The sequence below is a fragment of the Drosophila erecta genome, unplaced genomic scaffold (assembly GCF_003286155.1).
Source record: "Drosophila erecta strain 14021-0224.00,06,07 unplaced genomic scaffold, DereRS2 tig00000021-arrow-pilon, whole genome shotgun sequence".
Lineage (NCBI taxonomy): Eukaryota > Metazoa > Arthropoda > Insecta > Diptera > Drosophilidae > Drosophila > Drosophila erecta.
The window spans coordinates 12588185-12708961 of record NW_020825198.1 but is presented as its reverse complement, the minus strand read 5'-3'; the positions used below and the strand labels follow the sequence as shown (position 1 = coordinate 12708961).

General features: G+C 44.4%; 8 protein-coding genes and 1 long non-coding RNA gene across 18 annotated transcripts; 7 read left to right on the top strand and 2 right to left on the bottom strand.

The window, feature by feature from the left end:
• The first annotated feature begins 26238 nt into the window (after nucleotides 1-26238).
• On the top strand, nucleotides 26239-36827 carry LOC6545184 (paired box protein Pax-6). Of its 2 annotated transcripts, none has more exons than XM_001972496.3 (6): nucleotides 26239-27003; nucleotides 31642-31899; nucleotides 33863-34003; nucleotides 35134-35577; nucleotides 35689-35873; nucleotides 36050-36827. In XM_001972496.3, exons 1-6 carry the CDS (start codon nucleotides 26748-26750, stop codon nucleotides 36695-36697), a joined length of 1932 nt encoding a protein of 643 aa, XP_001972532.1. In that variant the 5' UTR covers nucleotides 26239-26747; the 3' UTR covers nucleotides 36698-36827. The 2 variants fall into 2 exon arrangements, with proteins under 2 accessions (XP_001972532.1, XP_015013169.1); XM_015157683.2 differs by having other exon boundaries at nucleotides 26240-27003; nucleotides 36067-36472.
• A 4877-nt stretch (nucleotides 36828-41704) lies between these two features.
• On the top strand, nucleotides 41705-44337 carry LOC6545183 (ADP-ribosylation factor GTPase-activating protein 1). Of its 2 annotated transcripts, XM_001972495.3 has the most exons (5): nucleotides 41705-42145; nucleotides 42212-42759; nucleotides 42820-43024; nucleotides 43375-43434; nucleotides 43508-44337. In XM_001972495.3, exons 1-5 carry the CDS (start codon nucleotides 42086-42088, stop codon nucleotides 44033-44035), a joined length of 1401 nt encoding a protein of 466 aa, XP_001972531.1. In that variant the 5' UTR covers nucleotides 41705-42085; the 3' UTR covers nucleotides 44036-44337. The 2 variants fall into 2 exon arrangements, with proteins under 2 accessions (XP_001972531.1, XP_026832332.1); XM_026976531.1 differs by lacking the exon at nucleotides 43375-43434.
• A 298-nt stretch (nucleotides 44338-44635) lies between these two features.
• Nucleotides 44636-56870, top strand: LOC6545182 (probable calcium-binding mitochondrial carrier CBG00135). 5 transcript variants are annotated; one of them, XM_015157684.2, is made up of 8 exons: nucleotides 44636-44807; nucleotides 45414-46057; nucleotides 47024-47150; nucleotides 47208-47295; nucleotides 47356-47467; nucleotides 54395-54553; nucleotides 54619-55192; nucleotides 55264-56870. In XM_015157684.2, the coding sequence occupies exons 2-8, from the start codon at nucleotides 45596-45598 to the stop codon at nucleotides 55497-55499; spliced, it is 1758 nt and encodes a 585-aa protein (XP_015013170.1). In that variant the 5' UTR covers nucleotides 44636-44807; nucleotides 45414-45595; the 3' UTR covers nucleotides 55500-56870. The 5 variants fall into 5 exon arrangements, with proteins under 5 accessions (XP_015013170.1, XP_001972530.2, XP_026832330.1 ...); XM_001972494.3 differs by having other exon boundaries at nucleotides 44637-44811; XM_026976529.1 differs by lacking the exon at nucleotides 44636-44807 and adding an exon at nucleotides 44844-45034.
• Nucleotides 56871-57497: 627 nt separating this feature from the next.
• On the top strand, nucleotides 57498-59938 carry LOC6545181 (SET and MYND domain-containing protein 4). The gene is made up of 5 exons (XM_001972493.3): nucleotides 57498-58216; nucleotides 58277-58619; nucleotides 58674-59210; nucleotides 59270-59491; nucleotides 59555-59938. Exons 1-5 carry the CDS (start codon nucleotides 57640-57642, stop codon nucleotides 59871-59873), a joined length of 1998 nt encoding a protein of 665 aa, XP_001972529.1. The 5' UTR covers nucleotides 57498-57639; the 3' UTR covers nucleotides 59874-59938.
• On the bottom strand, nucleotides 59515-60066 carry LOC113563874. The gene is made up of 2 exons (XR_003407648.1): nucleotides 59990-60066; nucleotides 59515-59850 (listed from the first exon to the last, which is right to left on the bottom strand). It is a non-coding gene; the product is annotated as an uncharacterized LOC113563874 (long non-coding RNA).
• Nucleotides 60054-65647, top strand: LOC6545179 (RNA polymerase II-associated protein 1). 2 transcript variants are annotated; one of them, XM_001972491.3, is made up of 13 exons: nucleotides 60054-60288; nucleotides 60361-60668; nucleotides 60732-60960; nucleotides 61021-61462; nucleotides 61525-62010; nucleotides 62068-62377; nucleotides 62435-62520; nucleotides 63309-63546; nucleotides 63617-63774; nucleotides 63830-64367; nucleotides 64662-64800; nucleotides 64873-65285; nucleotides 65350-65647. In XM_001972491.3, the coding sequence occupies exons 1-13, from the start codon at nucleotides 60162-60164 to the stop codon at nucleotides 65521-65523; spliced, it is 3648 nt and encodes a 1215-aa protein (XP_001972527.1). In that variant the 5' UTR covers nucleotides 60054-60161; the 3' UTR covers nucleotides 65524-65647. The 2 variants fall into 2 exon arrangements, with proteins under 2 accessions (XP_001972527.1, XP_026832329.1); XM_026976528.1 differs by lacking the exons at nucleotides 62435-62520; nucleotides 63309-63546; nucleotides 63617-63774; ... (2 more) ...; nucleotides 64873-65285; nucleotides 65350-65647 and having other exon boundaries at nucleotides 60358-60668; nucleotides 62068-62419.
• LOC6545180 (general odorant-binding protein 69a) lies at nucleotides 62389-63250 on the bottom strand. The gene is made up of 5 exons (XM_001972492.3): nucleotides 63141-63250; nucleotides 63004-63082; nucleotides 62856-62947; nucleotides 62691-62793; nucleotides 62389-62632 (listed from the first exon to the last, which is right to left on the bottom strand). Exons 1-5 carry the CDS (start codon nucleotides 63234-63236, stop codon nucleotides 62532-62534), a joined length of 471 nt encoding a protein of 156 aa, XP_001972528.2. The 5' UTR covers nucleotides 63237-63250; the 3' UTR covers nucleotides 62389-62531.
• A 2222-nt stretch (nucleotides 65648-67869) lies between the features above and the next one.
• On the top strand, nucleotides 67870-91044 carry LOC6545030 (bumetanide-sensitive sodium-(potassium)-chloride cotransporter). Of its 3 annotated transcripts, none has more exons than XM_015157687.2 (18): nucleotides 67870-68867; nucleotides 79435-79977; nucleotides 82414-82593; nucleotides 82950-83064; nucleotides 84718-84976; nucleotides 85048-85301; nucleotides 85359-85473; nucleotides 85532-85674; nucleotides 85745-85910; nucleotides 85983-86125; nucleotides 86185-86294; nucleotides 86463-86598; nucleotides 86661-87471; nucleotides 87624-87683; nucleotides 88775-88872; nucleotides 88936-89165; nucleotides 89975-90210; nucleotides 90452-91044. In XM_015157687.2, exons 2-18 carry the CDS (start codon nucleotides 79685-79687, stop codon nucleotides 90694-90696), a joined length of 3594 nt encoding a protein of 1197 aa, XP_015013173.1. In that variant the 5' UTR covers nucleotides 67870-68867; nucleotides 79435-79684; the 3' UTR covers nucleotides 90697-91044. The 3 variants fall into 3 exon arrangements, with proteins under 3 accessions (XP_015013173.1, XP_001972526.1, XP_026832328.1); XM_026976527.1 differs by having other exon boundaries at nucleotides 67875-68143; XM_001972490.3 differs by lacking the exon at nucleotides 87624-87683 and having other exon boundaries at nucleotides 67871-68867.
• A 16666-nt stretch (nucleotides 91045-107710) lies between these two features.
• Nucleotides 107711-118602, top strand: LOC6545029 (gonadotropin-releasing hormone receptor). The gene is made up of 6 exons (XM_001972489.3): nucleotides 107711-107721; nucleotides 110719-111664; nucleotides 115953-116136; nucleotides 116195-116400; nucleotides 117345-117496; nucleotides 118159-118602. The coding sequence occupies exons 2-6, from the start codon at nucleotides 110891-110893 to the stop codon at nucleotides 118583-118585; spliced, it is 1743 nt and encodes a 580-aa protein (XP_001972525.3). The 5' UTR covers nucleotides 107711-107721; nucleotides 110719-110890; the 3' UTR covers nucleotides 118586-118602.
• Nucleotides 118603-120777: the final 2175 nt, after the last annotated feature.

Sequence of the window (120777 nt, the reverse complement as noted above, 5' to 3'; positions counted from 1 at the left end):
CTGTACGACAACTTAATTTAAACTTGTAAGCTTGCTAGATAAAGATTATAAGATTTTGCAGTTTTATATATCTTTAGAATTTGTAAATATTTTAAAAGTATATTTTCTGAGAACGGTTTAATAATGGAACTTATTTAATAATGGAACATTGTTCTCATAGTTATTGAATTTAATAAGTAATTTTGCATATTTAGAACTGATTTCTAATAATAATATTACAAGTCTTATACACTTAGAGATTGATTAAGACTCAAATAATGCATTAATAAATATTTCGTTTCGGCTATTTATTTATGTAAATGTCTTACATTTGTATTGTTTGGTATCTGAGTGAGACACTAAATATTTTATTTCAGTATGTTTGGAGTGCAGGGTCAGTGTTTTGCCATAAAATAGAACACTTCTTGGCCAACTGCCCAGCCAAACAATGTCTAATTAAAGGCGGTAATCGCCGCGAGTCGAACCACTTAGTCCGCGCATAAATCTCGGCAGTCTGATGGTGCCCAGTGCCCAAAAGAGTGGCTGCCACAATTAACCGAGACTTATGACGCTGCACCTGATTAAGATGCAGTCGCGTCCCGTCCTGGCCATCCGAAGATCTCTAAACTACGCCTATTGTTCGGCAGAGATGCTACGAAATGCCGACTACTACTTACAAAAATGTTAAACGGCTTCTCGGCCAAGATTTATGGCCTGTCCCAAAATCACAGAAGACCCGTTGCTGCCGACCGAGAAATCGATCGAGCAGCAGTTCCCTTTCCCCCCAATCCAGTCCAATCCTATCCAATCCGATCCAACCCGATCCAACCCGATCCCATCCCATCCAGCTTTATGTGTTGATGCGGATCGGCGGATCACATTCCGGCGAATCACCCATAAACGAAGTCACCGTATGGTGTTCGCATTAACCCCGGCATTAACGTATTAATGCGCCTACATCGCCCACTAATTGAGCCACACCAGCCACACCGACCTGGCTGATAAGTTGGCTCCGATCTGGGAATATATATATATCCATTTAAGCGCGGCACTAGCTGCCACATAATGCAAACAATATGTCTCTATAGGATTTCAGTGGCTTCATTGATTCTTATCACCCTATAAAATACATTTCGTTTGATTATTTGTATTTCTCTCGCTGTTTATAAGCCTTCTTCAGTTGTGCACGGAGAGAAAACTCAAGTGAGACTACTTTAAAGTTGATCAAAGTATGTCACATTTAGTATCAGAACATTTTATTATTATTTATTATTAATTATCCCTATGATTCATTCCCTTATTTGAACATGTTGATCCGAAAACAAATAAGTAGTTTACCAATTATTTTTTCAGTGATTCCACTGGGATGTTGGCGTTGTGGTTGTCGTTTTTATGCCGCTTGTGTTGTTGTCACCATTGTGGCTCATCGCCGGCTTTTGTGCGCCAACATTTTATTTTCATTCAACATAGATGGCTGCTTTTTATTTGAACTCGATTTCGGATCGCATCGGATCGGTTGGGATCGGTTGCTTCGGTTCAGAACGGGTCGACATCGGCATCGAGTTTGAGTTTGAGTTTGATCGCGAGTGCCGCGGTCTCCATGCCCATAGAGCGATTCAGAGTGTAATTTATGTCTTTATTTAGTAAAGATTTCGTTTCCTAATTTATTGTGATATCTCTTTGGACAACGGCAGCAGAAGCCCCCAGAGTTCCGAGCCCATCCGCTCCTCCTCCATCCAACGTGGTTGTTCTTTTTTGTTGTTGCTTTTGTTTTTGTTTTGCCCGCTTGTCGACACCTTGGCCAGGCCAACTCTTCCTCTTGCTCCCATTTGGGCCGACTTAGAGATTGTGGCCATGCGATGATGTTGTTTGTGCTCACCTCTTTGACCGCTCGTTCGTTCCCGTGATTCCCTTGACAGTTTTCGACTCGCAGTTGACCATCATCATCACCTGCGGCTACTCCTGCTTCTGTCAGGCCCATTCCCGTAGCCCCCACTCCTCGGCAGACCTGCTTTCAGTCCCATTTCCCAGTGCCCAGTGCCCAGTGCCCAGTTCCAGATTTCAGTTCCCATTAGGAGCGTGAAGTGATCCCAATTTATCTGCTATCTGCTGATAATGCTCACCGAACAAAGTGAATTAAATTGAATTTGAAAATAGCCGCAAATGAGACGAACAAGCGAGTGGGATGGCGGAAAAATCCGAAGTTTTTTAGTGTTCCCAACTCTAATAGTTAACCCTAATGTGCCCATTTGAAACAGCTTGTTAGTTTTCGGAATTTCCTTTGCTTTTTTTACTTAGGCTATCTTCATTGTTTTTCTATTATGATAGAATGATAGAATGTATTATATTAACTTTTCTTCTTTTTCTTACAACTTAGCTTTATTTAACTCTTATTAAATGCATCCATATGAACCGTTTATAAAGTATTTTTAATACCTAACTTTCTTTTCTTTAAGTATTTGATCTTTGGCTTTTAATTTGCCTTAAAGTGAAATAATCACTTATATTCATAAGCAATGGGCTTAGTTCCACTGGAGTGCTGCGGCTGGAACTCGTGTGTCTCCCTTCGGAAACGGTGTGAAGTCCTTTATTTATGTCCTCGTAATTTATAGATTTTTTATTGCCCAGCCAGTGACGTCAGCGTTAAGAGTTAACCCGAATGAGATTGGCCGCGGGCCAATCGAAGACATCTTCATTAGGAAGTGGGATTCGCAGTGGTCCTCCGAGCCGGGCGACAAGTGCTTTTCCTTGTACCGAATGTCTGCTGGGCTAATTGGATTACTCTTGGCCATTGGCCAAGACCGCGAGTCTGTCAATTAAAGCCGCGAACGAAATGCTTACATAAATTCCGAAATTGCTTGCGGTGCGCATCGATTTTAAATGGCAGCGCAGACTGCGGCAATTTATATGCAAATTTATTTCAGCTGCGTGCCCAGATTCTGATTCAGCTGCAGCTTCAGCTTCAGCTTCAGCTTGAGATACAGATTCAGTCGCCGCAGAGGTTCGCCAGGTGATAACGATAGCGCCCCGTAACTATATGACGGCGATTATGATTGCACCTAAGCGATGGCAAACTTGGCAGCTTTGGAGCTTGGAGGCGGATGCCAGAGACTGCAGCTGAAGACTGAAGACCGAGGCCTGAAGACTGAAGACTGGGGAGCGGAGAGTGCTGCCCGAAGACCGGAGCAATTTGCATACAAATGTTGAATGCTCGTAGTCGCCTGCGCTTCGTGATTCCATCGAGATTCCGCTGGATTGGATTGGCGATCGCCGATGCACTGAAGGAAAACAAGTCACTTAGCATAGGCAGTAAAAACTGTTGTTAAAAAACCATAAATTTGAAACCATTACTAAATGCTCCTTGATAATACAAGGCCACTTTCAATCCAATTTGCACGCAAAATCAAACCAAATGGGACTAATAATAGCTTGAGTAATTGCGATACTTTTAAGTGCACATTTCTTGTTGCGAATTCAAATGCACATTAAATCCGAATCTCAGTTTCTTGAGCCTGCTTCCTCTCAGTGTTGCCTTGCAATTAGATGGCTAATTTATGCGATCAGCTCTGGCGGAGTCACATATGTGGAGCAAACTTAACGGTGAGGAGTGCCATCTTCCGGCGACAGCTGCAACTCTCTTCTGGGATTTGGCATCTGGGATTCGGGATCTGGGATCTGTGATCTGGAATCAGTGATCCGTTGGCCGTGGCTGGATCGTGGCTCACTTTGGCAGTAGGATCCGAGCGGAGATCCAAGTGCAATGGAACGGATTTCGAGCCCATCCCGATGATTTATCGCGGTGACGGTGCGTTTTATGTTTTATTTGCACGGTGACAATGCGCGACACGGATAACGTGACATTTGCATGGGTCGCCACTTGCGACATTAAAACATTAAAGGGCATTCTGCTGTCAGCGAGGACTGTCGCATTTTCTGACACCTGTGAGCGGGCTGATGCGTCCTCCAGAGCCCCTCCCCCTGCGAAATGGTGGCACATATTTAGCAGCTCTATTAGCGGCTTTATCAAAGGCAACGGCAACGGCAAAGGCAGAAGGCGCCAATACCCGATTGTGTACAGGTAATTGCAAAATGAGAACGGCACCCTCCTCCTTTTCAGTTGCTAATTGTCGGCAATTAATTTAGCCGCTGCTATTTTACACATTTGGGTTATGTGCTAATTTCTACACAATGTGCATGACGGATGGCGATAAACATGATGCAATGACATAATAAAGCCGACAACGCAAACGACGGCGACAACAATGCAGATGCATCACGGTGGAATATGCAAATAGCGCCGGAAGATAGCGATCATGGCAACCGCGCTGCAGCAACTGCACCAACTGCAGCAGCAACATCATGTTGCACGTAGCCAGTTGCCGCTGTCATGTTGACAATTGGTTGGCCGCTTTGTTTCGGCGGCTGTTGTCATCATTGTGTTGCCACAATTAACACACAATGTTGGGCACACAACCACGCCGCATGTGTCCTTTGGAACGCAGGTGGTCCTCGGCCGCTGGGATCCTTGCACCACATAGTCGCCCTACATCACCTATGCAAAACGAATTCAATTAACACCTCGACACAAAACATTCAAGCGATCTGGCCACGAACGCTGGGCACGGTAGCTGCATGGGTAGCCTGGCACTTGGATAGCTTGGGCACCCCGACACGCAGGACTCGTAACCTTTCTGTCGTCACCCCTGTTCGGAAAGATATGGCACACAAGAAGGGCAGCTCAGGGAGAGTGTGCACTGGGAAAAACAGGTACTAGTAGCTAGGTAGTTTCCAGGCTTAAATAGCCGGAATTACAACTAAAAGAAATAGTTTAGAAGTTATATAGCATATAAGCATATAGCATATATATATCATATAAAATACTAGTATGTATTTTAGTGCAGTGTATCTAGATCCCCCTCACAGCGGGAGATTCCTGGCCTGAGTTGTGTGTTAATCGGCACGCCGGCGCAACTTCCGTGGCCACCAATTGCAATTGCTGGCGGAAGAGTGGCCACCACCAGCACCATCGAGAACCACCGCGAATGGAGGAACCACCGCGAAGTGGTGCAGTGGCCGCGATCCTACGACAGGTGATACGCGAAAGGAAATGCGCTCCGCGATCGCCTAGTTATTTATGTGACAAAATTTTGCAAATAATTGGATTGACTGATCAAAGCGATAGTTGGCAGAGAAAACGGCGAATGGAATTGGAATTTAATTCAATTAAATGCGTACTACGCTGCAATTCCTCAAGTGACCTGCCAGCGGTGGTTGTGCTCGGAGTTTTATCTTCGGATCCAGTGAACCAGTTAGTGGAGTGCAGCTGACCCAGGTGACCCCAAGTTCCTCTGGCCGCTGATGTCTTCATGCGACTGATATACGATCGCGTTGAGGCTGAATGATGAGGGCACTGTTTATTAAATATGTTATATGTGCCTCGTCGGCAGGCGGCTTCCTTCTCTTCTTTTAGCTCGTTTTTTCCATTTTTTTGGGTAGGACAAAAGCTTTCCCATAATTTGGGTATTATTAGGGCTTTAGCCAGCGAAGCACCCAACGGAATGGCTGGCTATCCTAATTGGATTAGGCGGAATCGAATCGAATCGAAACGAAACGAGTCGAATTAAAAACAAAATTAATATCAAAATCAAAATCGAACTTGAAATCTCCGCAGCGATATGCGAATCATGTTTGTCATTTGCCTTGGCTCGCTGGATTTTACCTGGAAGCAAAAGCATTCCCCCAAAATATGTGAAATTGTTCAGTTGAGCGGATCAGCCGTGTCGCAATCTATGACATCCGCGTAATGCTGATATCCATGGGAAAATGCCCACATTGCCCACTACTTGATATTTTATATTTCGGGCAGGCCATCCCAAGATGGCACCACAACCTGTGAGTCACCCATTAGGCCTTTGTTGGGCCAACTTAACCTTAATGATCGTGCTGAGGAGTCAGTCAACCCATTTCTGGCGTCCAGTTGAGTGTGTCCCTCCGCAGAGGTAACCCGCAATTTAAGCCACAACATTTAATTTTTATTATTTGGTCTTGGCCGAAAATGAAAAGCGGTACTGGGTCATTGTACCTCCCAACCGAAAAAAGGGGCAGACAAATAGTAGGGGCTGAACCTCTGAATGTTTTATGCTCTACCCAATGTAGGTCTGATTTCCACAATGCAAATTATTAAATTCGAAATGCAAATTATTGTTACGCTTAAATTGTGGCCACTTCCCTGGCATTACCATTAATCGAATTCAAATAGAGCCAACCGAAGAGGTTTTATTCTGCGGTCGGACATGTGTCTTGTGGTTGCCCCATGAGTCCACTTCTTGACTCAGTGCCTCATCGACATTGCCTCAATTATACGCTTGGCTTGTAGTGGAACAGGCTCTGGGAATCGAACTGGGAATGGGGATGGTACCATGGATGGGGCAGCAGAGCTGGGAGTCCGGAACTCGGTCAGATGTTGGTTTACCCTTTCGGGCAGGGGTTACACCTACTCAAATGTTCTAGAATTCATTTTCGAGGAGTCATTACCAATGCAAAGTGGTTATTAAAATAACAAATATTACATGCAGATGCTCTCAAAATTAGGGCAACGTGATACCACTTAAGTGAACATATTTTCCAGACTACATTAATTAGATTATGTGTACTTTGGAGTTGTAGGTGGAAGTTACGCTTGGGATTACGGCAAGGATTCGGGCTTAACTAACACACTTTCTCCAACCAAAACTTGCAAGTACCAACTGCTATTATTTTATACTTTTGTGACCATACATAGTTATCACTGCGAATGACCCTCAAGAACTACTGGAGTTTGCCTAGATATCGTTGTATAACCTTTGTGCGCAAAACCCATTCCCTACACACGGCAAATGACAAACGTAAGTACTGGTTATTCGTCTTGGTGGCGGGTCAAATGTATTACCGTTTGAATATAATTATTTTCGTGGCCATTTTCCCGCACTACCACTCCTCCCTTTTGCGCGGCCAAAACTTTATGGACGCCGAGACAGCACAATAAATAAAGATAGCAGGGCCAGGAGAGGTTCGTCTGTCTGGTGCATGATTATAATGGCATGGCTACTGCAGTGGCAGTCCACTGTGTGCTCCACTCCCTGGAAGCCAACTCCGGATGGTTATGGCCGTAAGCAGCGTTGGTAAGTGCGCTGATCGCCATCGCGAGTGCTTCCTGTGCACATGAGCGGGCTTGGGACGTGAGGGGGGGACGTACGAGTATGTGGATGACCACGGGGCTTTTCTTTTGGCCAGGAGGACGGAGGACGGAGGACGGTCTGGTTCTGGGACAGCCGGCATGGCAGACCAAGTCGCGCTTTCGAGTGCTATTCGTCTGGAGAAGGCGTTGTGCGCCGGTTAGTGGTTGCCTCGAATGTGCTCGAATTTGGAGCAGATAATGGCCATATTTACCATTTGCCATATATGCCATATATCTGTATGTATCTGAATGTACATATGCATGGCGTACGTGTGTGCGTGTGTGTGACTGGGTAATTACGAGCAATTTTCACTCCTTTTCCATTGAGCCACAGGCTGGCTGACTGACTTGTCCAGCGCCAGATGGTCCGGCAGTGCCAACCCCACTTTTAATGCCGCACACACCACGCCCGCCTCTCGCCGCCTTGAGTGGCCGCATTACACAACCTCCATTGTTTCCGTTTTCCGCACAATTATTACTTATACAAAATGTATAAATTAATGAAAAGAAAAGGCCATTGCAGTTGCCTTTGCCTTCGCCTTTTGCCTTTTGCCTTTTGCATTACGTATTGCCGTGACCGCTTTTACGGCCACTTAACAAATAAATAAATGGGCCTCAAATTGCCAGGCAAAATAATACAAAAAAAATGTATAAAAAAGGAGCAGGACGTAATGTCTAACCACACTGCTGGCTCGAAACTGGCAGACCAGCCCAGCCGTTTTAGCCAAGATTAATAGCTGTAATTGTTATTCATTGAGCGCCGTGCACTGCCATTGTCTTAACACTTGAACCTTTCGGGCCAAAACAGCTGCCCTCGTTCCGAGTATTCCTCGACTTTTCACTAATATCCCAAACCACAAGATCCGGGGTCGTGAAATTGCCCATATTTTTGCTCGCCTCTTGCGATCCTCGCTCTTGCGATCCGAAATTGATATGTTCCGCTTCGCATCCAAAATGTTTATTTAATTTGCCGTAATTTCCATAATCTTCCGCACACAAGATGCTCCAAATGAAGACGTCAGTGACACATCTGTGTCTTAACTGCTTGGCGATGGGATGACACTAAATTATAGCGCTTATAGTTGTGTGAAATATTTTAGGTAAATTATTATCAATTATATAAAACATGTGTCTACTCTTCCACAAATTATTGGAGAACTCTTAATAGTAGCGTAATTTCCTAGACTTAAACCATGAATATAAAATAAAAAGCACCTAATTTGCACATGTCTAATGATTTTATTTGCATTTTTCAATGAATAATTTAAAAGCTCATCCAATATACTGATAAATCCCAACGTACTAACGTATTTTTCCTGATTGTTTCTCTTAAGAGAACTCCCATCAATCTCACAATCCAATTAATCTAAGACAAATATTTTAGTTTCCCAACGTTATACGTTTTCGCTGAAAATCCAAATGGTAAGTCCGAGTCATGTAAGCAGTGGCTTAAGCAAAAGTCCTTCACAACGCGGGCTTCCGGCCAAGTCGGTGGCGCATGAAGATGTGACAAATGTGTGGCAATAGCTGTGAAATGGGGGCCGAATGGCGGCAAAAAACAGCCGAGAACCTTGCCAACCTGGGGCGGATTTGGCCGGGTTACCAAGAATCGCGGCCGTGTCCACGTAGAAGCCGCTGGCAAAAGCCGGGCGCGTAGCCAGCGAACAATGTGCAAGTGAAGCCCCATAAATATTGTTTAATCGATGTTTGCTCTACGTTTTATTGCATTTATGGCGTTTTTAATGAGCGCGCCGTGTCGCCAAAGACTCGAAGACACCAACACTCAAGCATTCAAGCACCCATACACTCACACACTCAAACACTCAAACAGACGTACCCGGATGGTGAGCGTGCAACATTTTAATTTTATGCCCCGTCCGGCAGACGAGTGCCCCATTCTGCGGCTGCAACGTGTAAGCCGCTGCAGCAAAAGCTGCAGAACTGCAGAAACTGCAACAGCGACCGCGGGCGGAGGCGGAGGCGGAGGCATTAAAAATCGCACAACAGTCGGATGGTTAAGAGCGGCTTACAACATTTTTGTCAGTGACTTGGTGACTTTGAACCAGAGCTCCAGATTGGATGGGCCGTCCGACTGGGTCGACTTTTGTGTGCAGATGCACAGGAGAAATGGGAGATATTAGCAAATATTTATGTACATTTAAGCACATTTTAAATATAACATAATTATTGTTCGACTGATCAACTGAATGAATGGAGAAGGCCACAATCGCAGCTGCTAGATACATATGGATTCCCTCAAATAGTAAAGCAGTATAAATAATTTGTGGCCTGTCGCACTAACAAAATGAGGTATAAATTAAATAATAAGTTAATTAAAAAGCTATTGAAACTGGAATATCGATTTTTGCCAGTGCCCCGCCGCCGTCGCCATTCATCAGCAGTTAATTTTGTGCGCCTCGGCAACAAAGTAAGCGGGGAACCAGGATCGTAGGAATGGCATTGAAAGTGGGATTTCGTTGGCAATTGGCTCGTAAAATGGCTATTTCGACGGACTACGCATATTGTTTGTGTTGGCCGGAATGGTTGGAATAGGGCGTTATCGCTTTAACGGTGATTTAGCGATCCTGAAGCGATCGCCTCGCGGCGTGCCATTAAAATTTCTCATCAAGTTTTATCGGCCATTAAAGCGAAATCCGTATTTAATTAACCAGGCCAAAATGTGAGCTTGAATTGGCCAGCAGCGATTATTCCGGGACTCCTATTTAGTTTGTTGCTGATTATGGGCCATAAAATGGCTGCCCTGCCAACAGGATCCAGTGCATCCATCCAACGGATATCCCACATCCCAGATCCCAGTTCCCCATTGCGCAGGCGTGCCAAATTGGTTAACAAGCTCCGAGCCCAGACTTAATACCAATCTCAATCCAGGACCCCGAACCGTACGATCTGGCAGGGTGTTGAGTGGCAGATTACATGCATTAGGCTGCCCAGGCTGTCTGGGCACTCCACCTCCGATCCCCCCGAGATCCCAGCTCCTTCCACATCCAATTTATCGCGCCATGACAAATTTACGGCTTGTAATTGCAGTCAGCTCGAAAATTAAAGCGGCGAAAAATCCACAACTTCATAAACACAAAAGCTGCAGTCGCAGACTTCAGCTCCACCCCTGCCGCAGTCTTTGGACCTATTCCCCGATCCTGATCCAGTTCCAGATCGCGATCCAATCCAATTACCGGTAGTTGGCCGCTCCTCATCCGTCCGTCGATCTTTCGCCCGAAATGGCGCTACCCTGCAATTTGCGTCTTCGGTTTCCTGCAAGCTCTCGAACCCTGGCACTGCCCTGCATTATTTAATTCAATCCATGCACTTCCGATAAATGTTGAGCAAGTTTCTAATTATTTTTAAGGAATTTTTACATAACAAGGCGCCGAATTTGGGGTAAAGCACTAAAAAGATTTCTAGAATGCGTCAGACTTTCACAACACTGCTGCCATCTTTTTAAGCCAATGCGATAGCTTCAACTACAAAAATTGCACTACAATCTTTTCAGCATTTTATGGCCTATTTTTTGTCCAGTGCATTTCTGTTTTGGACGATGCTCACCCGCCGCCTTTCACTGCAACACCGATTGCGAGCGCAAATAGCCAGTATTGACTACCGGTGATTGGCGCTTTTAATGGCCGTCGAATTGCAGCCACTCCGCCCGCATAGTATCACATAATTTATTCGTAAATTAGCCTAGCCAGCTGGCCAGCCACGTCAAAATAGCACACCACATGCACCCCCTCTGGATGGTTGTGGATGTGGATGAATGAGTGGATGGATGGCCAGATGGATGGCTGGATGGATGGATGGCTACTGCCGGCCAGTAGCCACTTGGCACCCACTCACACCAGGGATTTTTCGAGGGCTGTTCTATATACATTGCCATGGAGTTGGAGGCTTTGGGTGAGTCGGGTGCGGATTCGGGTGACGCCCATTAGCGTGCGTCAGTCGGCCATGTTCATGTTACCATTGCAATGTTCACTCGAATTTCTGCTGCCAGTGCTGAGGGGGCTGAAAGTATTCAAGAAATATGTTGGCTCCACATTTGCCAACCCCGCTGGTGGTGGTCATTAATGGGTAATGTTCAATCAGCCCACTTTCATGGGTCATAAACCACTAAACTGCGAAGGAGAAAAGCTATTTCGCCTGCTCAAATGAATCCTACGATTGATACTGCTTGGAAAGCATAAAGTAAATGTATTTTAATGACGCTTTATTATATGGTCTTTAAGTTTAATGTGCTTCAATAAAGACTTTTAAACGTGCTGTTTCGAATAGACGGGGGATCGATGAAGCCATCTAGAGATTGACATCTCGGTGGACTCGCTGTCAATTTTCCCGAGAAGAAGGAGTTAGGAGCGGTATGCTCAGGCTGGGAACGGGGGCTTCTTCCAGCCATCCAGGCAGCTCCAGCTGTCCAGCCGCAAGTGACGGGCTAAAAAATGAAGGCAACGTGATGGACAAAAACGCAAATAAATTATGAATTGCCGGCCAAGAGAAGAACGGCGCTATCTGCACGGTCTGATTGATGGTTCCGCGCCTACGCCGCACAACGGGGAATTAAATGGTATTATTAAAAGGTAACAAGCTAAACGCCTTTTAAAATTTTCGGTGAGTGGCCGCTGTAATGGCAGTAGCTGCAAACGGGCAAAAGGGCTGCGCGTTCACAGCCAAGAACTGAAAAGCCGGGAACGTGTTATTTATGCATTAGCGTCGCCCCAGAAGGGTCATCGCGTTGATGCCACCGATCGGCGGAGCTGTGCAACTGCACCTGCCAAAATGGAACGGGGGCGACGAACCACCGCGATGTGACTGACTGACTGGCTGGGATACGTGCCCCTTCCAACGCTCATTGTGGATTTAAATAAATTCCAAATTAAGAAAAACCAAAAAGGGTTCGCTGTTCGCTAGGCGTTTTTCCAACGCATCCAGACCCCGTCATCAATTCATCAAAACAGGGCTTCAGAGCAAGGTGAAACTGGGTCCAGAGGATACGCGGATCCAGGCACTCGGTGATTAAAACAAAAAGGACGATAAGCAGCGGAAAAAATTAGAGCAGTGTGTGCAAGGACTCGTTGAATATGGAATAAATTTGGAAAAAATGTTCTCGATAATGACCCAACATTCGAGGTTTTTGTGCGTTCCTATAATTCTTGTTCTTTTTTCGAGTAGCCGGCGGAAATGCCGATGAACAGACAGGTGAGTTTCAGCCTTTGACGCACGACAAGACGGCTCCTCTGGGTTCTGCTGCCGCAGAGACCATAAGATGGGATGCCGGGTAGCCCAGAGATCCCAGATACGCATCATGCGCGTGTCCAGCGTGCGCTGTCTATGAAAATTAGCCCACACTTTCAAACAAACTCCGCGGTGGTTTTTTAATCAATCGCGTGCGCGCCCATCAAGTTCGATCCTCGGATCGTCGGATCGCTGGATACACCAATTCACCAAGTCAACGATCGCACTTCTCATCGATGCTCTAATACAGGTATCCATATAGGAAACCTGGCCTCGCATGATGGCTCATCACCTGGCTGTCGGATGAAGCAATCGCAATCGACCTTTCGCAGTTCGTGCTCCTTCATTTAGCTCACTCGGAGTTGCGTGATTTTAGCATTTGTTTCCTGATCGATCGACTTTAATTACGGACTCACTCGATCGCAGCATCTGGAGTACGCCATCCGAATCGGAGCCAGTGAATTGGAGCAACCCGATTTGGGGACTCATCATTCAAAGCGGCTATGGAAATAACTCAGCTCATAAATGTTAGGAAATACCATAAAGTTCATACAGTTTATCAACTTTACTCCTAGTACTACATTGCAAAATATCACATTCGATTCGATTCGCTTTTAAGCGCGAAATATATCCCCAAAACACCTATAGATATTAAATTTCAGTATCCTAAAAATTGTATCTGCAACTTAGTCAGATTGCTTGGCATAGTAAATTACAGTAATACCTATTGCACATGTTCTTATTTATGGCTAATGCTTCCCCTCTTCATTTCCTAGAGATTTACTTTTCAGTGTAGTATGCACACCTGCTCGTAAAGCATTTATAATTATTGCCGGACAATAAAAACAGATTTTGATGCATATGCATCTATCACCTGTTTATGTCAATGTTTTCAATGGCTCACTTTTTATTCGGCTATCATTATCAAGGATGGGATGAATGGAATCACATGAGTCTCATCTTGTTTATCCGAGGACTTGTCTGCTAGGCAAACACCTTTGATGATGCGTTTTATTGACTCGAGAAACGGCTAATTGGTCACGTCGCACTTTATTGATAAATGTTTGGCCATTTATATGGCTGATCGCCCCGAGGCGGAGCTATATACAAGGCTATATAGCTGCATATGGGGCAAGGCAGTCAGAGTCGCGCGACTTCAATCGGTTAGCTGCCACACCAACTTATAATTTACCAGTTAGTTAGCCCTGGCTGTAACCCCTGCGATGTCACGTTGCTCAATATTATCGTTATTAAGATTGATTCGAGGTCTAATCACGTGTTAACACAAATGAACAGTCATTACGGAAAACGTGTGTGTATGAGAGGCTTTCCCATTCCCATGCTCATCATTTTCACCTCCAGGCAGGCGACAAGTGCGGCACTGCGAAGCTTCCAATTCGGTGTCTTTACACTGGGAAAAGTGGGGAGCATATGATATTCAAATCAAAGTATTCAAATTAAAGGATATTTAACTTCATTTCTTGTTCTTAGCACTTTGACAGTCATTTTATCGAAGGATAAGAATCAAGCAAAGGGGTGAGGTATAATAATAATGCTAATAATAATGTATAGTTAAATATTTTATATTGAAATTGTTATAAGAAATTGTTGTTTTCACTCAAGAGGCAATTTAAGTGGGTGATACATACTTACAGCAGACAGCAGTAAAGTAGTTAAATGCGTTTGCCATTGGTAAATACTTCAGATGCACCTATAGCTTTACAGATTACAGTCTACAACTTTTCGCGCAGTGCACGTCGCACCCCAGCGAGCTGTCTTTCATAACCTTTTATCGGCTTCGACGGAAATCTCTTGTTCAACCCACACAAGCACAAGCACCACCGGCTCGTCCTTTATGCGCCCTGAAACCTTGATACCACGATGCCGAGATACCTCAATACAAAACATCGATCCCTCGGCGATGGTGATGATTTTTGATTAAGTGGCCTGCGATTTGTCAAAATATTTCACGCCGCCGCCAGAGGAGTTAAAAAAGGAGAAACCCAAAGAAGATGTGGCAAGGGGCGCACGTGAGATGAAGCCGGGTTATGCCGGGTTGGGCGATACTTCGGTGTCATCGGGAGGGAATCTGTCTCTATATCTCGACTGGCTGTCACACGGCGGCAAAGTATCCCATAATGTCCACTGGTGACAGCGACAGCGACAATGACAATTGCCGGCCACTCGGTTACCTGCAACTGTGCGACTCCCAGTGGCACACAGGTGAGTGCTGCAGATCCATATCCAATCTGGCTGACATTTAAAAATAGCCATAATGCGCTACACGCTGCATGTTTCAATAAATGGCCGGCAGGACAATAGCCAAATAGTAAACAGCCAAAAAGCCCGAGGTGCTGATTCCCATTCGATTTCGTGATTCCTTGATTTTTGGACTCCTGGCTGCAGTGTGTCACGAGTGACAAAGAGTGACTAATTGGCGACAGGTCGGTATTGATCTGCATTATCAATGATTTGTGCCACTTTGGCTGCCGGCGGTATTTGATTTGATATATTTGATATCCCGGAATATCAATCCCGAGTGTCAGCTAATGGATGGGCGTCAATAAATCTGAAAAGCGGCGAGGCTAAGTGTGAGTGGTTCCCATGGAGCCGTGTCTTCACGAGCTTGCCCGATATTTTGGCAGTGCAAATGAGTTGCTGCGGTGGAGAGAAGCCAACTCAACTCAATCCAATTACCCGCAACGCCCCAAGATGCCGGTTAAGTGGGGCTAAGCCGCTGCCCCGGAACGGAACGGAACGAATCGACGGGCTTGGATCGGAACCAATGCCAATGGCCAGCTCGATCGAGGATCTGGATCGAATGGTGCAAGAAACCCCTTGGAGGCCATAGGATTGAAAGGGGGCGCCGCGCCGGGTGACACATGCGAGCTATCTGCTGCCATAAAAGCAGCAACAGCAACCTGGATAAAAGCGGCTTTCACGGGCAGCTGCACAGTGGGCCAGATTCGCCAGGAGCCGCTTACAAATAAATATTAATACAACTGTATATAACTTGGGCTTATTTACCCATGTTTATTTAATTATAATTTAATCAATAGCTAACATTCTGACGGCAGATTTAATTTTTTAAACCAAATTGAGATGTTGAGGGAATGACATTTGCTAAGAAGCCGTAGGACTCGATAATCTGTCATTTGTTGAGGGCATACTTTTTTGTTTCATCTAACTAAATACTTATAGAAAAGATTTTGGCTGTCTAATTTGGGAACGCAGATCGCAGCCACTGTGCGAGGGACGACCGGCTTTGGTTGGGCAGCGGCGACAAAGGCTGACGCTGAAGTGATGACCGGACAACAAACTACATTCAGCAGATAAATACTGAATTTATGACTTAATTTAACTGCGAGCCAACGACAATTTTGATGATACGGACGAGGGGCGCGACGGGATGGTTCTGGCTCGGAATGGGATGGGATCGGCCGACTGAGTGGGCAGTGGCAGCCACGGAGCGGACACAGCCCGAATCCAGTACATTAGCCAATCCTGGTCGCACATCGCTTCATTCACAGCCCCAGACACACATAACTCAAGTGGTTGTGCCAGAGTGGGAAAAGTGGGTTCAGGGAAGAGGCATAGGCAAAGGCAAAGGGACAGGGATTGCGTTGGGTTAACGCCGATGGTGATGTCTCTATTGGCCGCAGAATCAGGGAAGCTGCTCAGAGTTTTCCCCGAAGCCCAAAGCGCAAGGGGAACGCGATCTGGAGCAGGATCCGGCCAGGCAGTGGGCATCGGGGAGCGATGGATCGGGAGGAAGCGATGGTTATCACTCAGCTAGCTGGCCAGGGCATCAATTAATTTATGGCCATGCGCAGCGCACAAATTGAGGCTGAATTGAAGCAAAGCCCAGCTGAAAAGGGGGAAATTCACGGAAAAAAGGAAAGGGGAAAAATTGCAGAAAACTGTGCTCCATGGGAAAGATGTTCTTCAAACACTAAACCATGTCTTAGATCGTTGGACATAATAACACGTATTCAAACCTATAACTTATAAAGCAATAAGAATCCCTCCAAAATATCAATATGCTTATAAAAGCATAGGTATCAAAATAATGCCTAAGTAGTTATAATTAAATGCAATAAGGGATTAAATTGAAAAGGTTTTCCCATGCGGCAACAGATGACGGAGCAGTGAAATCTGGCGCAGAAGCAAATCCCTCCGATTCGATGTCAGCCAACTGACGGATGAATTAGCCATGTCGGGGGTCACGAAGTTCACGGGACGGAAGGAAACGGAGATCGCACACAAAATGTGTTCTGCACCTCTGACTGGCCTTGCGTGTTCCACCAGGTGGGTCTTTGTCTTTGCCACAAAAGATTTTCACCTGCACTTCCACTACCACTGCCACTGCCACTGCCAATTCCGATTCCGAACTCCATCTCGAGCCCGTCTTGTGTGACAGCAATTAACCGTCTCAGTCAGCCGGATTGTTCCGTCTGGAGGCGGGTCAGGTCGCCTTTCCTCCTGGCTTCTTTCACCCAAAAACACAACGAAGAAATATACATATGCGTACAGACTGTTGCCCTCCGGTTCACAGAGCCACGATGAACCGTTCGTGACCCAAACAAATTATTAATTATTAATTGGGGAAAATATGCTGTAATTGTAGCGGTCGCTCTTCATCTTCTTCTTTCGTTTTTCTATGGCTGAGTGGCCGAAAATTAAATGGAATTAGCCCTACAGGTAATTTCACTTTGCATGCCGACGAATTTTCCTTGGCGAGAATGGTGCGTGAGCAGATACATCCCATAGGTACATCCAAGCTTTGTGGTATCTTGGTGGGCTGGGTGATCCGTTTGATTGAACCGACAGCTGAAAATTCAGCAGGGTGATAATTGAGGCACTAAATGCAATGACCAACAGACTCGCCATAACGAGCGCAAGATTTGTCCACAACAGCGAGCTAATGGAGTGATGATCCGGGACCGGGACTGGAACTTAACCCAAACTGCCCAATCAGTCGCGACAAGTTCGCAGATTGAATGCATTTAACACTTTCGAGCAGTTAACAGGCCCAGTTCTTGACGCCCATGGCCAATAGCCGATTCTGGGGCCTTCAGACACAGAATACAAAATAAAGGGAATACTGCCCTCCGGAGTCTGGAGGCTCGATAATTTTGATTTATGTGGGTAAATCATGAAGGGAACGCAAAGATTTACGATGGATCAGCGCCAGATTTATTACTTTTTGATAGCGGGCGAGAGTCGCGCCGAGTGTAAAGGATTCGCGCGCAAAGAATCAGCAAAAGAAGAAACAAAACCCCAAGGAACCCCATTGAACTGAATCGAACTGCACTGACCTGAACTGAGGAACCGAAATCGAAAGGAGCTGCAGATGCCGATTCCTCAGATTGCATCGCCTGCAGCCGCTTAATGCGTGCCGCCGGGTCTTAAACTTATTCTAATTTGCCCGCCGATGCAGATGCTGCTCCTCCGGCCAGCCGACCAAGTCCCAAGGTGTCAGCGGCACAAAAGTGTCCCATTGTCGCTGCGCCAAAGAGGATCCAGATCCAGAGTGGCAGGATTACCGCATTCAGGTAACAGGTCAGCGTAGAGATAAGCATCTGAGGCGGTGCCATTGCAACAGGCTCCTCAATATGACCAATTTATTCAAATTCAACGCGCCCTATCAATTTATGGGAAAACCAAATCGATGGAACAGCCGCTCCATGGAAGGGTATACGAATTTCGGTACTCTCTCGGCCTTCAAATAACTTGTAGAGCATTGATGACAGATATGTTATGTTAAATCAATAGGTAATTGTTAGACTTTGAATGAATATAGCTCTATAATAAGAGTTACTTGCAGCAAACATAACGATTGAATTCGTATCAACTAGGGAAAGTTGACTCTTAGTTAAGGCAAGTTCGAAGGAAATTGAGTTTGTGCCTAACTTTACGCCTTAAAGGGAAAGCAAATATATATTGCAGGAAAATATTTTATGTGTCCTCAGTATTTGCCTAATAAGTTTTCATTATTTAACTGACTTTTCATTCCGGAAAAAGTCATTTTGGCCTATGCCTGTGTGTATAGATTTGCAATACCAAGACGCGCCAATTGTAAGCCTTTCGAAAATTGTAAAAGCAAACATCGCGTCGTTTGGTGCCTGCCATTTAAACGGGGTTTCGAAATAGCCAAGTCGAGTGGATTTCGCATGTGCGGAATTGTGATGTGCGGATTGGGCCGCCAAAGGGAGTCGCAACTGAGCAGCTACTGCAATTAGTGGCAGCAACATCTTGTTGGCGGCTTCGATTTTCCAGTGTTGTTTTCTCGTTGTTTTTTGCCCATTTCGGAAAGCTGCAACGGTGAAAAGCTGAAAAACTGAAAAGCCGAAGAGCTGAAGAGCTCAAGAGCTGAAAACCGCGAACTGCAATCGCGATTTCTAGCTGGGCTTCGAGTGCAATTATAACGGTGCAGCGTGGTAATTACCTGTGAATGGCATTTGCATAATAACAGCCGTGCTGGCGGCACAATGGGTGATATCAATGCAGGCTGTGAGGTGCTGTGGGTGTGGGTGGGTGGCAGGTGGGCGGCTGTGGGAGGTGGGGGACGCGGGTGGTCGCGTTTCTGCAGCCAATGCCCCGCCACTCGAGCAAAAACAATCGCAATTACCAAACCGAGCGGGAGTTGGTCGATTCGCCTCAAGTCGGCGGCCAAAAGGGTCTTAAAGAGGTCTGGGAACACCATCAGCCAAATAGGCAGGTACACTGAAAGATTCTCGTACTTAAAGTACTATTAGGAACTCCTTATGAACATGCCTACACCTTGTACTACCATTCCATATATTACTGCATTGTTAATGTGTTTGCAAAGTTGAGCTTACAACACAAAGCTATACAAATGTCGTTAATCATTATAGCTATTACTTTAAAGAGCCATCAGACATGATATTAAAGTCAGTAAGTGGTAACTTCAATCACAATTTACTTACCCATCAAATGTCTTACCTATTTACCTAATCAAGCATAAGTTAAATAGCAAAATGGTAATATATCTTGAAATAATGAAGTAGATAGTAAAGTGGAACAACTTATAGTTTAATCAGAGATTTATAGATATTCGAAACTCATTACTAGTATTATTACTCGCAATAATACTAGTGCCATTTAAGTGTTGTTTCATATACATTTTAATTTTCTGCCTTGTTTTTATGTGCAACTAATTTCTTTCAGTGTACTAGGAGGTCGAGGCCATCTGCTTGGCAGCAGTGGCAGCAGAAGTAGAAGTGGCAGTTCCTTGGCCAGCGAGCCAACACGCTTGATGGCACCACCATTACCACCACTACAACCACCAGCACCACCACCAGCACCATTAGCATTGCCCACCATGGTGGGGTGTTGGTCTTGGTGTGGAAAGTCGGAGTCCGGGGAGTTTGGGTTGCGGGTCCAGGCTGGTGTTGGCGCCACGCTCTGTCGGCTGTTCCGCCATTTTGTTGCCACTGCACTTGGCTGCGATGTTGCGAGTTGCAGTTGTGAGCTGCCCCTGTGGCGCCTCTGCCTCCCACGCCACTCCCCCTTGCCCCTTGCCCCTCGCCCCTTCCCCCATCTGCGGCCAACCGACGGTCGACAACAATGTTAATCGCTCCTATGGTTTGCTCAAGATTCGGGTGACTAAAGACGTTTCTACGTCCATTTATATGCAAATTGCGGTAGTTATCGCCATTTTGTTTTCCATGTTTTTCATTTTCAGTTTTCCAGCAGTGTGCTGTGTTTTCCTATTGCGCTTTTTGTGCAACTTCTAATTGCAGCTGCAGTGGAGCTGGTAGCTTGGAACTCGGAGCTTGCAGCTCGGAGTTTGGAGTTTGGCGCTTGGAAAAGTGCAAACGGGAGCTACTGTATCTGCATTTAATTAACCCTATAACGGTTCGCTAGCCATTCGATGGTTTGAATTTGAATTCGTGAATTATATGATGCGGTCACTAAACACGAATATTTTCCCCGCCATTTCTTAGCATTTTTCCAGCTTTTCAGGCCATGCAGTTGGGATATGTTTTCTTTTTCTGTTTTTCTGTTTTTGAAACTGGCTCTGGAGGAGCGGCTTTTGTTATCGAATGCAAAACTATTTAGCCATTGCATGTTGTTAATAATTTTAAAATCAGATTTCCGCAAGTTTGACGCAGACACGAAGGTAGTCGGCACAATCGACTTAGCTGGAGGAGTTTTATACACACATGCCTTTTTTTCTGTAGTTTTTTGAGCTCCATGACGTGTCCGTGTCTTGATTGCGGTTTCTGCCCTTAAAAGAGGCGACCGATGGAGGCCCAAGCAGCGCCAACTGCTACTTAAGGAGCCTCATTCAGGAGCGGATCGGCGGAAATCGGGGCCAGCGGAGGAAGCCATAGCTCCTGACAATTGTTGCGCAATTACACAGAAGACCTATGGGCACGCAACTTTTGGACGGTTTTGCGGTCTGCTGCAGCAAGGATTTTGTACCAACTCAAACTGAAACCGAGAGAGCCAAATCGAATCGGAGTCCGGGCAGACGCCTAAACCCAAATCACGCCTCACAAAACTGCAGCAAGCAAACACAAGTGGCTGCCTCAAGTGGCTAATGTTGATGTTGCACGGTGAAAAAATGTGATGTACACCTAGTGCCATCTGACTTCTTTTCCATGAATCTTGTAAGAGTGTGTGAAAAAACTCATATTTAAAAAAGTAATATCATTTTTTAGGTAATATGATGATATCTACAACAAAAGAATATCGTTAAATCATAAATTGACAATAAAATAACTCATTTAATGTTAAAGCGAAAGTCACTTTAAAAGTATCACAAATGTCAAGTGAATGACATTTTTACTATGCTCTTCGTTTTGTGTGGTATTTTTTCTAAGTGTGCTATTGCTACCGCTGCTGATGTGGCCGCTGCTCCCGTTTTGCTGAAGTTGCTGTTGTTGCTGCTGCTGCTGTTGCTGCTGCCGCTGGTGCCGCTGTCCTCGGGTTCGTCCTCAATCACGCCATCGCCATGCACATGAACTACATTCGGACCGTCTTTCCTTGGATCCGCTTAGGCCGCACTGGCCCCGAATCCGGCGAGCAGTGCCCGAGCAGAGCGAATCCCTGTTTGGATGTTTCTGTTGCTGCAAAATCAATGTTGACGCAAATACGTGTATGTAGAATCATTTTGCCGACAGTTCAGACTTATTTCTTTCGCTACCGAATTTAATTGGATTTTCTCCCTGACTTAAGGGCTTTAACTGCTGTGGTATGTGGAAATCATTTCTGGCCCCAGACACGCAATGCGATCTTCTGCCCCCCCTCCTAGCCGCTCATTTTTCAGCTGGCCAACTGCAAGTTTACTCCACTCGATGATGCAGTATCCCCAGCTCGGCGACACTCCCCAAACACCTTGAAGCCCCCGGAGCCCCCTCCAGTCTGGGGAGCAGTAAAAACTCACTTAATTTAGCAACTGCGAGGAGTTAATCATTACATTCCGCCGGCCGAGTGGTGCGTGCTCGCCGTGATATCGAAGGAGGAGCACATGACTCAGCCGCCCGTCGATTTCGGTATCGAAATCTGAGTGACGGACCCGAGAAATGGATTAAGGGATTACATCGCCATCACACCTAGCTCTGAAAATATTACAAAATAATTTATCTAAAATCCATCAAATTATGAATCTTACTAATATCATATGTTTTATGTGTATAGTATAGTTTGTATAAAGTAGGTTTACCTTTCTAATATTATATGTTCGTCATTTAAAGTAATTATACAGTTACATATGATAAATATAAAAATATTTAATTTTTGTTATTAATTAATACTTTTAAAATTATCTTAGAATAGCATGTTTTGATCAACTTAATATTCGTCATGCAATAATGCAGTGAAAACAACTTAAAGATGGTGTACCCTTCATAACTCTGTAAATGGAGCACATTGATTATAATCCACATTAGTGTACATTTACGATGTGTGACCTTCTTTAAATTGCGATTTGCCCCGTAGAATGTCACAGTTAATGGCATTTCAAAATCAATTTCGCGGTTACACCAACTTTTAAGAAGAATCAGGAAGTAGTTGCTGTTTGAACAACAATGGAGTAATGGAGTACGTAGATTTGTTCGCTTTCGCGTTACTCAGCAAAATTTTGAGCCCCATTTGTATGCAAATGGGAAAAAGCAACTGGAGCCAGACAAAAAGCGACACTTTAATCATTCTGAGCAAGCGCTAAACATTTCCGACCAACAAAAACAGAAACTTGAGCATATTTCCGCTGGCTTTTGTCTCTGAAAGAAGGTCTAGCGCTGAGAAAAACATATTTCACTACGTATCTGAAGAAAAAAATTCCATAACTATTTCTAACTTAAATAACATCCAAGATAATCGATCAATATGGATAATTTCTCAGAGTAGAATTTAAGGGTTACATTTAAAAGTTAAAGGTTACTTTTTAGAAATATGCTTGGCAATCAATTGTAGTTAAGCCGGAAGATGTATTGCAACGTCTTTTGTATCTTATCTTTTATCTTTTGTATAATTCTCTTGGTGTAAAGACTCCCCAGCGAAAGGTTTTTCCTTATGAGGAAGCTACATTGCTGCGCCTAAAAGTTATTTTCTATTTGTTTGTTAGCTTTACGAAATTCCTACTCTTTGTTTGGGTTGGAGGAGAGTTCTACCCCAGGGTTCTTCACGGTTCACCAAGCTGGCGGCCCACTCCTCCAGCTCGACCCCCCACCCACCAAAAAAAAGACTATGACCCCCGCCTTGGTGGAAATCAGCATATGCATATGCCTACATGTGGGTAAACACCACCGCGTCGCTAACCACGGCCACAAAAACTCCGCCCGGCCTGAGCACTTCTTGTCTACATTGTTTGGAATATTTTCAGCCGGACAACGGACATACGGACATACGGACAAACGGACAAGCGGACAAACGGACGGTGGACAGGCGAGCAAACAAAAACAGGAAGCGTGGCTACCACAAATATGCACGGCAGACAGGGCTGGGCTCTTAGTTTTTGGGTAACTCTGGGCTGGGATGTAGATACTAGATGGCTATCTGGCTGGAACTTGGCCACTTACTGCCGAAATAATGGCGGCCGGCAGGCGTTAGCCAAGGCGGCCATAATTAATGCGCCCATCCCCGAAAAAGTTGCACGAAAAGCAATTAGAAGCAGGCACACAGTCGAACGCCCTTAAATGGAATTTTCATTTGTTATATAAACTAGAAATTTAATATAAACACAGTACTTCTGGGGCATTGCTTTTATTTTAGTTGTTTGAGTATCTTAATTCCAAAGACAAGAGATATTAATTCAAGATAAAAAGAAATGTAAATGATTTTAGTGTGCTTGAATTACTTAAATACTTACTTAATTAATTAACTTAATTATTTAAAGTTAGCAGGATACCTTATTGAATATTAACTTGCATAAGCAACAATTTCTTAAATATTTTTACACCACCCACGTTTTATGTAATAACAGTTAGTAAACACATTAAATGTATTAACATTGTATAAAGGCGTAAAATGGATATTCGTTTTTAAATAGATCTTACTTTCATAATTTAATAAAATTATCTGTCGTAATATGAGAATTAATAAATAAATTCACTGTTTTAAATGCACATACGATAGACATACTAATAATCTTATAAAACAAGGTTTTATTTAAAGAAGTTGGCCCGTAGCAGCGGGCATAATTTGTGTTGTTTTGGAGGGTTAATTTGCGCCCCCTCGGGCGGTTTGTTAGATACAGTGATAAATGTTTAATTAGCCGCGTTATTAATCTAATCAATCATGCAGGCCGAAATCAATCAGGAGGGGGAAGTGGAGGGGCTGGGCAACGCGAGTTAATTCCGCTGCTTAACATCCGATCAACACTAAGACCCCTCCAATCCCCCCTCTCTGCATCGCTGGCTCTTTGGCCTTCTTTGAGTTTGCATACTCCTCGCCCATTGGGCACAGCTCTGTATTGCAGTTAACAAGGGAGTGAAGGAGACAACTGTATAGCTAGTGGGCAGCTGCTGCTCTGCTCTCCAGACACGCCTCTCACTCGCTCTCACTCAGTTTGCCAGCCAGCTTGAGTTTGGCTCAAATTATGTAAGGTGAGTCGAGCTCAACGCGCTCTCCCTCTCTTTTAATTCATTTTTTTTCTTTTATTTTTTTTTTGTAATGTATGTATGTATGTTTTTTAGTGGAAGCAACTTTTGCCTAGTCTTCCATCAACATAAATAAATTAGTACGCCTGCGTTGGCCAAAGTTCTGTGTGCTGCGTGTATGGTTGTGCATTTTGAATGGCAAAACTTGTGCCTCTCTATCTCCGTAGAATCATTGTTATTTTGCGCTGGCAAATTACAGGCCATTAAAATTGATTATTTTCCATTATCAGTGTGGGCGGTTGTCCGTTCGCCGCCTCTCTGCCACACCCCCTGGAATCAAAGCGGGGCATAGAAAAGCGCGGCAGCAATGGGGAGTTGCAACAACAACACCTCTGGTTGTGCAAAAATCATTTCATGTTAAAGGGCCCAGGCACACATACACAGACACAGTTGGCGGCCATTATTACACGGCTCCTGATTTCTGTAATTCAGCCAACCAGCGAACAAGTGGGAGTGAGAGGGGAACAGTGGGCGAAATAAATCAATTAGCCGACCCATCTTCACCTCGTGCCGCTCCAGTCACACCACTGCAATCGCAGTGCATCGCTCCTTCCCTCTCGCTCTGCGCAGCCCTATCTCGCTCTCTTTCTGTCTCCCTAGTTAATCGGTTACGTCGCTGCTTACCACCTTCTTACCACCCAAACTGCACACCCCACTTGGCCAGTAACCACCGCGGTGGTTGGCCAAAACGAGTGGAGTCGCGTCCAACGCGGATTCATTGGTTTCTCGTCCGGCCAAGTCACCTCTGTCCGCCAAATGTCCCGTGTAATGCGCTTTTTGCGCATCCTCCTTTTTGGGGCAGAGGCAGAGGAGCCAAGGATATTGGAACCACGCAGAAAAATTAGATATATCTTATGATGATAATTCAAAAAGTTCGGATATTGGTTTAAATTGTTTCAAGCGGGCAAACGGAGATATCTCTTTTCGGTTATGTGCAGTTTGAAACGAGATATGGTTTTATATAAGATATATCTATAAGCGCAGCTTAACCTTATTTATAAGTATAATAAAAAAAATATTATAATATAACAAGAAATATTTAATTTAATACATATATTTATTAGTATATCCGTTTTATTTTCCAACTAATAGCTTCTGCCTTTGGTATTTTTGTTGCAATTTTAAAAACGGTTAAAAACGGTTAAATATAAGATCGATATTACATTATGAAATAGACACCTTTTCCAAATATATTTAAAGATTAAAGGTAAGCTTTTAGTTACGATTTTATCATACTATTGTGTTTTGTTTGGGTTCCATTGCCAAACATCACTGAAGCTGCTATAGGTTTTTTCCAGTGCTAGCTTTGGTGATCGATGATTGACAGCCATTTCGTGGTGTCGGCATTTCCATATAAAAACTTTTCCAACGCGCCAACACCACGTATGTATTACCAAACAAAATCGCCGATCAATTAAAAAGGCCGAAAGCAACTGGTAGCGCAGCTCTGGCCAGAAAGTTTTCATAAACAATGCACTGCAATCGAATGGTCGAGTAATTAATTATTGAACTTTTACAACTGTTTCGCTTTTCTTCACATTTCTTCCACCGCTGATTTTGCCTCTCACTTCCACACAGCGAACTGCTCAATGGGGCGACGCTCAAAGCGAGCACGCACACACGCTCACACTCACACTCACACTCGCAGAGGCGGTGGAAAAAAAACCCCTGAATGCTCAGTGGCAAACCGACCACAAGCACAGGCAAACCAGAATGCAGCAACAACAGGCACAGCCACAGCCACAGCCGCAGCTATAGCAACCCGATCCAGGTTTTGGCCAAGTAAGATATTGCGCTGCCGGTGGCTCCGAGTTCAGTCTCATTCAGCGAGTCGGCGGGCGTTGAGTTTGAGTGCGAAGTGCGGTGCGCGTCGAGTCAGCGAGCGTTGAGCAGCAACAACACGACGCAACAGCAGCAGCAGCAGCAGCAACAGCAACAGCAACAGCAACAGCAGCAACAGCAGCAGCAGCAGCAACAGCAACTTGCAACAGCAGCGGCGGCAACACAAGCGTGCGGTTCCGGTGCGCGTTTTCGAGTGGCGTTTCGAAAAAAGTTCACAAATAATCGCATCAAAAAACCGTCGGTGAAACAGAGAGCCCCACACAAAATGCCGCCTGTTCACTGAGAAAAAAGGGGGAAACACCAATTGCATTGCTGGCGTTTTAGAACTTTGGAAGCGTGGCATGGCAACCAGCAGCTCACCCGGGCCCACAAGGACAACTGCAGCCATCAAAGTCGCCCTGCCAGGAGCAGCATCCGCCATTCCCGGCACCACCACCATCAACACCACCACCACCACCGCCACCCAATCCCCCGGCGCAATCATGCCCATGGCCGCCGTGCCATTGCCGTCGCATCTGCAACTGCTGGGCAGTTCCGCCGGAGGCGTCGGCCAGCCGGCGGCAATCACGCCCGTTTCGCCCACGGCAGCTACCACAGGTGAGTGTTTGGCTAATTAAGGCTAAAAAGGCTAATGCTAAATGCGTTGGATCGCAACAAAAAGATCACTTCTAGCCGAACAAAAACATTTTGTAGACCTCGTCGACTAGGAAACACATTAACTTTCTGGGTGGAGTTAGGAAACACTTTAAGTTCGCACAGTTTTGTTTTTATTTAACAATTTTAAACGATGGCTTTGAAGTTATAGAATTCACATCCCGAAGCCAGTGTAGTTACTTTTATTGAACTAAAAATGTACTACTTTTTAGTACATTTAGGCTTAGGCTGGAAGTTATACCTAAAACACCAAAAAAGACAATTAATGTATTGATATATACTACTAATTATTGTTAATAAGCATATTTAGCTTTTTGCGTACAAAAGCAATAACTATATAAGCTAGGCAACTTCCAAAACGTTTTTTCTTTACTCAGAAGATAAAAAAATATAAAATACGATTAGTGTCAGAACATGGAATTTATCTTCGTCCAATAAAAAGCTTGCAGTTTGTATTCTTATAAAATTCGTACATATGCAAGAAATTATGTTTTTTTTTAAATACAGGTTTGACTTATTGTATTTAGCACAATGCTTAAAAGCTACTAAATTTGCTTTTAAGTTCACTGATTTTCCGGTCGTTCGATGTTTGATTTCGCACGAGAACTACAAATGTTGTATCTTGACTAACATTTAAGCTAAGTTCGCCGCTTTCTTAGTTGACTTTACTACCAATATTGCCGCGCTGCTGCGGCTGCCCCTTGTGGCACTGCCAATGCTGCACGCCCCATGTGAGCGGCAAGATTCGGGCGAATTCCGTGAACTGACAGGGATATCGGAATCGGGGGTCCGAAACAGTTTAAAACAAAAGCCAAGCGGCCGAAAGAAACTGGTGGCACTAGTCAAATGCCTGCTGGAGCAGTGCAATGATTTGGAAATTTCACAACAGCAACGGCAACAGCGACGCAGCAGCAGCAACGGCAGCAGCGGCAGCAGCAGGAACGCAGCAGCAGCAACACGCAGCAACACACAACGGAGCTGTGGCAACTGTTTTGGTCTTTCGCACATCAGTGGCAATTTGTTTTGCACAAGTATGGGTTGTCAAATAAAATTAGTTCACGTCGGCGGCCATCGAATGTATCTGCAAGATACACACTCACACACATGCAGTTGTCCCCCGGACGGAAAGAGCGGGCGGCGCGGGCAGCAAAGCTTTGACTTGTCTCTGGAAGGTGTTGGAAGTTGCACAATAAATAAATAATTATAAAAAGAGCCCCGAGAGGTAGAGACTCGCTGCAAAAGAGACACCAGGCTGCGGGGGGATCTTCGGCGGGGGTATGGCAGGGAGGGGGAAGGGGGGAGGGGCAGTAGGTAGGTACATGGCATACATTGAAGTTTAAGCATAGGGCAGAAACCATACTTAGGGCTCTCAGGTTACGTGGTGCGTGTATTCGCATTATTCTTAGAAAGCCAAGCGTATAAAAGGTGTGCACAATGATTCCGAAGAGTGCCTCAGTTCGGTGGGGCTCGGTATGGTTTATAGTGTGGTTTATAGTTCGGTTTTGGTATGGTTGGGTTTGCGATTTCGTATGCACATGGCCCGAACCCCGCTGCTTACGTTACTTGCCACTTGCGTTACGTTTGCGAATATGTGTGTCACCCCAGATGGCGATTCTTCCGGCTAAGGAATCGGGGCTACCATTTCAGGACTCTTTAGTCGTTTTCGAGAATATGATAAAAAGAGTGGAATTACTAGTTACTAAAGTGTGCCGTTTGGATTACCTAACTATATTTGATATACAGTACACCTACAAATGCTTAGCTTACAAAGATACAAAAAGAATTGTAAGTAATCCATACGGAACATTTTCACACTTTTTATGATCATAACTAAGATCATAGTTCAAACAGCATTACATTGTTATATTGTGCAAGAAAAATAATAGTAATAAAGATTTTTTAATTTAAGGCGCGCACTACCTGTTAAACTTATAATCTCTCCCCTAAATCCAATCCAATGCAATAGTCCATAAAAAATTTTCCCCAGGCTTTCAGATGAACATAGCAAATCAGGTGGAGATAAAATTAAAAAGCAATTATGCATCCCTGAAAAGATCAAGGTGTTTTATTTCACTTTGCATATACGTAGTAATAGCCGAGCATAATCCAGAGCCGTACAATGAAATCCAATAAAGGATGGCATTAAATTAGAGTGACTTATGTAAGAGCACGTCGCCCCCCGCAGCAGAATTCCTGGAGCTTAGGAAAATGTGCGAAGATCGCAGTAATGCGCACTGGCAGTAAAAACCAGAAGCTTCGCTTTCCAGAGGACGAGTAATGCGCTGCGCGCGACAAACAAGATCAGCGAGCACTAACTGAAGGGGATTGGGATTGGGATGGGAATGGGTATGGGTATGGGGATGTGGTTAGGAGATCGGGATGAGGATGCGTCTGCGTCTGCGTCTGCGTCGAGGAGCCACATAAAAAGCGAGCAACTTTAATTTATATGCGCTGCCTGGGAGAGGGGGAATGGGAGATGGGGGAACGCGGCGGGGCTGGAGCGGCAAAAAGTTACCGGTAGCAATAAATCAAACTATCAATTGAATTCCGAGGCGATCATCACTTGTGGCGAGCTGCGATCCCCAGTTCGAGTTCGAGCTTCAGTCCAACTCCGATCGGCATCGCTTCTTGTTATAAGTCTCACGCTGACGTGCGAACGGACACACTGCGAGAAATCCCCACTCACTCCAAAAATCAGATCCATTTTTGGGGATATACCATACATTAACAACACAGCTTTGAAGGCAGGAACAGCAACAGCTATAAGTATTTGCTCAAACATAGCTATAGCTCTTGTTTTAAATTGTCATCAGTTGTTTTATTATGTTGTTTAAGAAGAAACAGTCATTCGCTTACTTTAAATATAGCTATCATATATATCAACTTATACAATTTACTTATTGTCATACTTGCTTAAGACAGATTGTAAATAAAAAGGGATTGTAAAAAGGGAAGAAAAAAAAAATATATCAATTTATAACAATTAAAATCCGAATATTTCTCTATGAATTAAATTTAAATTCCCTATTCCTAATTTAGCTGTTCTAGAAGAGCGCAGCTTTGAAAATCCAAATAGTATCAAATACCATTGTATTCAATGAAACAAAAATATATAAGCGACATATGCAAATGTTAGGTACCCAATTAAAGGCGCAGTGTACTCCACGCAGAAGAAAAGCGGATGGTTTGGCTTTTGGGCCGTGGTTCCAGCGATTTTAAGCCGCTTTTGCAATTGACTGAGGCGCATCGCAGGGCAGTCGGAGCTGTCGCATTGCGTAGTAAATCATCGGTCGATCCATAGAATCTGGACTGTGACCAGTCCGGGATCGGGACTGGGGCAATCCGGGGGCAAACCCACCGCCTGTTGACATCCAAGTTGGCCGGCTGTTGCGGCGGCATAAATCAAGCATGGCCATAACCGCGGCCACAACAATTGGCGCAACATGCGAGTGCAACAAATTGCAGCCGGTCACTTTTAAATGGAGTAAGCTGGTCCAGGTCCCAGTCCCAGTCGCAGTCCCATCTGCATGGGGTTTAATTAGCCCGGGAGCTGGTGGAGCTGGTGGAGCCGCTGGAGCTGACGTGGCAGGAGGAGATGCCCAATCGAAGTGCATACTGGGAACACGATGGCATGCCGTCGCCACACACGGAGCTCGATCGCACCAAAAAAGAGGTGTTAAAATGTGTGCAGTTCTCGCGATCAGATAAAATGTCAAAATGAACATAAAAGCTTCTACATCCGAGGAATGGCCAATTGCTGCCAGTCCAGTGACAAGCGATCTGCCATCCCATGCCGCGATTCTGCGATTTCGATTGTGATTCCGATACCGAGATCCACACATCCAGGGCTCCACAGATCCACTGATGCAGAGTTCCAAGCTCCAAGCTACAAATTGCCAGCGAGAATTTCATAAATTCCGACTGGAATCAGCAGTCGGTGTCAGCGGTAATGGACCACACCGCGTCCATTATGCCCATAAACGTTGACACTTCCGCCACTGGACGGGGCATAGAGGACGGACCAGCTCCTCCCGGCTCCTCCACTTTGACTTTGACTCTGACTTTGACGTCGTCGATCAAAAACACACCGAAATTTGTCCGCTGTCCATCCCAGTGCCCCCCAAAATGATCGGAGCCCCAGTCTCCAGATGATCGGGCTACAAATTTCTTGGTGTTTCTGTGTCACGCGCGGAATGCCGGCAACAGCTTCGTTTAAATTCCAATTGACGTTTAATGATTTGGCGAGCCTGCACTCAGAAAAACAGTGTTTAACAGAAAATGCTCAAGAAATAACAAGATAACATAAGAAATGGTATATTAGCTGTGTAATGGGAAATATGATACTTGTTTCTTTAAATACAAGTATTAAATATCAATTCTGTACTAAAATACTTTATATTCAATACTATATTTTCTGCCTTAATATCATAAAATCTTATGATCTTTAATTATGAGCTCATACTATATTTTCTTCCCTAATATCAGTTGAAAACTTAAAGGGTGCCCAAATCTAGTTTCCCACTTCTAGCCACACATTGTTCTCTGTGTTCTAATGATGGCTTGTTTGCTCTCCCATTGCAGTTCTCGCCCAGCCGCACAGCCTGAGCCCCTCCACGCCCATCCTGACCCAGGGAGCACCCCCAGCTCCGGCGCTGGGCGGCATCTTCTGCGGAGGCAGTGCAGCGGCGGGACCAGGAGCAGCAGCCGCTGCAGCGGCCACCAATCTCAATGCCCTGGCCTCGCAGCACCGACTACTGGAGCTGTCCCGCTTCGGACTGCGGGGATATGATCTGGCCCAGCATATGCTATCCCAACAAGGAGCCGTATCCAAGCTGCTGGGTGAGTGGAGGGGCCTTAGCCAAGGGCAGTTGGCAAGTGGGAAAGTGGGAGAGTAGGAAGTCCTACGTGGTCTAGACCAGCCTGACCAATGCGATCAGCGACATGACGCGGAACCACAAAACACGCGCCCCAAATGCAATTGCCAAGTGTCCCCAAGCGTTCCAATCGATTTGCACGGCTCCGTTTGTTGGGGTCACGTAAACACGACAAATCGATTGGCAATCGCCGTCGCCCCCACCTGCACCTGGACGCCCCTCGTCGCCTCCTGCCCCCCAGGAAGCCTGCAGCAGCCGCACACCTGTTGCCACCTGTGGCCAGAACACCCAGCCATGTCAATCTCGATTTGCACACATCTGCACTCGAAGTGGCTAATTGGAATTGCAGGCTTAAATCTTGAGCCGGAAACAAAGAATTCTGCGGCTTTTAGCGGTTGCCTACAACAAGAAACGTAGCAATGTGATTTTAAAGGTTAATATGATCAACTTTTGACACCCTGGAGTAGGATTATTTCAGGGAACTCTATCTTTAAATGCCATTTATGCTGTGACATATCTTTGAGATCACAAGCTTATAGGTCACAGCCTTAAATAGTTAATACTGAATCATTTTTGGGAGCACTTCCTTATAAAAGAACATGTTAAACAGCAATTCAAATGATTTAGCAGCTAACTATGGAAGTGCTGTTTTGTTTAGTGTGTCGGGAAAAGATCCGGCAAATAAATCTGCCCATTCACAAATATTCAGCGTAGCTCCAAATCGCGCCATCCGATCTGCGTGGATGCCATTCATTCCCATTCCAGTCAATGTAAATTGTGCAAATAATTTCCGTTTTGCACAAAAAGCTAGCTGGAAAACAAATGCACAAGTACGTTTGTGCCCATTCATTAATTTAAGGCAGCCGAATGCGCCGTGAAAAAATCTGGCTGGCAATGTGGAAAATGGAAAATGGAAAATGGGTTCTGCACTCGAAATCAAAAGTAATGTTGGTTAATCAGGGGATTAAAAAAATGTCATATCTGGAATTTGCCCATAAATTAACCGAAATCAAAGATTACACAGCTAATTCGGCGACGTGAAGCGACATCACTGCCATTTTCTCGCTGTGTAATCCGGCGACAGAGCCCAATTTACAAGATAAACGCGCGCGCCTGTCAACTGCTTCCGACGAATTATCATTTGAGCCGACTTTGTGACTCCGCTGACTCCGGTGGCTACAACTGCGACTTGGAGTCTGGGCCGCTGAGCTGATGTCAAATATTCAAATTAGCGCTCCGCTGAATGGACGCCGGCTGCTGGCTTAATTGTCTAGTTAGTTAGTGGCCCGGAGCAGGCAGTCAACAGGTAGCAGGTATCTGCCATTCCATCTCTGCCATCTGCTGTGTGTGCAAGTATCTACTATCTACTATCTAGTATCTGGTATCTGGTGTGGTGTGTGGAAGCCTCCAAAAGCGATACAATGCGCCCGCCGGGCTTTTGACCCATTCGAAACGCCCACACGGACTCGCCAGCTTGGAACAATGTGAAAATTATGCGAGTCGCACAATACTCAAGCCCAAGGCACTGGCAATAGAAATGAAAACAGCCAAATTGATTGCACAACTGGGAGGGGGAATGTGTCTACTTAGGTTTACACAGCCGGACACGCCCTCAAGCGAACAGATTTGGGGCTCCCAAATTCATTTGGCTAATTATGCACATTTTTCACACACAATCAGGGCCAAATTTGTTCTCAAAACAGCAGTAGTCTCCACGATCAAACATAAATCAACATCATGAATGATATTGAAATGGAAATTACCGCTTTCAACTGGAAAGATTGACGCTTACTTCAACCAAAAGCCAGGCAAAGTCATATCACTTGATAAGATTAGATATAAACCTATTCGGCCCAAAACTATTTAAGAGATATTCTTCCTATCTTTTATCCTTACAAGTACTACAGCACCATTTATCCATCTTGCAGGCACCCTGCGACCACCTGGCCTAATTGGCGGCTCCAAGCCGAAGGTGGCCACCCCGACTGTCGTCTCCAAGATCGAACAGTACAAGCGCGAGAATCCGACGATCTTCGCCTGGGAAATCCGCGAGCGACTGATCACCGAAGGTAGGTGAACGCAAACAATGACCAGGAGGATACCGACTTCGATTATGGAGCAGGTTTAGGGAGTAGGGAGTATCGAATGGGAAGGGACACAATGCGAGTAGCTGGGCTAATTAACTGACAGGGAACCCCCGAAAGCGAAATTGGCCAACAAATGACAACGGTCGCGACAGGCGACTGGACTTGGTTCCAACTCGCTTACGCGCTTCTCCAGTTTCCCCAGCTTCTCCAGCTTCCCAGAACCACTGCTCCTCAGCTTGACAGGAGGAACTGGAAGGAGCAGCCATCAGCATCGGGCATCGGCACCGGATTGATGTGTTTATGGTGCTCGTAATGCTCGAATACTCGAATGCTCCCATGCCCGTCGAGGGCCCATTTAATGTTGTAAGGAATCGGTAGGATATGCATACACATATTGTTCCACTGCGGCAGATTTAGATTTATCGGTTGGCTAATTTATGAACATCCGCTGCGAGTCGTCCGATTGATATGTAAATGTGCTCACATTTGTGTCACTCATTTCGGGCTCCCTCCTCCGAAGCTGCGAGATAATCGCGGACGGAATAGGAGCCAGTTAAGTAGTCCAATCGGCGACTCAGCAACCAGTCCGTCACTTGACAGTTGCCCGTGGGCAGTGGTAGATGGTCAGAGGAGAGCGGACACTGAACAGTGGACAGAGTGCAACGAATCGATGCGATAGCCATCTCCCGCATGAGACGCACGAACACACACACGGCGAGATCGCAATCGCCCCGCTCATTACAGTCAATCTGCAGCTCATTTCGGGGTCACCAGCAGGTCATGATGCACTGCATCCGGTGCAGGAGACGTGGAGTATGGGTATGGCTATCCAAATCAGCCTCCTTCTCCCTTGAGGCCTGTCAATATCAATTGAAATGAACTGATTTTAGGCAAAACTGAACTGATTTTTAGGAAAAATCTTAATGTAAATCAAATTAAATAGATTAGGATTAGAAGTGACAAAGTTAGGACTCCAATTTGATTAGCTGGGCCAGCAACTACCAGTAAAAGAAGCTCGTTTTGGGTATAATAGGTATAACTGGGTATAATAATAACTCTAATTATTTTGGAGATAATTTCAAAGTAGTCATATATATCTTCCATATCCCAAGGCGTCTGCACCAATGCCACCGCTCCCTCGGTGAGCAGCATCAATCGCATATTGCGGAATCGAGCGGCGGAACGGGCAGCTGCGGAGTTTGCCCGGGCGGCGAGCTACGGCTATGCCATCCATCCCACGCACCCGCATCCGTACACCAGTTTCCCCACCTGGCCGGCGCATCATCCGCTGTGGGGAGCCGTTCCCCTGGCCACGCCGCCTCCTGGCGCCGGCGCGCCCCTCCCCCAACCGGGCGGCAGTGGGAGCAGCTATGGCAGTGATGGCAACATGAGCTCAAACCCCAACAGCAGCAACAGCAACAGCAACACCACCCACAGCAACGGCCACAACGGGGATAGCAGTGCCGGGAGTGGACGACTCTCCCTGCCGGCGCTTTCGCCGGACTCCGGGAGTCGGGATAGCCGCTCCCCGGACGCCGACGCCAACCGGATGATAGGTGAGCCAAAGTTCTTAGTTTACTCAGCAGCAAGGCCTGTTATGCATTCAACAAGTAATGTAGCACAATGGGCTGGTGTGCCACATAGACTGAAACGATTATGTGTTGCAGACATCGAGGGCGAGGACAGCGAGTCGCAGGACAGCGACCAGCCGAAGTTCCGGCGCAACCGCACCACCTTCAGTCCGGAGCAGCTGGACGAGCTGGAGAAGGAGTTCGACAAGTCGCACTATCCCTGTGTGAATACCCGCGAGAAACTGGCCGCGCGGACGGCGCTGAGCGAAGCCAGGGTGCAGGTGAGTCGATGGAACCTCCTTGCATTTTTTTGGCATACCAACTCGAACACCCCCTACTAACCACCACACAGACGGAGCCGACAGCTTCGGCAGCTCCGGCGATGAACACAGACAGCGAATCCCCGTCTCTTTTTTTATCGACTAACAAATTGTCTCTTCACCGATTGATCAACCAGGTTTGGTTTTCCAACAGACGAGCGAAATGGCGGCGCCACCAGCGGGTCAACTTGCTCAAGCAGCGCGACTCGCCCTCGACATCGAGCTCACCCACGCCGTTGGTCAGTCCGGTCAGTCCGGTGGCCACGACCACCGCCACAGTCACGGTCACGGCTCCGGTCCCAGTTCCAGTTCCAGTTGCAGTCCTCGAACCTGGCCAGCAGAAGCAGCCATATCCGTACAGCCAGCACGGCAACACCAGCAGCAGCAGCAGCCACACTTGCAACACCACGAGCTGCAACACCAGCAGCAGCAGCCACCTCCACATGGACGCGCCAGCAGCAGTGGCGCTGGCCACTGCCTCACCCACAGCATCAGCTCCATTATCAATGGGCGGTGAGAACAGCGCCTTTCGAGCCTTGCCCATGACCTTGCCCATGCCCATGCCCATGCCCATGACCTTGCCCACGGCATCGGCGGCGGCCTTCGCGCTCAGTTTCGCCCGCCAGTACATAGCCAAGTACATGGGCGCGCCCATTAATCTGGGCCATGGTTCGTCATCGGGCCAGGCGCACTCTGGCCGGGATTACCAGGCGGAGGAGGGGGAGGCGGAGGCGGAGGATGCGGACGTGGAGGAGGTAATCAACGTGGAGCACGACGCCGAGTGACCATTTCATTCCTATCGCTTTAAATCGAGAATTTAGTGCAATTTTTTACATAATTTATTCAGTTTCTATCACTACAAGCAACTTCTAACCGCGTGCTGAGTACAAATAAAATCGAAACGATAAGTTCTCACGAGTTTCGTATAATTGGTTTGGAAATTCAGAAGATGACACCCTTTGACACCTGGCGAAACACCTTTGACACGCGGGGAGCGGTGCGGGGCTTGGAGATCTCGAAAGAGACTTTTCGAAAATAACTCAAGTGGACAAATCTGACAATTTTGTGGCTACCAAAAGCGAAGTGAAAAGAGACACGGAGGTGTAGTCTGCCAGTGGCACAGGCTTCAGCTCCACAGACACCAACTCAAGTGGCTGGCGAGAGATGGGTTTGGGTACGCTGGGGATCTGGAGGGGATCTGCGGGGATCTGCGGGGGATCTGGAGGGGATCCATCGCTGGAGCCGGGTGATTAATGTGGCTTTAATTACATGCGCTGGCGAGTAGTCGTCGCCGTCCTCGTTTTTGTCGTCAATGTGTATGCTCGGATGGATCACTATAATTATATAGATGGCCGAATTAAATTTTAATTTAACGCCTGTCAAATCAGAAAACCACTGCCATAATCGTTCGCTCAAGTGATGATTCAAGATGATCCACGGGGGCAGCACCCGAAAACAGTTATTCATCTCATCGCTGATCGGTGAGAATCAATCGCGCTATGCGCCAACTATTTCTCCTCACCACCATCCATCCATCCATCCATTATTGATTGTCCGGATTGTAATGAGCCACCGAAGGCGTCAATTCCAGCGTCGATCGGTGATGAAAGAAAGACGCCTGCCTGCCAGGGAATGCGAAACAATTAAAGCCTGAATCTCCATACTGGATACCTGGATACCTGGATACCTGCGGCTTTCGATGAGTCGTCGAAATGGATTGTGCTCCACAAGCAGCGCTACACCGGAAAAAATGCAATCAAAGGTCCATTTGACATGAGTGCGGAGATTTCTCTTGTCATCAGGGCGCCATTAAATTGACATACAAACTTCGAGTGAATCCGCTAAAGGGAATGGTAAATGTATTATCAGAATCTTACCCTTCTTTTCTTGTTTCATAAATTGATCCGGTATGGGTACAAAATTAAAAGGGTTTAAAGAATGGAAAATATTATAGAGCATAGTTATATTCTAAAGCGGACAAACCTTGTTGCTAGTAATAGAAAATATGATTCATTAATATTACTTAATATTTCAGATCCGTTTATCTCAGTGGATTGTATCTAATGGATTGAATAGTCTTTCTCCGAAATAGCCTTTGTGTCCAAAGTCGCGCTTTGGGGTCATGTGCCGCTCTATTTTCGTTGGCAGCATCGCCTGCGATCCCCAATATCCCCGAATGGAGCTGGGATACCCAACCGCGACCGGACTGCATATCATCCCAGAGTTCCGACTGCATCCTTGCCGCAAACTCAGCCGTTGTCCGTTGGCTGTACCTGTTAATTGCCAAAGGCGTTAGTATTAAGTGGTTTTCGTGCTTATTATAAATATCTCTTAATTTTCGCCATCCCCACGTTGTTGCTGCTGGTGTGAGTGGCTAAATCTTGAAATGGCAATCACCGACCTGCGAACTGCCCAACAACCCAACATCCCAGACCAAAGGCAGCCATGTGGACATCGTCTGCGGACTCGAACTCGGACTCGTCGTCGTCTGCTTTGTTGTCATTATGTTGTGTTATTTGGCACGATTTGTTAAGCTAAGGAGCAGGAATGGGCCTCAGTTGAGGACTGGAGTGCAGGGGCGAACCCAGAGGGATATAATAATAACTAATAATAAAAATATATTTTAATTTATAAGTAAGTAGCTTAAACTTGTCAACGAAGTTAGGCTTATCAAAGTTAAAGGAGCAGCTATGGCTTAGAACCCCTTTGTGGGTTGCTTTGGCCCATGGAACCCCCTTGGCTCCGCCGCTGTCCTCGGATCTCCACTCCAAACTGAAGCTGAAGCTGAGGGCTGTGCGCGGTTGCATGATGCTGCCGATCGATTGGCTCCGAATCGATCAGCGGCGCGGCGCGGAGCGGCACCGGAGCGGAATGGCCAAAGCCTTGCGTCTCCGGTAGCCGGATCACTAGTCCCGGCTCCTCAGCCCCAGCCTCAGCATCGCCCGCCCCTTCTGATTTGGCCCTCTTTTCAGAGAGTTGCCGCTTCTGGCCATGGGATCGGGAGCCAAACTGGCGTCGCACAGCACAGAGGGCCCATATAATTGTCGCATGCAAGATCGCGGCCATCGACATCGGCATTGACAACCTGGAAAAGTGAAGGGGGGCTGGGAATGCGGGGGGATGCTCCGGACAGGAGGACATGAAAGGTAACGCATTGCTGCGACCAGGAGAATAAGTAATTCACTTAACGCTTTAATATCGCTGATAAATGCAGACCAATCTGCATTCCCCCCTCCGATCTCGGTTCCTTGGTCCTGGACGATCGCCACTCCATACATTTCCCCTTAATTGGTGCAATTTCGAGCGATTTTATTTTATTTCGCCTGCGTTCGTTGTTTTTCTCTGTTTTCCACCTTGGAGATCACCTGTGCCTGCGCAGACTTTGTGGCTGCGGCGTGCGAACAGTCCGCTCATTTGCATAAATTCAAATTCATTTGCACGTCATTGGGAATGGGAACCCGAATGCAAATCCGTATGCGACTGCGAATGCGATTCGAGCATTGTTTTGCACGTGTTGACAAGTTGCGAGGGGCTTGTAGTTCCATAAAAAATAAAATAAAAAGAGGGACGCAAAATAAAGCATAGGAGGAGCCGGGACCGGATGCCCCAATGATAAAATGCGCATCCTCTCCAGAACCCTCGAACCCATGGGTGCATCTTTCCTGGCGACCAACCGACGACGTCTATGCGAGTTTAATGCAAGCCTAAGCCTATAATTTGATCGTATCCACACAATAACTCAGCGCAAAGCCCCGAAATCCAACTTGGCCTCTGGGCGCTGGGAGCTGAGAGCTGGACCCTCTGCCCAACGCACTGCCAAATGCCCAGTGGCGCTCTTGGGGGCGTGGCCGCGCCCAGCAAGAGCAGTGACAGAGCCGATAATGGATGCGCAGCAATGCCATTTCTGGCAGATCGGGGAGTCCTCCGCGGCTTCTGATAAGACCACCACCAGCGGAGCACACTCGACGAAATCAGGCAAGTGAAGCTAACCAAATTCAGATAAGGTGGTGCTTGTAGGGAAGAATGCGGCTTAAATACGATCAATACTGTTCGTACGCTTCAATAATAAGTTAATGAGTGATGTTTTATAATGGGAAGAATCACTTCAAGCTAATGTAGCTATGAAGAATACAAGGAGCTCACAGCGTTTCTGAAGGAATCCAATCTTATCCGGACTTATTACAGATCCCTGATACAACAATGTTTCTCTTATCTAAATAAGCTTAGCTTTCGTTTTATATTAGAAGGAATCACTTAAAGCTACAAGGAACACACGGAGATCAAAGCACTTCTGAAGGAATCCGATCTTATAGAATTTATATTCTTGATAAAACAATGTGTCTCCTATCTAAACTCCTCTACTTATGTGTGCCACCATTTGATAAGTTATGAAATATTATTTCTCTTCTTAAAGGGTCTCCTATTTTTTCAGTGCATTCAGGACAAGTAGTTGTTGAAAGCGTCGAGCGAGTGCCCAGCCAGGAACGCCCGGCTCACTGGCTCACTTAGCGGGCAGGAGTCGCAAGTTCGCTGGACGTTGGACGTTGGATGTTGGATGTGGAGCCGGCTCGATCGATCGGATTACCCGGCAGGCTTTTCAATTCAACACATCCTATGGTCGGCGCGGCAATTATATGCTCGTAGCCGCTCGCATCCAGATCCGATCTGCCACGCCCCCTGGCTGGGCGTGCGACGGCAATTATAGCCGCTGAGATGCCAAAGACGCTGACTTAAATAAATGCGCGAGTTTGGAAATTGAAAGGGAATTAGCGGTGGGCAGGCAGCCGATCTGCAGAAATATTGTGCATAATTATATGCTAATCCGAGTGACATTGAATTATGTGCAGCCGCGTGTGGTCACTTACCTGTGGATTTTCAAAGGGCTCTGGAAAAGCGGGGGAAAGTAGAGGGAAATGCTTTTCAGGCGGCGCCAAACTCCCTCAAGTTGAAGCTCCCCTTCATCTCTGGTGGCCTTCCCACCCGCGGTCTGTTTGCATTGAAGTCGATCATGTAAGTAATTTCCCCTGTCCGGGATTCAAAACACCGAAATCGAATCAAAATCCACCGACAGTCGGTCGGTAGGAGATTGATTACTGTTAGGAGTGTGATAAATCGCTGTTTTTATTAACTTTTTCGGGATGACGCAGCGCAATCGGTGCTGCATCTCCCTCCATTCGCCACATGAGTACTGAAGATCAGATGGAAATCAGATCAGCGTGATAATGTATAATTTGTTGAAGGGCTTTCGGCGTGCTGGAAACAAAGGCGATGCCATCGAGTTGGGTTAATTGAATTTGCTGGAGAGCGGACAAAGATTTTCTGCAATATTGAGTCAATGTCGAGCACATTTAATTTAGGATATCTTTTGTCAAAAATTACCTTTATTATAAATGTTCCGCAAGTTACCAGTTCAAACAAAGCTTGCATATCATAATATTGCAATCTTTTAAAATCTCTTTGAGTAAATATGATTATTCCGTTTTGCGATTTAAAATTTAACTTTTAACAAATAAAATACAACAATACAAACTTTCTAGCCTTAAAAACAGCAGTTAATCAAATGAATGGATCTTTTAATGCAAGTAATTTAATGTTTTTGCAAGGCACACACTAAAAACTGCAGTTTGTGAGAGAAAGAGATATTTCGAAATGTTGCTTAAGTAAGCTATTCAAATAGCCCGCTCAATTAATAAAATATCGATATATCTCAAATCGTTCGCCGCCTATCGCGTGCAATCTGGTCACACTGCAAGCCCAAAAATCCAATTGGAAACTAGAGCTGGGTAAATATCGATAGAACTCACAACTCTCTTCGCTCTTCCATGAAATATTCGGCTTATCGATACTGCCGTGAGTGGTCAGCTCATCGCTAATTCCAAGTGGGACACGCTTAACACTTTTTTTTTGCCAATTTGCCATTAATTCCGTGCGTCCCAGCTGATCCACAAAAAATTCGCAACTTTGTTAAATGTGTTTAGCCAGGCGCTCGTCGCGATCCGTGGACTTCAAAGGCTCTTAAGCGACTGTGGCAGCTCCAATTCGCCCCATCCCCAGCCAAGATTGCACCCAAATCAGCGCCAGCGTCAGCAAAAGTTTCATTAGCAACTCGGTTATCAGCTGCCGAACTGAACTGAACGCCAGAGTTGGGCCAGAAACCATAGGAACCAGTTGCCATGGCGAGTCCCAGGACGCGACGGGTGCTCCAGGAACTGAAGCCCCAGGATGAGAACTCGGTGGGTTTGCTCCTTTGTCCAAACTCGCTAGATAAGCTTCAATTTTCTCTGTTTTTAACCGCCCAGAAATGCTTCGAGTGCGGCACCCACAATCCCCAGTGGGTCTCCGTGACGTACGGCATCTGGATCTGCCTGGAGTGCTCCGGCAAGCATCGCAGTCTGGGCGTGCACCTGTCCTTCGTGCGATCCGTCACCATGGACAAGTGGAAGGACATCGAGCTGGAGAAGATGAAGGCGGGCGGAAATCGCAATGCCCGCGAGTTCCTGGAGGATCAGGACGACTGGAACGAACGGGCGCCCATCACCCAGCGCTACAACTCCAAGGCGGCAGCTCTGTACCGCGATAAGATAGCCACCTTGGCCCAGGGCAAGAGCTGGGATCTCAAGGAGGCGGCAGCCCGCGTGGGCAGCAACAATAGTTACAGCGCAGGTGGCTCCAGCAACAGCAGCTACCAGTCGCGTCCCAGTGCAACAGGTTATGGCGGAAATGGAGGCTATCAGAACGGCGGAGGCGCTGAACCAGGTGGCTATCAGCAGTACCAAACGCAGGAGTTTAAGGACCAAAAGGAGGAGTTCTTCAGCAGACGCCAAGTGGAGAATGCATCCAGGCCAGAGTAGGATCTACATGGCATTCCTCCCTATTAGCTTTGATGTATATTAATTGATTATTCCAGAAACTTGCCACCGAGTCAGGGCGGAAAATATGCAGGTTTCGGGTTCACACGCGAACCACCACCGAAAACGCAATCTCAGGAGCTTATCGACTCGACGCTGTCCACCTTGGCCTCTGGCTGGAGCCTTTTCTCCACCAACGCCTCCAAGTTGGCCAACACCGCCAAGGAGAAGGCCGTCACCACAGTCAATTTGGCCTCGACGAAGGTGAGTCCTGACGCTCAACTCATATATCTTTCAGATTTTGATTCTTTACTTACCAACTTTATTTGGTTTTGTTCGATTTAACGATATTTAGTATTGTTTTGGGTAATTGTTAGCCTGCTGAGTTATTAAAAATGTTTTATAGCTGTAGATATGTCTACTTTTATGGAAATAGTTCGCATTGAATATGATAAGCGTATTCAGCTACAGATAGTAGATCGTAAATGTAGAAATGCACCTTGAAATCAGATGTGAACAGAATCTCTGAAGGCAAACCGCGTATTTGTTTGTTTATTTAGTTTATTGTTTATCTTATTGTTTGTATTATTTATTTGCATCTTTTTTGGTTGTAGATTAAAGAAGGAACTTTGCTAGATTCCGTACAAAGCGGAGTTACCGATGTGGCCAGCAAGGTCTGTAGTTCCGCTTCATCCAGTATATCTTCCCTAAACCCACATCCTTCTAACACATACCATACGATCGCAGGTCACCGATATGGGCAAACGAGGCTGGAACAATCTGGCGGGCAGCAACATTTCGTCGCCGCAGGGCGGATACAACGATCCAAACTTCGAGGACAGCAGCGCCTACCAGCGCTCCAATTCGGTGGGCGGCAATCTGGCCGGAGGATTGGGCCAGCAGAGCGGCGTTAGCGACAGCGACTGGGGCGGCTGGCAGGACAACGGCAACGCCAAGTCGCACATGACCAGCTCCAGCTCGTACCACAATCAGTTGAGCACCAGCAGCGGCACCGCCTCCGCCGGCCTCACCCGCGATGCCGATTGGTCTGGCTTCGAGGCGTCGAACTACCAGAGTTCAGAGACCTCCTACCAGAACGCTCCGTCCGGCGGACCGACTGCTCGCCGCAACATGAAGCTGCAGGACACTTCGCAGAAGCTGAGCGAGGGCTTCGAGAGCCTGGACGTGAAGAATGTGAAGCCCAAAACGGCAACGGCTTCGTCCGGCAACAAAGCAACCGCCGAGGATGACGCCTGGGATCTGCTGATGAACTAGAATCGGTGGCGAGCTCATGCGATTGTATTTTTTGTATTCCATTCAGTTGTCAAGTTGTGTCTCCTTTGTTATGTGTCTTGATGTCTGGCCGAGGCTGCAGTGCGCGCATTTAATGTAACTAACTGAATTGTGTATTCATTCTTCAACTTCAAAGATAAAGTGCAACTATTCCCCATTATTTCCACAGTTTAGACCAATTTTGTATAGATATACTTAACTAACGAATTACTTAGCTTAAAGTGTATGCCAGGACTCTGCGAGGGATGCGAGATGAGAAAATACATATTATGTTAACATGTGTAGACGTTGCTTTTTTAATGGGAATATATTGTTAATAATTTAACAACAATTTCAAATTCACTATGAATGTTTGGTTTTTTTGGCGAATCAAGCTGGTTCCTAAATGGCGTTGAGTGTAATTTAATGTTTAAGAAATATAATAATACATACTCATCTATTTTGAATAGTTTAGTATATTAGTATATTTATATATCAATATTTGATATTTAAAAAAATTATACATTTCAAATAAATAGTGTTACCTGTCACGTCCAACGTAAAAATCCACAAGTGGGTTCGAGTCACGGCTAAGCGAAGACACGATACGTCTTAGGGTATTTTCGACCCCACAAGAAGTATATCTAGATAAACGTTCGTGGTCACACTGGCAAACCCAAAAAAATTAAAATTTAAGAGTTCTGTGTGAATCGCGTTAAGCCATAAAGTCGCCGCAATAGCGTAAAACCAGACGAACTCTTGAATAGCTCGACCAGTAGGTAATGGCCAAAGAAACAGTGTAGAAAGCAATTCAAGTTTAACACTTTCTTTTGCATATCCACATTCCATTCGCTTGCCCGTGTGCGTGTGTGTGTGTGTGTGGAGGAAAATCGAGTGCAGAATCATTTTTGCCAAATTGGCAACAATTTGGAAGCGTTTCGCGAGAAATTTGAGCTACACCCGGCTGGAAAAGGGCGGATAATTAATAAAAGAATGTAGAAAGTGCGTGGGAGGAGAGTATGAAGGATTCTCCAGTTGAAGCTACGCTTGCAAAGTAGAAAGTTCGAGTTGCTGGGGGAGACTCTCCCTTTTCCCTCCACTGACCCCCTCTCCTGCGATTTTGGAGACATGTGCGTGCGTGTGCGTGAAGCTGTGGGTTTTTCAAGGTTTTCCGGAAAATCGCTGGCCTTCAGAATTAGCTGCGAAAATCAATGGGATGTGCGGGGTCCTGAAAATTGGCACCTATGTATTGTAGGTTTCCAGCCAAGAAGACGATGACTTCATCGCGGGGAAATTCGATACGTTGAGCTGGTTTATTTATCTTTCGCCCAGACATAACATTATAAATTTATGTGTATACAAAACTTAATACCACTTTCAGGTGACTGTTTTTCCAATTGATTTGCCAAGAAGAGCAAAATGAGCCGGCCATAAAGCAGAGCAGCTATTAGACCAACACGTAATCCCCCAGAGAATCGGAAACCGAGCACACCCAGAGAAATCCTTCAGCTGCCAGTTCAAGAACAGAAAACTCGAGGTAAACTGTAAACACGAGTGTGGAGAATGGTCAGAAAGCAAGTTGGAATCGAACACAGTGCATCCTTAGCAGTAAGCAAGCAGCAGGATCAAAAGGAGCAAAAGGACTATAAGCCAGAGGATCAGAAGCAACAGCACATCGACATCGACTTGACGCCCGATCCGGCCAGTAACTTTAACTTCGCCCAGCAGGCGCAGGCCAACTACTCCGCCCGCACGCTAGCCGGCAGCTATGAGCACGGCCAGAATCTCGGCCTGCAACATGCCCATCTTAACAACAGCACCACCACCACCACCACGCCCTTGCCCTATGATCTGCACGAGGTCGCCAGCTCCGGCTCCATCCTGCCCACCGAGATCCCCATCGAGGACGAGGAGCGGCTGGAGCGCATCTTCAACAAGCTGGACCGCGACGGCGATGGCAGGATCGACATCCACGACCTGTCGGCGGCACTGCACGAGTTCGGGCTGTCGAGCGTCTACGCGGAGGTGAGCAAAGACTATTTATAGGATGATATGTGGAAGCCATCACATCTCAGCTAGCCGTTTCAAATGTCTCATGAATAGGACTCTGTAAAGTTATCCTATCTGAGGCTCTCATGACTTAAATAATATGTATTTATCTAGCTACACGTCCCCGGGGCTCGCAATTTTCTCAGGGAACTAACAATGCTTTTTCTAGTTGCTATTCTTCGCCAAACAGACGGTAGAAGGTAGAGATCAATAATATGCGGCCTTGACGTGCAAAAGTATCTGAGAATCTTAATTTATACAGTGCGCATTGTTTGCTTGCTCTGATCAGGGCGAGACATATGACCCTGGGCAGCTTGACCCTTTCAATGTGTCATATCTGTAGTTGCCAAAAAAGGGCTTATTAAATCAAGAGAAATGTGCTGGCAGACCGGCCAAAGGAGAGAAATCTATTTTTAAATGAACACAATATTATTTCGCGTACGAATCTTGTTGTTTGACTAACAGATATGGTTCGTGGTATTATTAGCAGTTCTGTTTACGTTTTAGCCAAAACAAACTACATAGATATGAACACGTAGATAAACGTGTGGGACTTATGTAAACTAATACTTTTATCCTGTGACTTTAATCCTTCTAGTGCAATCCTTTTTTTGAACATATATAAATCACCAGATTGTGAAATTACATGCAACAAGTATTTCGACAAGTCCCGAAAGCAATCAGAATTGGATTAGATGGTATATAGAGGGTTAATGTGCAGACGACCGAGGAGATTTTTATGGTTTCCGCTGACGAAGCCCACATGATACCAGAAATTGATTTGCTTTCACGATTCAGGTCGATACTCACTCTAGTCAGCGGCTCATTATGCGAAAGGCCAGCGAGTGTGCGACACTAATTTCCAGTAATATTCCGTCCGTGAATCTAGTTAATTTTCCAGGAGCATTGCCAGTAATATTCCGTGCTTCTTTTCCATTACAGAAATTCCTCCAGCAGTCGGACAAGGATCAGAGCGGCAACGTGGGCTTCGCCGAGTTCCTGCATTACGTGCGGGAGCATGAGAAGAACCTGGTCCTGCAGTTCTCGCACCTAGATAAAAACCGTGATGGTGGGTGCTGCATTAGAGTTTAATTGGATTGGTTTCACTGAGCTAATTATATTACAGGCAAGGTGGACTTGGAGGAGCTGATATCGGCGTTCAAGGACCTGGGCCTGGACATTGACTTGGACGAGGCCAGAAATCTGCTTACCAGGTGGGTTAATTATCCTCGACTTTATTGAACAATTGCTTAGGTATGTGGCTTCTCATGCAGAATGGACAAGGACGGCAGCCTGAACATTAGCTTTAACGAGTGGCGGGACTTCATGCTCTTGGCGCCCTCAACGGACATTCACGATTTGATTAAATTTTGGCGGCACTCTACTGTAAGTTTACTACAGATACGTTGTGGTGTTCAGTGCAAGTTCCTGAGTTCAAAGAACAGAGAGCAGTGGTTCTTCAAAGGGGTTCCACTGCCCCTCTGGATTAGTTTTTGTTCTATCGCGTTTGTTTTTATATGTCTATGTACACTAGTACCTGTAGCTGTTTAACGTTAACTAATTGCCAACTTTTACCCTTCTTATCCTCGCCTATATCCAAAAACAAAATTAAACCAACAAAAACATCTCACACACGAACTAACCAAAATGTCGAATGTAGTACCTACACCCACACTACTCCTGACTAACTGAGGAAGATCTGAAGGTACATATCCGTCAAGTTACATATTACGATTACCATTGATATTGTTGTAGACCCTCCCACGTAGAAGCAGGGCACTCGGGAACACATACGTACCTACGCCCGGACACTGTACACACCCATCACAACCATCACACCCACCTAGAAAATGGCTTTATCATCTATCATCAGTCCCATTCGCTAATCAGCCACAAGTTATATTGCCTGCATGCGTAGTATTCGTAGTATTCTACCTTCACCCGAGCGACCATTTCACAAGGACAAAGCCAAGTTTTAGCCACATCGCTCCCAATCTCTTGATCACTCTCTTTTACCGCGACTGACGTAAACATTACGAATATTTCATCAGATATTTTAAGTGCTCGTTTTGGGGTAGTTCGTTTTTGATATCGTTCCGACCGCTTTTTGGGATAATTTTCACATTGCAATAAAGAGCAGCAGTTTTCGTTACACAGTGAACAAATTGCATACCCCACAGAATGCAAATGCCTTATATTTGCACTACTGCGTTTGCTCTTAAAAGTCTTCAAGAGTTTAACAACGTACCTGGGAACGAATTCGTGAATGCATTGCATGAGTAAACTTCTGTATCATCTGTCCGTAAACTTGACTTAAAAGAACAATTTTACTTAGGTTGCCTTGGTAGTCGAATGATTCCTAGTGGGGCTTAATCATCTGATCCTCTAACTTAACCGCTCTAAATGAACTGAAATAGAGGTAGCAACTGTACCGAAAGTCCAAGTACCATCGCTTTCTTTGTGCGTAATTAGAAGAAAACGTTTGATAATACTATATTGTTGATAAGTCTGGCTGGAGCTTTTTCAAAATGTCACCGCATTGTATAATTTCTTTCGGTGTGCTCGGGCAGGTGACGATGTCATCGCTTTGTTGTCTGCGTAATCATTTTGTTTACTTTTATCTGTTTTATTGCTCACTGTCACTGTGGAATTCCACAATTTATATAAATCCAGTGTAACTGGAGAATCATATCATATGAAGGCCCCACGAAAAGTACTTGCCATTTAGATGAATCCCAAAGGCGAAGGAGCAACTTTTTAAAATTTCCGATTATCAGCTGCGGGTTTTTTGTTCGCTTGCTTTTTCTTTTTTGCTCTTACTGTCGACTGTGCAGACTCGAAATCTTAAGGTCAACCGGCTCCCGGAGATTGTTGCCAAGCCGACTTGGGGAGGCCCGTTTCTCGGCAGCCGGTTTCTTGGATCCGACTTAGTAGAGTGCACGGCTAGACAGGTGGCGTCCGCTGCTATTTTTAGGAATAGCATTGCTCCTGCATTAGGCTGATGAACGCGGAAAGTGGCCATTCGAAGCCTGCGCACTAACTGGGCTCTAATTAAGTTGCCAGCAATACTATGATTGATTCGCCCAGAGCGATTGGACGCATTCTCGCGCCGATAAGACCTATGTACATACGATTATATGTATTTGCTTTGTCGTTAGCATGTTGCGAAAAATTTGTACGCCAATTGCGCGCTGTAATCACTCTTGGCCAAAGTCCGCAGTCTAGAAGTTGTAAGCGCCGCGCACTTGCGATATTTTTCGAGAACTCCAGAGGCAGCTGTAACCAGAGATTGAATACGCGAGCTCTCGCAGTGAGCTAACAAACTAAATATTGTATAAGTTTTTTCACATAATAGTGTTGTATCTCTGTCCCCTGCGATTTGACACGCAGTTAGTAGTGGGACAACTCAATTCGCCAAGTACGCGGATGATACTTGCCTGACTATCATCATATGAAATCATATAATTCAAGTGTTTCTGGAAATTGTTGTTCATTACCCGAGACATTGGCAATTTAATGCCGTTGGGGGCTCGTTAAGTAGGCAATTGAATAGAACGCCCGCTGCAGCCAACCACATTTGTATTTATTGGACATCGTAAACCAATTCCAGCTGGTTAAGGTATCAATTACTACTGCATTCTCGCAGGGCGACAGGCCCTTTAAAATGGGTGTGTTTTGCGACTTTTCCTCTGGCTGTTGCTGCTCTTATCTCGGGGCACTGGTCTAGAATCTTGTGGTCAGAGCTCAGTTTTCAATGACCAGCTTGTTGTTTCACTGTTTTTTTCGCAGCGATAAGAGTGAGCCATTTCTATTTTGCGTTTCTATAATTTGTGTTTAATTTTAAACATGTTTTCTGTTGACGACACGCGAAAAGTTCCCCCGAACCTTTCGCTTTAATCAGAGACCTTATTTACACAAGTGACGTATCGCATGGTAATAAGGTGGTGCAAAAGTTTCCGCCTGTAAACAATTAAGATCACCTCTGGAGGGGAGAGCGTCATCCAATGGAGGAGCTAATAAAGTCACACGCCCGTCATGTGGCTATCAACTGGGTGGCAGACTCTCGAGATGATGGTGCCCGGTCGGTCCGATCCGGTTTGGCATGCGAAAAGTGGCTTTGTGATAAAGAATCGAAGCGTGTAAACAATAACAGGCAAATAAATGCCAAAAGTGTCTGGCCCATTAGCCAAGGGTATCGTATATTAGCCACTATTCGCGACCCATTGTTGTACAAAACAAGGGGTGTATTCACTCCAAGCTCGTCATAAGCTTCTTAAGCTTGTTTATCATATTTCTGAATATACGATCCATATTTCTCATGATTTCATTCTGCAATGGAAATTTTCACATGCTATTTATAAACTATATAAATACATTCTTGGAATAAGCAATGAATGGAGAGCATTGAGAAAGTAAGAGAATGCGTAAGCTGTGGGCATAGCAACTTGAATTATCAGGCAGATATTTCAGTTAGGGTATCCATTCTTCGACCCCTTACGCCCAGACGCTCACTTCGCATTGGTTTGTTTTGGCTGTCAAAAATAGCGGGTAAAACCGTCGCGGGATCTGGGAAATGCGTGTCAAACCGGCCTAGGCAATGATAAACTAATTGGCAAGAAGCCGATTCTGGCTGGGATGGGGTAAGTTTCCATGGTAGGGGTTGTTCAGAGGCCGCACGCGCGCCGCCCCCCGAAATTGTGAGGGGGAGAGAGCCAGGGGAAGGCGCGAACAGCACAGTGTACTTTGCTCGCGGGAAGCTATATAAATCGCGCAGCTTCGGCCGCGATCGTCGCCGCTCTTTGGCTTCGGATTCCGATTCGGATTCGTATTCGCACTCGGGTTCAGTCTTCAGTCGGCTGGCTCCCGCGTTGGTTGTGCGCGCGTTATACCCTCTAGACGCAAAAAAAAAAAAAAAACCAAAGGCCCCTTGCCTCTGGAGCGTAGTTATATAATTGAGCTCGAGCGCTGTTCCTTCGTCGCGTCAAGTGTGAATGCACAATTGCAATCAAGCGAGTCGAGCAAAGTCTGGCCGCGCTTTTAGGCCACAGCATCCACAAGATAGTGTATCTGGACTGCAAGAAATCAAATAGGCAAAGCCAAAGAGAGCTGCATCAGCTGTTTTGTAACTGTAGCCGCGAGTGAAAGTTTGCAATTGTCAGTTTTGAGCAGTGAAAGCCACATTCCGCAAAGATAGGCGGAAACGGAAACGAACATCGGAGTTTGAGATCGGAACTAAAGCAGTGCGAACGCAACAAGATGCTGCGGAATAGCACATACCAATACAATCTGCCCGTCGATTACCACAATATTCAGCAAATGGCAGTCGCTGGCGACATGATGGAGGATTTCGTGGTCATATTTCGCGATATGATGGGACGGGTACGTTGCTGACAGGCCCCTTTTTGCGACCATGACCACCACCCTTTGTAGGCCAAAGTTTCCCAGACCCCATAAATTATTCTATATGTGACCAAGTGCAGCGGAAGCTGACTCATTCGCCAATCATTTGTTGTGATTATCTTATCGTGTGTGTGGTTTTTCCTGGAACTTCAACGGGGATTGCCACAAGGCAGTCTCCGATTGATGTGGCTTACCCAACGATTCGGGGAAGAGCGGACAGTTAAATGTAGCAGTGGAAATCCCAAAGATCTCTTGGAGAAACCATTGCCTTTGGCTAGCTTCTACTGTAATGGCATACATGTGTGCTATTTTTTTGATACTTCCTCCCTGCTGTGCACCTAAAAATACACTTCAAAATGTCTGCGATTGGATTGCCATTCAACTTCGCAGCTGTTGCAATTGCTCGCTGCACTTGTACACTTGCACAATACACTTGGTTTTGGTATTCGGGTTTTTAAGTTGCCCCACGGACGTTCAAGTCGCCTAGCAACAGACGCTCCATCGATGGATGGCGGGCCAAAACGAGCTCCGTCGGGTGACGTGCTGATATGGAACCGGTCTGCACCCCTCCCCGAAAGCGCCCAGCAGGCAGACTTTAACTTTTACGATCGGCGAAGACGACATACTTTACTCGGCAGCGCACACACACATGGCACTTGGCCTAAGATTTGCTTTCCGCGTGGCTCTCCCTCCGCTTTGCTCTCTGGCGTGTGTGTACTTCTGCCAACTTGTTGCTAGGCGCCTGCCAACGTCACGCTTTTGTGCTCTTGGCCAACAGGGCGTATGTATGTATGCACTGTATGATGCGCTGCAGCATAATGGGAGTGTAACAAGTATACGCACAGTGGGCGAGTGACTGAGTCAGCGCCATGTGCTTGACCCGCTCCCTCCTGGCTCGTTATCCACAATCTGGTCAAGCCCCCACAATTTGTGTGACGTGAGCAGTTTTCTCTCTTTATGAACGTGCTGATATTTACATTACACTAATGTTTACTCTGAAACGCGCTGACGTCGGATTGGGAAGCTTAACCAGCGTCAAGATCGGCGCAACGAGTTCTGCGGGCATGAGTCAAGTTCATCAGTCGGTCGATGATCCACTGTACCTACATATTATGTACCTTGAAAAAATCCCAGATATCGGACTGGATGGCTTATAGCCTTGCTATCTCGCTTGATCGGCCATCGCCTTGAATTCGAGTTAGTTCATTAGTCCAAGGCGTTGTTTAAAAGCTTGTAAGTGGCTCTTAGTAATCAACAATTCATTCATGGTTGCGGAAAACCCAGATAAAGCGTTTGTTAACCTGTTTTATTTGCGACCGAGTCTACGATTCTTTCAGGGTCATTTCCACGTTTGTGCGCCAAAATCACGGCTGACTTATAAATAGATCATTGTGTATAAAAAAGCTCTTTTCGCACTCATGTGACTCGCGGTTTATATATCAAATATATATATCTCAAATCGCGAATGATAAATTCCATCAGTAATGACGTTGCACTAAGGGGCCAATTTACATTCCGTAAAATTTCCATCGCTCTTTTCGCGTCGGATTAATATTTCATTTCGTTAATTCCCACAATTTTCTGAATGGAAACCCCATGTGATTGCTAGTCGCTAATTGTGAGTGCCAACTGAAGTCGGTTTAAATGTTTAAGTACACTTAACCCACTCAGTGAACTTAAACCCTTCTTTATGCCATCATTATTTGCCACCAGAGGTTAAACTCACATTCCGCGAAGAGTCTTCTCGAAATTGTCCCCGTGTGAATGTGACAAACACGCAGAATGATTTGGCACATCTAAAGCGGATGTTTTCACCGGGAAACACTGGATATATCTTGCTCCGCTAAATAGATAAACAAATCACTTGGGTTCTGTTATTATTTGCATGTCTATTGTCCAAATTAGTTTCAATGACATCATTTCGTTGGGGGGAAAAGTGTAATAACCTTTTATGTCCGCCCTGAGTTTCTGGAAAATTTCTTTATAACGCTGAAAGTGGTAATCAATCGGATTCAGTTGGGTTTTTGCTCGCACGAAAGCTCGTACATCACAAGACTTGATAATTGTTATCAATATCAGACAGCTTTCCGGCTATCAGCGGCATTAATTCGATTTAAAGCCAAAAGCTGTGCAATTCAAACGAAATCAAATCATATTTCCATTCATTCAGGCCCACTTGGCGTTCGTTTTTTAAAGAGAGATCCGCCAAATTGCACAACCAATTGGCGGCAGACAAAAGGCGAGCCAATTAGAATTATTTTCGGGGTGGCGCACGTCTGAAGAAAATTCGCAAATCGAGAAAATAAACTACATGGTTGCGGCACGAACCAGATATAATATGTACACACATATATACTGCTGCATATGTGTTCCTGCTCGGATAGCAAAACTAGTGTGAATGTGAATGATATAACTTTTGTTTACGGCTCTTGCATCGCTCTTTCTCGCCCGCTTCCGCAATTCTCGCTGGTCGGGTGATGGGGATTTTAGTGGCGCGTGTGGATTGCCCAGTCCGCCCATCGCATCACATCACTCTTTTTGCATTCTGCATGAGCAGCCTGCATTATTATTCAATATTACCGCACCTGGTTGCATCGTCTAGAAAATACAGATAGCAGTCGGTGCTAAATTGGTTTAAAATCATGGCGCTTGAGGCTCTCAAGGAATTGCTTAACCTTGTGGAAGAAGTCGAGGAATGTCGCCCTCCCGAGGAAGTAGTAGTTCACGTAAATGAATGCATACTTTTATGTTGTACTTATTCGCTATAAGGAATGGAACTCGAAACCTTTTCAAGCTGCATTCATCAGTATTAAATCCATTTTCCTAGATTAGATTTCCTAGATAGACTAGTCGTATCCTAGATCTCTAGCCGTAACACACGTATTTTAATCGATTACCTTTGGATTTTTGCAGTACCTCGACATTGGCGAGGATATGAACGTACCTGATGACTTCACACAGAAAGAGATGCAGACGGGCCTGTGGTGGCGACACTTGGTGGCCGGTGGCATAGCTGGAGCAGTTTCCCGGACGTGCACAGCGCCGCTGGACAGGATTAAAGTGTACTTGCAGGTGAGTTTACCTCTATACAGGAAGCATTTCTCTTGAAAACTAAACAAACGAATTCTCCCAACCAGGTACAAACACAAAGAATGGGAATCTCAGAGTGTATGCACATCATGCTGAACGAGGGCGGATCACGGAGCATGTGGCGAGGCAATGGCATCAATGTGTTGAAGATTGCCCCCGAAACGGCTTTCAAGTTTGCTGCCTACGAACAGATGAAGCGACTGATCCGCGGAGAAGATGGCAGCCGTCAGATGAGCATCGTGGAGCGATTCTACGCGGGCGCTGCGGCAGGCGGCATTTCACAGACCATCATCTACCCCATGGAAGTATTAAAGACGCGCCTGGCGCTTCGCAAAACGGGACAGTACGCGGGCATTGCCGATGCGGCGGTCAAAATCTACAAGCAGGAAGGAGTCCGCAGCTTCTACCGTGGCTATGTACCGAACATTCTGGGTATCCTGCCTTATGCCGGCATCGATTTGGCGGTATATGAAACCCTCAAGAGGCGGTACATTGCCAACCACGACAACAACGAGCAGCCCAGCTTCCTTGTGCTCCTGGCGTGCGGCAGTACATCGAGCACACTCGGACAGCTCTGCTCCTACCCGCTGGCCCTGGTGCGCACTCGGCTACAGGCACAAGGTAAGACAATAATGGAGGGTCAAGTGGATTCTATCGTAATGCTACAATAATTTACCCATTTCCACTTGCAGCCGCCGAAACAATTGCCAATCAAAAGCGGAAAACGCAAATACCCCTGAAGAGCAGCGATGCGCATAGTGGCGAGGAGACGATGACGGGCCTGTTCCGCAAGATCGTCCGACAGGAGGGTCTGACGGGGCTGTACCGCGGCATTACGCCAAACTTCCTCAAGGTCCTGCCGGCAGTGTCTATCAGCTACGTGGTGTACGAGTATACGAGTCGCGCCCTGGGCATCAAGATGTCGTGAGATGTCTGTCCTAATCTCGCTCCTATCAGGTTAACTCGGCTCGGCCCGGCCACCCGTCTGCGGCCCCGCTCTGCAGGGCGGATCGGGCTGCGGCCGGGAGTGCGGCTGGTGATCCGGCTGACGCTGTGCTCCATTTTGTATAGTAGTAGCGTTAGGTTAAGTCGGCTCGGTCGCCACTCGCTCTCTGCTGTAATGAGACAGTCTCGTGCTGCTTTCCTTAAGTGTAAAACAGGCCTCTTCCACGTTCTGGGTTATCCGTTTTAGGTTTTTATAGTTGAATTAGTTTGGTTATTTTCTTAAAATATAAAATAAGTGATACTATGGCTAATTTATTTATAAACTAAACGCAAAGGAGAAAATGCAACATTTTGGCGCGTGAAGGACGCGAGCTAATCCCAAAACATTTCTTAGGCTATCCTGCGACCTACAAGTAGGTTTAGGCCACTCTATCTCTTAAGAGCTAATTTATTTACAACTGTACGTAGGCTACCTTTGCTGGGGGCAATCGCTCTCAGTGAACTGCTAAAACACACATACCAAAAACGAAACCGGCCTCGAAAAGAAGTTTCACGGGTGTTTAGTTTGTCCCATCCGACTGCTTTCGAAAGCGAATTAGCTTAGCGTTAATCAGAGTGAGCGAAGCAGGCTGATTGTGAGGGAATCAGATATCTGAAATCGAGGAATGGACTCGGATGGACTCGGCAGCGTTTAAGCTTAAACACAAAAGACATTAAAACTACGATGTACTCGTTTTTGCTTAGATTAATGGATTACACAAAATAATGAGAAACACTTAACGTTTACAATGTGATGATAATAGTTTATAATATACACATATACATATACCTACTAAAATACCGACTTGTAAGCTTCAAATAGCTGTCGCAGTCTTGAGCAAGTTCGGCGGCGAGGCTGAAAATTTGTAGCATTTTATTTGTTAAGTTTAGTAACACTTTCTCTTAGATCGTATTGCAATTGAAGCCAACGAGATTAATTGTGACTAAAGCTAACAAACAAAACCAACACAATACCCATACACCATGTAATTTATTTGATATATCATGTGAATCTAAACCCGATCGCAAAACCGACCAATCTTAAGTTCAATCCTATTTTATATACACTGTAATGGTTCTGAATTTAAAAGTATATGTATGATTTGTACCTTACTCTTAACTAGCCAAATTGAATTTTGTACGACTGTAGTGAATATAATGACTTTTTAAATATGATTTACCACTATCCCAAAAAAGCATTTTAATGAAGTCGAACACATTTGAATCATTTAACCAGCCCATTTAATTAGACTTGATCATTGAAAATCACGCAATCATTATTCGAGTAAATAAATACGAAGATTAAAATTAAATATACCGCAAAATTTGTTTATAATTTCTTAGTTTTATGTTTTCAATTCCACAGGATGTTCTGCTCTTGTCCGAGCTCATTTTAAGTTTGTCCTCTGCATTTCGATATTACGGCCCAAGTTAATTTAGTATACTATATACTTTTCTACTTACTTAAAGGTCTTGCCAAGATGATAAGATAAACAATGGTTGACAAGTCTATCTAGTCCATGAGCAAATCGAAATATTAATGAAAGTTTGAAATCAACTTGAATATTTTCCAGGCGATGAAAATATACTTAACATATTTAACTACGAATATATAACTGCAAATACTCTGATATACATATTGTTATATTTTTGTACGTTTAGCTAATTTTTAAATAAATTATTTAATGTGATTATAAGCCCGATTCCAGTTACAAATAAAATGCAAATTATTACAACTGATCGCTTGCATTTTAAGTGGATATAAAGTTCATTGAAAACAAATAACTATTTAGTGTCAAAGAAACCATGTAAATATTAATATTGACTTCGAAAATAAATAAAATCTTCAAAAAATATCGAAAATGAACACCGATGACCAGAGGTACTAGTTCGGAACTCAATACCGAATATTTATAATGCGCCCAACTGAACGATCGGTGCTATTTTTGGAGGAGGAACGTCCGCCAGCTGTTCCACTACTCAGCGGCAGTGTGGTGATCAGAAAACGCGGACGATACCACTTTTTCCGCCGTTGCGCCGAGTTCTGAATATCTGAATCAGATTTTATATAATTTGGAGTCCACATGGAGTTCGACGCCACGTACCACGAGATCTGCTCCGCGCAGACCGTCCAGTCGGAGAAGAGGGGATTCTTCAACGAGTTCTGCGTGGACGTGCGGGATGCATGTGGCGACAAGTGGCTGCGGAACTACTTTGGCAAACTGAAGTCCAATGCAGCCCGAGTTCTCTCCATCTTCAGCGATCGCGAGGTGTGCGATCCCGTGCTCGGTGTCCTGGAGCATGTGCAGCCGGTGTTCAAGCAGAAGGATGCCCTCTTCTCAGCTCAACGACGTGCCCAGGCCGACAAGCTTTATCTGATGAGTGGCAGTGGCAGTGGCGAGGGCGAGGAGAGCAGGGAACTGCTGCACCAGGCTCTCATGGCCGCCAATCTTGCCGTGATGCGGGCTCCCGACCGCAATGCAGATCCTGTCATCGATGAGGGCCTCACCTTGGCACTGGCCTACAGGTCGAGGGCTTCCATACTGATCCGCTTGGGCGAGGGAGAGGCTGCCTTGAGTGACCTCAAATTGGCCATCAACTTTGGACTGGAGCTTAAGTCTAGTGTGGATTACTACTTGAAGATGGCCAAAGCTTATGCAGGTGGGTCAGCCAGGAGCATCCCGATAGTATGCATGCTTATGGAAAACCTTTAATTTGTAGTCATGGGAGAACCTGCCCGCGCTGAGATCTCAGTGAAGATAGCCGAGAAGATGCCAGGCTGTGACTCCACCCACATCGCCCTGTGTCGCAAGGAGATATCTGCAGTCAAGCCGAAAGCCAAGGAAGTCTCCGCGGAACAGGTGCCACAACTGGCACATGGCGAGAGTGCCGAACTGATTGGTGCGTCCAAGGTGGTGAGGCTGGTGGAGACCAAGGATAAGGGTCGTTTTGTGGTGGCCAATGAGGGTCTGAGAGCCGGCGATGTTCTGCTCTGTGAGGAGCCAGTGGCCGCCTGTTTGGAGCCCACGTACTTTGGCACTCATTGTCATCATTGCTTCAAGAGGTAAAGTGTGTTATAATTGGAGGTGTGGTTGTCAGAAAATTCATTGAATTACAGGCTGAGCACTCCAGTTTCGTGTCTCCATTGCTCGGGAGTCGCCTTCTGCTCCGCTCAGTGCATGGGCGAGGCCAGCTCCAGTTACCATCGCTTCGAGTGCGAGTACATGGATCTGATGATCGGTTCGGGCATGTCCATCCTGTGCTTCATCGCCCTGCGAGTCTTCACGCAGGCGCCCAGCTTGGAGCAGGGCTTGGCCACTGCCAACCTGCTCTTCGAGCATTTGTGCTCCCACGAGGAGGAGCGCCAGCCGGACGACTACCTGCGACGAGCTCTGATGTCTGGCTTCCTGTTGCGCATCCTGCAGAAGTCGCTGTACTTCGGACGTCGCAAGACTGAGGGCGTGAATCCCACGGCCGTGGAGCTGCAGGTGGCCACCGCTTTGCTGGGCCTGCTGCAGGTGCTCCAGTACAATGCCCACCAGATCTATCAAACGCAAGTGACCGAGGAGCACCGATTCGATGGCAGTAAGACGGTGTATCTGGCCGCCGGCCTTTATGGTACCGGTTCCTATTTCAATCACGAGTGCTGGCCCAGGTGGGTTTCCTTTGGATACATTTTTTTGAGATCATCGAGGATCCTTCTTACCATTCTAGCACCGCTTGTCATTTTGTGGGCAAGAAGCTGGTCCTTACAGCCACCAAGCCGCATCGTGCCAATGAATTGGTGGCGGTGAACTACGGACCCATTTTCATCAAAAATAACTTGAAGGAGAGGCAGCGATCCCTGCGCGGACGCTACTCCTTCAGCTGCAACTGCATGGCCTGCCAGGAGAACTGGCCATTGCTCCAGAAGCTGGACAAGCAAGTGCGCTTCTGGTGGGTACTAGCCTCGGCTTATCAACTGATATAACACAACATTTGAATATTCCATTCTTGAAGGTGCACCTCAGCCAACTGCTCTAACTTGCTCAAGTTCCCCAAGGACTTGGCGAAGGATGTGCGTTGTCCTCGCTGCCGCAAGAACATCTCACTCAAGGAGAGCGTGGCCAAATTGATCAAGATCGAGGAGCTGTATCGAGAAGCTGCGCGGGCCATGGAGGCCCAGAAAACCGGAGAGGCTATTGAACTCTTCAAGGAGGCACTCGAGATGTTCTTCCACGTGGCTGCACTGCCTCACAAGGACACCATAGTGGCGCAGCAATCGCTCCACAAGTGTTTGTCCGACACTGGGACCACTTTTAAAAAGGAGGCAAAATGAAGGAAAACAAGTTAATGGCTTGTGCACGTATTATTAATTCGTTTTTTCTACTTGATTGCAAAATAAATTTCATATTAATGTTGTATTTAATTAATGTAAATGTTTTTTATAATTACCCGCTAAAATCTAATTCTACACCGCGAATTTTCCAATTACAATAACTACTGTAAATACAGTGCTGTTAAGTGTCTGTAAATGGCAACGAGTGTACGTGGTATCTTTCGGAGATGCGGCCACACTGCAGCCGACTTGTTTTGAAATAAATTTGGTTTTGTTTATCCGGCTAAAATGTTTAAAAAACTCAAGCCAGGTGAAAGTGAGGAGGATGTTCTGCGAATGGCAGCCGAGTTCAATGCAGAGAGAGCGAAGGATCCCAATTTTCAGCCTGCAGCGGCTTTTGTGCGCATGGATAAAGGTTCGTCCAGATTCTCTCCTTTTGCCAAAGATTTGTAAAGTTTATTAAATTTACATTTCCTTAATTAAGTAGCTCCTAAGAAGTCTATGTTTGCCCAAAGACGGGAGCAGGCGAAATTGGGACGTGTTACCACCGCTACGGAAAAACCCGAGGAGCAAATTCAACCAGTGCTTAAAGAAATCATCCCAGAGATTCCAACAAGTGTCTCAAAAGAACGTGGAACGCATGTCAGCCAGGTTGTGCTTGACGAAATCCAGGAAAACATTTTGGGCGACGTGAAGGGCAGCAAAATGAACCCAAGTTCCCTAGGCAATGTGTTGGGCGAACTGGTAGAAAGAACTGGAGGAGCCAGGGGACCTGCCTTCCCAGAAACTAAAAAGGTTGGACTATTGTATGCTTAACTCGTTGTCATATACATATTTCTAATGATTTTTATGTTTTAGGTCGGTACCGGCAAGCCGCTTAGCATTTTCGCCAAACAACTTTTAGGAGCGAAAGCTTTAAATGCGGAAAACTCAAAAAACGAGTCGCATTCACCAAGAAATGATACTAGTTCCGTAATAAAAGATGCCAGGCTGGGAAAGGAGCTGCACCAGGAAAACCTAAATGTACTCAAGCAAATGAATGAGCAAGACATCTTGGCAGAGAAAGAAAGGTTGCTGGCTTCTTTGGGTAAATAACTGCCTTTCGGTAAAATGTTGTTTCTCTTAAAATGTTATTAATGCTTTGCAGATCCTTCGTTGATAGCTTTGTTGTCCAAGAAACGTCAAAGCACACAAAGTACCAAGCCGCTCAACTCGAATTCACCTAAGATAATAGAAGCACCACCCATGCCGACACAGTCTATAAAAGTCCAAGATCCACAAATTGCTTCTTTACCCGATTGCAATCCAGCTGTTGATTTATTGCAGCAGAGCGACAAAGGAAATTGGGTTAATTTCAATCTCGTCGAGGAACATAAATTGGCGTGGATGCGGGATATTCCCGCTAAGATAAGTGAATTAAAGCCGGGAGAGCAGTTCAATGCTCGCTTCGATTGGAAAGGTGTGCTCCTGCCTCACACACTCAAGGATCAGGATGCTTTGAAACAACTAGATGAGCGAGAACTTTATTTACATGGCGAGGAGGCAGATCGTCCCGGCTACGCACTTCAAGAGCTGTTTCGATTAGCCAGGTGAGCATCGGGTAAATATCTGTTAAATAAAATTGTTATTTTTGGCTCGCTTCATTTTGCAGATCCACTGTGTTACAGCAAAGATTATCAGCCTTTGGAGCCATAGCTGGGATTTTTAGCATCTACAACCAGGGATTCTATGATCAAGTGCTGTCTCTACCTATATCAAAAATATTCTTTCTGCTGCGCTTTGGGCTCGATGACAATGCCCCTGCACAACTTGAGGTTGTTAGCCGAGCTCTAGCAAACCTATTTTATAACGACACCGACGAAGTGCTTCTTGATCATATTCAAGACAACGCCTACTGTCATTGGCAACCAACCTTAGAGGTTATGGGGAACGGCAGCGATGGCAAAGGGGAAAATACAGACACTAACTCCATAGCATTCCTGCAGCGTTACATGAAGCTGCTGACCACCAGTAAAGCTGTGCGGGCGGAAGTGGATGAAGATGAATCGGAGAGTCGGACCTCCATGGATGACTTTCAACTGGCTGAAACAGATCTCATTGACTGTTTGCTTAGAACAAATATATTGCAAAGGATTCGGTAAGCAATGCAATTTCTTAGAGTTAAAGCTATTTCTAATAAGATTGTTTTTTATAGTTTCATCTTGGACTCCGTAAAACCAGATAATTACACAGTCGAGTCCTGTCTGAAACTACTTATAAGGATAGCTCGTACAAGTACCAAAGTGGCTCGTCAGTTGGCCAATGAAAGCCACCTTATAGATACACTCTTTAAACATTTTCTACCCTCTTCGAGTGGAAGCAATCAGTTCTATGGCCAGCCGCAAGTTCTATTTCTAAAACTAATTCGGGTGTTGATTTGCCAACACCTTGATATAGCTAAGAGCTTTTCTAAAGGAGTCCTGATTGTGCGCCTTCAACAGTACTTATTCCTTCAAGACAATAAGGTTTGTATGCGTGCGCTTTGGAGAAAGTGATTTTATTGACGGGGATCTCTTTGGCAGGCCCAGATGGTGCGCGTTCAGATCGAGGCGCTGCGCAACCTGCGCTGCTTGCTGCTCTTGGGAATCGTGGATCGGGATATATTCAGGTGGGTTAGCGCTACCCAATTAGCACTATTATCTCTTCCCATATGAATTTGCCGTTTGTAGCGATGTAGCATTTGACGGTTTCATAAGCGGTATCACAGCCATCTTTTCCCTCTGAGAAGAGCTCCAAATTGTGATTTTATTATTATGTTATTTAAATCAGCATACATACTCTGAGTACCACATGCACCGACCAATCCGTTAATAGTTTTGTGTATTTCCTCGGGTAAAACTTCCAACAGCGCTTCCAAGTGCATGATGTTTTGTGAGTCAATCTGTGGGGAAAGTAATTTTTCATTAATTGGAAATCATTCTAAGCATCGTAAAGGTCACAAACCAATCCGAACATATCAAACATGCAGTAGAGAAAACATTTGAAATCAGGCTCTGCGGGTAGTATTCTATTTTTCACCGACTTGTCTAAGGTTTCTGTAGTAAAGGGTATATAAGCTATTTTTACAGAATTTCACAAAAAAATCACTTACCAACGGAAACTCCTGTCTGATTTATGCATCGCATTCGCAGTTTTCTCACCTGCCTTATGATCGTTGGATTAATTTCCACCTAATTCCGGGCACAAAATCTAATTTAATTTAATTTAATTTAATTAACAAATACTTACTCCTTGATTAACAGGAATTAAATCATAGATTACGAGTAGCGCTAAAATAAGGCTTAAATGCCTTGCAGCCATTTTTGCTACGGTCCAACTGAGCATTTTTTAGGCTGCGGCTCATTTTTATAGCCAAACCAAGTAGCAATAATGACTATGATTTCGGGTAATTTACAGGCAGTTCCTTCCCGCGCTGCGACAGCTACTGGACTGGCATGGCAATCACTGCGCTTTTGATGGAGTGGGCGGATCAGGGCTGGTGCGCCAACACGCAGCCGCCCTGCTGGTGGCACTGGTGGCCAGTGGCGAGAGTGGAGCGTGCGACGTTGAGGGACAGAAGCTGCTCGTGGAGCCGCTTAACAATTGCTGCTGCGGCTGGATGCATACTGCTTCCCGCGTCGCGAAGATCAAAGATGCAAGTTTCTATATAGCCATTATTCTCTAAACTCAGTATAACTATTTCCTAATAAAAATCTGTATTTTAGTTTAGCCAGATGACGCTGCTGAGCGCTGCTTTATATGCTGTAGGCTGGTTTTCTCGCAACAGCTTGTTGGGTACCACCAGTTTCCAGCCCTTCCTGCGCAGCATCCTTCCGAAGTTTGTGCAGTCTAGCGGATTCATAGCTTGCGTACATGACCTAGTGTAAGCTGATCGTGCTAGAGCTTGAATCACACCTAACTTAATTGCTATATTCCAGCAAGGGCTCCATAATGCTGAAACGCCCTATTGATCGGCGCCACGTGCATGCGGCGTTGCCTAACGTGGGCGCAGTGCTGATGCACGACTACGGGCCGCAGTTGATTGTCAGTGAGACGTATCCGGTGAACCTGTTGAGTAACCTATGGGCGCTGCTCGCCGTTTCGCTGGAGAGCGGTGAGAAGCCATTGTTTGCGGCGCTTATGCAACCGGCGGTGCTTGAACCTCTGGCCGAATATCTGCGCCAGCTTAGCAGCCAGCTGAATCGCGTCCTGGCCACCAACTTCTTCGCCCGTAGCGAGCTGAGGCTAATCCATCAGCTGCTTACAACAGATGGAATGGATATCTATCTGGAGCGACAGCAGATGCTGCAGCTGGTGTACAACTACCTATGCTGCCTATCCACTGCCCATGCTACGCAGATCAAGAGCATCTTTGAGCGCTTCATTTTCAATGGCGATTTCGTCAAATTGGACGAGACTAGTCTTAAACTGCTGCAGCAATCCTGTCTGGAGATGGTCTATCCTCACATAATAGCTGTAAGCAATCTCAGTGAAAGTGATACCTTTTTAAATTCTTTTATATACGTATAGCATTATTTCAAAAGAGTTCCATGGAAGCAAAATTTAATTTATAGTATTACAGTATTATTAAATTTAAGTCAAATAGAAAACAATCCTTAAGCTTCAACAGACGCCGAAGTAGAATTAAGTACAAAAGATAACAGACTTATGGAATTTAAAAACGGTCAATTTCTGTTTCCCGGCTCAGCGCCGTAATACAGTGCCACGTTTTCAATGCATATTTATTGATTTTGCTTACTTTTGTTCCAGGACAACTCGGAGCCGTCGCTATCCTTGAACTACACACAAGCGCCCATCCTGCCCACGGACTGGCCCTTTTTTCAGCTTCGAGTTATCCTCAGCAATTACTTGCAAAATGTGCAACAGCGCCCAGCGACTATATACTCAGGTGAGGACGTTTACTTGAAACTTTGCTTTCTTGGGGATACATCATATTTTCATTTTTTTGTCTATTAAACAGAAAACCAGGTGGTCAGCATGACGTTGACTTTCGTCCGGCAATTGGAACGACAGGGACTGCAGATTGTTAACTCGCTAGAAAAGCTTATGTACTTGATGATTGCCTTCATGGGCCCGGACTCACAGTTCCTTTCTCCTGATTTGCATGACCTGCTGCGTGATTGCCTGATGGATTTCTACAGGGAGAACGCAACCCATGAATTCGACTTTGATGCAGAACTTGTGGATAAGGCCAGGTTCGAACCGCTTTACTATCTGTTTCTAGAACATTTTGAGGCGGCCAGCTATGGCGATGAACTGTTTAGTTCGCTGGTGCTGGTGCCTTTGGCACAGAAATATGATAACAAGTGGCGAAGGCGTCTCTGGTCGGAGCATGTGCAGGCTGTTCGTTTCATAAACTGTGATGAGACTTTGGTGAGTGAAAGTCAGTGCATCAAAATGAAGACAAACTAGATACAGTTCGATTGTGCTTTTGCAGCTGATGGGTGGACTGTCTGCATACTTGGAGCCCGTGGAGGAGGAGCCTTCGTTGGTGAAACTGTACGGCGATGCATTGGCGCAAAAGATGGTTCGTCCTGGGAGCATTGCCTATCGTATAGCCCAGCACCACTTCAACCACTCGACGTCGGTGCATAGGACCACATTGTTTTGATAATCGGAACATTAATTGTAGATAGGAGCTCTTCACGCGACTGCGATAAACGTACTTAATTAGGGAATTTAAAGTCGTTTTCATGTGACAATACTCTATTTATAAAGCAGCTGATTTGGGTTTATTTGTTCACTGTTTAAAGTGCTACCTCGCAATTATCCTGAGTTAAGTCCATCCAACTCCGAGTCCTCTTTAAAACTATATAATTTCCCAGCTTAAGAGATAGTTCCAGTTCAATGCATAGCTAATTACTGGGAATTCCACAGCAGGCAGGCAGGTCGCTTATCATTATTGCACTGCACTTTGGCAATGGTGAGCATGGTTGACTAGGGCAAATAATTACATTTTCGGATAGAGAACTTCCAGGTTGTGTAAGAGGGCTTTTTGGGCTAATTACGATGGGCCAACGCCGACTGCGTGTGACAGGCCAACAATTGCAGAGCATTTTGCTATCGCACTCAATTAATTAACATCGTTTGACTTATTGACACGTGGGCCACGACAACTTGCCTCCTCCTTGCGGCCACGCAGTCGTAAGCTTTGACGGCTGATAAAATATATGTAATTAAAATGAACACAACTGAGGGGCCAGTGCTAATTAAATCATTTGATCTAAGTACTCGTGCATGTTGGTTTTTCGTTACTTTCCTATGTGCCCTGAGCACCACACACCCTCACTTGACAAATGACTTGTCACGGGGCTTTCGCTTGACACATGGCGTATGCGCAACATTGGGCCACATAATTCAACTTTCGCATGATTTACATTCATCGAATTATGGAATTCTGCAGCGTGAGTTGGTAGCCTATGAGTGTTGATGTGATAATTGCCTTTAAATGGCCGCTAATTATTTAACAACTGCGGGGTGTTAGCGTGTTCCGTAAATATTTGCGTAGACCTCATAAATTTAAGCAGCGCTAATCTGCTAAGTCAACAGAAATTAAATTTCGATCGAATGGTCTATTAATAGGCAGTTCAAACTTGATTGCCACTTGAAAATGATATGGAACGGGGTGCATAGATACACGAATTCAAAGCTAATTGCATTGCTATCGCCTCCTTGAAAATTAGGTATTGCTTTATTGGAAAAGAATTGCCTTTTTTGCTTTTAATGGTTTGTAAACCAAAATTGTTCGCATATATTGATCACTTAAACATATTAATATTCTGGGAACTAACGATTTCAAATGGCGTTTGCCTTGCACCACAAAATCAATTGTGGGCCAATGCTTTTGTGATACGGAGCCAAGGCCTCGCAGAGTACATTTGCCCACTTGGCGGGTAGCCGGACAAATTCCCAGATATTTGTGTATGTTCGCCGGTATCCGGAGTCGCCTCTTATCTGTGATACAAACATTCGAAAAAGTAGATAGCGAGCTCCCAATTATTGGAGACCCTCGATGTGACTGTGCTCGCCGGCTAATGAAAACCTTTTGGCCAAATATTTGCATTGCATGCACTTGACCAAGAAACCGGTTTTGATTGCTGCCTTCCTCTTGGGAATCCCCAATTGGCAAAATATTTGCACCTTTTCATCGCCAGCTAAGCGAAGCTGTGTAAAAAAGTCGTATTCTTTTGTATTTGCCAAGAGCTGGTAAATATTTGAAATAAGTTGTAGCGGACGAACAACTGTCACGTTAAGATTTATTACTTTTTAAGACTTTCTTTTCATAAGCATTTGTTCTCTTCTCCAAGTTGAGTTGTGGAAAGTCATTTATGTCACTTCAATATTTCTGGGCAACTTTGAAACATTTTAAGTTTTAGTTTAAGTGAGGAAAAACATAAAATTGACTCCAAAATTTCAATCTAAAAACATTGTAGCAGTATGTGCCTGGTATGCCAGAACACTAACACGCAATGAATTATTTAAGTATTTTGTTAAACATTTATAGTGCAGCCCTTCAAAACGTGCAACTACTATATATTTCCTGCACAAATTATTTTCTTAACGGTGATTAACTTGAATTTTCACCGGCTGAAGCGTATCTAAATGCAAGCAAACGACTCGCGCTTGCCTGAGTCATCTAGCAACTCATTCAAATGGCATGCAGTGTCGGATACATGGATGTACCAAACATTTGTAGGGGTGCAAAAGCCACCACCAAGGTAACCCCATACCATATCTGAATCTCACAGAAACCACGGAAACCAAACTCACCCAACACAACTTCAGTTGCGCGCGTGTGTGAAATGGAATTTTTGTGCCGCACATTTGGGCAACTTGGGTTCGGTCGATCTGCCCATATATCTCCCTATATACTATATAGCTCGTTATGCTGTCGGTTGGTTGGTTTGGTGCCCCCCGAGCATTTGTTTGTTCGCCGCATTCGAGCGAACGACGAACCGAATTCGCCGCAGTGGCTTCTGATATTTTGAGGCGATCGCCACCCGAGTTTGCCTCAGTCAGTCGTCGACTCTCTGCACGTGCGTTTGGATAGCTAAAGCCATAGCTCCTCATCGGAATCGCAATCGGAAGAGGAATCGGTGGTCGGATCAGCTGCCACGTTTTGAACTCGAAGACGGAACAGGCAACGATCGTTTATTTTCGGTGCTGGATGTTTATTTTCGAAAACGGGCCCCTTTTAGAGGCAAGTGTTGAAGTGTTCAAGTATCTAAAAGGTACCACAACTATCTAAGAGATAAAAACGTGTAAAAGTATATGCAAGATACAATAGAATCCGAACGATTGAGCATCTGCCAGGCTGTAACATATTTAACTATTCGGCAGATACTAAAGTTTTCAAGTATCTGTCAGATACAAAGCACAGTTTATGCTTAATGCTCGCTGTATCTGCAACCCCACGCGGTGAACCCATCCTAGGCTGCTGCTCATCCTACTGGAACACAATTAATTCGCTCGAAGAAGCGTTTTGCAGTGCAAGAAAGCGAAACATTGTCTAAAATGCATATTGTGTATGAAATAAGTCTTCTCCCATCTCAAGTGTGTGCGTGAAAGCCAATGAAGTGCCCTTCTGAACAAACCAATTTGTTGTTTCGGTGCAAAAGTGTTTTTGGGGAACTTTCTGTGGGTGGTTTGTGGTGCCCCTTTGGATATCAGCCGAGTCTCAAGTACTCCCCAGTTCATGCTCATGGCTTCTAAGCCCAAGCTACGCTGATAACAAAATAATTGTTTTTCATGCACATATGTAAGTGAGCTTTGTTTTCGCTATTCCACATTTCCACGTTGCCGAATCTCACTGGCGCGGGCAAATATTTACCAAAGTGAACTAGTGCGTGTTGCAGTGAGAAGTGCATTAATTACTGCAAATTCGGAGTTCGTAGAAAAAGCGTATCAATTACCAATCAATTATCTGCCAGTTGGATATTCATTTTGTGCGTTTCGGTGAGTTTGCCAAGCAGCAAATTGTATTCTACACATTTCTGTTGAATTTGACTGCGGCTTTTTGGCCAGCTGTGTTGCCTTTGTATATACTTGGATATCTTTTGTATACTGCACCCTGCCGTAAATTAATAAACCACGCGTGCCCAGCGGCGCTGCATTTGATTGAAAAACTTTTTAACAAAAAGGGTTTCATTGTTTCAATGGACTATTTGTTTGACATATCGGTTTAAAAATATCTCGAATATGCTTTACAAATATCCATTTTTTCAGCCTGTTTGTGAGTGATTGCCATGCACTTGAACTTGAAAGCAATTACCAGTTTTCCGGGTCCGGTCTCGTCTATCTTTGGCAAGTGCTCTCGTTCATCTCCATTTATCTGTGCCACTAAATGGGGTAATAAATTCACCGGTGCATTTGTCTGTCTTCTTGTAATTCTATGACGACAATCTGGAATCTGGAAGACGCTACACTAGAATCATTCAGCGTTCAGGATTGCGGTCAGTTGTCATTTGCTGGGGTGCACTCGCATGTCTGGTTGCATATTTGCTCAGATACTTTGACACTAGCATGCTGGCATGTGCTACTTAATAGCTGAGAGTCACTTTATACCTGACTGTCGAAAAATCATAAAGAAGCCGCCCAGGAATCATATTACTTTAATATACATGAGTTTCTAAAACTACTTCTGCTGTCGAAATTTCTAAAATGGTTCTTTTGTCTCATATTTCGCATATTATATACATGTTATACAATTCAAAAGGAGCTTAACATTAATTTAGTTTTACCAATTTGTGCTTTAGAAATAGCCATCTGAAATACCACAGCATTTAACCTGAAGGGCTTGTACAAAATGTTCATATTTTCCTTTTTTTCAGATAAACATTGTAGTTTGAATGCCTTTTAAATACATTTTAAGGCAAAAAGCATCAACCAAAGAAATCAAACCTTTTTTTTTGAAATGGCATTAACAAAGAAATTGAGCTCCTCTTAAAAACCCATTAATGAAATGTTTTTTTTTAAAGCCACGGGTAAGGTAAATACTTAGAAATTTGATACTTGGAATATTTAATAGTTAATCCGAATCAAACGACCATGAAATTCGATATTTTCCTGGACAAACAGAATATTGTAAGGTGGGATCAGAATACAATATAAATGTATTAAAATCATATAATCAGTTTATATTAAAATATTAAAATCCTGTAAAATACCATTGGATTAAGTGATGATAGAAATATGTTCTTCTGTGGGATTGCATAACTTTTGAAACTCAAGCTAAAAAGAAGCCCATAGCAACCAAATGCAGCTGCATATAAAGGGCTTCAAAGGCGCCGGGCAACAGAAACCCAGGTCCTGGGGTTGCACTCCTTGCACTCCTTCCACCCCGGAGCACCGATCATTGATCGAGATATTTTATGGGGTGGCATTTGAAGGTCGCGGCTCATCCTAGGGTAACCTACTCAGATGTTTGAAAGTGAACTGGGTTCTGTGGGGCTCAGCTGGTTGGAACTGTCGCAGCGCATACGAGAACTGAGCAGCACATGCCTCGATTAACTTGTCCAGTTGCCAAGCCATTGACACACAGCCGGGCTAATGGAAATGCAACTCAAATTGTCACTGCTCCCCCTAATGATTGTCGAGCGACTTTTGAGGCTGAATGGGTGCGGCGGTGGTCGTCGGATTTGCGGCTCAACTGGCGCCAAAGCCGCCTGATCCCCAAGCTTTTGCTGTCAGCCATGGACAATAGGCACTCCGCTCCAGCACGTCGCACCCAGTGGCAAAAGTCCGGAGAAAGTCAGCCAGACAGACAACGAACCGGAGATCACAACAGAACGCAACTCAATGGCGAACAAATAAACTAATAAATCATTGACCTTGCGAACCTTGACAAAGGCGGTCGACCAGAAAGTGCACGGCTGCCATTTGGTGAATAGACTGACGCGAGGCACTAAAAAGAATATAGTATATCGTGTAAAATTAAAAGATATATTTTAAAGTTCATGAAACAGTTCATTGGGCACTTATCTTCGCAAATAAGAACTTTTAGTTCTAGGCTTCGTTCATCAATTCAATCAAAATTTTAAAAATACGAATTTATAAACACACTCGATTGCCCCAGAAGCACATGATGAAGACTATATGTATATATTGTATATCGAAAATTTACGAGCACTCTTGCGAAAATGAATACTCGATGGGTATGTACAAGATAAAAAACTGCGTACTAGAAAACAAAGGAGAAATCTGGAACAATGTACAAGGAAGGAATCTGTGAATCGATTGTGCGCTACCATCGAAGCTTTTCTTCTCAATACTTTCATATAGTATTTCTTTCTTCAAGAGATATGAATGATTAAATTGAAATAACCAGTATCTTTCCAATAGTTTCATATATTTAGGAGGGCGCTATGAATTTCTCCCAGTGCACTGAGAAATTGCAGTCCACGGCGGAAATGGGAATGGAAATGTGAATGGGAACGGGATGGGTATGAGTATGGGTATGCGACTGAGAATAAGAATGAGCATGATGGGCTGCCTCCCATATGAGTGGTGCGGTGCCTGGGCCACGGTTGAAAATTATGTAAATCACAGCGCCAAGTCACGAAATTCCCGGGTTGCGGTGCAGTCGCCAAGTCGCCAAGTCGCCGAGTATCCAAGTAGCCCAGTTGACCAGCAGCCAAGTAGCCACCGCGTTGTCAATTTTCACCTTTCGCCTTTTTGTCTTTGCGATCCAGCGATTTAATGGAGATTTACGGCAATTGACGGAGCGATTCATGCCGAGATAGCGATTTCGTGGGCGTGTGTCCAGCGTCCAGCGAGATTCTTTTGCGTAAGAAACCCGCGAATCAAGATGATGTGACGCTCAGTCTATCTTTCATTCGTAGGTATAAAATTCGTAAGTTGAACACGCGCACAATTAATACAAATTAGCCATCGTGCCCTTTGGCAGGCCAGAAGTACAGAAATACCGCGTGTGCATTAGCATTATATTATTTTAGACTAGAGCCAGCTGGCTTTGATGTTGCCTGCTGGCCGGGCACTAAGTGGGTTAAAATCAGAAGGGGTTACGTCCGAAATATATTTAAATTCCAGCTGCGAGTCGGGGAAACAATCGTTTCGTTTGGCCAGAACAGAACAGAACACAAACAGACCAGAAATTAACAGTGAAGAACAAAAAGCCATGGCCAATTGGCCAGGTAAATGGTTTTGGGTTCTCCGTTTTTGTTTCACGTTCTTATTGGTTTTTGAGGGCCACAAACTTGAATTTTCACATATATATCCACATGTATCTGGTGGGCTCGTATTTATCATATTTCGCTTTGTTCTCAGCGCTATGTACAATATATTTGGCATATACGCTGAGAATCCCAAATAGTGTTTGGTAACAAAACTTACTGAATCATCCTGACGCCGGTTCTAACAATTCGTGCAATGACCTGTGAAATTATGAGCATTATATGAGCTTATTCCTTCCCCAAAATTTTTGTGGGATACCCGACGGCTCTACTCGAAGCTCAAGTAGATTTGGTGTTCCTGGAATACTTCAATTAATTTTGGCTGTGAGAATGTTGCTATTTGCTTATTCCTAACTGGGCTCGCACTTGAATTTCTGGGAACCCGTCAGCCAACAATCAATATTTTGTCAAACTTGCATATTACCTGCCTGCTGATGTTTGCTCAGTTCGATTTGCATGGCAAACCTGAAATTTAAACGGGTTTCTCGCAAAGTTGCTGATTAGTGCGGCTTAGGATTTGCTAATTGGCAGCCCAAGTTATGCTCCCAAGGGATTTACTATCCATCCAATCAATGTAAATAGAAAGAACGTGCAAATGACCCAAAGGCAACTTTGATTTCGTGCCATCACGAGAAATCCCACGTCGAAGTTCTCCATTAAGCACAAGTCAGCAATTGCCAAAGGTGTTAGCCTGGATTATTTAGTGGCGTAGTACCAGTAGGCTTAAATGGCAGTCTCTGTAGGGCACACACATTCTAATTAAATTCCCAGTTACAATAACACCATCAAAAGCGTCTTAACTATCGGCAAACTGCAGTCCTTGCAGTACGTGCTTTAATTCATAACAAAGATGGCAGGAGTGATGTAATGCCAACATGCATAATTTACAATTTGTACGAGTATATCGCACATGGTTTTGACTTCATTCCATGGAGTGTCATGTGATTCTGACTTGAACTGGCTGGCAGCCAGGAATTGATACGACACTTTAAGGTGCAGTCACAGGCACATGCCACATGACCCATATCCATTTTTATTGCACACTTAACCAGAGTCATTAAGCTGCGGTTAAGGCGACTATATTCATATGAGACGCCGCTCGGCTTTACGATTCAGTATGCCATATAATAAATGCCATATCGTCTAGGTTTCCAGCCTTGCAGCAGGTGCTTACTTTAATAAGTTGCTGGCGGGTAAAAAACTGAGCAATCAGCACGATTTTGGACCTCCATATCAGATCGTTTTCGCTGCCTCAACGGAATCGTCGTATATAACATACATTCGAATTTCCCCGTTCATCTGCCACTTAAACAATTCAAGTTATGTGTGGACGAGAGTAGTGAGGCTGTGTAATATATTCTTAAATATTTACTGTCTTATGCTTCACAATAATTACAAAAACCTTCAACGTGCTACTCCGTTCCCGAGAACGCATTTAATATATGCATCTTTATACTTGTGGATTTCAAGAACTGGTTACTAATTTGTACTTTTCATTTAAACAGTATGATGTTTGGTTTTTTAGAAACTTGTTTTGAACAATTGGCAATTACTTATTGGTGTTTCGCAATATTTACCTAAGTTAGTATGTATTTAACAAGCTATTTAACGACTCTCTTTGCTGAAATTCCAATCAGCTCATGCTAAAGTTCATGAATATTATCAAATACAAAAAATATATTTGTTCAGCTTAAATCCATCCCAAATTGAATTCTCGTACATACATGTGTGTATATAGGTATAAATATGCCACAAGCCGGGGAAGTTGCAATATATTTTTATGAACCTTTATTTCGATTCGGCAGCTTTTGTTTTCTCCAGCAGGCTGGTGATTTGTCCCGTGTTTGCTGTTTAGTCAGTGGGCTTTTGCACTTAATTTATGCCCCCACAAATGAAGCGAAATAAAAACAGTGGACTCCCCAAACTCGCATCTTTTTCGTGTATCCAAAGTCAGCTGGATGGTACTTACCAAATGGCATGATATTTCCATTTCCGAGTCGTAAATACTTGCTGGCTCCCCGCTCTTTACGACTTTAAATCATAAAAAGTCGTCGGCTGTCCCCTTAGAAGCACAGAACCTTCAGTTTCTTAACCCCCGTAACCATACCCACTTACAAGTACCGCCCCTTTAGAACCGAGGGGCTTCTGTTTGGGCCATAAAGACCGCGAAATATTATTTATGGTTATTTTCATTTGGAATTTATAACCGAAAAACCATATGATATAAATAAGCAAGTGGGCCGCACACTCACAAAGGGGCAACTTTTTCCTGGTCCCCGGATCCGGTTTTTCGCATTGGGAGAGGTCAAACCCCGGTGTCCCACAAAACTTGTTACATTTTATTGTTTCACGCTTTTCTGGGCCGAGAACTTGTGGCTGCTTTCGTTACTCTACTTATTTATTTAAAGCATTTCACTTGCCACTCGCTGTCTGCTTGTTTATATAAGCTCGTCACTGTGGCCATGGAAATGTGTTGCCGGTTATGGTTTGATCGCAAATTCCGAACAGCATTTAAGGTGAATTTTCGTTGAATTTTTTACAAAAATGTGTAACGACATGAAAATAATCCGTGAAAAGCGCATCAATTTCGAATCAGCAAAAAATCAGCAGCTTATATGAAATAGCCCATAAAATCAGTTCATTATGTATTTACGTGCATCATGGAATTTTGTATATATTTTTACGAAAGTCCATTTTAATTGACGCAGAATAAATAGTTGCATTTCGAGGAAGGCATACCATAAATTCCCATTGCTTTTTAATACGGCTTTTCTCAGAATGGCAGTCAACAGTTATTAACTGGGTTATGGCTTATGTTTTGTGTAAGTGCGATAGTTAGTTAGGAGTGGAAATGGTCATCATAAAGCAAAAAATATATTTCTGCAATCCAACTTTTTATTAAAAATCGCGAAATGTAATCTATTTTTTTTTTTACGGTAGAGGCCGAGCAAAAAAATCAATTTTAATTCAAAGTAATTAACTTAACAAATTTTTTTAAAATTTAAATAAATTGAAAAGAGAATGTGTAACCAAACAAATTTGTTGCGGCTAGCTTAAAGGTGTAGTTTATTTGTGCTCCATAAATCAAATAAAGTTGATTGATAAATAAATATGGGAAAATATTATCTTAAGCTCACAAATCAATAAAATATTCCTTATTTGCACCAAATCTGACGCAAAGGATTGCAATTAGCGTTGAGCAAACAGAAAACATGACTATGGTGATTTGTTGACTGGCCAAATATATATAATTGATTGCGAAAATAGTTAAATTACTTTTCGCTTACGGAGAACGGCTTTTGGTGCAATTGTGTCAAGTTTAAGCATTGCACTTTAAGTGAACAACATATGTAAACTTAACAAATTCATTGCCAGCGAATGAATCACTGAATGCTTAGAATGTTAATTAGATAATGAGCTGAATCGAAAACATTATTGGTGTATTTGTTGATAATGGGTAGTGACATACGGACCTGCAATGTAGGTCACTTGGAGGTTTAGATATTAAATCCCCATACAAGCATTTTACATTCAACGACACAAGGAGGAATGCTTGCAGATGAAAAAACTGAATTAATATAATGGGAGCTGGCTTTGTTTACCAACGAGGGGACTTCTTTTGCTTTAACGAATGTGTGGCCTTTCTCTGCAAGGATTTATCTCCACGTGGGTATGCAGTTCATGCCAAGCATGTTTTTCTTTCCCAGAGATGCCATTAAATTGTGCGTGGGTCCAGGACTCAGGACCCAGAATCCAGGATCCAGAGGCCAGGAGCAGGACAAAACCTGGAATGAGTGGCTGGAGGGAGCAATGTTGCGTCATTTCTCAGGACTGACAACATGGAAGCTAATGCCCTAATGCCTGTCAGTCGCATGGCTCCTTAATCGCTTAAGCGGTTGAAGCTCGGGGCAAAAATGCCCCAGCAAGGCAACAAATCCAACAACCCTTTGTTCAGACATGAAATGTGGGCCAAAAGAATTAGCCCGATTGCCAAAATGACTTCCGTTTTCCTTGTTTATTACCAAACAGTATGCATTTTTGGGCTTTAAACGAGATTCCGTTCTTTCGGTCCCTTTATCCGCATTCTCCCTGCTCCCCAGCTACTTTGCATTTTTTTCGCATTTTTCCCCCACACTCTGCTTAGTTTTTCTTGTTTTATTTGGCTCTTTTCCTTTGCTTGCCGGCTAGTTGTTAGTTTATTTGGCCGTTTCGGTGGGCGTAAAATAATGTAATACAATGCGGATCAGCACGCTTGACTTGCTCAACTTCTGCTGTGTGCTTTTGACACTTTGTTGCTCCGGCTTTTCCGTTTCTTCCCCGCAAACTTCTAGCCCAGCTTCTTGGTCCTGGTTTGTTAATCCGCTTTGATGCCTATCTGGGAATATATACGTATATACGTCTGCCCAGATGACCTCCTGTCATCCACTGATGAACGGATACTACTGCCAACATCGGTCAGTCTGAAAGTTTTGCGCTTTTTTTGTGCGTGCCACATCACTGATTGCCGCTTGGGATTACACGAAGTAGGGGAAAGCATAAAAACGATTGATATCAATATCGGGGGCAATGGTGACTAACACGTGACATGTGATGTCCTGTCATTAGGTCCTTCCTGGCGCCTCCTGGCGACCAGCCAGTGTTTTACGGCCATTGCTTTTTGCAGCTACAAGCAGCTTGTAATTGGGTCTTACAATAAAATAATAAAATTCGCCAGCACTTGTGATTTAATGACCTCTGACCATGAATTTTGGCCCTGTTTTACTTAAATGCTATACCAGCTCTTTTCCCGTCTACTAAGTTATATCCTTGAAGGCTTTAACTTTCAGCTGATGCTGCCAAAGAGTTGCAAACTTCGCATCCCTTTGAACTGGAAGAGCCCATTAAATCTAAGCATTTAATTCGACGGTATAAATAGCTAGGGGCAGAACAAGCTTTATATGCAATTGTTGCCAAATACCACTGACGTTGTAAAAATCGCATTTTATTGTGGCAATTGAATTGCGAACGGGCGTGGAATTGAGTAATGAAAAGCAAAGTGGGCGCCGCTTCAAATAAAATTTACAAGCAAGAGGGAACCGCAGTGGCAATCACAACTGGGTCCCCAATGGCGGTGGCACTGTCAACAATTATTATTCTGATATGTTTTTTATTGCCTTTTTTGTTGGCAGATTCATGGTCGAAAGCTTGCTAAACGCTTCATTTTCGGGAGCCAGTAGCTCCCAACCCCACAAATGGCCAATTAATCAGAGATGGGGTCATAAATCAGCCGAATGCCGTTGAAAAGTGGCCATAACTTATACATAGGGAGAAAAATAAATGTGACCTATTAAACTCTTTGTTAAGGAACGATATCTGCAAAATTATAGCATCATTTCAAATGTTAAGGAGCTGTTACATAAACAACAATTTTCTTTGTCAAATAGTCGCCATTTTTTAGGTTTTATTAGAGTGTTCGATATAAATATTTCCTTCGCTTTGTTGTAGAATTTTGAAAATTTTTTCCTCTGAAATTTCTCATGGTATTTTGTCTGTTTATCAGCGGACCTCAACTTGTTCGCCATCTGTCGAAGGCAAGCTGTCGCCTGGAAAACTTTTAACAATGCAGCCTGTGCCGCATTTTCCTGCCAAACTGCTCACTGTTGGGGGGCTTGGGGTTCATGGGTCAACGGGTTGAAGAGCTGTCCTTTGTGTCTCACGCTGATAAGCCAAAAGTCGGTGCACCTGCCCAGGATGCCGTTTGCCTGTCATGAGAGTGGATGGAAATGGGACTGGGTCTGGACTGGGAACGGGTTCATTGAATTAAGATCTTAATTGCCTGCAATAAATTCGTGCAAATTCTGCGATGCCCAGCCCAGCTGAGCAAAGTTCCCACAATTTTTGTAAAATGTCGTAATTGGCGTAATTAGCCAGCGTTTTGCAATCTCTTTCTCGCAGTCTATCTCCGTCTCTATCGGCGCTTCTGTTTGAGTTCCATTCCATTGTTGCGATTGGATTGGCCGTTCTGTTATGGTAATTGTTCGCCTTTGTTTGCCTTTCGCACTTGTCGCTCTCAACTTGACCTATAAAACATGGCGCATGCAAAACCTGTGACACATTGTCGCTAGTTCACGCAACTTCTTTGTCACTTCCGTTTCCGCTCTCCCATTTTGCATTCCCCTTCCGTTTCCGCTTGGCGCTTCTCCATCTCCCCCATAGGTGGCGCCAGGTGTCCAAAGGGATTCCCCTGGCGCATTCTTTCCACCTGGCAATCACATCAGCCGGCTAATCATGATTAATTTGCATCAATTTGAGTTGGTGCTATTTTTAGCCGTCGGTTGCATTGTACCGCCTTAATCGTTTCGAGTGGAGGTCTTTTATTACTGCACGGGAATGCCAGCGTGGCTTTCTCGGATTTCGTCACACATATTTGGCACTCGAGTTGGCGAAAGTCGATACATACTCGTATGCCACATGAATATAGGTAATCGAATCGGGGTACTTCTTTATTGATGAACTTTTAAATTCAAACACCTACACATATGTCAATGGAAACGGGTTTGCTTGATTGATGTATTTCGATGGTCTGATATCATTTCAATGTTCAAATCAAATAGTGTAATTCAATATTTTGTGTGTTCTGGTAGTCCAATAAAATAAATATCATATTCCTGACTTGTGCCAAATCGGTCCACTCTGTGCTGTTTTATAACCTGTGATACCATAAGGTAACTTTTAGGTTTAACGATTTACTCCAATTACTTGTTTTTTACGTACACAAAGACAGTTATTTCAATACACACTGGTTTAATTACGGATAAAATTGATTTTTGCGTAATTTAACTGCCGATTGATTGATGGCTTATTTGAGTTTTCAAGCGTATGCCCCTGTGCATTTATTCTTTATGGCAGTATATTAAAACATCGATGTGGAAGAATAAACATTCAGCCTTTTTTTTCCCAAAAGGCCAACCAAAAGGGTTGTGGGATTCTCGTCATCTGGTCAGGGCAGACGCCACAAAACTTGAGGCAACTTATTAGGCTGTGTCGTATTGGGTGTGGTATTTTCGTTGTTGGGGCTATAAAAAGAAAAGGTTTTCATTTCAGTGTCCTTAACAACAAAGGCACCAGAAAAAAGGACACCACGACTGGGATTACAAAACTATGTTTAATTGTGTATGCATGGGTCGGTAGAAAACGCCCAAGTAACCCAATGCATAATCGAGTGTGTTTTTCTATTAGAAAAAAACATTCCCGTTTGTGGCACACTTACTGATTCAGCGAATTCGAATCTTTTTGATGCTATTTCACTTCATCTTGATTTATGGGTTTTCCTTTTTGTCTCCTCTTTTCAGACAGCTTTAAGCGCTGCCACTGCGAGTGCCACTTTAATCGTCAGCAGCGGATGTCCTGATTTCTCGACGAAGGGATACCCGTACCCATACCCTTACACATACCCATACACATACACTATTGGCCACAGTGGATGGGTCTGAGAGTTGCGACCCGCACACGGAAACCGCATAAGCACTCGGCGAAATCTTCCTGGGGCGAGGACCCCAAATAGCACCGGGCAAGCAAACAGAAACAAAAACACACGCCTCAATGTCAGACACAATCTCCTTTGAGTTGGGCTCAGCCGCCGACCGGCCTCCCAACAGGTTTCAAGTGAACCCGGTCAACGGCAATAGTCGCAAGTCGCTGGGAGCGGATGGCCCAGGATCCGGATCAGGAGCTGGAGCTGGAGCGGGAGCGGGAGGAGGAGCAGGAGCAGGAGCTGGGGAGGATGGGCCGCACGAGGTCTACCGCCGACTCACAAACGCCGAGGGCGACCTGCTCGAGGACGACACATTCGATGCGACACAAATGCTCAACCAACGCCAGCCCAGGCAGCAGAGGTGAGTCGGTTGGGTATGGGTCAGGGTTCAGAGGGCAGGAGAGCCAACACCGAGAAAAACCAGTGCGCTAAGGGTAACTTTGAAGATATTGACGAGGGAAAACCTCATTTAGTATTTCTCATTACTACTTTCTTGCAATATGGGCTTTAAGGATGCCTATGGTATTGTCGAAAGCTGGAATGATACTTTTAAAGTATTTTCTTTACATTTTTTCTGAGTGTACTTGGGGCCTAAAACGGTTGCGGCTGTTGGGGTTTCCGTCCTATTCGACCTTTTTCTTTGTCTAGTGGAGAATGTAAATTTCTTGAATTTTTCATTTTCTGGTAATTGTTTAGTGTTTCATCAAACAAGGATTGCTTTTGTCGCCTCCTGTATTTTGTCCTCGCTTAATTATGGCGTTAAAATTCCGCCCTTGTTCCATCCGGTTACAAAAGATTCCGAACCAGAAGGATTCTACACGGAATGTTTTAAGGCAGCTCGAGAATTATCGCTCCGTCAGGAAGGACATTTGAATCAATTACCGAGTTAGCAGGGACCAACTTGAATATCATTTGGGTACAATATGGCCGAAAATGCAGATTGAATCGATATGAGCAGCTATAGACCAGCTCAACAAGATGCCTCTTAATCATTCACGGCACATTTGCTGCAGCTGTAATTTTCAGTCCATCAGCTACGAGTACAATAACTCAAATTCGATTCAATTCTACGAAACTCCCTGATAAAATCTCGAATTCGGCCATTCTCATCTATCACAGAGCAGAAAGTGGCCGACCTGAGACAGGTTCAACACTCGGCGGGCGAAGGTTCAACAGTCGCCTGCAGAAATCAAACAATACCCACCAATCACAGACTAAAGTAATAACCATCATTTACGCTCGTATTCCCCATCGGCACCGTGGACAGCCAATTTGCATAGTCCTGAGAATTTCGACGGGGAATTGGCGGGAACAAGTCCTTCTTTGTCTGCCTTTCGCCAACTATAAAATGTTTGATTCGATATGTCGTCGTTACATTATGAGTACGAGTCTGCCCACAAAAAAGCGAATCAAGTTATTGTAATGGGGCTTATGAAAATTTCATGGCCCTCATCCTTGAAGGAGCGGGAAAAGCCGAGGCAACCCAATTTCTACTACGAGCAAGCGGTTTCATATGAAAATGCCTCATAATCGGCTCAAGTTTCCAGCAGCGAGTTTCTGCATAAATTAATGATAAGCTTACTTAAGGCCCTTTCGAGTTTTCATCGCCAGCTTTCGATAATTAATTTCAGATTTTTTCTGGGCTTCCTTACGCCCTACAGCGCCGGAATTAAATCAATCTCATTGAGAAACAATCGACTGGATCGTCATTATGAGTGCTCTTCACGTTCCCGGCTGCCAAGCAATCCGTGGAGCCCAGCAGACGAGCCCCCCATAAATTTTTTCACTGACAAGGGAGCATATATCATATAAATATCTAGAGGCCATAGAGCAAGACGTTTGGCAAATGTGAAGAGCAACAGAACTGCTAACTCGACTGCAGGATACTTATTCATTTGGCTCTTTAATATTCTAAAAATCTACTCATAGTACGCTCTGCTGAATATTTATAAAGAGCTGTGTTTTTCAATCTTGCGCCTAATTGAAATGTAAATTTCGTGGAAACAGTTGGATATATTGAATTTATTACCTTTTAAATTAAGTGCCTGTAAACTTTAAGCTGGCAAGATACATTTTACCACATTCCATTTTAATACCTTAATGTTATGCTTGTGCTTTCTCATCCTATTGCATTTCCTGAAAATAGTAATTTGCATTTCGATGCGCACAACATGTTCTTAAACGGCATTGCTCCTTTGTAGCTCACATAATTTAAAGACTTTTAAGTGCCCCGTTGCTCATTTAAAGTTTGTAAAAGTTTCCATAGATTCCAGCGCAGAAATCATGGGTACTTGTGCTTCTTTCGATTAACGGGTGCAACCAGTAGGGCGTCAGGATGTCAGAATGCCAGACGCTCCTCCATGCAACTCATAATCGGTTGCGGGCGGGCAGATCGGGGTTGAATGTCCTTCTAGGCGTGTGGGCGTGTGGGCGTGTCCTGGGGCCGTCTGCTCTTTTACAGACTGGCAGTACTCATCTGGGGCATCCACACAATGGGCGGCAATCAGAGAGTGCAAGCCGTGGCTTGGGGGGCTGAAGCCAACTAAATCAAAATAAATTCAATTTAATTTCGTCGAACTGAATTGGCTGATAATGAAAGTTATTTGCAGCGGAGTTTTATATTGATTCCATGTCCACTGGGTGTGTGAGTTCGAATGGGCTGTTAAATCTAATCCTGAACTTTTGTGCCCGACGCCAATTAAAGTGGTAGCCAGGGCCAACAATGGGCTCGGTTGAAGGAGATGTAACGTAAAATAAATGAGCCATCTAATATCCCTTCTGTATCCCTCATTCCTAGGCAATCAATCAAAAGCAGCTTCCGCGACAAGGATAAACCGTCCAGGTTCAAGGATCTGCAGACGACGACCCGCTTCCAGGTGGACCCCCAAAATGAGGACTCCGACGAGTCCAATGACTCGCAGGAGGAGCGCGAGTTGCTGGACAACGAGTACGACACAAAATATGGTAAAAGTTTCCGGTCAGTTTGCATTGCTCCCAACCTTGTTACACAGATAAAAATAAGCTGGGATTGTTGGTTTTTTTAAGGATTAGATTTATTAAAATGCACAACTTAACTTGAATATTTTTGAAGATTATTATATATACTACCTAATACCGAGCTACTGCTGTCTTATAAAACTTGCAAATTATTAAATTAAATTATAAACAGAAAATTTATAAATCTGGGGCAGAAAGTAACGAAAGTCTTTCGAATACAAGTAAACATTTTTCTTGATAAGAATTTTTTGCTGGGCCTGCTTTTCATTATTTTTCTCTGTGTATCCTCTGCTTCGCCGTCGACCTTCCCAATTAAAACCCTACTCCTTTCCACAGGCACTTCACCAGAGAGGCGTTACCCCGCCTGGACAACTACCGCAACATGATGTCCATCCAGGCGGCCTACCGTCCAACGCTCGACGAGCTGCACAACGCCACGCTGGTGGGCAAGGTTAGTTCCACTCCCCTCCAGAGCGGGCTTACTAAATGAAAAATAACAGCCCAGTCGTAAATATACCGCAGGATAACCGAAAACCACAAATTACAAATTTACAGGACCCATAAATGCTTTACGAGTCGCAGTGAAAGTCAAATTGAAATTTACGCTCATACGCCCCAGCGCGAAAATTCGGGAAAAATTCAAATTCAATACCCTTTAAGGGAGAATTGACCCGTACCCGGCAGTGCCAAATCGTCGGCGGCAAGTGTCACCCCGTCTGATCCAAAAAGCCCCAAAAGCCATTTGCCATTTGCCATTTGCCACTTGGCATTTTCCATTTCCCCATTTTCACATTTCCCATTTTCATTTCTGCGCAGGCACATGAGCGTGACTGCGAGTGCCGCCAGGAGTCAAATTCCTCGGTCGTTGGCTCTGCAGCCTGGGAAATCCGTGGGAAATTGCTTGTCGAATGCAGTTCATGCGGTCCCGAAATGTATTCCAAAAATAGCACCATTTGGGAAGACTTAACCGATTAAATTTGACTATGCGGCCGTTAAATCTGACAAGTCCATTGACTTTTCATTTGACTTCTAAGCCCTTGCTGTGAATCATTCCTAAAAGTTTTCCATACCGAAGCTGCAGTGCTCCATCAATTGGCACTAATTGATTACCACACTTTTCAGACTAATTGCTTGTGTTTTTGCTTCACAATTGGCCGAGCAAATGATTGTCAATAAGAAATGAAACGATAAATTGCAACAAGCAGCAACTGAAGGTCCATTGAGAAAATGATGCGATGCGTTGCACAATAGCCATATCATGTGGCAAGCTCTTTTGTTGTTTGCTGGCATCCAGATGAATGGAATGATGAGCAAGCCTTGGTAATTAAGTAAACGTCCGAAAAACTATAAAAAAAGAGCTCGCTCAATGTCACTGGGGCATCTCGTAATAATAAGCAATTAAGATGGGGTCTCGTTGAAAAGTGCAAAAGTTCAAGATAGATCAATTGGCACAACGGGTGCTGCGGTTTCGGGGGCGTATGATTAATCTATTAATAATGCCTTGAGTGCGGGAATGATACGGCTGCCCAGAATTCTCCGTTGCTGAAGTCATCTATTTTCAGCAGGATTTCTTTTATGTCCGTCAAAATTTTCCATGTCCCTCACTGTGCTGAAAATTAAAGAATTGAAAGATATTTACCCCACCTTCAACTTCAAGTTGCTTGCCGAATCATTTATCAACACTAGACAGCTTTATTGAAATTTTCTCAAGAGCACTCTACCCTTTGCACTTTACACCTGCGTACAGGAGAATGGAATATACCAAAATAATTTTAGAAGTGGAAAAGGCCTTTTAATAATTTACAAAGAACTTCTTATACACTTTCTTCGATATTTATATATTACTACATTATAATAAAATCCTATTTGTTGCTTATGAGTTCTTTTAGACACTGTTCATTTTTAACTAATTTACGTTTTGATGTAGTATTTGAAATTCATAAAGTAATTTATTTAGAATAATAAATATAATAATAATGTAATACAAAATATATTATGCTGAATATATGTACAAGACATGAAGATATACCTTAGGGTAATGCTTTTCGCATGCAGAATGTGATCAGATACTAACACCTTTTTCGCTCTCTGTACTCAAACGTAGAACACGCACAGCTTGACACGTAATCAGGACCCGGAGTCGGGCATCCTGAATGGGGTCCTGAAATTCGGATGGATCAAAGGTGTGCTCGTCCGCTGCCTGCTGAACATCTGGGGCGTGATGCTGTTCCTCCGGCTCAGCTGGGTGGTGGGCCAGGCGGGCGTCATAGAGGGATTCGTATTAATTCTGACAACGACTGCTGTCACGACCATCACGGCCTTGTCGATGTCGGCGATAAGCACTAATGGTGTCATCAAAGGAGGTGAGTACACACACCATCCCCAGGTGGCCGCCTTTTAAACGGCTCTAAGTGGTTTTGACGCTTTCGCCTAGGTGGCACATATTATATGATATCCCGGTCTCTGGGGCCGGAGTTCGGCGGATCCATCGGTCTGATTTTCTCCCTGGCGAACGCAGTGGCGTGTGCCATGTATGTGGTCGGCTTCTGCGAGTCCATGCTGGCCATGATGACGACCTTTGGTTGGGAAATCGTAGATGGTGGCGTTCAGGACGTGCGCATCATTGGATGCATTACCATCCTGCTGCTCCTGATCATTGTGGTCGTCGGCATGGAGTGGGAGGCCAAGGTGCGTATGCGTAATATACTAGCTAGGTATGGACCTAATTCTATATCGGCTAACCAGGCGCAAATCGGACTGCTGGTCATCCTGCTGGTTGCCATTGGGGACTTTGTTATTGGCAGCTTTATTGGACCGAAGAGTGATGCGGAACTGGCCATGGGATTTTTGGGTTATAATGGTGAGCAGGGATGTGTAAACACTTGTATAGAGTAATCAAATATTTTGTTTTCCCATAGCTACTTTGTTTAAGAATAACCTTTTTGCGGACTATCGACCGGAAAAAGGAGGCATTCAACACGATTTTTTCTCAGTGTTTGCCATTTTCTTCCCTGCCGCCACGGGCATTTTAGCTGGAGCCAATATCTCGGGGGACCTGAAGGTAATCCTAAAACCGAAAAAAACGTCCATTTTATTTCTTTAAAATCTTAATTCGTTCTTACTTGGCGTAGGATCCCCAAAAATCCATTCCGAAAGGCACGATTCTAGCCATTGTCATCACCACCGGCACCTACCTGATTATGGTCCTCCAGTGTGGTGCCACAGTGGCTCGTGATGCCACTGGAAACCTTACGGATGCGGTCAACGGCTCCTTTGCATTCCTCGACTGCCAGCCTGGTAACGATCGAATTTTCAGAGATTTATATATGATAACGTAATTTAAGCTGCAACACTTTCGTTACCAAACAGGTGAATGCAATTACGGCCTGCAAAACTCATTTCAAGTAATTGAGTTGGTCTCCGGCTTTGGCCCACTCATTTACGCCGGTTGCTATGCTGCCACCTTATCCTCGGCATTGGCCAGTTTGGTTTCTGCTCCCAAGGTTTTCCAGGTGGGTTAATCCAGTTCCCGTATCAAGGTCAAATGCCCATAAAATATCCATTTCCACAGGCCCTGTGCAAGGATGAGCTGTATCCGAAGATTGTGTGGTTTGCCAAGGGGTATGGCAAAAATAATGAGCCAGTTCGTGGCTATGTATTAACTTTCATCATTGCCTGCGCGTAAGTAGCTTTTTTAGATTTTTCTTTATATAAACGTATAAAGAATAGACACGTAAGTTTGCCTCTGCTTGAGTAGGTGCTTTAGAAAACTGTATTCTTTTAGCAAAATGTTTAAGATAAAGAGAGAGTTTTCAGAAAGCACTAAGTATTCTTCCCCTCCGGCTGTAGCTTCATATTGATTGGCGAACTGAACCTGATTGCCCCGCTCATATCGAACTTCTTCCTGGCCGCCTACATGTTGATCAACTTCAGTACCTTCCATGCCAGTCTGGCCAAGCCAGTGGGCTGGCGACCGACCTTTAAGGTGAGCTAATTGATTTAAGTGCGCCAGCAAGAAATGTGTACTATAAGCCCCAATCAACTTAGTATTACAATATGTGGCTGAGCCTGTTGGGCGCCATTCTCTGTGTGGCCGTCATGTTCCTCATCTCGTGGGCCACTGCACTCATCACCTTTGCCGCCGTGCTGGCTCTGTACTTAATTGTGGCCTACCGGAAACCGGATGTCAACTGGGGCTCCACCACCCAGGCTCAGACGTACAAGAACGCCCTGATGTCCGTGCAGCAGCTGAACAATGTGGAGGAGCACGTGAAGAACTACCGGCCACAGATACTGGTTCTTTCCGGTTTGCCCAACACTCGGCCGGTGCTCGTCGACTTGGCCTACATGCTCACCAAGAACTTATCCCTGCTCGTCTGTGGTCACGTTCTGAAAGGTTCCAGTTCCCAGAAGTACCGGACATATCTGCAGGAAAGGGCGGCCAATTGGTTCCGGAAGCATCGCGTTAAGGGCTTCTATGCCTTGGTGGATGGTGAGGACTTTGAGTCGGGCACCCGAGCCCTGATGCAGGCTACTGGAATTGGAAAACTTAAGCCGAACATCATCCTGATGGGTTACAAGACTGACTGGCAGACGTGCGATCACAAGGAGCTGGATCAGTACTTCAATGTGATGCACAAGGCACTGGACATGTACCTCTCCGTGGCCATTTTGCGTGTTCCTCAGGGTCTGGACTGTTCGCAGCTGCTGGGCTCCCAGGATGGTTGGAAGACCGTTTCGGATGTGCCGAGAACCCTGCAGCCAAATGAGAGTTCCGGGGATCTGCAGGCGGTGGACAGTAGTGCCAGGAACGGTTTGAGTGGCAGCATTGACTCCCTCAGCAGAAATGTATCGCAAGGTGAGGAACAGGAATCCACTTGGAGGGATCCATATAATACTTTTTAATTAACTCATATCCTTCGATTATATTCCGCATGTCTCTCTCTTTACCCCCTAAATCGCACCACCCCACTCAATTGCACCTTCTGCACCACAATTGCAATCACGTAGAAGACCGAAACCGAAACCAGTTGGTCCACAGCGAGCAGAACAGCCTGAAGATAGTCAAATGTGAGTAGCATGCCCGGTGAAATGGTAAAGGCTAACATTAGGGTGGACCTGCTGTTGCTGTCGAAGGAAATCCTGTACATAGAGTACTTCAAAATGATTAAGCCGAATAATTCATATTGACTTAAGTTGTAGCCACTTGCAATTATAGTCTCTTCCAATTTAATTATCTTTTTGTATTTCAAGTAATATAAACATTCACACACAACATAGTGCTATAAACTGAAATACTATTTATAAACAGAAAGCGTAAAAAACTTGCCAGCCATTAACCAATACACAGGTCCACCCTACCCACTTGTCAAGCAGCAAGTCGAAATGCCAACCAATTATCCCTTGCAATTAAATTGTTAAATTGGTATCATCGTTTCGAATCATCGTTTTTCGTATCTTCTGGGGAACCGCAGTGCGATTCAAGCAGAGCCTGCGGAGAATGCGCTCGTGGCCAGGTGCAGGTGAAGTTGGGTTTGTTGCTAAGATTGCGTGTGATATCTTAAATGGATGGCTTGAATGGAATGTGAAGTTGTTGTAGGCTGAGTAGGTAAATATGGATATGAATGGGCTGCCAGCCACCACATAATGGCGCACAAGCAATCACTATCACGCATGTCAGCTGCTGCATGTGGCCGCAATCAAGCCATAAAGTTTACCAGCGATTAACGTAGCATTTTAATATTTAACAGCCGAACTAACTCCAAGCTCAGCAAAGGTTTTCGGGCCTCCCTTTGCCGGTTCGACATCTGTGCGTGCTCGAATCCTTTGGGACCCGAAAATTAATGCAATGCTCTTAAATTTGAATTTCAAATTCGCACAATGTCCTGCTGGACACTCGTCCCTCTCCTCGTTGCTGGAACTTATGCTCCAAATTTGTCAACTTGGTGACCCTGTTTGGTGGAAGGGGCGACTGTATGTTCTGAATATATACCCATATAGAGACGGAAAATGGAATTCTGCTGAATTCCTGCTGCATTGTTTGTTGTCTGTGCATGTCCCGAATGATGAAATGATTTTGCTGTGTAGCCAAGATATTTTGTTTGCCAGTCGTTTGTTACTCTTTCGAAAACTCTTCTTAATTTTTTCATTTTCCCATTTAGCCTCCAGCACCAGTGACCTGTCCTTCATTGCGGGCAATCAATCGAAGGATGTTTCCGGCATGCCGGATCCACTGGACGCAAAGTCAGCCAATCTTGTGGTAACTGCTAACAACACTTTTAATTAGCCATTATAATCGATTGACTGTCGTGCACCATTGCAGAGCAATTCGCTGCGTAAGTCCAAGCTGAAGCATGATGACCCGGCCTCCCTCTACAAGGGTCCTGGTGGCGCCGAGCTGCCCAAAGAGGTCCTGGCGGACCTCACCCAATTCACCAGAAAACGCAGCCACGCCGTCATCGATGTCTGGTGGTTGTACGACGACGGAGGACTCACACTCCTGCTGCCCTACATCATCAGTACCCGGCGCACCTGGCAATCCTGTAAATTGAGGTGGGTATATCGCGAATTGCCGCGAAATGCTAGCTAACGGGCAAGTAATTTGCACCGAGGGATTTTTAGTCATGTGCTCTTCCTTGGAGAGCAGATATCCTGATTACCAAAGGAGCGCACGCTTGAGGCAACTTTTCATACCCGCTACTCTTAGAGTAAAAGGGTATACCAGATTCGTTGAAAAGTATGTAACAGACAGAAGGAAGCGTTTCCGCCACAGCCTTAATCGGATTTTAAAGTGGAATATCTCAAAATGTTTCTGGCGAAATTCTCTACAAATCTCTACAAATTAGAACCTTTTTTTATTATAATTTTTTGTATTATAGGTCGACTATATCATTTTTTCTTGTTTATATTTGTTGTTATATTGTGTACTTTTTCGAAAGTGCGGTGCCTGGTGCTGCTCATATTTGCTCTTTTCAAAACATATTTTTTTATTTATTTGCACTTTATTTTGAGCTAGTAAACAGATTTTTTGCTTGAGCAATATTGTTTATGTTTGCCGCACAGAAATATCGTGTTCGGTGGTGCGCCTTAAAGTTATTAAATAAATCTAACCAGCTTAAAGTAAATACAACATGTTCATATTTTAATGAATTGCGTAACGTCGAGTGGATGTGCATGAAAGATATTACAACAATATCTATCCAGCTGAAAACAATTGCAAAAGTAAACACTGAAGTGGTCGGAATTAATTAAACTTGACGAGCCTGCGTAGATAATATTCATGCGGTTTTCCAAAAACTCATAAAGCCAAATGTTTTAAAGCAATGATTTTATATGTTAATTTTGTAATTTTCCACCCGCAGAGTTTACGCTTTGGCAAACAAAAATTCGGAGTTGGAGTTCGAGCAGCGCTCGATGGCCAGTTTGCTATCAAAGTTTCGGATCGATTACTCGGATTTGACGCTGATTCCGGATATAACGAAGAAGCCACAGGAGACATCCACGCAGTTCTTCAACGAGCTGATTAAGGACTTTGTGGTAACCGAAAAGGATGGCGAGAATGGCACCAGCAGCAGGGCAACTCTCAATGAGGACGATGGTAAGTCCATATAGGCTGAGCTAGAATGTACGATACAATATACAAATACTTGAATCAAGGCGGACTATAAAGACACAATGTTATTCATTTTAGAGTTCAAGATACTTCACTGTAATTATTTAATTTTTAAGTAGGACATATTCGTTTTAAGAGTTTTGAACATCGCTCTGGAGTCACTAAGTCTTAATTTTGTTATTAATAATAATATTATATGTAACTTGCAACTTGATTTGCCTTCCAGCCCTCATCACCGATGACGACCTGCTGGCGGTGCAGGACAAGACGAATCGCTACCTTCGCCTGCGGGAGTACCTGCGGGAGCAGTCGACCAAGTCGGACCTGGTGGTGATGACCCTGCCGATGCCCCGCAAGAACATCGTGTCCGCACCACTCTACATGGCCTGGCTGGAGAGCCTGAGCCGGGATATGCCGCCCTTCCTCTTTGTGCGCGGCAATCAGACGAGTGTGCTGACCTTCTACTCGTAGAAGAGCGGCGACCTTTTGGATCGAATCGAATCGGATCGGATCAGATCGGATCTATTGTATTCTACTTACACCTACCGACACCCAAACTCACCGTTATCGTTAGGCGAACGAGTATTTTATCTCTTAGAAGTACCACCCATGTACATAAATTTAGGGAAACCCCACAAAACGCACAGAGGCACTGGCATCAGCAGAGGGATCGCCAACTATCCGATCGTCCACCACAGATGTGTCATTTTATTTGATGGAAGGACTGCCCTTACCGGTCCATCTCTGCGTCGTGAATATAAATATTGTCCTAGAAATCGAGTTTAAATCATCTTTAATGCAGTGCTAATCATTTTTAAACTGGCTTTTAATTGGGTTGCCTCATAGTTGGAAAAAAATGTAATGGTAGTTTTGGTAAGTTAACAATATTAGTTATTCTACGAAGACCACATAATGGGTGATTCTGAATAGGAGGCTTACATACTGTATGATGAGATATCTCAGTTACTTACGTTTCAGAAAACTACCTTTTACAAAAAACATACATATGATATATGTAAACGAAGAAACCCATTGTTATATCTCAATCCGTCAAATCATTGTCAAACTACCTCCATCCATGCTGTCAATTTACTGCCTGTCTTCCATAGTTTACATCGGAGTAGGGTTCGCTGCTCAACTTGAAATTGCTTGCAACATGTTCGAGTTGCATGAGGTTGGGCCACATGAGTTGACGACTTCCTTAAAGATATATAAGCTATGCTAAAGGATTGAAGTAAGTTAATATCGTAGCATTGCTTGAAATAATACGATATACATTATTAGACTCTGAAAAATTACTTTCAGTTTATTTTTGAGCATTTGGACAGACCTGTCAGCTTAATAGCTAATTAATGCACTTCTTTTTTAAACCCAAGATACAATTACATTTCTCGAACTATTTAAACTATTTCGGCTCAATTCCAGAAACAACTACTAACTGAAGAATGAGTAGCTTATATTGGTTCAATTAGTTAGAGAAAATATCTTCTAGCTGCGGCTTTAAGATACAATGGGATAGCTTACGTGAAACTCCCAAACAAACAAAGTTTGTTTTCTTATAGTTGGAGCCGAGGAAAACAGCTATCCATGCGTTGCTCTAGCAACGCCTGAAAGGCATTTTGATGACTTCTTTTTTACGTTGTACCCATGTTGTTCATATGAGGATACGATTCATTTATTGTTTGGTTCAGGGCCTTGCCATTAAACTATAATGAGTGTTTTCATTAAAGCCAAATATGAAGACCATTCCCATTATTAATGATGGCTACCCTAGTGGACACTCGAGACTTGTGTGCCTACTTCCTTGGCCTAGTACGTGTGCTATCCTTAAAGCTCCTTTATTTTTGGGGTTTTGTTTGGCCAAGTTTTATGGTCGCTCGATGACACAACGCAATTCGTTTTTAGCCAGCATTACATTGTTTATTTGTGGTGAAATTTTGGGGCTTAACTTTATGTCTCCTTCGGTTGAGATAGGTTGGGTACGACATTTAGGCGTTTTAAAATGCAGCTTGCATAGGGGCTGACTAAATTGTTATAAATTGGCATAAAACATCGCAGTCGCGGCATTAATATTAATGCTTTTCCTTGGGCTTAGTACTGCGGAAATCGGGTGGAGCAGCCATTTAAAGGCTTACCTGGGGGAACTTTGATCCTGCGGATCAACCTAAATCGCTTTTTCAATATACCGCCATAAAGTACTTGGCTAAGTCCACCGATTTTAAATGCTTCGATACGACCAGTGGGAATTGCTTTTGGATGCCCATAATGAAGGTCACCCCCTCTGAGGAGACAACAAACTTGTTGATTTCTTGCTGTGTTTTCCTTGTACTCCAAGCGTGAAAACATAAATAAATATTTAACGAGTAAAGCCATTGTCACTCGCACGACGCCACAAAGGAGCCAAAATATCGAAGTATCGGAATCGCGTCCATTGTGTCTCAAGCGGCCAACAAACTCTTCTTTTGGCCCACACGTGGCCCGTTTCGAGAACTTTGCACTCTGTGCTCAAAAGTAAACATCATGTGGTCGGTCATTCGACGGGAAGTCCACTTTTACATATGTACGTGTCCATTTTACTTGGCTTACCAGTGGCTTGAATATTAAATCTGTTACTGAAAGTCCACTCATACAGATGCGTTCATTTAAAGTTAATTTACACTTCTTTTGATATTGATTATCTTGGTTGTAGCACCAAGAAAATAAGAAAATTAAATTGCATTCAAATGCAGGTAAACAAAATAAAGTAAAGTTGTATGAGCCATTGCGGATTTCTTTTAAAGCATATTTATTCAAGGGGTATAATTCGGAATTCGTTTAATTTGAGTAGAAACTTGTACAACTTGTTCTTGCCTATGCTCTGTATTTGTATATTTCTAAAGGGTTTCTAGTAAAAACCAGAAGCATTTTGCGAAAGCTACCTGGGCATGTGCGTTAATTGAATCAATTAGTCGTTTTGATGGAACAACAAAGCGTTTCTGTGTGGCTTTCAGGAGCAAGTGGCTAGAAGCTGGATTCAGGACTCCCGAAACAGGACCCGACCCATCCTCTTGCCAGCCGATTAAGCACTTTACGTGATGCAGTTAACGCTGGTGGCTGACGTGACGGATGCGGGTTCGCCATAACATATGTACAATGTATGTCCTCGTACATACAAACCGATGTTTAGTCGCTCGGAAAAGGGGGGCAAATGTCACGATGAGTAAAAGTTTGTTGTTTGATTGCCCGGGCATGTCAACACATTGCGGACGCTTCCTAATAAGTTGCCCCCTGGCCACAACGTTGCGATGGTCCTTCATCGGGTTCGTGTTACATATGCAGGATGTCAAAGGAAACTAATAGGAAGTGGAGCACACACATCCCATTCCAACCAATTTATACAATTTTCCCCCTTTGCACCACTGAGATGCTGATTGTGACAGCAGAAGAAGTACTTCCATCAAAGCACACTTGTAGGAACGTAGCATTTCAGTTAAAGAGGTGGCATGCACTGGAAAATAAATGCTGAAGAAGAGTAGGGAACTGCACCTGTATTATTATTATTTCTAAAGTATACTAATTAACCATTGATATAAATCTAAACATATTTAGTTCAGACAATAGTTCTATCTCACATTTATTAAAGGCGTGTATTCCAGGCATATTGTATCAAACGCCGTTTCCCGCGATACTAGCTTACTAGGACTTTTCTCTCAGTGTGCCTGGATGTGTGTTTTCCCTACGCCTGTTGTACTTTCTCTCGTGGAGCAGACCGGTGTTGATGTCGTTGTCAGTGTCTGTTTTATGGGATCCAAGCTTGGAAAACAGCAGTTGCTCCGCAGTTCGCAGCCCGCATTTGAAAATGCTCCATAAATCTTATCACTGGCCCCCAAATTGAATGTGTGGTGCAGATGAGCATTGTGAAGTGCTTCGGTGGATGTAACTTGCTGCTGCTTCCTCACTTTGGCAACATAATGTCTTTCATTACTCTCAAATGAAAAAGTTGGCCCTTGTAATATGCCATATAGGCATATACTTGCAACTGATTCATTGAAGCCATTTTTCTCATTTTCCTAGAACAGAAGTGGTAATACTGAGCCTCTTTCAAGGAAATCCCTTGTAAGTAGCCTAACGATGCCAGTCGCTGGATGTTGTCTGTTGTTATCAATTTGCTCGATAAGCCGCTTTAAAATATTATTAGTGCCGTAATGACAGATTTCAGCTCCAAGCTAATAGCATTTAATACCCAGTCAGTTCATATTTTGCCCACTTAAGACATTAAACCAATTGGAAACGGATTTCAGGGCTAAAATCTGGCAGGGGAAGGAAGGTGCAAAAGCCAATTAGCATTCATCGTATTCAATTTATTAGTCACTGAAAATTCAAGCTGGAATCAGACTGCTATTTTATACCTACTATTCGCAAAGTAAACGGTTGTCTAAAATGTAGTAAATGTCCGTCTGTCTGTCGGTAATGCCACTCTTGCCCATTTCCTTCGATATGAAAAACTACCTCTTGTACATCAACAAGCCAGAAAATCGTTTTTATTTTTATTTCACTATTTTTTTGTTTACCAGTTCCTACCGATAGGCCACTATAGCGTAATAACTGGTATAAAAAAGTCTATAAAAACCTATTAAAATGTTGTGTAAAGCAAATTTCCGAGTCCTTTGTATTTCAATGGGCTGAGGAATTTAAGTTTTCTAGTTCAGTGCACCTCTTCAATGTAAAACACTTTACACTGACATTTTTCTCGATTTAAATTCGTAGAAGCCAACGAAACGCGTTTGTCAAGCAGTTGGAATGAAATGATGTTGATGAAGTTTTCGAAATGGTTCCAAGAAAATGAACAATATTGTTTATTTTTCCACATTGGCAAAATTCGATAGCTTATAGAAAAGTGTAGTGAATTGCATAGAAATCAGTCAGCTATAACGATTTAATAAACTGTTATCAAAGTGTCCAATGTCAAGTAGCACTAGCTGATTGATACATCATGGTCCACACCACATTTCGTTAGGATTACGAGCCTTACTTCCACTTGTCAGGCTATTTCCGGCCATACCCTTTGCTCCCTGACCTACATCAATAATTCAGTTGCGAGCCCGTCAACGGGAAAGCAATTAAAAACTGGCAGCACGCACATCCTGGCATCCTGGCAGTTCGGTGTTCAGGGAGCGTTGCCTACTTTTGCGGGCGGGACCCATAAAGCATAAATCACACGCACAACAACACGTGCCAGCGCCGTTAAAGGCGGTTCGCTCGCAGTTGAGCTGTCAGCGGTATAGGGCCGGAAGTGGGCGGGGCACTTGGCGGTGTAATTGCAAATTCCATGCCACGCACTCGGGTCCTAAATCAAACCGAATGCGAACCATTAATGTGACCGCAATTGCATAAAATTATCACGCAGCAAACACGGGGTGAAAAGTCAATGGAATTCGGCAGTAACAAATTTAGCAGGCCCTAAAAGTTCCGCCTTTTTTGGTAAGGAAGCTCAAACAACAGGGCGTATGTGCAACATTACTTCTCATACTTTTTAATTAAATAAAACAGTCTGAAAAGTTGCGGATAAATGCAAATGAATACTGCGAATGACTTTTGAAAAGGATCGAAACTTTTCGCGGAAAGTTTTCAATACTTTGGGGTTGCTTTTAATTGGCATTCACTGAGTTGGCAAATCGCATTGAACGATTACGCTTTGGGCGATGTATCCAAAATTGACTAAGTCAATAATAACAATTTTACTGCTGCGAACCACAACATTTGGCATAAGGCCAGACTTAAATGTTGTTTTAAATAAATTTGCGCGAACGAAAAAAGTACAAATGGGTCACTGGACACTCCTCTGCGGTCCTGATCCCAAAGGATGCCATAGAGTGACTCTTGACTGACAGCAGTGAAAAAAGCAATATAACGAACGTGGGCTACTCCAAACTGTATCCATCTACTTTAATATTCGCTTTATGTGGACAGATGACAAAAGTTGGGCACCAGCTTAAAACGTCCTGCAGTTAAAGTTGAAAGCGGAGGGGTCAAAATGCAATAATTATCCTGCGGCACTGGGAAGAGCTTGTCGCAGAAAGTCCATTTCCAAGTTTTTTTTTTTTTTTGGTAGACTTAACTTTCTCCGCTTTGCAGATGCGTGTATAAAGCACTAAACATTTTTAATGAAGCCTGAAATCGAATGCTCGTGCTGGTGGACTTCCCCGGGGAACACTTTTCAGCCAAACTCGACCCATCGAGTGTCACGTGTGGGCTTTAAAACCGAAAGGACGAGTCCACAGAAATGGCTGAGCGAGAATAAATCGTCGAGCTTATTTATAACGACTGGAATTTGTCGTGTTCGCGTGTGATGGCTGGTCCTGCAATGGAATTAGAAGAAGGCGCAGGATGTAAATACTCCACACACAAATGCTCCACTCCGGAAAAAACGTTGGAGAAGCACTCAATCCACCGGGGACCCGTGCAGGCACTCAGTTCCACACGAGGCATTAGCATGTTATTTATACATAAGTACCAATGCTCCGTACTCGCCCGCAACCACTAGCACTCCTTCCAAAAAAACCAGCCGAAAACTCACATTTCGAGCCATTTATTTTACGCTGGCCCATCTGCTTCATCTGCAGACAACCAGAATATGACATGATTTGAAATATTTTGATGATACATTCATTTTCCGAGCTGGCGGAGAACGCTTTCATGGTCAGAACATGTGTGGCAAGGTATCGTGCACATGAAATGTTTATTTGGCTTGTGGCAACTTGAGCTCCTCCCAACCGCCTAGGTGCTTGCCACCATCCTTTGGATATAAACAAATACGAAAGTCGGATTTACCGAAACGTTGAAACCTTTTACTCAATTTGTTGAAAATTTACGAATTCAGTACTTGAACACGAAACTATGGTCTACTTGTATTTGCACACAATCCACGCATATGTCCAGATTAATTCCAGCAAAGTCGCTTCTCTTACTCGTAAATGACAAAGTAATTGGTTGTGCAGAAAGGGCTTTAAGAATAGTGCTCTATATCCACCCCACGTGCTGATGTTACCTCGTTCACTATGAACATGGTGTTGCCTGATGATGATGATGATGTGCTAATGAGCCCAAAGGGGTAACTATTTGGTTATTTGGGTAATGATTATGTGAGATGTGGGCAAAGTTTTGGCAACAAGCACACACACACGTGCTGTTCCTTTGGCCATCCTGATGTTTTAAGGAATTAATGTATTAAAGTAGTGATGCATAAATCATGACACTTGGCTGAAAGCTCCCTTTAATATTGGCTTGGATTTTAAGCTGGGTCGGTGGACCCAAAAATGAAAGTGCCAAAACCATTCGGGAATGTCGGGAATGACCTTGAAAATGAATGGCAAACAATGGAGCATTTTATGTACATTTCATTCAACTTAATTGAATCGACTGGCACGTTAATGAAGACGCTTTCGAAAACCAGAGTCCTTGGCCACCCATACGCTCCATACTCGTGCACTCTCCATATAAAGTGGGCATTTCCTCGTGCCACTCAAGCAGTTTGTTATGATAATAATGTAAATTAATTACCGTCGGCGGACGTGGATAAGATGGTCCTTACTTTTGGCCAGCGGCCGTTAGAGTGCTACCGCTTTTCTACATCCAAAATGGCCGTAATAATAATTTCCGTTGCGGAGGCGCATAATGGCAAAGTCTTAACTTCACATTTCCGTACCTCCGAGATGGCGGTGTAAATGGTCAGCGTAATCACTTGGCTTCTTGGTTAATTGCAATTTGCAGGCACTTGGCCTTGTCTGATCCCCGAAATTGCGATCAACTGAATGTGGACCCGAGGAACTGCTGCTGCTTTAATTTATTGAAAGTCCCCTCAACTATTTGGGGTTGACTTTGATTACTAATTAGCTTGAATTTGAAGTGGAACAACTGGGACATAAATCAGTTTCATCCGGCTCGCAAAAGGTATTTATAGCCTTTTATAACTAAACGCCACTAATTACCGAGAGTGGCTTGGAAAGCTGTGTGGCCAGGAGTTTTTAAAGGGCATATAAAATATTTATGGCTGGCCAGGTTCATAAAGAGCCAGACTTTTGGGCCGTCATCAGAGCTGGGAAAATACCGAAGCGAAACCCATAAAACCCCGAATAGGCGATACCCAATGGGTGAAATTCGGGATTCGGGGAACAGTGGTCGTTCTGGGTGAGTCACTGGCCAATGGCCAATGGCCCGAGGGGCTGAAAAAGCTGGCAAAGCCACTAAACCACTTTGTATGCACAGCGTTGTCGCCGTTTTGTTTGCAATAAATGTTTAAACTCTGCATAACTTCTTAATAATTAAGCGGCGCCCATAAATCACGTAGCCGACCGAATTGCGTACATTCCATTAATTAAATCGCTGCATTAAATGTATTGCGGTGCTGCTGTTATCGTTATTTGCTGTGGCCACTGCCAGTTATCCTGCCAGCCTCGTCCTGTTGGCTTATTTATGCTCCTGTCTAATTGGCTCGGCTAATCACAGTTTGCGGTTCACGACGATTCGGGCTGAGGACCGCAACATGTGTTTCCAGCTCCCCCAAATGTTTGCATTTAGTTTTAGCTGGGCATACATATGTGCGCAAATGGAGATGGAAAATAATGTTAATGCCAGTTAAATATAAAAATAAATAAATTAATACCTTAAGGATGGAAAATCTGTGCAGCTATTTGGCTAGGAATGGGAATTTTAACCTTAAGCGCTTAAAGTCGAATAAAGTAATTTGACCCACTGAGCGATGAGCTGGCAGCAATTAATAATGATTAAATTGAACAAAAGGCAGCAAAGCGATTATTTTGTCTGGCTTACTTAGGGCCCATTTTGCTTTTCTGTCACAATGGCATTTTCTTTGTAATTATTTGCTTGTAATTATTTTCTTTGTAATTATTTTTTCGTTTTTATTTTTAAGTATTTCTTAGAAAAAATACCTCAAGGTTATTTTATGTCACTTTTTGGAGAAAAGTGCTTACCTAAAAGGATACTGGTTTATGAAACATATGCTCTGTTTGAGTGTAATTTATCGTTTTTCCTTGGATTATGGAATTTTCCCAGCTTTTCTAAGCACATTCCTTAAGCTCTGCCAATTAATTTAAATGAACTTGAATGCCAAAGGAGGGATTTACCTGTTACAAAATCACCATTAAAACTGGTATTTGCTGAGCTATTGTGCTTTGTTATGCACAAGTTTCAATGCGAAACGTTAGCAAGTTCTTTCATAAAATACCCATCCAGCTGACTGTGGCAGCTTTAGCTCAGAACACAGATAAAAAGTTGACTTTCCAGGGGGTGCATGGTGTTAAAACCCTTTGAGACATCGTTTGGCCAGATGTGAGTCTGGGAAAATGTCGGGGGAAAAGAACAACAATCCGAACCCGAATAAAATAAGTAAACACACAGACTTTGCTTTTGACTGGCTGTCAGGTGGCTTCTCACCTGCTTTTGGTCGCCAGGTTGCTCCTGGCATCGAATAAACGTTTTGCGGTTTGTAGCCTTGCCTAAAGAATGAGTTTCTTAGCCCTTTTGCCGTTATTTATTGTGTCAGGCAAATTAGCCTCAGGCTCCGCTGTAAAGAAACCGTAGCATACTTTTTGGGGCGCCCTGAATGACTAAAAGCTTGTAATTAATTGAATTGTGTGTGCGTGTCTGCGGTGGCTAAAACGATTCCCTTCAAGTAACTTCAAGTGTTTACATCAGAGAGAAGAAAGGAATCAATTGTCCCGACAGACACCTCTGAGTGTTCAACTCCATTAGCCGGCTCTTTAATGATTTTATCAGTGGTGATTAGACATTTTCACTCGCCTGTCGTGACTCATGATTATATGTTTACTGCGGCAGCGAGCTTGGTGACACCGAAATAACCCTGCTTTTGCAGTTACTCCTGAACCTGGCAGCTAGGGTTCCTTGAACTGGCTGGGAAGGCATAAGCAACCTGCTGACACTTGGCATATTAGATATACTCGTATGCAGCCGAACACACTTTGCTTTGTTGTTCACGTACGATTCCCCTGCCTTATCACATTGTGTTCGAGGCTCAACTGTCTGTTTTGTGATATTCCATCGGTTTGTTTGCACTGGTCAGCACGGAGACATCTCCTCCATCCACGTGATAACATGTCCTTGTTTCGGCATGTGTACTGTGTGTTTAAGCCCGCCAAAATCAACAGACTGCCAGCCACCTGTGCACGTGCCCCCAAAAGTACTGGGAACCCATGTTTCCAAACAGAAGAGCTGGTATGGAAAATACCTGGTCTTGTATTCAGCTCACACCTACCCCACAGCCATTCGTTCCATGGCCAGTCATCGGCCTGACTGTTGCTTTATTGTTTTAGGTATACGAGTGTGTACGTTTTCCGTGTTTTGATTTAACACATTTACAGGTGCTTGCCATGCCACCCATCAAATCTCCACTCTTCATTGGGCACTTGCTTAATCGGGAATTTCGCGTGGTTGGGTGATCTATAATTGTAATGATGCTGCCATGTATATATATTTGTATATAAAAACAGAATTTTCCGCACATTGAAGGGTCCTTGGAAAGGCACTTTCCCACCCATCTTTATTTATACACGCACAGGTCGGAGTTGCTGGATTTTCCTTTGCGGGAAGGGGGAAAATCTGCAATATTGGTTCGACCACGCCCTACCCTAATTTAGGCCCGAAACACCTTTCGATTTGTGTCGATCTAGGCTGCTGATTAAGCGTTCACTTGAATAGTAGCACAACTACCAGAATAGGAAATACGGGGACCAAAGCGTTGGGGCGTGGGCCAATTGACTGTGTGAAATGGACGTGGCCGCACGGCGTATACTTAATGTATCAGCAATTTGCCAAGTGTATTGACTTTGATTGGACAACCGACGCCCGCGCCCGCGCCCGCCATTAATTTTCCGGCAATCCACTCTCTTTGATTTCGAGCCGAGTTAAGAATGTTTTGTAAATTGTGTTACCTGCTGTCTTGTGATAATATTATCCCGTGGCAATTTCGTTTTAAAGTGTCGCCATGATGGAAACGTGTACTAGATTAACTTTCGGATTGAACTAGGGTGGGCAAAGTTCTAAAGCGTTGGGGTGTTGTTTTCCCATCCACTTAATGTGCCAATCACATTGGGACAAAGTTTCTGTTTATCTATGTAAAGGCTTTTCGGCTTGTCCCTTGGGTTTTTTTTAAACACAATCGGCTTAGGCGTGTGTACGGCAACATTTGTGTATCAGCTCTGACCCAAGAACACCTGCGTTGTCCTTGGGGCACGGACTCATACCAGAATTTGAGAGGCGATGACAGGCTAATCCAAGCTCAGGAGTTCACACAAAAAGTTGATGGCATTACCGATTTCCTTTGTTATTGGTCGAATTGACCGTTGACGCGTTTTGGCCTCGAACAGTCGCACTTTTAAGCGCATTACAGCCAGATCCTTTCTCTCTCTGTGAATCGAGTCCTGCTGACGTGGCGCTTTTTTTTTGTATCTTGATGAACCTGTACACATTGCTTGCGTCAACAAATTTACGCAGTAAACATACATAAATATTATTCGATTTTTGCACTTTCCCGCCTTGATATGTCGTTCGGTATTTTCTCTCTCATTATTAAAATTACATCAAAATAGCAGTATCCATTAAAAAATATATATATGAATATTTTTCCACAATAATTAAATCTGTAAATTGTAAAAACAAGCATAAAGAAGTATTTATACTCCCGTGTTAATTCGTTTTTTCCTCTGTACATTTTGGTTGCAAATAAAAATTTATTTGCACTCAGAGGGTCCGTCTTTTGCCAAGTGTTTTGCATTTGGTAAGAAGTTTTGACTAGCCAGCTGGCGATTTAAGCCACAGTCGTTCGGTTGCGGCTCATTTTGTGTTCGAAATTATCGCCGGGAAAGCCCATAGACCGAGTTTTCGGCTAGTTTCCGCTACATTGGGCAGCACGTGATGCATACAGGCGGCTCCAGGATTCAAATGGATTCAGGTCTCTGGAAAAAATGCTCGCCATCTACTGTTCTAGTGGGTGAATAAAATTTGTATTCATCACGCTGTTCTCGCCGGACTGTGTGGGAGTGTCCTAATGTCCTGGTGTCCTAATGTCCTAATGTCCAAATGTCCTTGTGTCGTGGTGACCCGGTGTCCTGACGTCCGAGGCCCACTAAACGTATGTGTGGCCAACAGATTTGTATAAGTCCAGTTATTCAATTGCATGTGTGCCCCAAAAACAGAAGGATCCATTCAGCAGTGGCATTTGGCAGCCGAAAACAGCGGCTAGTGAGCGTTCCTTAATTATTACACATGACCGGCGACGCTTATTATTTCGACCTAATTGGAGGCATCCGTCAGTTGTTATATATTAGGGGAAATTAAGGTCAGCTAATTAATCCGCGCATCGTGTGATATTACAAGTGGTGAGATCCAACTAATTGTTGTGCCTGGCAGCGGAGAAAGGAGAAAATTCAAATTTAATTATAACGAATGCCTAATGGCCTCTGACGCCTTTAAAGACCAATTGCTTTTACGACCCCCGAAACGGAAATTTGGCGTGCGAGCGCTTTTATGAATGCGACGCTTCATTGTTTCCTCCATGTTGAGCAATTTGCAGCATGTCCTTGTTTGCATGGCTTTTGACACGCCAGCCCGACTGAGTTGTCGCGGCAGGATGTCCTTGGGCTAAACTCCTGGCCACCCCCTTTCTCAGTCGTTCATATTCTTGGCGTAGTCCAAAAACCACACACCTGCCAGCTGAGTAAATCTGCTCCGCCAACGCAGTTTCATGCCTGTCTGCCTGTCAGAAGCAGTCAGGATCAATTCCTTGGCTGCTCACTCTGCCAGGACTCCACGCTGTTCTGGCTCGTGTTTATTTGATTAAATCAATAAAAGCACTCTTTGCGCGGGAACCCAGCTTCCACGGCTTCCGCAGCAGGAGCTCCATGGTTTGATGAATGCCCAGAACGCGTGGCGAAACGACAGCCCCTGACTTTTGAATGGGGATATTTGCTGGGGAGCAGGGTCTTAAGTGTATTATTCGTCCCTCGAAAAATATCGGGCTAAGTACATAAACAAATAGAGACACACTGACAATCAGGCACTGTTCGCCCTGAGAAATTCAATTTTCTTCTTAATAGTAATAAAAACACGCTGTTGCAGCCTGCCTCACACTAAAGCAATGTGAATGAAGTACAGAACAGTGTTCAAATATTTATATTTTCTGAGTTATCGAAATTCTTCCGAAGTTATTGGAATTTCAAGCACTTGCGGTGGCTAACTTTCAAAATTAATTGCAATTAAAGTGGCTACAGTTTCTTGAACAAAGTGTACGGCACTGTGTTTATCTAGTAGCTGACAATCTAACCCTTTTCGTTTGCTTTCAAAGTGCAGAAAGGGTCAATGGGGCCCAGACTGAAATTATGGCAACAAGATTGTCAATGGCCTGGACGTGGACCGTCTGAATGGCAGCCGAGTTCAGTGGCCAGTCGTGCATCAAAATCCAGATTGGCATTCGCCCTGGCATCCATGCTTCCCAGCGGGGAACTGGGGCCAAAGTATTGGAGTATCCATATCTGGGCACAATTAGTCACTTGGAATCTGGGCACGCACTCTGAAATTCTTCGAGCCAAGTCAAAAATATATTTGCATGCGTTTATGGCTCTTTTATTCGAGGCTCGTAAAAATGTTTAATTAGCGCTTCACAAGTAATTTCGGCAAATGTTTTCATGGGCCCGAAAAAGTCATAACACACATATACTCGTACTCCAGTAATTGTGCTTTTATGCAGATGCCATGGAGCTGAACAATTTTTAATTGCATGTTTTCATATGAACAGAACAAAGCAGCATAAATTATAACATTTTGATATACAAATGAGTTCAGTATATTCATGCAACAACATAGATGCATGTGCATGTAACAAACTAAACACATTTTAGGGAATAGTAAATTGGGATTCATAATTTTGGTAACATTTTCTATGAATAATCATAGTGGTAAATATAATAATACCATTTATTTGGCCACTATTAAAAACTTTTTTCTACGAATTTTAATTTTGAACAAACAATTACACATCGGGGAAATCCTTTCAGATAAGCTAGGTAAGTAAAACTCGCAGAAAGTACTCTTTTTCATAGTACATAAAGTGAATGCAAAAAGTTTCGAGCTGTGATTGACAAAGGAAAAGTTTGTATTGTTACGGCAGTGAAGGCGTTAAGTGCCCTACTTAACATTACTACTTATCCTTCCAACATTTTTGTTGCATGCTTATGAGGACTCTTTGCAAAATTACTCGACTCAATTGGTGTTCAATGAACTAAGCTGCCTTCTTAAGTATAAGTAACCACTATCTGCGAGTAAATACATTTTCTCAGACCATAACATTTCTATAAACTCATTCGCATATATGATTTCTCTTGAAAGAGCCAGCAGAAATAAAATTTGTTCATACAAAGTACTTATTAAACTTGGCATATTTACATCTCATCCTCCGGAGGACTGCAATATCCAGCATTCCAGCGAAGGGGAATCTCTGTGCTCCCGTTCCGGCATGTGTCCTCGAAAATGTTTCCTTTGCGTTGGCTTAAAGCCTCTCCACCAAAAGCAGGCAGCACTTCAAACAGCCAGATGGCCAAATAAAGTAGTTTGAAGCACTGGGAAAACCGAAAGCCCGGAAAAACACAGTGTGTCTCGGGAAAAGAAGGAAAACGGAGAGCGGAGAACGGAGAACGGAGAACGGGCATATGCCCACGTCGAAACAACATAAAAAATGTGCTCGAATACTTCTCAAAATGAGCATCGCTGTGTGGGGAAAAAGGAGAGTGGAAAGAAAAGCGGAAAATCAGGAGCAACTTTCCGGGTTCGGGGCGACAAACTCAAGTGCCGGATCCGGTAGAATTTGAAGCCACAGCCGCCGAAAGCTGGACGCCGCAACCAAGGCTAGCTGAAAATCAATTTGTTTGACAAGCCAGGACCCGCACAGTGGGTCAAAAGCTGGCTAATGCGGCTGGACCATAAAACTCGTAAGTTGGCTAATAAGATTTGCATTTAACGGCCGTGTCTTCGATGTGTTCTTTATGGGATTGCCGTTCGAGGGGCGGGTCAAAGTTAATTTGTGCAATGCAGAATTTTGATTTGGGTCAATGGAGCTCACTGTCAGTTATTGGCTAAGCCGGGAACCCCTCCTCTATTTAAATCCTTGCCCATTTGGAATCGGTATCGGGACTTGGGTGCCATTCGTGCCGCTGCTCATAAACTCTATTATTTATGCGGCATACTCTAGCAGCACATTAGTCGATGGCACGTGTACGACGTGGACTTTGGCAAATATTGGGGAACGTTTGTTTATTTATTTTTTGTTTTTTGGTTTTTCCTGTACGTTGTCTCCCTGTGGCTCCGTGTAATCAGCGAGCTAATGATGAGAGGAGTCCTGCCGGCGTGCTCCTGCTCCTCCTCACCTGCTCCTCCGCAAAAGGAATTCCTTTTTCCGCCGGCAAGCCACGCGGTTTCACTTTTTAAGCCGGCCTCCTTGATTGTTGTCAAGTTGGGACTGGCACACGTATATGAAAACAGACATGCTTTACATAAAACTCAAAAGATTTGGGCATCAGTAGCAAACTTTTGCCATCCGCCGGATGAAAATCCCGCAGGCCCATCGAAAGCAATTCAGCAGCATACATGTTTCGCATAGAACGGAATTCCATGACAACTTGGCGCAAAAGTGATATAAATCACCGGAGAAACAGGAAGCCGGCGAGCCCTCGAAACTCGATGCCATAATTTTCTGGGGCAAATTATGCACTTTGCGGGGATTACCCAACCCAAAGTGAAACGGGGATTTTCCGGAAAATGGGCTAAAGTCTCATACACGCGCATGAGTTAATAGATGCACGCGTGCATGATAGTTAATATGAATATTAATCCAATTACTGTTCAGCCTAGGGAAAGTTTAATTTTCTGCATACTCGTGCCTGGCAAAAACGCCGGAAAAGACGGAAAAATTTCCAAGTGAGCTGCTGGCAGCTTGAGTAGTTCGAAAGGCTTTTTCGTGCCAATTTCGTAATACCATATTGGGGAAATTAATCTGGCAGCTCAGTGGCGGAATCAATTGTAAGAAACGAGGTCATACGAGGTATTACAGGGCATTTGCCTGCAAGTCTTCTCCCATCAATTTGCATAAATCATTTTCTATTATATTGGCAAACGATATATTTGGTTTATCGGTGAGCAAACATTGTGCTCTCTGCCTGAGCTGAAATTATTTAGTCATCAGTTGCCGCTGCTCCTTTGATGGGATCACGAAATGAACCTGAAGAGCCGCCTCCAAGCTCCTGACAGCTGCCACGGCGAGTCCTGGCATCCTGCCGTCGATATCCGCTGCTCGCATAAGTGTCTGGAAAACAATAGACAGCGGGCGCTAGGGCTTGTTTTTGGGAGTTTTCTTCTGGTTTGGCCCACTCCCTTTTGGGCCCGCATTGTTGTCGGTGTTGTCGGTTCATCACACGTGACTGAGCTGGCATTCAGTGCGTCATTTGTCATGTGGCGTTCCATTGTACAAGTATCCTGCCAGCGGTATTTACTCGCATGTGCTCATCCTGCTAAATGGAGCTTCCCAGGCCACTTGGTAGTTTTTTCCTCCCGTCCCAGTCCCAGCTGTGGCTGCAAAATGTACTCCATTGTGGCCTAATGACAGGTAACCGGAAGAGCTCTCGCTTTTAGTGTCAAAACCACAGATGGAATCATTCTTTTTTGTTTTTATGGACGTCAGATTTTCTTTTACCTTCCGAGGGCTGGCAGCACACTTGTTTGTTTTGTGAAAACTCAATTAGGGGCGCCAAATGGAATGGCTGGTTGTTTGGTTGTTTACTACGATTAAAGGGTTGAGCCTGGGCATGTGCGTAAATGAGGTAATTAGGGTAAATAGAATAAATATGCTGCCCATTGTGGCAAGATAAACTCTGCTTACTAAATCCAAGCACGCTAGACGCAACTACTTGTTAGCGCGGCTGAAAAAAGGCAGGAAGGAGCACAGGAATGGTGAAAATTATGGTCGCGCAGCCAGGAGAAGCCCACGCTGCGTATGAGTTATGTGCGTCCGTTGGGCGCATTGCCCTTCACAAGGAGACGCCAACAAGTTGCAAGTCGCACGAGCGAGGGTCGCTCCATCAGGTGGCATTCGTTTTATGAATGAATCCGCTTGCAACACGTTCGACGCTCGCTTCGAGCCGTTCGAGCCCGGTTCGAACCGCTAGCGCGATGATTTGAGTTTGCCGCCTTGGTTTTTCAAAATCAGTTGCCAGAACTCGACGTGCCGCAGCGGTTGAAAAGCGCGGAAAATTGGAAAACACATGCCAAGCACTTTCGCTGGCGCTTGGGATTTGGGATTTTGAAGTGGAAACCAGAGTTTGATGTCGCAAAGTGATACGATTAAGGAAAAGCCACCGAAAAGGGCAAATAGAGGCCAAAGCGTACCAAGTGCATTTTTCATGCTCCCAAACAAGATAACAGCCAAGTGAAATTGGTGTAAATAATTAAACTTAATCCACCTATTTAAAATAAAACAAAATAAGTGTGCATTTAAGTGGTGAAACAGTTTAAGTCTAATAGCTCGTCCTACTAACTTAAGGTCTATTAACTTAAAGTCTATTAACTTACAAGCAAGGCAAGTTTAAATACGTGAAATGTTACATATGTCTACCAATTATTCCAATTAAGCTTAATTGAAAGCAAATAAATATTTTTGTTGCCACCTGGAATTGTATAAACAAAGTGCTTAGTGAAGTTGTAATCAAAATTGAATTCGTTAAAGGTCTGCAAATAAATAAATTGGCTCATTCCATTTAATCTAGTGCAATGTCAGAGTGTCAAAATGAATTTCAATTACATTTTTCATCTGATCAAACGCCGAAATGACTTTTTTTTACGCGTGTGTGTTCGCGGACTTATCTGTGTGGTTAACCCAGGGCAATAATCAAAATGGCATCAAGAACTCCTCAAAAGCTGTGTGATGTTGGGCAAACAGTGAACTGTGGACACATTGGATATACACAGATACAGACACAGATACAGATACAGATACTTTTACACATACATTAAATTACTTGGCAATTTTGAACACTCCGGCAGAGTTTCAGACTTCTGACAGCGCTGCCAAAATATGAAAGACATGGCATATCGATGTTCAGGCCGACAAGACAAGTAGCCCGCGGAGTTCAGTGTATCTCAACTGTATTTGGAGAAGCCACACAACTGTGCAAATATCGCAGCCTCGGCTTAGACAAAGCCCAAAGTGTCCAAATAAATGTGAAATGTGAATGCAAACAGCCACGCCAACTTGAATTAGAGTATTAGCCAAGTTGAATGCAAATACCACAGCAAGTGGGAGTGGCAATGGTAGTGGTAGTAGTGGTGGTATTAGTGGTAGTGTTTGTGTGCCTCTTATCGTGAAAACTTTTTTGGGACTCTGCTCCCTTAATGAGAAGAGCCCTACGAATTTTCCAGATTTTCGGTTGGGAGTGAGAGATTGTCTGTCTGCAGTCCCTTGGACAGTTTATGAACTCAGCAAATAATTACAAAGTAGCGCCGTAAGAATAACAGCGAACTGCTTCGGGAATTAATCCAATTTCACTTAATGGACAAAGTTTGCGTGAAAGTAACTCGAAAAAATGAACTCAACTAAAATGCCTTCCGTTTGCCCAACTTTGTACAATTAGCTGGAAAAAATAGTGAAATTTCCACTTAAATCGTTACCCTGCAGGAATAAAAAGGAAATCATTTAAATTACTGCTGGGAAAATTGAAGTTTTTTTTAAAGTATTTAAAACCCCTTTTCTGTGAAAATATATATGTGAAAATATATATATGACTTTGCCATGGAAAATGCGAAAAAAAGAGGCTATAGTCTAACCTTTTAGTCAGGCGTTATGGTTATTTGCACTGCAGAAATGCAAATCAATCAAAATGCGTGCAAGCCGTTGGCTAAAAACTTTTCGCTAAAAGTTGAGCCAGCTCATCTGTCGCCGCCAAGGGGATTTTAATTCAGATCCCAAATACATGGCACAGATGTGCTTTTTTTCGCACTTTTTTTGAACTTTTATTTGGTCTTTTTTGGCTGCTCTCGTCTGCTGATCAATCAAATGCGCATTTGTGTATTAATCGCGTTGATTAAACTGCCTGCGAGAGATGGAAATTTCACTTGAGACTCGAGATTTCAGATGCGGGCCAGGCAATCAGATACAAATTGCTTTAGTGCCACCGAGCACTGCAGGTCATGAGCTATTAATCCGGCTTAATCGAGTGGTCTAGATTGAACAAGGGTAATTAGTTGGCAACCACACATGCCCTTTTCTCGTTAAATATTTTATCATTCAGTCCGATTGATTTCAATTGGGCTGAAGTGTTTTGTTTCATTCGGCTATGCACAAGTATTTGGACACACGCGTTTCTCTAAATTGGTTTTATTGGCAGCCCATTTGGCCGAGCAAATAACGCCATATAATGCTATACCCGAAGCCAAGCCGAAGCGTTCAATTTAATTTATGAACATAAATTAATTTGGAAAATGAAATTTCATGGAATTTCACATTTTACTTTGAACTTTTACTAACATGCAGCGTGGTCAAAGTCGAGTTCGAAATCGAAAGCGACACTGCAAAAACATCGTGTTTGTATCTATTAAAATGAAATTGTGCTTTTCCGCACTAGCTGCACTTAATCGCAAATACTCAAGGCGAATAATTGCTGCCGGGTAATTGCAACCAGCCCAGGTCAGCGAATTGGCTGCCGATGGCGTCATTATACTGCTGCAATATAAAGTCATCCGACTCCAGTCCGATTAGCTTAAGTGGGTCTTAGCTTGGCCTAAGACTAGACTAGTGTTTTGCCTTGCAAAACTCAAATCATGTCATGAACTTCGAGAGTCAGCAGACTTGCAACTTTCTGGAAACAATATAAAGGTAATAGTTGTTTATGTGCCATTTCCCTGCTGGCACACTCGAATATTTGCAGCTCTATTGGACTGCAGAGTGGATTTTGCAAAGGATTTTACAACAATTGCCCTTCAAGCTGACGTACCTAATTGTTTTGCTGAATTGCAACTGGCAAAGGCATTGCCATTGAAAACAATCAAATAAACAAGACAGCTGAGTGAAAGACTTTAGCTTCAGGGTGCACATTTTATATGAATTCAAGGTTGAAATTTAGTATAAAATGATTGCACAAGGCACAGGTTCATTTTAATCTAAATTTAATTAGCATTTGAGCATTTTTCTGTTGGGCCGGGAGAACCGACATTTGTTTACCTAGAAAATGAAAGGTTTTCAGAGAAAGTTGCGAGTAATACATATTTAATACGATTTCAAGTCCTTCGGTGTGCACAACGTTTGCCTAAGAAAACCAGAAGCTTTTTAGCTTAGCTAGCTTTCATATCTAATTACGCTTTTCTCCACAAAATAGGAAATTCCGCTTTCCCTGGCTCCCACTTCAATTAAACATGTACCTCCGATTATTCTTCTATTTGCAGTTTATTTATCCAGAAAAAGCCAACTAAAAGCTGCAATGTTGGTCATATATGAATGTAAAGTGGAACCGGAGGTCATTCCTTAAGTAACCGATTTAAGATGTTGAATTCCCAGGACCCCTAAACCACCGTCCAATCCCATCAAGTAACTCATTTAAGCCAAGATACAGACACAATGGAGGACGAGTGGGGCTCCTTTGATCGCCTGCCCAGTATTCCGAATGCCTCGACGGATTTGGAGGCGGAAAACGAGCTGATCAGCAACTGGACAACACTGGCCAACTTCACGCGACTTGTGGCTGGTGCCGCTCCAGAAATCGTCAACTACACGCTCAATATGATCGACGTGGGTGTGGGCATGGCCATGGATATATCCAACCTGAGCGTGAGCACCACGCCCCTGCCCGCCTACGCCATCGCCAATAGCTCCTCGCTGGCGCACACCAATAGTCGCCAGGAAGCCCCACCGATCGCGGAGCAGGTTCCCGAGCACGTGATGGACCACGCCCCCCAACTGTCCCGATCCGGACTGCTGAAAGTGTATGTCCTGGCGGTGATGGCACTGTTCTCCCTGCTGGGCAACCTGCTGACCATCTGGAATATCTACAAGACCCGCATTTCAAGGAGAAACTCCAGGCACACGTGGAGTGCCATCTACTCGCTGATGTTCCATCTGTCCATCGCCGATGTGCTGGTCACCTGGTTCTGCATCATCGGGGAGGCGGCTTGGTGTTACACCGTCCAGTGGCTGGCCAACGAGCTCACCTGCAAGCTGGTCAAGCTCTTCCAGATGTTCAGCCTCTACCTGAGCACCTATGTCCTGGTGCTGATCGGAGTGGACCGGTGGATAGCGGTCAAGTACCCGATGAAGTCGCTCAACATGGCCAAGCGGTGTCATCGACTACTTGGCGGTACTTACATCCTGTCGCTGGTGCTCAGCTTGCCACAGGTAGGTGATGAAACACCTTCTAAGTTGCAGTTCGTAGAAAATCTCTTGGTTAGAATAAACAATTAATATATTCGCACAAATAAAACAATATTATAAATCACCCTTTTTATGCTTTAGATCTAAAAGCAACCTGCATGACTACAGGAAATGTGAGAATCAATCTCAAAATGATTTAAAACGCAACAACTCAAAGTTAAAGACCGCTTTTAATTAGCAAATCTGTACAATCTGGGCCTCCTCTTAACTTATGAACCCTTTCGACAAATTCCTTTTCGACGGAAATGTAAAAACGTAAACCTCAAGGGCACAGATATTTTTACTTTTAAAATTAGCATGTAAAGTCACGGCCTGTAAAAACATTATTCTACTTAAGGTAATTTCGCCAAAGGCCAAAAGGCAGTTTTTCCGTCGAAACGAAGTGAGAAGGAGACACGCTTATGAAATAATCCACTCACTTTTGGAGCGGCGTTCCATTACGTTAAGTTAAGTTAAGTTAAAGCTGGGAATCAGCCGCGGTGATAGCCACCTGCCCCTGCCCCTGCCCCTGCCGCTCCATTTTATCCTGACACCCGCGCTGATGAAGTTGAAGTAATATGTTTGCTTTATAACACGTATACGCCCCGTGGCACAGTGCAAATAGTCTTGAGTAGGCGCCAGAATGTGTGCAGACATTAAAAATGATTGCCTTTCGCACAGTAAGTGTGCACTAAATGTGGCTTTGGGCCGCTGCCACGCCCACACACGCGTGCCGATGGGCGTAGGGATGGGCGGATGTGCGGATGGGACACCCAATCGAATTCCGGTCGTCCGACCAACAAAGGGTTTATTTCTTTGGGTTTTTCTCTCCGTTTTTCGGTTGGGGGCGCCAAAAAGGACCAAACAAGTGTGACTGCCTGCCGACAGACATTATTCATATTCCCGATTTCGGTTCTTTGTGCGCAGATAGGCGCTGGGTGATATATTCCTTTTCCCTGGCAAGGAAAGGCAGTCGGCTGCCGGATAAGAAAGAATGGGACTGCATTAATGGGAGCCACTCGCTTTGTTCTACGACTTGGCTCCAGATTTCCGGCACCCTGCTTGTGTAATATATGCCGCGTGTCTCCACATCCCGATTGCATACTTGATTCCCCTGGTGTGTCCTTGATTTATGGCCCCGGGCGAGGCGCCTCACCTCCACAACTCAGTGTATCTTTAGCTGGAGTCCTGGTGTTCCTAGAAGCGCACATTTTGGGCACTCCAGTTCAGGCTGTCACTATGGTAGGTAATTAGCACGAAAGGCGCACTTCAAAGTTGCCAAGCCAAGCGGCCAAGGGGCAGCAACATAGTTTGATTGAAAAGTGACTGCAAGCTTCCCACTGCTTCTTTGGTGACCCAGGGCGTTAATATCGTTCGTAGAACTTGGCTGGCCATTAGTACAAGTGGGGACAAAGGTCAAACCTTCTGTGTAACCAAATTCATTACCTGAGAGATCCCAAAAATAGAGGATAAAGAACAAAATGGGAGGTTTCCTCGCCACGGGATGGTGCAAGTTATGCAACTAGCACATTTTCCCCAGCTCGCACGCAAATGTATGCGAAAATGTAGCCCATTTAATTAGAGAGCTAAACAAACCGGCGCCATTCCTTTTAACTGAATAATGTATGGCGTGGAACAATAATTACAGACGTAACGCACAAATCGGGCAGAGCTTATATTTGCTCTCTTTGGGCCAAGTTGTGTGTGGGTTTTCTGGATGTGCGAGCCAGTTTGTTAAACCATCCGACTTGTTTAAGTGCCACAAAATATGCGAAGCTTAATTACATTTTCGTGTTTTTTTCCACTGCACGTCAAGCGGAAAATTTGGCAGTTTTGTTGGGGGCACAATCACGCTGATTTTTGGTCCAAATCAAAAAAATCATAATGAAAAGGACATAATGTATTGCCTTCGAATTATAAAATAGAACCACACTTTGCTAGACAGGCAGCTTGGGTGTAAATATTTGATGACGAACGCCGCAAATTATGATGACATGGCAGAATCCGTTTTTAGTTGGACACCAATATTGCTACATAATTCAGCAGCCACTGTCACCCAATTAAAAGAAACTTTGCAATCATTATGCCAATTTTTATGGTCCACTTTTCGACATGGCTCTCCCCGGGAAACTTTCTTCATTTCGCTTCTACTCGAACATGCGACATAAACTTTATGCCGCTTACAGACGTGACGTTCGAAGTATCCCAGCCGGAAATGAGGGAATCATCTCAAACAATTTTCCGGACAACTTTGCCATGTCACACGTTCTTGCAACCAACCAGCCAACCAAGCAGCACATGTGTTGGTAAGGGCCACACCGAATCCAATATGAGACGCGCTGCTGAACTTGTTGGTTTCACATAAAGGAGCGAAATGAAAATTCACTTCGACTGCCAATAAACAACAAATGTGTTCAACAGCATTTATTTGGCTTCACGTCTATCGACCCCAACTCCTCTTTCCACAAAAAAATAAGGAAACAAAGCACCGCCGACAATTCCAGTTTCAGGCCAACAATTCCGCACAATGAAAACTGGCGACATGATGAAGTCAAACACAAGGTTATCCACAGGTTCCCCGCGGAGTATTATTGCGAATTTGAGTTCAGCAACAACACAGCCTGAGTTGCGGCCTTAGGTGGCATAATTAGAATTTCGGAGAATTGTTTACATATTGGGAACGAGTCAATTTTTCAAAAGTCGCTCGATAATCGATACGGGTCCTTCGTCGCTTTGAACTCACCAGCACAACACTTTGAATAAAGTCTTCACATATTAACAGCAGAATTAGGATTTATAAATAGGTATAAATGAAATCCATTAAATATTTATTACAGTTTTGTGGCAAAATCATAACTTCCTAGCAAATTTCGTAAGTAAACAAGTCGAAGAATCCTTGTTAATTTTTCCCTTTAGCTTGCCATGTTGCTGTTCTCAATTTAGCTGGTCAGTTTTGGTCAAAACTTGGCAAAATATTGAAAAAACCATATATATTTTGACTATCTGAATGCTTTACAAACGTGTTAAGAAATCCAAGGCTGTCGTGGGAAAATTAAGAACTACTTGAGCCATGCAATTTGGTTTGAACGGAAATTCTGGAAGTTTTTCAGCCACCATGAATCAATCTTGTTTTATTTTACTTTCGAAAGTTTTTGTCTAAAGTTTTTCGTGGCAACTTGTGTAACAAATTGTGCACAAATAGTGCTGAGTGCTCGTGTGGCATGGTTGAACGCGTTGAAGGCCCTTTAAACTTTCAGTGCATTTTTAATGAATAGCAACATGGAAATAATGAACAACACCTGAAAAGTTTGTGTTAGAAATAAGTTCAGCTTGACAGCCTCCAGCCAATCCAGTTTATAAAACCCTTTTCTAAAGAATTTAAGGGGACAAAATAGAAAGCCACAATTATCCTTAGCCATGACCTATACAAGTATACTACAGTATATATGGTATAGAAAGTTACTGGCAATTTACTTCGGCGAAAGGCAATGGCTTGGAAGTTATAAATGTGCGAAATTAATAAAAATCAACCATTGGACGATTATCCGCATCTCGTTAGTTCTTTGGGGGGTTTCTGTAGTTTTACTACGCGACTCGCTTGAGCGCGGAAAGTTTTCCCATTTCCTGCATTTGGGTCAGCTGTTGACACGGCGGCCGACGGAAAACCCATAAAGAGCGCAAATAAAACGTCTTTTATCGTATTAGTTATGCGCAGACACATCCATGCTTGGCGAATATAAGACGCTACATTTCCTTTATCAGCCCATGCCAGACATTTTCCATGGAGAAGCCTGCTCTGCCACGAGAATTTCCACCTTTCTGCGGGATATTCTGCCAAGCTAAGCGCACAGCAAGCCTTCAACAATGACATATGCTTCTGCAGACGGAATACATTTCGCCAAACTGTTCCGTCAATTTGGAAAAATTTCAAGCCCAACAAGAAAATCAACCGAAGCACTTTTCACCCATCAGCAAGCTTTTCCGCTCACAAAGAGCAGTAGATCAAAGCAACTTCGTTTGGAGTCAGCAGTTTGTTACCATGGGCCGCCTGTGGATTCCATGAGAACATATCCGCACCTACTCCTTGGTGTAACCAGGACTAGATGGGTTGCTGATTAACATGTGATTGTAGCAGCTCCTATTTACATAACTCATTAAAGATTTGAATGCAAATATCCCACAGCATCACTTTCAGCACCACCACATTCCATCCATGTGTTGTTCTGTGCAACAATCGACCTTTAATGTTGTACTTTGCACGTCTACTTGCCAGTTCTTCATCTTCCACGTGTCGCGTGGACCCTTCGTGGAGGAGTTCTACCAGTGCGTCACCCACGGATTCTACACGGCGGATTGGCAGGAGCAGATGTACGCCACCTTCACGCTGGTCTTCACCTTCCTGCTGCCGCTGTGCATCCTGTTCGGCACCTACATGTCCACCTTTCGCACCATTTCCAGTGAGTTTCCAGCTAGCAATGGCTTGCATCACCATACTAATATGTGACAATCGCGCAGGCAGCGAAAAGATGTTCCAGGGCTCGAAGCTGGCCAACTATTCGACGGCCAAGTTGCCAACGCAGACGAATCGCCAGAGGCTGATACACAAGGCCAAGATGAAGTCGCTCCGCATTTCCGTGGTGATCATCATAGCCTTCCTCATCTGCTGGACGCCCTACTACGTCATGATGATTATGTTCATGTTCCTCAATCCGGACAAGAGGGTGAGTTTCCACTGCTCCCCTATTGAATTTCCGGCGAGCTGAATGACAGGCAGATGAGCTGATACCGAAGGGCGCATCAATCAGCAGTCGATTTGTCAGTTTGCCAGTTGCCAGCTTGCCAGTTTGTAGCGATTGCTATTGTTGAATCCTTTGTGCTGCTGCCCAACAATATTTACAACTTGGGGCTGTTAGTTGTATAAAACACGACCTAGTCGCAGATGGCAAGTCCGCTTGGAGCCATACCATTTGCCAGCGCTTTCAGCGGACCCACGCGCATAAAAATGATTTCTTATGCTCAATTTTTAATTAATCGTTACGGCCGGTCGCCATTTTTCCGTAACGGCGCCAACGGACACGGCGTACCCAACTTTGATGACTTGCCAGAGATTGGCCGTAAAAGCAGGACTACGGCCTCCGGAGGAGGGAATCGCGGCGGGAACACAAGCCGCATATCCTGTACAGTATGGGTTAACGAATGATTCGGAAAAATATTCATTTCAGGGAAAGTTTTTCATTTTGCCATCACAGCTGAAGCTAAAAATTAATACCTCCACTGTTCCCATTTGAAAATGTGCCCATAAAAAAGGGAGAATCATATTTGCTTTCACTTTATCTGCCGTTTTCCCTGAAATCGATATCCCTTGCCTATGCAAATGGATTGGCATTGACAATTTTCCAGACTAGACTTTTCGATTGCACATTTCTGATGGCATTTACGCAGAAACTCCCACTCGCTCACGAATGCTGGCTGTGGAAATCCCAGCCATGCCAGTGTGCACTAATTAATTTCAGCTGCCTCATGGAGGCCTCATGAAAGCCAGCTTTCTAGAGGTAACCCGAGCCCAATCCGACCGTAGAAACACCCACAATGTGCCCACTCGCACTTAAAGTGGGAAAAGGGTCCGGAAAGGGGAAATAATTTTAATTTCACGGATTGCTTGCAGCTGGGCGACGATCTGCAGGACGCCATCTTCTTCTTCGGAATGTCCAACAGCCTGGTCAACCCACTCATCTACGGTGCCTTCCACCTGTGTCCTGGCAAAGGAGGCAAGTCCAGCGGCGGGGGCGGCAACAACAACGCCTACAGCTTGAACAGGTGAGTGGCGGGGCCTGGAGCAAATGAATTCTATTAACCAGCAAATTTCGAGCTTGTTTTTGCACTTTTATCGTAATCGAAATAGTTACTTTTCACTCAGGCAGTTCGCTTGTAGAACAGCCAAGCAAGCTTAAGATGTTTGAAATGCTGAAATGCTGAAATGCTGTTTCGGGATAGTTCCCATTTAAGAATAAATGATTTTTGTAAGTTAATGTAACACGGCGCACAATGTCGACAGTTTCCCTTGAAGCACGATACTTAATAATAATCCGTCATTCGTTTAATTGGGGGTTGCTCTTAAGCAAAAGTTGCTGCTACTACTTTCAACTTGTACGCTGCTCATCTTAAAAGTGTAAAAGCTGCTATGTTGCAAGCAATTTGTTAACTAGGACGGTCTTGATGAAATTGAAAACTTCAGTGTCGCACAATAGGAAAACATTGTATCATCGCTAGTTTGTATAATTTACTGATTTTTATATACGTGTATATCATTTTATACTGCGACCTATGCTATGATTTTTTCACACTTCTATGATTGTTTTGATAGCGCAAAAAGTACAAACCTACCTACAAATGATTGGCAATAAACTGATAAATTCTTTTCCGTCTGGTTTTTATCACCTCACCGCATCGTCCATTCCCCGCCCACTTTTCATCCGCAGGGGCGACTCGCAGCGCACTCCATCCATGCTGACGGCGGTGACGCAGGTGGACGGCACAGGTGGCAGTTCCCGCCAGATGCGGGCCTTCCGCCAGCAGAGCTACTACCGCAGCTCCAGCAACGGCACAGCCGCACCGGGTGCAGGTGCTCCCTTCAAGGAGCAAGTGGGTCTGCTGCACGTGGGTCCCGGCAATGGGACGCCCGGTGGCACCGTCTCGAGCGGCGCCACGCCGCAGCTGATGCGGAAGGGATCGGCTCTGCTGGCCCGGCATCCCAGCTGCCTGCGGGAGCAGGAGCACCAGCAGCGGCTCCTGCTGCACGAGAAGCCCTCGACCCTGGTCCTCAGCTACGACAGCCAGCGGGGCGGAGTGGGTGTGGGCGTGGCCAGCGGACTGCTGGACAACAATGAGCGGGTGTCGGCCGTGTGAGAGCAGCTGGCGATGGCGGTAGCGGCGGCGGTGGATGCGCCGGATGCGGCTGCGGCTGCGGACGCGGATGTGGCGACGGAGGACGCCTGCTCCTGCTGCCATTGCCTGAGCAGGGAGCTGCTGCGACGGCAGTTAGAACTTCAAGAGCTTCCAGTGCAGTGAGGGGACTGCCAGAGGATTTGATCCAGTGGAGAGGCGTCGATGATCAGATCACCGGGGCGTGCAACATGTGCTTAGATAAGCTAATCGAGAGTTAAGTCTTCAAACACAATGGGTGTGCTTAGAGTAGCGTATGATTAGAGCTAGTCCGTACGAAATGCTTGCCCTACACTGGGAGAAACTCGTGGTCCCTTGCATGTTCTAGTACTTGACTTGAACAAAGATACGCCCATCGCAAAAAAAGTATACAAATAAACCCGATATCTCGTATGTATATATACACCCCATAAAACTAATAAATTGCAATTAAATGTGGTTGTGAAAATAGATTTATCTTCTGAATGTTAAAAATGTTGCTACAATAAATGCAATTATAATCTGTGTGCAATCAGAGTCACTTACCATTTCAGCTTAAATGACTGCTTAATTGGTTATACATATGCACAAATGACTTTGAATGGGTTTCTCTCATTGGCAGGGCAACATTGTAAAGTTAATTAAACTCGTTTTCCAGTTTTTCATTCAGTTCCCTCAGCTAAGCAACTCAAAAATAAATTCCCTAATTGTGTAAAGAAGAAATCAGCCAAAACAGGTTAAGTCTCACTATTGTAAATAAATTAACTCATTATTTTGAGGAGATTATTGTAAATAATTGCGAAAAATACAAATAAATATGAGTTCATGTTCAACAACACAAGAGCATATTGTGACTAATTTAAGATACTAAAACCAAACTCATATCCAAACTCATATCCATATCTTATAGTTTCCTGAGTTGCGATTAGTTTCTGTTGATTTCCGTTTCAAAACCTTAAAGGAAGCTCCATCTGAACCGTACTTTTCCCTTTGTAAACGGCGCTCTTCCAAAGGAATCCATAATTTACGGCCATACCATCTGGAAATACCAATGCAGACCGAATCCCAGCGAACACCACAACTCAATTTGGCCAAAAAGCCCCAGGAGATGTGCGGATGTGTCTGGCGATTCCGGAGAATGAACCACACACACATATGACATTAGAGGAATCCATCGGAACGGCTTAGCTTCCATCCGTTTGCATATTCATGTGCTGCGCACTTTGGTGCGTACTTATGTATAAATAATCTGTGTCAAATTTGTATAGTTTATTTTTTAATAAAACCCGAATGATCCCAGCGTAACTTTACGAGCCAACTTTTACGCGCCACGCACAGCTCAACACGTTGATGAACTAGGATGTACTGCATTGTGTGCCCCATAAATCCCCCAGAGCTCACGTCCACCCGCCGGAGCACGGGTATATTACAAAATTTTTATGGGCGGCACAGGCGGAGGTCGTCCCATCGCGATAGGCCCGACCCGAGGACACTTTTCCCCTGCCAGTGCCTCCGCCCACTCCTCCACTCCAAATAGAAATTCCAATTCCGAGGAAAAGTTTCTCGCCCAAAATGCAAAACAATTTTTGCGAGCACAAGTCGACGAACAATGCGCCCGAAAATGCTCCTCAAAATCCCAATTTAGAAGCTGCGCCGGAAACAGGAACCCAATTACCACAAATAATGAAAGATGGACTCCGCTGGCGTGGCCTAAACTCCAGCCCTCAATTATGCGCAGTCAGACGAGCTACGAGTATTTCGCACTGACCAAAAAGTCGCACACAAGCTAGAACAATTAGTTAATGTAATAATAATAAGGGGTTTCCCAGGATGAACTCGATAACATTTAAACGAAACATTACATGGTAAGGACTCGTATGTACAGGTATTTTCTGAATAAATTGTCTATTAGCCCGCAAACGTAAAAATAATAAAAATTCTGAAAAAATGGCATTTCAAGTAACCAGCTTTTTTCTCCCTGTACCCTTCAACATTTAATGGCTCGATATTTCGTGATGTTCCGCTGACCAACTGCCAAAGTTTAGAACGCGATTCCCTGGCCATTCCAAAATGTAAATGCCGAGCGAAAAGTGTTCCACGAATGCGTATTTTATTTTAAGTACGCATTCCAGCAAACAAAGCCATTCGATGGCGAACGAAGAGGCACTTAACGAGCG

Excerpts from the sequence above, each read along its gene's own strand:
- LOC6545184 (XM_001972496.3), top strand. The coding sequence starts at position 26,748 with ATGGCAACCAGCAGCTCACCCGGGCCCACAAGGACAACTGCAGCCATC. Across the intron at positions 34,004-35,133 it reads CGAGCGACTGATCACCGAAG|GCGTCTGCACCAATGCCACC; the intron begins GTAGGTGAACGC and ends CCATATCCCAAG. Across the intron at positions 35,578-35,688 it reads CGACGCCAACCGGATGATAG|ACATCGAGGGCGAGGACAGC; the intron begins GTGAGCCAAAGT and ends TATGTGTTGCAG.
- LOC6545183 (XM_001972495.3), top strand. The coding sequence starts at position 42,086 with ATGGCGAGTCCCAGGACGCGACGGGTGCTCCAGGAACTGAAGCCCCAG. Across the intron at positions 42,146-42,211 it reads AGCCCCAGGATGAGAACTCG|AAATGCTTCGAGTGCGGCAC; the intron begins GTGGGTTTGCTC and ends TTAACCGCCCAG. Across the intron at positions 42,760-42,819 it reads GAGAATGCATCCAGGCCAGA|AAACTTGCCACCGAGTCAGG; the intron begins GTAGGATCTACA and ends TGATTATTCCAG.
- LOC6545182 (XM_015157684.2), top strand. The coding sequence starts at position 45,596 with ATGGTCAGAAAGCAAGTTGGAATCGAACACAGTGCATCCTTAGCAGTA. Across the intron at positions 47,151-47,207 it reads CCTAGATAAAAACCGTGATG|GCAAGGTGGACTTGGAGGAG; the intron begins GTGGGTGCTGCA and ends ATTATATTACAG. Across the intron at positions 54,554-54,618 it reads GGATTAAAGTGTACTTGCAG|GTACAAACACAAAGAATGGG; the intron begins GTGAGTTTACCT and ends TCTCCCAACCAG.
- LOC6545181 (XM_001972493.3), top strand. The coding sequence starts at position 57,640 with ATGGAGTTCGACGCCACGTACCACGAGATCTGCTCCGCGCAGACCGTC. Across the intron at positions 58,217-58,276 it reads GATGGCCAAAGCTTATGCAG|TCATGGGAGAACCTGCCCGC; the intron begins GTGGGTCAGCCA and ends TTTAATTTGTAG. Across the intron at positions 58,620-58,673 it reads TGTCATCATTGCTTCAAGAG|GCTGAGCACTCCAGTTTCGT; the intron begins GTAAAGTGTGTT and ends ATTGAATTACAG.
- LOC6545179 (XM_001972491.3), top strand. The coding sequence starts at position 60,162 with ATGTTTAAAAAACTCAAGCCAGGTGAAAGTGAGGAGGATGTTCTGCGA. Across the intron at positions 60,669-60,731 it reads CCTTCCCAGAAACTAAAAAG|GTCGGTACCGGCAAGCCGCT; the intron begins GTTGGACTATTG and ends TTTATGTTTTAG. Across the intron at positions 62,011-62,067 it reads AATATATTGCAAAGGATTCG|TTTCATCTTGGACTCCGTAA; the intron begins GTAAGCAATGCA and ends TGTTTTTTATAG.
- LOC6545180 (XM_001972492.3), bottom strand. The coding sequence starts at position 63,236 with ATGCTCAGTTGGACCGTAGCAAAAATGGCTGCAAGGCATTTAAGCCTT. Across the intron at positions 62,948-63,003 it reads TCAGACAGGAGTTTCCGTTG|AAACCTTAGACAAGTCGGTG; the intron begins GTAAGTGATTTT and ends CCTTTACTACAG. Across the intron at positions 62,794-62,855 it reads TGTTTGATATGTTCGGATTG|ATTGACTCACAAAACATCAT; the intron begins GTTTGTGACCTT and ends CTTTCCCCACAG.
- LOC6545030 (XM_015157687.2), top strand. The coding sequence starts at position 79,685 with ATGTCAGACACAATCTCCTTTGAGTTGGGCTCAGCCGCCGACCGGCCT. Across the intron at positions 79,978-82,413 it reads CGCCAGCCCAGGCAGCAGAG|GCAATCAATCAAAAGCAGCT; the intron begins GTGAGTCGGTTG and ends CCTCATTCCTAG. Across the intron at positions 83,065-84,717 it reads ACGCCACGCTGGTGGGCAAG|AACACGCACAGCTTGACACG; the intron begins GTTAGTTCCACT and ends ACTCAAACGTAG.
- LOC6545029 (XM_001972489.3), top strand. The coding sequence starts at position 110,891 with ATGGAGGACGAGTGGGGCTCCTTTGATCGCCTGCCCAGTATTCCGAAT. Across the intron at positions 111,665-115,952 it reads TGGTGCTCAGCTTGCCACAG|TTCTTCATCTTCCACGTGTC; the intron begins GTAGGTGATGAA and ends TCTACTTGCCAG. Across the intron at positions 116,401-117,344 it reads TCCTCAATCCGGACAAGAGG|CTGGGCGACGATCTGCAGGA; the intron begins GTGAGTTTCCAC and ends GATTGCTTGCAG.